Consider the following 127,852-nt stretch of genomic DNA (forward strand, 5'->3'; position numbering starts at 1 on the left):
CGGAGCGCAGAAAAAATTTGCGGCCTGGGTATTTTTAAAATTCCACTCAAAAACTGGTTATTTTTAATAAAATAATTTTTTTGGGTATTTTTAAAAAAATCGGCGATGTCAGCATATATATTGCTTATTTTGGTAATTTTTAAGAGACTCACTTATTTAAATTTATCTAATTTGTAACTTATTTACAAAAAAAATAGCAGATGATTGATTGCTTATTTACTATTGGATTCCGCCTTTATTTTTTCCGAAGAGTTTTTTCTTTTTATATTTTCTTCTTTAGCTGGGCTTTTTATAGGCCTTTAATAAAATAGATTGTCATTAAGAATAGTCTCTAGCTGTAGTGTAGTAAATAAAAACTAGTTTCATTCCAATTAAAAAGGAGTTTGTTACCCAATTATTTAAGATATTAATTTATTTATTCCGAAAAGTAATTAATTAAGTCATTCTACCTTTCCCGGTTGAGATGGATCAATAATATTTTTTTAGTTAATGGTTCCAGCTATATATATCCTATTAAAAGTTAATTATTTCTTTGACAAGGACCATATGAAGAGTGCATATATAAATTAAAGAGCACCAATTTCAAAGTTTCAATAGTCAATGCTTTTACTTAGCAGCATGCTTTCCTTCCTACCCGTTGACTTGGTCCTAATAAGATGGAGCTAGTACTTGCCTGTAATGTTTTTAGGGATGTTAATTAATGAATAATGAGTAATAAATTGATTGGGCGGAAATATATTTATATATATATCTACATGTGGCTAAAATAGAATTTATGCATATTTTACTCATCAAGCTGCCATGCAGGCGTTTACTATATCAACATCAATTAAAGCATTCATGCATGCATATATATCTTGACTTCTTCTCATAATTAAACGGATAAACCCTCAGAAAGTCAGAATATATCCATATGCGTCTCTCTTCCCAATTTAATAATTACTTGGTCGTACAAACGAGTACAGACCTCTTCCATTTTATGAGTATCGCATGCACGACCCAATCTCATCTCATGAATAGCCCTCAACGCTTATATTTATTTATATACTCAATCAGACTCCACTTCTTCCACCATCTCGCACCTGAAAAACCAACCCAGTTTCTTTCTAACCTTCTTCCTTTACATACCAATTATATCTCTCTTTCTCTCTCTACCTCTTCTCTTCTCTTGACAAATTAAAGCCACACACATGGCTTTTTCACACATCTTTCTGTTCGCATTTTTTATAGTTCTCTCTGTCTCCCTAGTATTTGCTTCTGATCCAAGTCCTCTTCAAGATTTCTGTGTAGCTGACAAAACATCACCAGGTTTGTACTTTATAACACATATATATACATTGAATTTCTTAGTTTTTTTTTTTTTTTTTTTTTATTCACTTGTAGCATGACTTATATTTGCTCTCCATATGTACTAATTCTCGTATTAACACTTCTTCCATTACAATGCAGTATTTGTAAATGGAGTTGCATGCAAGAACCCGAGCCTTGTAACTGCCGATGATTTCACCTTCTCCGGCCTCCACATACCCGGTGACACCAGAAACAAGCAGGGGCTTTCGGTAAATTTGGTAACAGTAGACAAATTCCCCGGCCTGAACACCTATGGTGTGATACCGGAGCGCCTCGACTTTGCACCGAAGGGTCTCAACTCACCGCACATCCACCCGTGTGCAACCGAAGTGCTGACTGTAATCAAGGGGTCGCTGTATGTTGGCTTCATCACCACAGACAATAAGCTGTTCTCTAAGGTGATGAACAAAGGAGATGTGTTTGTGTTTCCTATCGGGTTGCCTCATTTCCAATACAATTTCGGAGATGTCGACGTTGAAGCGTTCTCGGTTTTGAGTAGCCAGAATCCCGGTGTTGTGAGGATTTCTGATTCGCTATTCGGATCACATCCAGCAATACCAGATGATATTCTTGCCAAGGCGTTTATGCTGGATAAGAAGACTGTCGATTACATACAGTCCCAATTTTAGTAAATTATTTATTAGGTTTTGCATTGAACTTTAATTAGGATGTAAAGTACAATTTGACATTATTCTTTAATTTGTTACTTGATTCTTTGATTCTTTGGTAATAAAAGCTCTTTTACATGTACAGTATATACTTTGGAAAAGCGATTATAAATATAATTAAAGAGTTAAATTTCTTTCTTCATATTCTTATTCACTTCACAAAAGCTTCATCAGGTGAGCATCAAAGAGTACCTATCATAATTTCATTTTAAAAAACATATAAGATTTATCCAACCTCCAATTGAAAAACCCATTACCTCGATCGTATAAAAATCACAATTCATGATATCCGTTAAATTCAAGACCTTCGAATATATATCCTTACGTGAAGAAAATAAATAACAGAATAACGACTCTTTATGTTATATTCTATGAAACAATTATTGTATTGAAAAATTAGTAAATTCAAAAAATATAACATAAATTTTTCGCAAAATTCAATTCAGGAAATTAAACAAATTGTACGTCGCATATGAAAGTCACCGAATTGTATCTTTTTTAGAGTCTAAAGATCATTAAAAGTTTTATAGTTCAAATGGAAAACATATGATTTGAACAAGCAAATATTGTACAGCATGCCAAATAATTCCTTGGCTGCTAGTATTATCAGCATCTTGCTTATTTTGGTAATTTTTAAGAGAGCTATGCTCACTTATTTAAATTTATCTAGTTTGTTACTTATTTCCAAAAAAATAAGGATAATCTGTACGTAGCTGCAGGAAATACAAAGTACTTTCATTCCAAATAAAAAGGAGCTTTTGTAACCAATTATTGAGGACATTTATTTATTTATTTATTCCGAAAAGGAGGCCTTTCTACTTTTCCCGGTTCAGATGGGTTAATAATATATTTTTTTAGTTAAAACTGGGTATACAGCTATGCTAACGACATTATTATAACATAAAAAAAAAGTTAGTTTTGCCTTTGACAAGGACCATATCAAGTTGTGCACATAGACCAATTCCAATAGTAAATGATTTTACTGCTAATTAACACATGGCAGCTTCTGCCAGCTGGTTCTAAAAAAAAATAAAAAATACTTAGCTGTAGGCACTACAGCAAAATTGACTTTCTGCGACCGGTATCAGTGACCGGTGCTGACGCCGGTCGCAGATACTCAATTTCTCTTGAAAAAAATAAATTTCAATCAAAATTAGGCGACGAATTGTATCAGCGACCGGCGCCAACACCGGTCGCTGAAAAAATGAAAAAAACGCGGCTACTGAAAAAATCGAACGCGCAATCAAACCCTTCTCTGCCAAAATAAACCCTTCTCCGCCATAATAAAACCTTCTCCGCCAAATCAAAACCCTAGATTTCTCTCTCTCACTCTCTTGCCGCACCATCCTCTCTCTCTCGCACTCTCGCCTTACCATCCTCTCTCTCTCGCACTCTCGCCTTACCATCCTCTCTCTCTTGCTCTCTCGCCTAACCATCACCAAACCATCACCATCGCGCCAGCACAGACCCTCATCGCGCCAGCACAGACGCGCCAGCACAAACTCGCCAGATCGACCCATCGTGGCACAAGCAAGCTCTCTTCTTGACTTCTCTGCTCTCTAAATCTGGCATCTGAGTGTAAGTTCTAATTTTTTTTAGTTGTGATATCTTTCCCCTCAGGTATGGACAGAGTTCGGATTAAACGGTGATAAATGACTTGCTTGATCCTACTGGTCAGAACTTGCGAGTGAGAGAAGACCATCAGGTGCATAAGCTTTCATTACTCCGCTGTCTTTTTAAAGTTTGTTAGGCACACTGAATTAAGTGGAATTGAGTTGAAAAGGTGGAATAGATGGAAAATTTTGCAATTAAATCCTTATTGCTATAGAAAGAATGGGTTAGAATGAAAGATCCATTTGCTTTGGAATTAAATTCTACTTTTCCGAACACCTATGATATAATTGAACTTGTTTGGTATTAATCAGAGGCTTTTCTGAACTCACTATCAACAACTTTCTGAACTCACTATTTTTGCGGGGTGTTTGCTTAACTAAAGTTGAAAGTTTTAAATTATTAAACACAGGGGACCTATGTGGAAGGAATAAAGGAGGAGGTGGTTCTATCTTCCGGACATGCACTTTCTTTCATTGTTGCTGGTGAAGGTGTAGTTTAAATTCATTACTTATTTTCTTTTATTAAATTTTAGAGAAAGAGTTGCAAGTTATTGTGAACTTTAGTAATATTTGGAGGACCGTCGCTTGACTGGTGTAAGAACAGCAATTCTGGTGGATTATCAGAAAAATTTGTTTTGAAGAATTAATTGCAACTTGATTTAACAAATGCTAACGTTATCTAGAACTCTGTCCATACCTCTAAAGCTCAACCTAAGATGTATATTTGGCATGAGATCCAAAGCTCAACCTAAGATGTATATTTGGTTCGGTTCGGTCAACCGAATTAGATTTCTTTATCTTACGTTGAGGCAAAAATCTGATATCTCTAAAAGGTTTTGAACTCTGTCCATACCTGAGACCAGGGTAACTTGACCATAAAGGTGAGGGTCACAAACAAAGGGAACTTGAGAACTTACAGAAATGCAAGGGATGAAAGTCATGTCTTCAATGTAGAATTGACTGATGAGGATGTAAGTGCACTTTAACAACTATGCTGCTCACCGGTTTCTTAAATTTTGTACATAGAACTTAGACAAAAACTATAAGAAGCTGAACATTTGCATTACTTTTATTTTAAAATGGGTGGTAGGACACTTTTTCATATTCTTAAAATTTAATGTTTGCATGTATAGTATGTCCTTGTAAATGCTAGTAGTTGTCTATATGCACTAGGGAACTTTTATTTTAGTGATACAACCTTAGAAAATTTAATTATATTAGTGTTGTAACTCTGCTACTTGCACAAAGTATGTATTTTAGTGTTGTAATTCTGTTATTTGCATGCAAAATCATTTGTAAGATCGATCAAAAGAATACTACATTTACAATATTTCTGGTATGCATACCAAGCGATTGTAAAATCAAATGTTTGAAAGTACTTGCAATTTTTTTTTGGTTTAGCTATACTTTTTTCTAATGCGGTCTGTTATCCTCTCTTCTTTCAGATGTAATTGGCATTGTGCAAAATGTGTCATCGACCCTTAGCATAAGAAGAAAGAGTGACAATGAAACCATACCTAAGCGTGATATCACTATAGCTGATGATTCGTAAGTGACATTTACAAACTCTTTTTCTTTGTTAATTTTATGTAATTGCTCGTTTTGTTTCTAATGGCCTTTCAAAATGTTTGAAAATTTCAGGAACAAAACTGTAGTGATCTCTTTATGGAATGATCTTGCTTAATTTGGGAAAATAACAATAGGCTAGCTTAATTTGGGAAAATAACAATAGGTTAGCTTAATTTGGCAAAATAACAATAGGCTAGCTTAATTTGGGAAAATTAGAATTGAGAATTTTGAGAAATATGTGCTGTTTTTTTCATTTCATGACTTGAGCATTTTGAGAAAATTGTAATTGATATATACTATGGCAAAATTAGAATTGTTGTGTGGATATTGTTACTGTTGTATCTCAAATATAAAACCGTAATTTGTATGATATTTAATGTTACAATTGAATCGATCGAAAAATAAAATGAAAAAAACACAAAAAATTGACAGAAAAGTAAATAACAAAAAAATTGACAGAATAGTATCAGCGACCGTATTTAACATTCAGCGACCGTTAATTGTGGTCGCAGATTCCTCTTCGTGACGTCAGCAAAAAATAACAGCGACCAAACAAATTGGTCGCAAAAAAAGTATCAGCGACCGGGTGACGTCATTCAGCGACCGGTGACGTCATCGATTGAGTATCTGCGACAGCACTTTCAGCGACCGGGGTATCAGCGACCGGAATTAACTTTCTAAGACCGGGATCACTATCAGCGACCGGCGACGTAACTATCAGAGACCGGAAAACCGGTCTCTGATAGTCTTTTCTGTTGTAGTGAGGGGTGTCAATGGGTACGATACGGGGAGGGTGGAACCATTTTCATACCCATACCCACTAAGAATTGACCTTACTCATACCCTACCCATACCCATTAAGAATTTGTCTTACCCTACCCTACCCATACCCGTTATGATTAACGGGTAACGAAACGGTAGTGGGCGAATAACGAAAATACCAATATAATGGTTCGGACAGCATATGGTCAATTTTGTCATTTGTTACATTATTTCTTCTAACATTTCATTCCATCTCATTCAATTATTAAATATATATATTCATAGTATAACCTTGAGAAAGTTGACATGTAATGCAAAATTTAGACGCTAACACCTGAGCTGACATTAATGGATTACTTATTTAGACCAAACAATACATTATTGCCAGAAAATAAGGTGAGGATATATTCTTTGAAACATGAAATATTTCCATTTGTAGAATTGAGAAAAAAACAATAACGATGAATAAGGAAGAAAACAAGGAAATGAATTCGTTGATATATATGTCTTTAGCGTTGATACAGGCATACAACAATATGAAAAGAAGAAAAATAAATAAATTGGATATAATATTGATATATTTATATATAATATATTTCATATAATTACCCATTACCCAACGGGTATGAAATAACCTTTACCCGTACCCATACCCGTTTATCTAACGAAAAAAAATCTTTACCCATACTCATACCCAATAAACTAACGAAAAAAAAAAACTTACCCATACCCGTCTATGGCTGTCATTGACACCCCTACTTAGCTGCATGTTTTCTCACCCGTTGACTTGGTCCTAATTGCCTGGAGTATTTTTAGGGGACGGTAGGAATTAATGTAGGATGGTGATTGGGCGGTAGTAATGTTATATATATTTTTATGTGTTTAAAATTAATTTCATCTGTACTCTATTAAATCTTAATTGTTAAACAATAATAAGTTTTATCAATATTTTATTTTTATCTGTACTCTATTGTTTTTTGTTAAACAATAATTAGTTTTACGGATATCTTATTCTTATTCGAAAGGATAATAAACGAATAATATATCATTATTGAATAAAATTGATAACTTGCATAATCTAATAGAGGAGGGATTCACTTACATCTTTTTTTTTGTGACACCAAATTACACTCTACATTTTAAAAATTTTTAAAGTCCAAACATGCAGTCGATCCAAACCGTTTAACATGATGGATATATTAAAATATGCTTGCGGATCAAAATTTATATTTTTTTATATTTTTTTTTGCTATTTATTAAGTATTTTACAAAAATGTTGTTTTCAGACCATTGAATTTTTGTACTCATCTTAATAAATAGTAAAATAATTCAAAAAAAAATGTAAAATTTGATCTGCAAACACATTTTAATATATCCATCATGTTAAACTGTTTGGATCGAATGTTTAGACTTTGAAAATATAGAGTGTAATTCGGTGTTACCAAAAAAAGGGTGTAAGTCTCCTCAATCTAATATTTAGTCCAAAAATATACAAACAAATAAATATATTATTTTAAACATCTTATCTACATAATATTGTATCATACAAAAGAATTTATAATTGTTGGTCCAATTAATTTAATATTTTTTACTAATTTCAAAAAATTATATAAAATATTGTATAAATAAACCTCATCATAATATTGAATATTATATAATTGTATGTACAAATATAAAATTTAGTACTATATATAATTTTGTATATATCTATATATACCCGATAGGATAACAAATATCAAATGTCTCTTATTTGTACTCTTACACGGCATGTTAATTAATTTTTTTTTCTTACATGTACCTTTACGTGTTACACTAGATAAAAAATATTCTGACATATATATATTTTATCAAATACGATACGGGTAGAATAAACGGATAAACAAGTTTTGTGACCCCCTAATTTTCATGAACATATTGATTTCACTACAGTTATTATTACGCACTCTATGGCATCTAAACAATGCAAATTAATGGTTAAGGTGAGGTTCGATCTGTATATATATGCCGTTGAAAAAGCAAGCACATTTTATAACTTAAGAGATGAAGAAGAAATAAATATTTAAAATTACTTGAAAGGTGGTGGACAATATCGCTAATTCGCTATTAATTGTACGCAGAATATAAAATTGAGATTAATATCGTATGTGCAACGGAGCATGCAGGAGTTTACTACATAAACTATACAAAGCATTGCGACAATTTATCGCCAACCTTCAAAAAACTATACAAAGCATTTACAAATATGAATATGAATATGACTTCTTCTCAAAAATTCTCCGAATATAAGTCAAAATATTATTTTTTAATCAAGTATTCAATTAGTTAATGAGTTTAAATCCGATAAACTATTTAAACCCGATTCGATATTTTTTTTTGCCCCCTCCCCCCGAAAACCCTGGGTCCGCCCCTGCCGATTATATCTTTTTTAGAGTCTGAAGATCATTAAAAGTTTTATAGTAGTTCAAATGGAAAACATATGATTTGAACAAGTAAATATTGTAGAGTATGCCAAATAATTTCTTAATTGGCTGCTGGTATTATCAGCATTCATCGTGCTTATTTTGGTGATTTTTAAGAGAACTCTGCTCACTTATTCAAAATTTATCTAGCTTGTTACTTATTTACAAAAAAAAATAATAGCAGGTGCTTGATTGCTTATTTACTTCTTGATTCGGCCTTCTTTTATTTCTTAAGAGTTTTTTTGTTTTTTTTTTTGTTTTCTTTACTTCCTTAATTAGCTGGGCTTGTTTTTTTAGGCCCTTATGAAATAGCTTGTCATTAAGGATAGTCTGTTGAAAACGAATTACTTATTTATTTATTCCGAAAGGAGGCCTTTCTACTTTTCCGGTTCAGATGGGTTAATAATATATATATTTTTTTAGTTAAAACAGGGTATATATACAGGTACGCTAACGACATTATTATAACATAATAAAAGTTAGTTTTGCCTTTGACAAGGAGTCAAGGACCATCCATATCAAGAGCTAGTGCACATAACTAAGACCAATTCCAATAGTCAATGCTTTTACTGCTAATTAATTAACACATGGCAGCTTCTGCCAGGTTCTAAAAAATAAAAATACTTAGCCGCATGCTTTCTCACCCGTTGACTTGGTCCTAATTGCCTGGAGTATTTTTTAGGGGAGTTAATGGGGAATCTGTATCCTCTCCGGTATTGCAGAGGATCATTTTACAGTTTGCGATTAAATCTCAATCGGTTTGGGATTCGGGTCGCAATAGAGGGCAGTATTTTTGAGCTTTGAGATTCATGTCAAGTTAAAAAGAACAGTTCAGATCTAGTAATTATAAAAGATTTCCTTATCAGGTATTGGAGAGGATGTGAATTCGTTAATGGGTAGGATGTAGCCATGTAGGATGGTGATTGGGCGGTAGTTATCTATATTTTTATGTATTTAAAATTAATTTCATGTGTACTCTATTAAATCTTATTTGCTAAACAATAATAAGTATTACCAGTATTTTACTTACTCTATTCTTATTTGTTAAATAATAATTAGTTTTACGGATATCTTATTCTTATTCGAAAGGATAATAAACGAATAATAAATCATTATTGAATAAAATTGATAACTTGTATAATCTAATATTTAGTCCAAAAATATACAAACAAATAAATATATTATTTTAAACATATTATGTACATAATATTGTATAATACAAAAGAATTTATAATTGTTGGTCCAATTAATTTAATATTTTTTACTAATTTCATAAAATTATATAAGATGTGGTATAAATCAATCTTGTCATAAATTAATTAATAATTTAGAAATTATATAAAATATTGTGTAAATAAATCTCGTCATAATATTAAATATTATATAATTTTATGTACAAATATAAAATTTAGTAATATATATAATTTTGTATATATCTATATATATCCGATAAGATAACAAATATCAAATATCTCTTATCTGTACTCTTACACAGTATGTTAATGATTTGTTTTTTCTTACATGTACCTTTACGTGTCACACTAGTGAAAAATTATTCTGACATGTATATATTTTATCAAATACGATACGGTTAGAATAAACGAATAAACAAGTTTTGTTGACCCCCTAATTTTGATGAACAGATTGATTTCACTACAGTTATATATTATTTGACACTCTATGGCATATCTAAACAATGCAAATTAATGGTTAAGGTGAGGTTCTGTATGTATATATATGCCGCGCGTTGAAAAAGCAAGCACATTTTATAACTTAATTAAGAGATGAAGAAGAAATAAATATTTAAAATTACTTGAAAAACCAGAAGAAAAATGAGGTGGACAATGATGTACGTAATGTGGTAAAATATCGCTATTGTATGCAGAATATAAAATTAAGGGCCTGTACGGTAGCATGAGAATTTTGTAGGAATAAGAATTTTTAATATGGAATGTCAAAATCAAAGTTATTTAACCCATAGGAAATTTGTAAATGTAGGTGTTCGTCTAAAGAATGGAAAATTTGTTAGGATCGATGTTTGTTTGTTTTTCTTTTTATAGAAGATGTAATAATAATATTAAGCTATATTAAATGTATTAATACTAATCACTGATTATGATCAATGTAATTGTATAATGCTTGTTTAATTATGCTTGTAATAATTTTTGTATTATTAAATTGTACTTGTTTAATTAATTTTAGCCTTTATATTATATTTTAAAATTATGTTTTGTTTAATTATTTTTAGTTTTGTTTACTTAAATTGACTCTTAGCTCCGTATTGCCCACATGGTTTTAATTATTTAAGTATTGTTTGTCCTATATAATTGGAGCATTATTAGAAGCAAGAATTTTTGAGCTTGAACAACTTCAAATTAATTAAGATAGAGACAGCTATGCAAGTTGGGAACAAAAACGGAGCTAAGAGTCAAAAAAAATTTGCTTCATAAAAGTTGAAGACCGCTGGGAACTAAACCCTTTTCGGGAAATGAAATAGGAATTGAAAAGGTGCTGCTGAACGGAGCAGGAATTTACTACGTCAACTTGAAAGCATGAATTCACGCGAATATGAATATGACTTCTTCTCATAAATTCTCGGAATGCATCTCCCTTCCCAATTTATACTTGGTCGTACAAACCATACGTATAGACCTCTTCCATTTAATGTTTTAATTATGATGAGTGTCGCACGACCTTTCTCAACAGCCTTCGACACTATATATATATATATACTCTGTACAACTCCATTTCTAATTCCACCATCTCACAACTCAAAAACCAACCAAATTTCTCTCTAATCTTCTTCCTTTACATATCAATTACATCTCTCTCTCTCTCTTCTCTTCACTTGTGAGATTAAAGCCACACACATGGCTTTTTCACGCATCTTTCTGTTCGCATTTTTTATGGTTATCTCTGTCTCGCTAGTATTTGGTTCCGAGCCAAGCCCCCTTCAAGATTTCTGTGTAGCTGACAAAACATCACCAGGTTTATAACACATATTTATATATTGAATTTACTTAAAAAAAATTATTCACTTATAGCATGACTTAAATTTGATCTGCATATGTATTTTATATTATATGTACTAGTTCTGGTATTAACATTTCCTCTTCCATTCCAATGCAGTATTTGTAAATGGAGTTGCATGCAAGAACCCGAGCCTCGTAACTGCCGATGATTTCACCTTCTCCGGTCTCCACATAGCTGGTGACACCAGAAACAAGCAGGGGCTTTCGGTAAATTTGGTAACAGTAGACATATTCCCTGGCCTGAACACCTATGGTGTGATGCCGGAGCGCCTCGACTTTGCACCGAAGGGTCTCAACTCACCGCACATCCACCCGCGTGCAACCGAAGTGTTGACTGTAATCAAGGGGTCGCTGTACGTCGGCTTCATCACCACAGACAATAAGCTGTTCTCTAAGGTGATGAACAAAGGAGATGTGTTTGTGTTTCCTATCGGGTTGCCTCATTTCCAGTACAATTTCGGAGATGTCGACGTTGAGGCTTTCTCGGTTTTGAGTAGCCAGAATCCCGGTGTTGTGAGGATTTCTGATTCGCTGTTCGGATCACATCCAGCAATACCAGATGATATTCTTGCCAAGGCGTTTATGCTGGATAAGAAGACTGTCGATTACATACAGTCCCAGTTTTAGTAAATTATTAATTAGGTTTTGCATTAGGAACATAGGATGTAAAGTACAGTTTGACATTATTCTTTAATTTGTTACTTGATTCTTTGATTCTTTGGTAATAAAAGCTCTTTTACATGCATGGAGAGTATTAGTTTGGAAAAACGACAGTATATATATAAATATGGAGAGTATTGGTTTTCTTTCTTGATATTCTTATTAACTTCTCAAAAGCTTCATCAGGTGAACATCAAAGAGTACCTTTCATAATCTCATTTCAAAAAACATATATAAGATTTATTCAATCTCCAAATGAAAAAACCCATTACCTCGTATAAAAATTCACAATTCATGATATCCGTTAAATTTAAGACCTTCAAATCTATATCCTTACGTGAAGAAAATAAATAACAGAATAACGACTCTTTATGTTATATTCTATAAAACAATTATTGTATTGAAAAATTAGTACATTCAAAAAATATAACAGAAATTTTTCGCAAAATTCAATTCAGGAAAACAAATTGTAGCATATGAAAGTCAACGAATTATATCTTTTTTAGAGCCTAAAGATGATCATTAAAAATTTTATAGTTCAAATGGAAAACATATAATTTGAACAAGTAAATATTGTAATGCCAAATAATTTCTTGGCTGCTGGTATTATCAGCATCTTGCTTATTTTGGTAATTTTTAAGATTTAAATTTATCTAGTTTGTTACTTATTTACAAAAAAAATAGTACTTATTTACTTCTTGATTCGGCTTCTTTTATTCCTTGAGAAATTTTTTTTTATTTGCTTCCTTAGCTGGGCTTTTTTTTAGGCCCTTATCAAAATAGCTTGTCATTAAGGATAGTCTGGACGTAGCTGCAGCCGATTTTTTAAAAATATCCAAAAAAAAAAATGATTTTATTAAAAATAACCAGTTTTCAACTGAAATTTTAAAAATACTCTCCCCGCATAAAAAATCTGCGCTCCAGAATTTTTATTCCCGCCCGCATAAAAAATCTGCGCTCCGGCTTTTAAATTACAGATCCGCTGCACGGATCTTGAAGGAATTGCGCGGCCCGGAATTATTCCTTGAGGTCATGTTTGGTTGTGGAGTAAAGTTAAACCGGATTAAATTTCTTACTCCAAGCTAAACCGGAGTAAGTTAATCATGTTTGGTGGAGTAAGCTAAACCACCTCTCTAGGTGGTGTAAGTTACTCCGGTTTAACTCAAATCTTACTCCATCTTAAACCGCCTATGTTACTCCTCGTTTGGCTCCTTAAGCGTGGAGTAAGGAGTTTACTCCACCTCTTACTCCACAACCAAACATGGCCTGAAAGCGCACAAAATATTTGCGACTTGGATTAAATATTCTGGCCCGCATAAATTTTATGCGCTTTGACCTTTAAATTTTGTGCATGTCAGAGAGGTACTTGGACTAAATCAATCCAATGGATTGATCACAGTAACTTTTGAATTTTGTATTTGTTAGTGTGGTCATGATAAAATAAATTTGTAAAACTAAACTACTAATTTGGTTCCACCTCCCTAGAACATAACCAATGGTTTGGTTTCATTTTTTTTCAAGGAAAAAGACAATTAATTTCTTTTTCAATGACTTGATTATTTATTTTCTAAGAGAAAAAAAAATCTCGCAAAGTTTTGCATACAGAAATCATTCGTAATTAAAAAAAAAATGTCCATGTATTTCTCAGTTTTGCAATTAAGGCCCTCTATTGTTGAAATAAACTAAGGATGTTACTGATATAGTTGAGAATAAGAATTTTGCTTCAATAATGTATTTATTGTGAGATGATGACACAATAGAAATGCCTCAGTTTTTAAGCAGATATGATTCAGATGTAATTTATGATTAATAATTTCCTCAAGATCGTATAACACACGGCTGATAACAGGTCTTACTTTTTCTTGAACAAGACACGTTAAAAAATCTTATTAAATAGTATAAGCTTAAAAAAAGAGAATGAGAACCACATCTAATGTAGCGACTAAAATAATATATCTTGTGAGATATTGTCAGGTCTGAAACGTACTCAAGCTCAATTTAACTAATAAACGAGCAATCAAAGAAACAAAGGAACAATTTCTGTGTATTTCATGAAGATCGTAAGATACATCAGTATTGGCGGAAACGCCTCTGAACAAAAGAACAAGAGTTTATCACAAAATTGACTAAAAAACAATATGTAAAGATAAAGCCTATATATAGGCGACTCCAACTAACTAGCCTGCTGTTATTCTTATTCATCCGATCTCCCAATTGAATCTCGGTCTGACACCTCAGCAGCCATGCCAACTACAGTACTGACAACGCACAACAACTCTAACTTCTTTCTTTAATTCACCTCAATTTCCCCTTTCAACATCCCCTCCATTTCTGGCCTGTTGGGTCCCACCTGGCAGCTTCTCACATAATTTGAGTTTACTGACCGCATCGCTGCCCTGCTTGCCCCCTTCCTTCACCTCTTTTATCGCTACAGCCCTTTCTCCAATTTCATTTGCAATTTCGCCCAAATTGAGCTGCACTCGTGACAATCCCGCCCCCTTAAGAGATTCCTCGGCCTCGAGGATAAATTGAGGAAATTTCTTCGCAATTGCCTCATAGTTCTCCCATGTAGCATCTTCAATTTCTTGGGACTGCCATTGTATGAGAATTTGGGTCTCTGCCGCATTGCGACGCTTGACCATCCGCCTGGCCAAAATGGCTTTTGGAACTAACTGTACCTCTTTCTCAGGACCTATCATCGGAATGCTTGGAGACAAATCTCTTCCTTTCCCTATGTGCGCTTTAAGTTGGGACACATGGAACACCGGGTGGATGGTAGACTCAGGAGGTAGATTGAGTCTGTACGCCACAGTACCCACCCGTTGAAGCACCTCAAAAGGCCCGTAGTACTTAGGCCCGAGCTTCTGACTTCTCACGCCTCCCACTGACACTTGCCGATACGGCTGCAGTTTAAGGTAAACCCAGTCGCCTTTATCGAACGTCCTCTCACTTCTATTCAAATCAGCAAACCGCTTCATGCGATCCTGAGCTTTGACCAAGTTAGACTTCAATTGTGTCAGCATTTCTTGTCTATCTTTCAATACTTCATTCACTGCTTCCACTGAACTGCGAGGCACACTGCCCATGCCTAATTGGGGTGGTGGATATCCAAAGAGGGCTTGGAATGGAGTCATCTTAATTGCACTTTGATAATTCGTATTATACCACCATTGAGCTAATGCTAGGAATTTTACCCATTTTCTAGGATTGTTGTAAGTCATGCTCCTGAGGTATGATTCTAAGCATTGGTTCAACCTTTCGGTTTGACCGTCACTTTGAGGGTGGTATGAGGTACTCATGTTCAATTTGATGCCAAGCTTGCCCATCAACTCCTTCCAAAATGTGCTTGTGAAAACCGAGTCCCTGTCAGACACTATTGAACAAGGCAAACCATGCAATTTGTACACACTGTCAAGAAACACTTGAGCAACATCGAAGGCCCTGTAGGGATGAGAGAGAGGAATGAAATGAGCAAATTTGGTTAGTCGGTCAACTACCACCATAATGACCTCTTTGCCCTCAGATTTCGGCAGACCCGTGATAAAATCCATGCCAATGCTAGAGAAGGCCTCAGCAGGAATAGGCAGAGGTTGAAGTAAGCCTGGGTATGGTACATGCTCAGTTTTCGTAATTTGACAGGTGTGGCAATTTTGGATAAATTGGTGAACCTCCTTTTTCAATTTTGGCCAATAGAAAAACTTCTTTAAGCGATGATAAGTGGCAGTAATGCCGGAGTGGCCCCCCATGGCTGAAGCATGCATTTCTTCGAGAATTTGAGTTCTCCAATTGCCATTTCCTCCTACACAAATCCTCCCTTTATATCTCAAAATTTGCTGATGCATGGAAAGGTGATGCTGATGCTTTCCTTCACTATTTTCCTCTAGCTTCTTCTTCAAAGATTTAATCCACTCATCTCCCTGGTAACTATTGCATATTTCATGCATCCATTGAGGAACCAATTCACTCACCACAAACATGGTTGCTTCTTTCAAGCTTTCATCACCCTCGGTCCCCTCCTTTCTGGAAAGGGCATCGGCAGCTTTGTTCTCTATCCCCTTTTTGTACTCCACTGTGTAATTGAGCCCCAACAATTTACTAAGCCCTTTGTGCTGCATGGGCGTGTTCAACCTTTGCTCCAATAAAAATTTGAGGCTTGACTGATCAGTTTTGATGACAAAAGTACCCCCCAACAAGTAGTGCCTCCATTTTGTGACAGCGGTGTATAGAGCCAAAAGTTCTTTTTCGTAGGTAGATAAGGTTTGGTTTTTGGGTCCCAATTTCTTGCTAAAATAGGCGATAGGGTTCTTTCCTTGCATCAGAACAGCCCCAATACCATACTGACAAGCATCAGTTTCAATCACAAAGGGTTTGGAAAAATCAGGAAGGGCTAAAACCGGAGCAGTTGACATTGCCACTTTTAGTTCAGCAAAAGCCTGTTGTGCTTCTATAGACCACTTGAATGCATCTTTTTTCAATAACTCAGTCAAAGGTCTAGCTATAGTCCCATAATTTTTAACAAATTTTCGGTAATATCCCGTCAACCCAAGAAATCCCCTCAATTCCTTCACTGTTTTGGGTATCGGCCAATTCAGCATTGCCTCGACCTTTTTAGGATCAGTGGAAACCCCCCCATTGGAAATGAGATGCCCCAAATACTCAATCTTTTGTAAACCGAACTCACACTTTTTCAACTTCACAAACAGCCTATTGTTCTTCAAAATTTGTAATGCTTGCCTCAGGTGGTTCACATGCTCTTCAAGAGTGGTACTATACACTAGTATATCATCAAAGAACACTAGTATAAAGTCCCGCAAATAGGGCTTAAAAATCGAGTTCATGAGCGCTTGAAAGGTGGCAGGAGCATTAGTAAGCCCAAAGGGCATTACTAGAAATTCGTATAAGCCTTCATGGGTGTGAAAGGCGGTTTTATGCACATCCTCCTCATGCATTCGGATCTGATGGTACCCCGATCGTAAATCCAACTTAGAAAAGTATTTGGCTGTTTTGAGTTCGTCAAAGAGATCATCAACAATGGGAATAGGGTATTTGTTCTTTATGGTCTCATCGTTCAACTTGCGATAATCCACACACATACGCCAAGTCTCATCTTTCTTCTTTACCAAAATTATGGGAGAGGAATAAGGGCTGGTGCTGGGTTGTATAAAGGAATTCTTTAAGAGTTCAGCTATGATCTTCTCGATTTCAAGTTTCTGAAAATGAGAAAATCGATAGGGTCGGCTGCTGACTGGTTTGGAATCCGATTTGAGAACTATTTTATGGTCAATAGGTCTGGGTGGAGGTAACTCAGTTGGTTCGGCAAACAAATCTTCAAACTCTTTTAGCACTGGTTCGAAGTCAGGATGGACAATGGGCCAATGAGACATGGTTGACTGTTTTTCTATAGAGGTTGGCTCCCCTTGCTCAATCTGCCCTACATAGAAAAGATGAGCAAAAATTACCTGATTACCCCTTTTCTTCTCTTGTTTCGGGTTCACAGTACCCTCACAAATCTGAACCTGGGCCACTACTTCTTCTTGTGCTAATTCAACCCGTTTGCCTTTGTGTTGCATAGCCACCGTTCCCTTCTGCCAATCCATCTCCATTTTACCAAAGTCGGACAACCAATCAGCACCCAAAAGAATATCTTGACCTGGTATTGCCATCACCCTTAGATCAGCCTCGAAATAGTTCCCTTGCATTTGAAACTTTAAACCCTTACACAGTGTGTTAGTGACCATCTTGGTGCCATTAGCAATTCGAACAGCTAGAGGAGTTGTAAGAATTGGTTTGAGTTGCAGATTTTGTACAATTGCAGGGTGGATAAAAGAGTGGGTACTCCCACTATCAATAAAACAGCACACGGGCACTTGCTCCACTCTACCCTTGATGATTATGGTATAGTTTCGGCTATTTTTGCTGTTGGGTGTGCACATGGTAATAATGCCTTGCTCCTCCTCGTCATTACCAGCAGGGTCTTCTTCAGCCTCTTCGACTATCGGTTCAACAGGACCCTCTTCTTCGGATTCAGTGTCACTACTGTCAGCCTGAATTGCATGCAACCCTCTACCAGAACATTTGTGCCCCACATGGTACTTTTCATTACACTTGAAACACAGCCCTAAAGCTTTCTTCTGCTCTATTGTCAGCGGGTTCCCATTTTTTCTGTTTGATTGACTCTGCCCTTCTGACCATTTCGGTGCTCCCCCTTCATTGTACTTTAGTAATTTCGGCTGACTGCTGAATTGAGGTTTTGAGTGGTAGGAATTTCTTTTGGCTGCCCCTTCTAGCGTAGTTTCAATCTTTCTCGCATAGTCAAATGCTTGTTTCAATGTGCTAGGATCAAACAGATCAATCGTATTCTTTATCTCTTCCTTGAGGCCGCTAATGAAACAGCCCAAGTAAAACTCTTCATGATCAATCTGGGTTTTGCAAAACAATCTGGTTTTAGCCTTCAAAAATGCCCTGATGTACTCCTCTACCTTTCCCACCTGATGAACCCTTTTAAACTCATCGATTGGCTTCCCTCTACTGTTAGAGAAAAAAGACAGAACCTCATCAACTAGAATCGGCCATGGTGGAAATGGATTTGCAATCTTGAAACTTCGGTACCATTCTCGTGCATCCCCCAGGAAACTCATCGAGGCCATCCTCGATTTGTACATCTCAGGAGTCTGATACATTTCAAAATAGAACTCAGCTTCCTCTACCCATTCAAGAGGATCTTCACCATTAAAGGAAGGAAAATCAACCCGCGGCATATTCACACGCTGATAAGATCCCTGTTGGTCACCATGCTTGCCTTCTTTGATCACTGTTTGCTCTGGAAACACCTCCTCAACCCGGATCCGAGTTGGATCTGGATTTCGGATCCGCTCCTTACCCGGTCGCCTATTGGCCGAGCCGCTGGTATCACCGAACTCCAGCGATTGCCTATCCAACATCGCTTGCATCATTTTCATCATTTGCTCCATGTGTTGACTAGTCTCAGCCAACTTCTCTTCCATCCGTTCTACTCGAGCGCCCAGTTCGTGGTGCACTGTTTCAGATTGCAAGATCCGATCAGTGATCAACGCCAGATCAGATCGAACCTCTTCCTCCAGAGCTGCCACAGTTCTTGCCTTGGTTGTCATGCTGATAGTAGTGCAATCAATCTGTCCCAGCTGCGATTCGATGGGCTCTGATACCAATTGAAACGTACTCAAGCTCAATTTAACTAATAAACGAGCAATCAAAGAAACAAAGGAACAATTTCTGTGTATTTCATGAAGATCGTAAGATACATCAGTATTGGCGGAAACGCCTCTGAACAAAAGAACAAGAGTTTATCACAAAATTGACTAAAAAAACAATATGTAAAGATAAAGCCTATATATAGGCGACTCCAACTAACTAGCCTGCTGTTATTCTTATTCATCCGATCTCCCAATTGAATCTCGGTCTGACACCTCAGCAGCCATGCCAACTACAGTACTGACAACGCACAACAACTCTAACTTCTTTCTTTAATTCACCTCAATTTCCCCTTTCAACATCCCCTCCATTTCTGGCCTGTTGGGTCCCACCTGGCAGCTTCTCACATAATTTGAGTTTACTGACCGCATCGCTGCCCTGCTTGCCCCCTTCCTTCACCTCTTTTATCGCTACAGCCCTTTCTCCAATTTCATTTGCAATTTCGCCCAAATTGAGCTGCACTCGTGACAATGTCTCAGGTACGCACGGGTCAATTCTAACCCGGTTAGAAGTCGCGAAGGAGAAGATAAAGAAATGTCACAATCAGAAGCTGATTTGGGGATGATTCAATCCAATTTTGACTCAGTCAGACGACAAGAAAGAGAAGAAAGGAAAAGGGGCAGAACAGGCAAAGCGGAAGCAACAAAACATAGCTCAACCCAAAGCATAATAAAACATAACGAAAACGAACTACACTAAAACAAAACTGTAAAACTAAAACTATAAATAGCTAAACTGAAACTAAAACTATAAGTATGATAAAACATAACATAGCTAAAATAAACTAAAACTATAAATAAATAAACTCTATCTCAATCGAAATCCGAATGGCTAAATCGGCGAGGTGGTCGCCCCCTATTTTCTCTACTGAAATTCCTTTCACGCCAGGGAGCCCACTGTAGTTCGCCATCCTGTGCTCTGAGAGCTGGTGTAACTTGCTCCACAGGCTTAGCTCGTGCGCTCATCGTGAGTGCTACACTCCATGGATCTGTGGGCTCGGCCGCGTAGGTAGCTAGCGGTGGCAGTGGGGTATGGAATAGGGAATCCGCAAGCTGGGACGCATAGTCCGGCTGAGTCCCGCTACCAGAGGCCTCGCAATCGTGAGCCCTCGGTGGATACGGCTGACGCAGAGGCGGCTGTATCCCACTGACCAGCTGGAGCAAAATCTGCAAAGCTGAAAGTCAAGCTCTCATCCTCCTCAGACTGGATCTCTGGAGACTCATGATGCTCAGGCGGTGGCGGCATGTATGCAGGACCCTCCACGGATACCAATAATGTAATAAATTTTAACTATCTTTACCTAAAATAAAGGAATAAATAAGATAAGGAATCACATACCGGGGGAAGAAATAGACGTCCGTGAGCGTCACGGTAGGCGTGCCAACCGGCTATGGTAAGTACAAAACGATGATGGTCCCACTCTGGCCGCTCTGAGGGCTCCGGTGGCATCTCACTGTTCAGAACAGGTGGCGCGTCAGGCTCGTCCGGTTGTATTTTGCGTCAATCAATATCCTCTCCGGCGTCTCGTAACATGGTGACTAACTTTGCCTCGTGGCCGTGGTCCTTAATGTAAGGGGCAACCAAGTTCAACATCGCATGCCCGACTGCTCTGTAGCCTATTTTTCCAAGACAAATGATTGCACGCGCGGCACCTTTAAGCACTAACAGAAGCTAAAAAAAAAGGTTACATAAAAAAAAGTTATTTTAAAGGTTCATGTTGTTCAAAAATGTGTTATTTTAGATGCATTACTTATTTTTCCCACCGGTAGCCGTGACCATGCCCAGTGCTGCAGTAGAATCACCGGCCTGTACATCATCTTATTTTTCCTCTGTAATTTGAATAATATTAGCCATCAGAGACAAGTTAAAATATTTAAAATAAGATAAGAAGAACATACTGACCTGGCAACTTTGGAACAAGTTGAAGTAAATATGTGCCATGACAGCTCCACCCTAGTTGTACTTTCTTTCCGGCTCAAGGTCTTGCACCAGCTCTAGATACATCATCGGGATGGTATCACCGCCCGAATCACAGAACATAATAGAACCAAATAGGTCCATCAAGAAGCCCCGTGTGTATCTGTAATGTTGAAATTAGAAAGCAACTTATTTATGGACATGAAATATAGTACAAAAATAAATGTTTGGATGAGTACCTCTGAATCTCGAGCTCCGTGGCATGTCGATCCAGACCTTCCGCAAACAGAGCTCGCAGCTTCGTCTTCTTCATAGCGTACCTGGACTTCCCACTATTATCCCGTATATCTCCTCCCATTCCCAATAGCACTGCGAGTCTGTCATTAATCATGTCGTCACCCTCCTCGGGGGGGGGGGGGGGTCAGATATGCCACCAATGGGCTCGCCCTGGATGGGCAAACCCCATAGGACACTCACGTCCTGGAGAGTCACTGTCATCTCTCCGAACGGTAAGTGGAACTTCTGAGTCTTGGGGGCGCCATCGCTCTACTAGTCCTGCAATGAGGGACCCATTAATGGCCTTAATCTCCGTCTCCATAATATCGACCAAATTATGCAATCCCAAATTCTGCAGATACTGGTCCATCAACGGGTGGTACTGTATACCAGGATGCCGACTCCTGGCATCTACAGTGTCCTCACTCTGCGTTGAAAAAAATAAACAACATGAAAAACTGAAAATACGAGAACTTGACAAAATTTAAACTTAAAAAAGCAATCAAGTACCTCAACAGATGTCAATGAGACTCAGTGCTCTGAGTGAGTCATCCATAATAGAGGACTGAAATGTTCCGTGCTGTTATCGGGAATTGGCTCAAGATCAGGGTCCGGTGGTGGTACTTTCCTAGGCTGTCCCCGTCCCCTAGCCGCCATCCTACTTTAAAAAGAAAATTAGACATGATACTATTGGGTAAAATACGATAATTTCGGATCAAATAAACAAGTAAAATTGCTGGTTCCTAGAAGGAGAAATTGATGAGAGTTGTAATGTAATATATTCCATCAAACTTATCCAACCGATGGTGCTTTAAATTGGGTGGTTAAACTAATGCTCTCGCAACTTACAATCATTTAAAATCATATATTTACTTATGCTTGACATGAAAATTTTGGTCTGTCTGCTTGAATTTTTGTGAGCAGGATATGGGGGCACTGATAAACAAAATTAACAGATCGCTAATTGCCCTTTCCACTGGTTCCTTTAAAATTCACTGCCATATCAGTTATACTCAATTTATTTTTTTTATTAATATTTTAACTACCTATAACTTTTTTTTTGGGGAAATTTCTAGGGTGTCCATCTAAATTTTTGAAATAGTCAATATCTCCATAAAATCACCTTAATATCCAATATACCCATAAAATCACCTTAGACCAAGTACCTCGCGTGGCTCTGTCAGCCCCAGTACTGTCACGTCTCTCAGCAAATAGAAAAAACAACTATGCAATTTTTCAGAAAAAATGAAATGCACGGATTGATTCAAGATTCCTCAGGAATTTTTTTTTACTCCTAGCTGCTAAACCGATACATATAGAACTTTTTTTTTAGGGAAAGGCCAGCAGAGGCATGCTCACTAATCAATAAAAATTACATAGCATAAGCCCAAGTCCTAGAGAAATAGAAAACAATACTTCAAGCTAGCCTAATGCAATAAACCAGAAAAGTAGAAAATCTGAAATTTCACTTAATTCCTAGAAAAAAATTTCACTAACCAATTCAGATGTTGTTTTAAAATTGGCTACTGAGGACCATATAAGATTAACCATGCCATGACATCTCTGTTTCACATCTAAATCACAATTTAAACCTAGTTTTCCATCCATTTGCGTTGGTACCTTCAAGTTCATTGATTTGTACCGGTACCATCCATTTGCGTTGTTTTCTAATGACCCATTCTGGTTCAATTATTTCAAAGTTGTGCAGATCAATTAATTACGGGGACAATTGATGACTCGGTATTTACTGGTACAATCAATTAATATACCTTTGATTACATTGAAATGCCTAACCTGATTTCGGGATGGTATTTACTGGTTCACCGGCCACCACTGTCGCCTCCACAGTAGAGAGGAAGGGAAGAGAAGAATGGAGCGGGGCGGAGCAAGAACGGAGCAGGGCGGAGCGACAGCGGCAGGTACGGTTTGGCGGAGGGATTTCACGGACAGAGAGGGGGTTTGGAGAAGAAAGGGGGCTTCAAGATCTATGCAGCAGATATATAATTTAAAAGTCGGAGAGCACAAAATTTCTGCGGGCTAGAATATTTAATCCGAAGCGCATATATTTTTTGCGCTTCCAAAGAATAATTCCGGGCCGCGCAATTACTTCAAGATCTGTGCAGTGGATCTGTAATTTAAAGGCCGGAGCGCAGATTTTTTATGCGGGGGGTATTTTTTAAAATTTTAGTTGAAAACTGGTTATTTTTAATAAAATCATTTTTTTTTTGGTATTTTAAAAAAAATCCGGTAGCTGCAGGAAATAAAAACTACTTTCATTCCAAGTAAAAAGGAGCTTTTGTAACCAATTATTGAGGACATTTATTTATTTATTCTGAAAAGGAGGCCTTTCAACTTTTCCCGGTTCAGATGGGTTAATAATATTTTTTTTTAGTTAAAACCGGGTATACAGCTATGCTAACGACATTATTATAACATAAAAAAAAGTTAGTTTTGCCTTTGACAAGGACCAATCAAGTTGTGCACATAGACCAATTCCAATTAATAGTCAATGATTTTACTGCTAATTAACACATGGCAGCTTCTGCCAGGTTCTAAAAATAAAAAAAAATACTTAGCTGCATTCTTTCTCATGACCCGTTGACTTGATCCTAATAATTAATATGGAGTAATTTTAGGGGAGTTAATGGGTAGGAATGTGAGATGGTGATAGTAATATTATGTATATTATTAGAGGGTTATACCTCATCATATTTTATGTTTTATATTTTTATTTTTAAAATTCAAGTTGTTGATTCGAATGTTTGAGTATGAAATTTTATAATTTTTGAAAAAAAAATTACTATTTTTTAAGATAGGTATAAAAATAATATTTTTGGACTATTCGAAAACAGTGATTTGTTAAACAATAGTAAAGTTTTATCAATATTTTATTTTTATATGTACTCTATTCTTATTTGTTAAACAATAATTAGTTTTGCGGATATCTTATTCTTATTCAAAAGGATAATAAACGAATAATAAATAATTATTGAATAGAATTGATAACTTGTATAATATAATATTTAGTCCAAATATAGAATAGAACTAGGATGTTCCTAAATGCATCAAGCTTCTTTGTGAACTCAACTCTAAAATCCATTAAATGGGTTTCGAACGACAAATTTAAATCGTTGAAATCCTTTTACCATATGAGTGTTGGTCCCAAAGGCACCCAGAGGGGGGTGAATAGAGCATTTTTAAATTTTAATTTAAGTTATAAAGGTCGAGTGTGTCCTAAAGTTATTTTTGGCGGAAACTTAGAATAACTTTGTCCTAAACTAAAAGCATAAAATAAATAAAGTAAATAGTAGAGTTTAGAGACACTTGACACGAGAGTTGTTTACGGAGTTCGGCACTAACGCCTACGTCTCTGGGGCCCGCGACCTTCTAGATGGTGCGCCTTTCTTTACCCAATGAGAAAGGAATACAAGGTGGAACCGGTGAGCCCTTACAATCTTCTGGGAAGTCACACGGCCCGAACAAGGAGCACTAAAGGCTCAGGTTGGTCAATCTGATTCGCGAGAACTCGAGGATTACCGGGGTGAGCACTACAGCTCAAAGTAGTAAATGGGTTGATCACGCAGGATCACTCTAGGAGTTGTGTAATTAATTGAATAAGCTTGAGATTGATTGTGAGTATTGAAGTTTAAGGACACAAGCAATAATGACTTTCTCTAGATCTGAAAAAAAAAACGAAATATTAAAGTTGGGGGCAGCTAGAGTGTCTCTCCAAACCTTGGAATAGCTTCTATTTATTGAGAGCTGTCAAAAAGGAAGTAAGTGATCTCGACCGTTGCAACGGTTCATGGACCGTTACAACGGTAGGGTAGTTCGAACAGGTTTGGATATGCAACTGTAGAGGACTGTTGCAACGGTTCCCACAACGGATGTTCTCTGACTTATTTTCCGGTTGGGTCTGCGTGAATTGATTTAACGAGGTGCAGTCATTCTGCGACCTAATTTATTCCGTTGCAACGGTTCATGGACTGTTGCAATGGTAAGCCTCACTTAGTTCAGTTTCAAGCTTATTTTACCAATTTTACAGATTAATTGTCCTTAATCTTGAGTTATGCTTTTGTTATCCATACTCTTGTGCTTCATGACCACATCCTTGATGTTATATTGCAATTCATCAATTCATCCTCGATGTGTATTTATTGTATCTCTAATTGTCATGAACCTGCACATGTCTTAAGAAGAAAAACTGTAAAATACAATTATGTATGTTTTGCAAATTCAGTCAAACGAGTAAGTCGAGGGTTTCAAAAGCCAACAATGAGTGATGCATCTACATGTGAAATTTTTAAAGTTTTGGATTAATTTAGTATTTAGTCAAGTGGTCAAAATTAGAAGGTTTATAAATTAATTTTAATGTATTCATTTTTTGAACGTCTTTTGACTACTTGGCTATATAAAAAATAATTTAAATTTTTAAAAATTTCACATGTAGATGCATCACTCGTAAGGTAGAAGGATTTCAATAGTTTGAATTCGTCGTTTAAAGCCAATCTGATAGATTTTAGAATGCAGTTCACAAAGGAACTTGGTGAACTTAGGAACACCCTAGTTCTACTCCCAAACATATACAAACAAATAAATCTATTATTTTAAACATATTATCTACATAATATTGTATAATACAAAAGAATTTATAATTGTTGGTACAATTAATTTAATATTTTTACTAATTTCATAAAATTATATAAGATGTGGTATAGATCAATCTTGTCATAAATTAATAATTTACAAAATTATATAAAATATTGTAAATAAATCTCATCATAATATTAAATATTATATAATTGTATGTACAAATATAAAATTTAGTACTATATATAATTTTGTATATATCTATATATACCCGATAGGATAACAAATATATATCAAATGTCTCTTATCTGTACTCTTACACGGTATGCTAATGAATTTTTTTTCTTACATGTACACTAATTGGAAAATATTCTGACATATATATATATATATTACCAAATACGATACGGGTAGAATAAATGGATAAACAAGTTTTGTTGACCTCCTAATTTTCATGAACAGATTAATTTCACTACAGTTATTAATTATATATATTTCACACTATATGGCATCTAAACAATGCAAATTAATGGTTAAGGTGAGGTTCTGTATTTGCCATTAAAAAACCAACCTGCACATTTCATAAGTTAAGAGATGAAGAAGAAATAAATATTTAAAATTACTTGAAAAGCCCGAAAAAAAAGGAGGTGGATAATGATGGCACCATGTGGTAAAATATCGCTATTGTACACAATATAAAATTAAGATGTAGCCAATATCGTATGTGCAACGGAGCAGGAGTTTACTACATGCATTCACAAATATGAACATGACTTCTTCTCATAAATTCTCGGAATGCATCTCCCTTCCCAATTTATACTTGGTCGTACAAACCATACGTATAGACCTCTTCCATTTAATATTTTATGATGAGTTCGCACGACCTTTCTCAACAGCCTTTTCGACGCTATATATATAAACTCTGTAGAAGTCCATTTCTAATTCCAACATCTCACAACTCAAAAACCAACCAAATTTCTTTCTATATCAATTACATCTCTCTCTATCTCTTTGTCTCTTCTTTTCACTTGTGAGATTAAAGCCACACACATGGCTCTTTCCCACATCTTTCTGTTCGCATTTTTTATGGTTATCTCTGTCTCGCTAGTATTTGGTTCCGAGCCAAGCCCCCTTCAAGATTTCTGTGTAGCTGACAAAACATCACCAGGTTTATAACACATATTTATACAATATTGAATTTAGTTAATTTTTTTTTTATTCACTTATAGCATGACTTACATTTGCTTTGCTCTGCATATGTATATATATGTACTAGTTCCGATATTAACATTTCCTCTTCCATTCCAATGCAGTATTTGTAAATGGAGTTGCATGCAAGAACCCGAGCCTCGTAACTGCTGATGATTTCACCTTCTCCGGCCTTCACATAGCCGGCGACACCAGAAACAAGCAGGGGCTTTCGGTAAATTTGGTAACAGTTGACAAATTCCCTGGCCTGAACACCTATGGTGTGATGCCAGAGCGCCTCGACTTTGCACCAAAGGGTCTCAACTCACCGCACAGCCACCCGCGTGCAACTGAAGTGTTGACAGTAATCAAGGGGTCGTTGTACGTCAGCTTCATCACCACAGACAATAAGCTGTTCTCTAAGGTGTTGAACAAAGGAGATGTGTTTGTGTTCCCAATTGGGTTGGTTCATTTCCAATACAATTTCGGAGACGTTCACGTTGAGGCGTTCTCGGTTTTGAGTAGCCAGAATCCCGGTGTAGTGAGGATTTCCGATTCGTTGTTTGGATCACATCCAGCAATACCAGATGATATTCTTGCCAAGGCGTTTATGCTGGATAAGAAGACTGTCGATTACATACAGTCCCAATTTCAGTAAATTATTAAGGTTTTGCATTAATTGGACGTTAAGATGAGAAGCACAATTTGACATTTTATTTGATTTGTTTGTAATAAAACCTCTTTTACATGTACAGTATATACTTTGGAAAAGTAATTATATATAATAAGTATGGAGAGTATTAATTTTCTTTCTTGAGATTCTCAATTATTTACTTCTCCAAAGATTCAGATGAACTATATGTAGTTATATATGTACACTTCTCAAGAGATAGTAGTTAATTTTGTTTCCAATTATACACATCAAAATCAAGGTGTTAAGAACGCAAAACAAATTAAATCAAATTAATTAAGACTTAATTCGAATATAACTAAGAAAATATGATTTTTAAGAGTCGAACAAATTCTTATTGAGATTGTAATGCACAGTGAGATCTAGACATAGAATGACAATCAATCTTTATCATGCTAAAAAGGAGAAATAATAAAAAAGATATAAAAAGGAATTTTTTTACTTTTGACTATTGAGATAGTAATTTTGAATGATTATACTACGAAATAAAGGAAAAACATCCAGGGTCGTTTTGAGAAATACCAAGGTTCAACAAAGGCCTTGGTTCTATGTCACCAATCCGTTCTTTCTTGACATAGAAATAATGCTATGATGGATTTAGGCCTTTTTTTTTTATAGATCTATATGACATAGATGTTGTGCATTGCACACGGGCTGAGCCAGTAGAACTGAGCCCAATTCGGCCCAATTATATTGAGTAAACAGAAAATTTAGCCCATGGAAAACAATAATAGGCCCGTCCTAGGCCCGTCCTTGTATTGTTTATTTTTTATGGATCTCAAAATGAATTATATGATAAATAAATATGTTTGTGTTTATAAGTCAGACAACCGATCAAAACCGTCTAATATCTTTATATATAAAAATGTATTTCAAAATCAATTTTTTTTTAAGTTTCCTTTCTATCTTCTTATATAGATAGAAATTACTTTATATAAATATTTTAGACCATTCGAAAATATTAATTTTCTATCTATATAAAAAATATTAATTTTTTTAGAAAATATATAAAATTTATATCTCATTATATTTATCAAAGGTTTAAATAGCGTTTATCGCGTCATAACGGATTGGTTAAAAAAACAGCGCTATCCTCAAATAGTGCCGCTATAGCACTAATAGTACCATAACTTTTATGGTCTAAAAACGCTATAGCACGCTATTTAGAACCTTAATATTTATACATAAAAATTATATCAAACAGTTTAAATCAACTATTTAAATTTAAAAAATAAAAATATAAATCCATAACAAATAGCACAGACCAATATGTGCTTTGCAAAATACCACAATTTCACTCATATCACGTCAGAGCGTCTACATCCATGAAACTCTTAGAGTTTCTAAATAACTGTTAACTAATTTTTAGAAATTTTATCTCTGAAAGTCTCTAAACCCCCATATCCCTGAAACTAAAATTAGAGTTTCTTAATGGCCACATCAGCAAATAAATTACAAGAGAGAAGAATTTCAGCGAATTATTTGGCCACGTCAGAGTTTATAAACGGTTTCTTAGAGCATCTACATCCCTGAAACTATTAAGATTTTTAATCTGACGTGGCAGTTTCTAATCTAGTTTCAGGAATGTGGGAGAGTTTCTTATTTAGAAACTATGCATGAAAGTTTCTTATTAAGAAACTGTTTATAAACTCTATGTTGGCCAAATGATTGGCTCAAATTGTTTCTCCTTTTTTAATTTGTTGCTGACGTGGTTTAATAGAAACTCTAAAATGAGTTTCAGGGATGTGAGAGTTAGAAACTTTAAAGACCATAATTTCTAAAAAGTAGTTAACAGTTATTTAGAAATCCTTTTGAGTTTTAGGAATGTAGATGCTCTCAGTACAAAACTAACATAAACTTGGCAGGTAATTAATAGAAATATTTTAATTAATTTAGGGGTTTAGGTGAACACAAAAACCAGAAGCTCAATTAAATCAAAGATAATAGATCAAACGGTCCCATTTAGATCAAACGGCCAAGATTTATTAAAATTTTGTGAACTCGTCCCCACCACAATTGTAGATTATCGGGACCCACACTGGAATTTTTTTTGTAAACCATAAATAATTAAATGAATTTTACGGAACCAATATGTTGGCTTTTTTTTTTTGGAAAACCATAAGGACCGTGGGGTTTCCACGGTCTCACAATTGCCTTCTCCCCAGACTGTGGGAACCCCACGGTCTCAACCTTTTTTTTTTTTTCTGGTTTTCTCAATTCTTCGCAATTGCTGCACAATTTCTGTCGCATGAGATCCCTATTTTTTTTTCTTCTTTTCTCTTTTTTTTTTCTCCAGACCGAGTGGTCTGCACGGTCTACACAAAATTTACTCCAGACCATGTGGACGGTCCGGTCTTCATTTTTTTTTTGATGGTTCGATCCGGTTTTCAATAATTATTAGTTTGACTAATTTTTTTTAATATAAATATTTGCAATTATGAATAAATGATTAGAATAAATGGTTTATGTAGTATAAATAGTTTATGTAGTAATTGTAGTATAAATAAATGATTTATGTAATTTTTTTTCTTTTTGTAGTATAAATAGTTTATGTGTATTTTTTTTAGTAGTATAAATGGTTTATGTTGTAATTGTAGTATTAAAAAATAGTTTATGTAGTAATTTACTTGCATGTAGTTTTTTTTAGTATGCATGTAGTAATTGTTAAATAATTTATTTATTTGCATGTTGTATGTAGATGCATGGTTTATGTGTATGTAGTTTTTTTTAGTGTAGATGATGCATGTAGTATTTTTTGAATTATTTATTTTGTAACTATGTAGATGCATGGTTTATTTGCATGTAGTTTTTTTAGTGTAGATGCATGTAGTAATTGTTGAATGGTTTATTTATTTGTATGGTTTATGTAGATGCAAAGTTTATGTGCATAATATAGTTTTTTTTAGTGTAGATGATGCATGTAGTATTTTTTTTGAATTATTTATTTTGTAATTATTTCGATGCATGGTTTATTTGCATGTAGTTTTTTTTTAGTGTAGATGCATGTAGTAATTGTTGAATGATTTATTTATTTGCATGGTTTATGTAGATGCAAGGTTTATGTGCATGTAGTTTTTTTTAGTGTAGATGATGCATGTAGTATTTTTTGAATTATTTATTTCGTAATTATGTAGATGCATGGTTTATTTGCACGTAGTTTGTTTTAGTGTAGATGCATGTAGTAATTGTTGAATGAATTTTTTATTTGCATGGTTTATGTAGATGCATGGTTTTTGTGCATGTAGTTTTTTTAGTGTAAATGCATGTAGTATTGTTTGAATTATTTATTTTGTAATTATGAAGAACGGACCGAACACTGAAAAAAAAAATGAAGAGCGGACCGTCCGCACGGTCTGGAGTAAATTTTGTGTAGATCGTGTGGACCAGTCGGTCTGGAGAAAAAAGGAGAAAAAAAAATAGGGATCTCCTGCGGCATAAATTGTACCGCAATTGCGAAGAATTGAGAAAATCGAAAAAAAAAAATTGAGATTGTGGGGTTTTTACGGTCTGAGGAAATTGTGAGACCGTGGAAACCCCACGGTTCTTATGATTTCTCCAAAAAAAAAAAAAAAATCATTATATTAGTTCCATAAAATTTATTTAATTATTCATGGTTTAAAAAAAAAATTCCCCACACTGTGAGCCCGCGGACAAAATCGGACCAGGATTTACAGAAGAAAAAGCCAGCGTCAGCGACCGGACCAAAGAAATAGCAGCACAGACAGGACAGCGGAAGAACCTAGATTCTAGAAACCGAAGGTCGTCCGGTCATCGCTACTCCCACCCACCTCGATCTATTCCATTCCATCTATTCTCTATCCTCGCGTCGCACCGCAGAATAAGATAGCTCGCTCATGGAAGGAGCGCACGGTGGAGGCGGGGGCGGTGGAGGACCGGCGCCGTTTCTCGTCAAAACTTACGAAATGATAGACGATCCTTCGACGAACGACATCGTCGCTTGGGCCGATGAGGGTGCGAGCTTTGTGGTCTGGGATCCGCCCGAATTTGCAGCCCGCCTCCTTCCCACCTACTTCAAGCACAATAATTTCTCCAGCTTCATTCGCCAGCTCAATACATATGTGAGTGTCATAACTTCTCTTTTCTGGTATCGTTTCCGTTGTAAAAGTTAAGTTAGATTAGGTTAGGTTGTTGATTCGAAACGTTTGCTTAATTGATTCATCTTGCACTGAGTTTCATGTGAAGTTTCTCTGATTTCATATGCCAGTCCAGACCCCAGTGTTATTCACTGGGTTAATTCCTTGATTCTGGTTGATTTTATTTTTAGGATGCTTTGGATCTGGTTTTTATTTGAGTGAGGTCCCCTGCAGGTTATGCAAAATTCAGTTTTGTTCTGATTTAGGCTACTAATAATGCGCATATGTTAGCTACTTTTGTAGCTTTCATAATAGATGTGGTTCTACGTTTTTGCTTTCATCTCTTAGGATTTTATGGACTGAAATCATATTGTAGGGACCCAACTGGTACAATACTGGACCAGATAACCTCCAGTATTATGCTAAGTTGGAGATTACATCCAATCCTGCAGTAATTGCAATTTTATCTATAATTAGCTCATTGTCATCAAAGACAAGCTGCTGTAGCTTATGATCTGTTCATCAAATTCATAAAAATGGAAATTTGAAGTTACGGGTCTATTCTTTATTACGGAGTCAGACTGTGCATGAAATTTGGTGCACTTTGAGAGTTGTTCGGTCACCAATCAAAAAATGATATTCCTCTATATTTTAAATCACTCAATGGATGAGCAGTCCTTCAAAGCACACCAAATTTGATGCACTCTATGTCTAAAACATGGAGAACATTTCTAAAATTTTGCTTTTGTTGTTTTGATAAGCATTGCGTCGGTTGTTAGTGATTTCAGATAATATTGTTGCCAATGTAACCTATCCCATATAGTTTTATATTAAAATAAATACAAAATCATTAGGTGGCATGTCAAAAAAAATCAGTTGTTGCATGCCTGCACAAAAGGAACTGGAATGGTTTTAAATATGACGTTGTTAACATCATATTGTTAAAACTGTTATTCCTAATTATCTTGTATTATGACTGTTATGCAGGGTTTCCGAAAGATAGATCCAGAGAAATGGGAATTTGCAAACGACCATTTCATAAAAGGCAAGAAGCACCTTTTAAAGAGCATCTACAGACGGAAGCCAATCCACAGCCATAGCCAACCACCAGCAGGCCCACTGCCAGAAGCTGAGCGAGCTGCACTTGAGGAGGAGATTGATCGTCTAACGCGTGAGCGCACAGGCCTTCAGGTACAGTTGCAAATTCAATCTTGGTTGCGTGGTTATCTTATTCGTGTCCAACCCACTAAGATCACTGTGGACAGATACTTAAAAAAGAAAAAGACTGTAGGAGTTTAGCATCTGAGGTGCAAGCTCACTTCTTTATAATTGACAACATACCTTGCATTCTATCATCAATATTAGTTCAAATTGGTTAAGACTGACATACGTCACTATGACAATCTAGGCCAAAAACTCTGGCCTATGCCTTGAACATTTTCATCATGTCTTTTTTGTTAAGCCCCACTCATTCTGTCCCACCCTGCGATGAATTATTTACTCAATTTAACCGTTCCCAAAATAGTCAATTGTGAATTAAATCTCAATTCACTCATAATCTGTTTTAACTTTAAAGAAGGCAACAAAATCAAGAAGGCAATTAAATTGGTCAGACCAGTACAAGCATGTACCTGCAGGTACCGACCAGTAGGAGAGCTTGATGTAAAGATACACAAGTTCTTAGAGTAATGCTTTATCTAATACATGCATGGGCAACTAACAATGGTGTATTTTCAGAATGAGCTTTGGCGGTTCCAGCAACAGCAGTCAGGAACCGAAATCCAGATCGGAGACATTGAGCGCCGTATCCAATATATGGAGCAGCGCCAACAGAAGATGATCACTTTCCTGCAGAAGGCCACTGCCAATCCCCGCTTCATGGACAACCTCATCAAGATGGCAAACAGGTTACCAGGTCCAACAGCTATGTCAGTACCCAGCCCTGGGTTACAAGGGTTGCCGGATCCTTCTCCAGTCACTGATTCCCTCCACAAGAAGCGTCGGCTCCCCACTGGGGAGGATATGCAATACTCCCCTGAGCTGATGGAGAGTTGCAACAATAATAATAATTTTACGAATAACAACAGCAGCAGTTTGTATGAGGACCATTGCAGTAGCAGTAGTTCCGGGAGAACTGATTTTAGTTTAATCAATCAGAGTTTTGATAAGCTTAAATTAGGGTTGTGTCCTGCAATGGCTGCTATGAGCACACACAGCTCAAATGAAGAGGATGACAATGTGGGCCCGCATGTCAGGATTTCGGATACCTCACTTTGTCCCTTGAAGAGCACACAATTGGCTGGAGATGGGCCTTTCTCTTCCAACCTGGATCTAACCTTGGCTTCTTTCCCTTCTATGGAGATGGACATGGGTCGGGATTTAAACATTGCAAATATGAGTGCTGTAGATGAGAGAGGTGAAGACACCAATGGAACTGGTATCAGAAGTGAGAACAGGAGTGAAACTGAAAATGGATCTGGAATCATAAGTGAGAACAGGAGTGGAACTGAAAATGGAATAGGAAATGAAAAGAAGGTAGGTAGTCAAAACGGGTCAGGTGGGTCGCAAGAGGAGGCAGTAGAGAGAGGGGAACCTGTGGGCCCACCAGCCAGAATTAATGATGTGTTCTGGGAGCAGTTTCTTACTGAGAGGCCAGGGTGTGATAGCGAAGAGGCCAGCTCTGGCTTGAGGTCCAATACTAACCCTAGTCCTTCAGGGGAATTACAGGAAGGCAAAGAAATGGAGAATCTTAAACTCTGAAAACTGGTACATAATCAATACTTCCATTATGGAGGGAGGAAGCTGTGCTTGCATGCTATGTAATAATGCTTTCTTAACCTAGATTAAGTTGCTTTGTTTTTTGTACATAAGAAAGCTGTACAAGAGGTTTTTCATCTCTTGTATGAAAATAATATTCTAAGACACCGTACTAGTGTACCTGCTAATTTACATATTAGATTAGAAATAGTGCTATTCTTTTGGATGTAGAATTCATTATTGAAATAGTGTGATAGCGTTTTTCTTCAGGCCGCAAAGGATAGTTTTCGTGCTTTATTCTAAGTCGAAAATGCCCCTAAGGTTTTGCCTCCTTTCATGGCATATATCATCAATGGGTAGGGGTGGCAACGAGCTGTTAAAGAGCGAGCTAGTCCACACTCGTACTCAGCTTGTTGGTGAATCAAGCTGAGTGAGTGAGTTTGAATTTTAGATCCCGAGCTAAAACTATTGCTCAAGACCGACTCGTGACTTGTCCGAGCGAGTCGAGCTAGCTCGTTATTAGCTTGGTAAATTTATAAATTTGTATATTTTCTTTCCTACTATATCTTAAATTTTCATAACACATCTTATCAATTAATTATGGCTAAAATAAAATAATATTTATATGACTAATTACTGAAGAATACTCTTAATTCAATTGTAATTAAGCAAATCAACTACTATAAATTAAGTTTACATCTAAATTCATACATACAAATATATCAAAATCCTAAATTCATGCAAATATATTTACAGAATAAATTCATGCATACCAAATCAAACAAAATCATACAAATTAATTTAATTGCTTATAATTAATTCACACATATTTCATATAAAATTACCAATCAACTTAAACACAGTCCAAAGTGTAATTGTCATAACACTGGCTATAACATCCATAGACCATAATATCATCAATCTGAAGTAAATGGATCCGATTAAACTACTAAACTATGTATATAAAATAGCTCGTTAACGACTGAGCTGGCTCGTGCTGAGCTAGACCAAACTCAAATTCATTAATTCTAGCTCAAGTATGTAGCGAGCGAGCTAATTTTAACTCGATCCACTAACGAACGAGCTGTTACCGATCGAGTCACGGGTGAATACCAAGCGGGCCACGAGCCATGAGTTTTTTTGCCAGTCCTATCAATGGGGTGTCAAATTCTTTAATAATAGAATATCTATTTTTTTTCTTTTTTACTTTGATGTAAGAAGATGCTATGATATATTAGAGGGAAATTGATATGAGTACTCGCGCTACAGTATCCGCACCTAAACTGTCATAACTGTTTGTGGGGACCAAACTGCACTTCAGATCTGTAATTTTTTTTTAATATTAATAGTTAAATCTTGAAGTATGTAGTCCAAATAACACAAGTATTTATATCTATATAGTAAACAATGTAAATGATAAATTAATTATTTTTAAATAATCGTACTCGCACTTTTTTTTGAAATTTCTGATGTCGTACCCGTACCTAAACTGCCATAATTGCTTGTGGAGACCGCAACTTTTACAGATTTGTAACTTTATTTTTAAATATTAATTGTCAAATCTTGAAGTATATAGTTTAAAAAACACAAGTATTTATATCTATATAGTAAACAATGTAAATGATAAATTAATTATTTTTAAATAATCATACCCGCACCTTTTTTTTGAAATTTCTGACGTCGTACCCGCACCTAAACTATCATAAATGCTTGTGGGGTCCGCAACCGTTCCAGATCTATAACATTTTTTTTAATATTAATAGTCAAATCTTTTTTTTTAAATCAATTAATAGTCAAATCTTGAAGTATGTAGTTCAAAGAACACAAGTATTTATATTTATATAGTAAACAATGTTGTAATTTTTACATAACTGCTTGTGGAGACCTAAACTACCATAATGTTGTAATTGGATATCTCATCTTTTTACATGTGACACTGAAAGTATTAATATCTAAGTATTGAAAGTATTTATATCTATGCATTGAAGTATTTATTTTTATGAGGTCAACTATTTTTGTTAGAGAAATGTTGACACGGAATTAGTGCCGAGGCTTTGAAAGGGTGCTGCTGGGATTTTAGAATAATAATAAGTTGAGACTATATAATATCTTTTTAGAATAATAATTAGTGGACACAATATAATTAGTGGAGAGCATAATACATTATTCCTCTAAATGCATAAATGCAGTTACTGTAGCGCATGTACATTAATAATTATTCATATTAGAGTATCAGACGGTTGGATTTATTATCAGACGCATTTTGCGATTGGATTTTAGTTTACAAAACCTACTCAGGTTAGTGACAAAGCTGAGGGGTCGAATGGGTTCGTCTGAAGTTCATTCATTTTAGCGGGTTTTAGAGGTGCAGACTCATTAAAATCCGTAATCCAATAAATGGAAGTCCATCAGATCTTCCTCTTTCCAAATTAGTGACCAATTTAATTTGTCGAACAAAAGTGGAAAGGCCGAGGTGATAAAAAAAACCCAGGTTGCAAGCTTAAAGGTTTTCTTTGTTAGGCCTATTAAAACATGAGATAAGTAGTCCAACTAAGGCCCAAAGCCCAAAGCCCAAATCTTCGTAATAGGCCGAGAACGATCCGACCATGTTTTCTGACTCAATCGCCATCTCCATTGATTAAGCGCAGGCTGCGCAGCATACTCTCTCCGACCAAACCCAAATTCTCAATCACAGAGCTCGCAACAATGCCAGCGACGGCGACGGCGATCGGGATGCTGCTGGGATTGGGCACTCAGATGTACTCCAATGCTCTCCGCAAGCTCCCTTACATGCGCCGTACGTACTTTGCTTTGCTCTTCTTTCCCCGTTCCTTCTTTATTTCTACCTCTTTTTTATTTCGAATTGTTCTAGTCTTGATCTGATCGAAGGGATGCACGGTTTCGTTTTAGATCCTTGGGAACATGTGATCGGAATGGGGCTTGGCGCAGTGTTTGTGAACAGCCTCGTCAATTGGGATGTGCAGCTCAAACAGGATCTAGACAAGATGCTTGACAAGGCCAAGGCTGCTAACGAGCGCCGCTACTTTGGTAATTTCCCCCCTTTAAATAGATTTTTTCTCCCTTTTTTGCTATAATTTGTCTCTATTTTTTTTTTCTTCTGATTTGATGGCATATAAAAGTAAGAACTAGTTTAGTAATTAGGTTCATTTGAGGAGTGAAGAACTAGGATTTTCTGCTAGAAGCAAACAAAAAGAGGGGAAGTATTTATATTTACAACTTAATCTGGTTTACAGTCAATCATTGTGAATTATCATGTAGTCTGATGAGAAATTTCTTAATATTGTCCTGTGTGATAATATAGAGCTAGGTTTCTTAGCCGTGATACTTTCTGTTTATTTCAATTTGAGTTTTTACCATAAAGTTGCAAGTAATTTTGCTAAGCTACATTAGTTTGCAAAAACTTTGCTTGGCATGTTTACTTATACTGAGTTTCAAGGGAAAGCAAACACCTCATAAGCTTTTAAGGCATTTATATTCATGGAAACTGGAAAGCTTTATTTTTAATTAAGGGTTTGATTTGAAGAGAGATCCAATGCCAAACGTTTTGGTGCCAAGTTGGTGCAGATGAAGTTAAATCTCAAACAGGAATCTTATGAACTTTCAGATGACAAACAGCAATCTCAAACAACAATCGTGTAATATATGCAGAAAAATATTCATGACTTGAATGTGTATTAAGAACAAGAAAATCATTTAACCCAGAAATATCACAATCCGCAAACTCCGATGCCTATCAGACTGAAGTCCAAACCCCAGTTGTTTAGATGCATCTGGTGAGATGTATAGAATACATCTGACATTTTGGATTTTCTTTTTCAAGCTCAAATTAAAAAAAAAAATTGACATAATTTGGCACCAAAATCATGAACATTGGAGCCCTTCGCTGATTTTTTGTAATGAAGAACTGTATTAAGTTAGTATGAATTTGGGCAGTGAGAAGAATTATTTCTTCTGCTTTGGAATATACCTTTTTTTAAGGTTAGTTGGCTTTGCGCCACTAACAATTGTATTAAAAAAGAAGAGTTATGTACATTGTGGTAATGGGCACAAGTAAGAACGCTAATGCTGTAAAACATCTGTTATTGAGGCATAGTTTGTATACATTAACTTCTTCAAAATTAGAGATTTTTTGGTTATTGATGAGGAAAGTATGTCAAATGCCCCTATAAGCCCTGACTAAAACTATGTCCTCATTTTATGACAAGTATTGTGTTCTCTTTGGCAAGATAGTATGGATTGAAGGGTAGTTTGGCCTTGACTAAAACTTTGTCCTCCTTTTATTGTTTCCAAGACTTATGCTGTCTTCCTTTTCCCTTCATCTGCGATTACAAGACTGTGGATTGAGGGGTAGTTTGGCCATTCTTTGAGTAATGGGGGGAAATGATGGTAGAACTTCATGTTTTGTTGCGGTACATCCATATATGTTATATATTCTACGGTTCGGGGGCACGTGCATGATATTTCTCACTTTGCAGGGACCAGCGATCTCTAGAGTTTTTCAGGGACACAAATGAAAGTTCCCCGTTCATATATACTACCATTAGTATTTTGTATGTGTTAAGATTTCAAATTGTCAAACCAAAAACTTTATTTACAACTTTGATTTTTGTCCAAGTGAATGACTACCAATCTGCAATATCTGGCAATAAAATATTAGAAAAGTTTATTTGAAAGCTCCAGTTTTGGATGTTTCAGAAGCCTGGGTGAACTTTTGATAAAGAGAATTTGTCTAGTACAGTCAATCAAGTATTGTTAATGTAAATTGCATAACTATGCTATACGGATATGGATACAGATACAAGTATTGTATCGTATCTGATACGGTACAGCATTTTTAAAATTCAAAGACACGGTATATGTTTAAACGACAATAAAAAAATATATTGAAAAGCATTTTAAGGCAAGATAGTATTTTGAAAGGCAATACAAAAGAGTTCGAAAGTTCAGGGGATAAACAAGAAGGTTTGCACACTACAATTATAAGAAGCATTTTGAAGGGGCTCGCATGGAAAGTTTACCAAGAACTTAGTTTGGCCTCATTCTATTGTTTATAAATTGAATTTCATGTAACTTCAAACCCCAAAATTTTAATTCTAATATTTTTGGCTGTCTTTGTTTTTTGTTTTTTCCAGATGATGATGATGAATAGTGTGCAGTGAATTCCTAAAATTCTGCTGGATTGTCTTTTGAAATTTAGCGCAGTTTTCAACCAAAAAGGATAAAAAGTAAAGATTGTTTCAGGCCAGCATATTCAAGAGGGATATATATATTTTTTTATTTAGAAATAAAATAATATTTTATGTTGAAAAGGGAAGGCTTGGGGTGAATTTTACGAAAAGAGAGAGAACCGGAGCAATTAAACCGGCCCGATGAACACCTGATGTTTTTTTTATTTTTTTATTGTTTTTCTCTTTCAAAATATTGATCTATTTTTGGATCTGTTTGTATCAAAGTTGGTGGATCGTCAGAGAGAGTTGGCGACACTAAAGCTTCGGCAGAAAACAGGTTGCACCGTATCAAAATTTCGGTGTAACAATTTTTCTCTATAACAGAGCTACACTGAATTTTTTTTCTTGAGATGCAAGCTCCTTGCATCGGATTTTTGCTCCGATTCTCCTTTTCTTTTCGAAAATCCATTCCAACTCCTCTTTTCAGCATAAAATATTATTTTATTTCTAAATAATGAAAAATCTCTCAAGAATAAGGATGTAAAAAAGTCATGCTTCTATCACGGCATGGCACGGGTAATATCACAGCAGCACGGGTAATAAATCACATAAGATCTCTGTTGAAAGGATGAGTGCTGTGTTTAGGCTGAATTCGCATCCTCTGAGATATCTCATTTTTTACGTGACTTTTTGGAAAATCTCAACTGTTCAAAGACGTTCTGTCCTCTGAGATATCTCATATTTTGCGTGACTTTTTGGAAAATCTCAACTGTTCAAAGACGTTTTGCTTGAATCTCAAAGCTTAAACAATACTGGGCCCCTGTGTTATCCCCGAATAGGCACCGGACACGTAGGTCACTCAAAATATGAGATATCCCAGGGGATGGGGACTCATTTAAGCTTTGATAAAAATCACAGAAGATATCTGTTGAAAGGATGATCCGCTACTCATGAATTTGAATTGTTATGTTTTTTTATTTCATGAATTTTATATGTGATTGTTATATATCGTTGTCTTTTTTTTTAGGATGTTACATTCTGGATATGTTTTTTTTTGTTATAATGTTATATGCTAAATTATTTCTATTTTATTTATGTTTGTCAATTTTATTTGTACCTAGTTTTAATAAAAATAGTAAAAAGATATATAATAGATTTTCGATCAAAATTATAACCCGTTTAACCCGTCTAACCCGCATAACCCGTAATAACCCGTATATAAAAAAAAGATGGGTTGGGTTAGGTTATGGGTGGGTCAAGTAAATAATTTTTTTAACCCGGTGTAATCGGGTTGGATTCAAATTTTAATAAAATATCTTCGACTCGCCCGTTGTACACCCCTAACTGCAACTGCTAATACTTCTGATGTAAGTTGTAATAATGAAATAGTGGGTCATGTGGAAAACAACAAGAGAGGATATAAAGAGCATAGTATTGTATAATACATACTATGTACATAATATTGTATAATAAAAAAGAATTTATAATTATTGGTCCAATTAATTTTTTTTTGGCTAATTTCATAAAATTATATAAGATGTGGTATAAATCAATCTTTTCATAAATTAATAATTTTTTTTTTTATAGAATATTGTATAAATAAATCTCATCATAATTTTAAATATTATATAATTGTATGTTCAAATATCAAGTTTAATACTATATATAATTTTGTATATATCTATGCCGTTTGGATATTATCCACCTAAATTAGGTATATCAAGGATGCTGACTTGCAATCTTCAAATACAAAATATTCTATTTTTGGACAGTTGAAAATTTAGCAAGTACCCTGGAAATCGTACTCAATTGTAAAATAAAAAAACTGTCAAAGAAAAACCTTTTCCATTTTTACATGAACTCTCTATATTTATAACATTATCGAAATCCTAAATGTAGTTTTCCAGTTTCCAAAATAAAATGTTCCCAATAAAAAACCCAAATTATATTAGAGGGGGAACACAGTGGGAACTAGGAAAGAGATGATTCTCAAGCTTATAATGTGGTTTTTGAGATCATTAACACAAGTAGCCACACTTCTTGTTCTGCTCATAACACCTACTTTGCAATTGGTATTCACGCCTGGAATTGTAATTGGTGGTTTACTAGATTTCATTGCGAGCACCTTCAGCACAATTGGTGAATATGTAATTAGGATAATATTTTATATTGTAGCTTCTGTTATCTCTGGATTTTTCAAGTTTCTTAGCACCATTGTTAGAGGATTTTTTGGACTTATATTTAGTGCAATTATGGGGATGATGCATCTACCTAAGGGCAGGTTTGTGGATTTGTCCAGTTTGAATTTGATACCGGGAAGTTTCGGAGGATTATCAGAAAATGACAATAAATTGGTGCTGCTTGGGATAATCATAATAATATTATGGGTATTATCATGAAGAGACTTGAGCTTTTGTTTCTATTGTTGTATATATAAAAATTAGGATGAGCACATACAATGATTATGAACAGATGCAGATGGAATTTTTTCGCTTTTGAATTTTGAGATGTAAATTGATCTTGCAAGAATTATCCATGTTTTATGTATATTTGTTGATTATTTTCATTTTCTTATATACTATATTTGTTTTGGATCTACACTTTTTTCTCACTTTAGCACAATTTTTTGCTTTGCATTTTGTTCTATGGACTCCTTCTAAGTCATATATTCTGACTTAGAGCATGTTCGGCAGCAAGGAAATTTTGTGGGAATGAAATTTTTTTAATATGAGAATATTGCCAATTTATCAAAACTAAAGTAATTTAACTCATGGAAATTTTACAATATAGGTATTTGGCAAATGCATGAGAAATTTGTTAGGATGTTGTTTTTTTCTTTGTTTTTTTTATAGAAAATGCAATACTAAAATTAAATTATATTAAATGTAGTGATACTAATAAGTAATAACTGATTATGATAAATATGATTGTATATATCAAATTCTCAAAAATAAATAAATGAGGGAATATAAATAAACACCACGAAATTACAAAGAACTCTTTAATCTCTGTCATACACAACTCACAAATTGTATTGAAAATCTCGTTTAGTTGTATTTGTTCTATTATATTGTTAAATTGTGTTTGTTTAACTATGGTTGTTTATGAAAAAACAAAATAGCTTCAAAGTAAATTTGGTCTTGAAAATTATAGTTAATACATAAAATAAATAAATTCGATAATTAAATACGGTTTCAACCATTGCAATAAATAATTGGAGCATTATTAGAAGCAGGAATTTTTGGGCTTGAACAACTTCAAATTAATTAAGTTGGAGAAAACTACAAATTAATTAAGTTGAAAAGAGCTACGCAAGTTGGGGGAAAAAATACAGAGCTAAGACTAAATTTTGTTTTCCTCCGTAAAAGTTGAAGGCTGCAGGGAACTAAACCCTTACAGAGAAATGAAATAGGAAATAAAAAGATGCTGCCGAACAGTTGAAGGGAAAAAAAAACACTAATATAGTCATTTTTTTCTAAAAAATCGCATGAGATGAGGAGCTACTGAACAGGTCCTTACCGAAGTTGGAATATTTTATTTTTTTTTCTCTTGTTTAAAACTTAAAAGTATGGTTGTATATATAGATGTTTCAGATCTCAAATCCTTCTCTCCTTTTATTAGGAGTACAAAGAGAATTGTTAAAGAGTTAAACGTGTTGTAATGAATATGGTTACGAGAAAGAGTTGTTAATTTATTAAAAAAATTGATATATCAAGAAAAATTATTAATTATATATACAATAACATGATATATGAAAAGGGCATTATAAAAAAGGGATCGACTAACAGTCCCCCTACTTCAGTCCCCTATCTGTCCCCCGCACTAAAAGACAAAAAAATTAGTTAAAACGTGTTAACTACCACTAAAGAGCAAGATTAATGCTATCTTATTAATAGTCAAAACGTATAGTATTCATACCTACGAATTTATAGTATTCATACTTATTATCATAACTATTTGTCATATGTAAACACAAGCTGGAGGGGACCAGTAACAACCAGGGGGACCGCTGACGTCTTGTGACAGCCTGGATTGGGGACCGCAATCGTCTGAAAGCGACATTTACCAAGATTGGGGACCACTACAGCGAAACTATATATCATTCATATCTAAATATAGAAGTATTCATATCTAAACAAATGAAGTATTCATACTGACGATTATGAAGTATTCATATATGTTTGAAACAATTTATACAATTCAAAATTCAAAGTCAGATTCATCTCTCACCCCACCTCTTCCAAGAAGTATTCATACTGACGATTACGAAGTATTCATACATGTTCAAAATAATTTATACAATTCAAAATTCATTGTCAAATTCATCCCTCACCCACATCTTCCAAGAAGTATTTATATCTAACATGAAGTATGCATATATAACAAATGAAGTATTCATATCTAACTAATGAAGTACTCAATATATAACAAATGAAATATTCATATATATAACTATTCATATCTAACTAATAAAGTATTCACACATGACACTAACAATATTCACATCTGACACTAATAATATTCACACTTGCCCAGATTGGGACCAAGAAATATTCTCAACAGACTAGTGTGCATATCTAAAACAATGAAGTATTCATATCTAACTAAAGAATTATTCATACTGACGATTATGAAGTATTCATACATGTTCGAAATAATTTATACAATTCAAAATTCAAAGTCAGATTCATCTCTCTCATCCCACCTCTTCCAAGAAGTATTCATATGTAACATGAAGTACGCATATCTAACAACTGAAGTATTCATATCTAACTAATGAAGTATTCATATGTTGCATTGTGACAACCTTCGCTGGGCTAGCATGGACCCTCTCCAATGGCGCACCACGCTCTCCCCGCCGAATCTTGACGGTGCACCATGCTCTCCTCGTCAGATCTCGAAGGTGCACCACGCTCTCCTCGCCGGATCTCGACGGTTCACCACGCTCTCCTCACCAGATCTCGACGGTGCACCACGCTCTCCTCGCCACGTGAGAAGATTGAAGATTGAAGAGGGTAGATTTTGACCACGTGAGGGAACAAAAAAGGAAAGTTGTTAGGGGGACAGATAGGGGACAGATTCAAGGGGGACAACATCTTTACTCTATAAAAAATATTTAATTTAAATAAATATTTGTTCACACAATTTAAATATAGTATATTTTTATAGGTATTTATTATCAAAAAGTGCCACATTATATTATTTTTGCATTTTATGTTTGATGTCCTTCTCTCCACTTATTTAAATTTTCTAGTTCCCGTCCGTCATGTGATAGGTGAGTTCTTTTAAATCTTGGTAAAAGCTACCACGGAATGTGATAGGTAACTTATGAACTATTATATGCTTCAATAACAATACGTAGGGGTGGACTCACATGGTTCCAGGAGGGCAGCTGCCCTCCTGAATGTTGAGTTTTAGTGGTGATTTATCAATCCTGATCGACTTTTCTCTTTCTCTGAAAATTTTTTTTGTCCTCTCTGAATGTTTGATTTGTAATTCGGGTTAAATTTAGTGTTAAAATCAAAATTAATTTCTTGAATTATAATTGTGATTAGAATTATAAGTTGAGTATCAAAAATTACAACTTAGAACATTGAAAAATATAAGTCAAAACATTGCTTTTTTTTTTTTTTTTTTATCGAGTATCCAATTAGTTAATGAATTTAAATTCGATTAGTTATTTAAACCCGATTTTTTTTTTTGCTTCTCAATGGTAAAAATACTAGATCTGCTCCTAATAATACGATCTTAATTTTGTTGAGCATTAATTGGTAAAATATATTGCAATCCGTACTAATCCGCGTGATGAGCAAAATGAAAAAGCCATCACAGATCTTGCTTGATTAAAAAGTAAGTAGGTCAAAAGTTGTTCAAATCCAGAGAAAATTCAAAAGAGACACGTCTGGATACGCAAACAAGTATTCTTGGAGAGCAAGAGAGGATTATTAATTTAATTCTGTTATTTAATTATATTTAATAATCCAAACATATGAAAATGATAAATAAAAGAACAAATTAAGTCAATTCAACTGATAATTTATTTATTTACCTTTTAATATGCTTGCCTTGCTGTGACATAATCAAATTCAGTCAAACACTTAATCTTGGACAATAAACAAATAATTAAATTGCTTGGTGTCGAAGATTACATCTCTGATAAATTAATATGCACATAACGAAATATTATAAATAGTACGTCTGATAGCCTCTGATTCTCTCAATTATCCACTTCGAACGTTGTTAAGTTTGAAATTACTTGAGAGCCTTAGAATTTTCAAATTAACCCTCCTATCTCTCTATATTATTACTCTGCTTTTCTCTTGATACATCATACATGGCTGGTGTCGCTGGGAAGAACATGAACATGAACATGAACATGCATGCCATACAGTACAAGCGTTATGGTGGTGGTATTGCCTCCCTTCAGGCACATCATCTCCATCTTTCTCAATCTCCTTCATATATACAATTCTTTTATATATATATATATATATATTTACAATGCATGTGTATTTGAATTTGAATGTAGAATGTTGAAATTCCTATTCCACAACCAAAGAAAGATGAGGTGTTGGTTAAAGTAGGAGCGTCAAGCATCAACCTGTCCGATTGCAAAATTCAAAAGGGGAAGCTTCGGCCATTTTTGCCATTTAAATTCCCCTTCACCCCCGGTAAGCACAGGTGGTACAGTATTAATTTTCAAGTGGTGTTCTTACAGAATTCACCATCTTTTTAACTAACATTGACATTAATTCTATATATTTATGCAACAGTTACTGACATCTCTGGTGAAGTGATTCAAATCGGATCTGAAGTAACTACTGCATTTAAAGTTGGTGACAAGGTTGTATGCAGGCTAGGTTTTGCGGTATGTAATTAATACTTCTTAGCTAAAAGTTAAGTCTTTTATCACTCCAACTGCCACATAACAAAATTAATTTAATTGGTTTTCTTTGTGTTGAATTGCTGATGAACAGAAATCAGGTGGACTTGCCGAGTACGCTGTTGCTTCAGAAAAAGAGACTGCTCTCCGGCCCGAGGAAGTGTCTTCTGTTAATGCTGCTGGGCTGCCAGTAGCTGGCCTGACAGCACTGGAGTGTCTCCAAATGATCGGGACCAAGTTTGACGGCACTGGAAAAGGGGCAAACATACTCATCACAGCCGCCTCGGGTGGTGTCGGGTCTTATGCGGTCCAGCTGGCGAAGCTGGGGGGCCACCATGTTACAGCAACTTGTGGTGCCAGAAATGTTGAGCTGGTCAGAAGCTTGGGAGCTGATGAGGTTCTTGACTACAAAACCCCTGAAGGTAATTTAGTTAGTTTACACCATGGTGTTCAATTTTTACAATTATGCCCCTAACATTACTTATATTATATGACCATTTATTCAAATTTAGGTCAAATATAGCAAATAGATTGTGTACAGAACACAGTGTTTAACTTGACAATTTCATCATATTAATTCAAAATCTTAATTTTAGGCTACAATATTTACCAGTAATTATATATACCGTTTGATATATAAATGAATTAAATGTTCCAAGAAAAATAAACCTAGTAATTATATATATATATTAGGTAAAAGCCTGAAGAACTCATCTGGCAAGAAATACGACTACATCATAAATTGCGCCCCAGCAGTTCCATGGAAAACACTTAAATCTAGCCTAAGCAAGGAAGGTATGGTGATGGCGGTAGCGCAGCCTAATTTTTCAATCCTAGTGGCGTTTATTTGGGGGATGTTGAGCTTCTCAAAAAAGAAAATTAAGATGATACTTGTGTCTCTGGGAAAAAATGATTTGCAATTTCTAGGTGAGTTGATGCGAGAAGGGAGGCTCAAAACTGTTATTGATTCCAAGTATCCGTTTGACCGAGCACAGGAGGCATGGGCTAAGTGTGTTGAAGGCCATGCAACCGGAAAGATTATAGTAGAGATGTAATATTATATTATTAATTATTAATGTCATTGTCATACCATATCCATATATATGCTATCCTGTACATAATCTTAATTTACACTTCTCAATAAAATTTTCATGTTAAATCTCTCAAGTGTACACGTTTCATCACAATCCCTCAAACCATAACGACTTAAACATAATTCATTTTTAATAAATATAAAAACCTGTAAAGTCATCAATTTCTAAAATAGAAATAATCATACAGACGGGGTGAAAGTAACAACCTGTCCTACGTGCATACTTTATATATATATAAAAAAAATCGGCAAAATACGGCGTATTGTGTTTACATGCCATATTGTTGTCGAGAACGTTTTTAAATACCGTTGTACAAATTTAATATCCACAACATGAGAAAATGTCAAGCTAAATATTAATTAGTGGAAACACAATATTATAACCTTTTTTTAGAGGTGTTACTTTTATTCGATTATCCGGATCTTATTCGGAATTGATTCGGATCTGATTAATTTAGATAGGATATAGTTTAAAAAATATTGGTTAAATTATGAGTACAGTTATATCATTAATAATTTAATATCTGAACCAAATTCGAACCAAAACCGATACTGTAATGAATAGAATACGGGTTTGATTTAATTATCCGACTCATAACCAAACCCGACCCCATATCCGTATAAATTTCCAATAAAATGATAATATCATATCTTTATAATTATTTAATATAAAAATATATATTAATAACTATGAAAAGACAATCATGTGTACTGTTTTTTAATTTCTTGAATGAAATTTATTGTTCTTTTTGTACATATCATTGAAATCAAATGTCACGTTCACCTTTTGCTTATAAATTTTCGAAGCTAGTTAATTCTTTGGGGAAATTGGTTCCATACCACCTCAAAATGGTGAATTTAGAAAAATGACACCTCAAAGTTTTCATTTTGCTAAATACCACTCCAAATCTCATTTATTAAGAAAAATGCCACAACTACCATACTAATTTATAATCTTAAATAAACAATTTATAGTATAATTGAAAAGACCGAAATAGCCTTGATCTTCTTCTCTTCTAACGCGAGTCTCTCCGTGGCACTGTCCCTCTTTTCTCTTCTAACGCAATTCCCCCATTTCTCAATCCGTGGCACTGATTTCTTTTTCTCCAACCCTAAACCTTGCCTCCTCTCCGCTCGCCTCCTCTCCATTCGCCTCCACCTTCGGCCCTCCTCTCCACCGTCCTCTCCACTCCGCCTTCCTCTCCTCTCATGTAGTTGAAGATAGAATCCGGTAGTTTTTCACAGTAAATTAGATGTCGAAGAATGCAATATGTGAAGAATACTTGTTTTTATTGAAGAGTTTCAAAATTTGAAGACACATTGATTTTGAACATGCATGAATCAGTTTTTATTCCATACGGTCTTGATTTTTTATGTTGATATGATAATTATGTTTCTTTCGATGAGTTAATTTAACTGAATCAGTTTTTGTGTGAAATATCGTCTTTTATGAAGCATTTTTTTTGTATCGGATTTCTAGCCTTATAATTAACTGTTATGAAATGGTTTATGGGAGGTAACATTGTAGAGGTGCTTGATAGTAGGAGATGAATTATGAGGAAAGAATTGTGGTTCATTACATGATGCAACAGAGTTGAAATACTGGTAATTTCGGAGGAAGATATGAACAATATTGTTAACTCAGTGATGTTGCAAAGATCTGGGCTTAGACCCTTCTTTTAGCAATATTGTTAATTCAAATACAATAGAAGATATTACATGCAGATAGTGACAAAGTTTTGAGACAGTGCATAGAAAAACTGACAGTGACAAAGTTTTCAATTGGAAAAAATTGATAGTGACATAGTTTTGAGACAATGCATAGAGTGTTAGTTTGTAATAATCTAGAAGTCAATAATACGATAAATTAATTATAAAGCTTTGTTCATGAATTGAATGTTTATTTATATATCATTTTGTTGCCTTGAGTATTATTGAAATTATGGATCATTTCGAGTTCATGACTGAAATTGTGAAACTCCATAATATAGATAATATATACTCTTAAAAGTCACTGACCAAGGTAATTAGCAGGAACACTAATTACCGCGATAAGGTTAGCATGTGGATTAAAAGATGGTTAAGTTTTACAAACCACCTGACATGAGATGTCATTTTAATCACATGGATACATGTTCTAGGAACATGGTATTTGACAGACCCCGAATGAAACATTAAATAGAATTGTGTTCGTGTCATTTATGTTTTTATTCAGTGTCAAAGTTCTATAGTATGAGGTATTTATCATTCCCACTAAGAAATATATATGAGTAAGTGTTATCTAACGCTGTCCGTAAAAAGCAGCCATAACGGTAGCATTTCCATATATATAACTTAGCTGAGGAAGTGATAGTCTGCCAAGAATACTACTTGTCCCTCGTATCTCTATACGAGCTATAGCATCACTGGGCCCCTTGATAGAGTTAGATTATCTGCATGCGGTATAATTACAAGAGTAATTATATTTGATAATCTACTCAAGATCAAGAAAAGATACAGTTACCAAGGATGACACACATCTACCTTGAAACTGATCTGATAGCTATGAGACAGAAGAACTGACACAAGTAAATTGTTTACTGGATCGTGATATTGTATAGTACAGCATCATCTGTGTAATTGGATGGTCATGATGTGTTGCCAGACGCCACCCATGATTATAGAAGTTAAAAGAGTTTTAACTCTGTTTACCAACATAACACAGATCCTATTGGGTCACACCATATAGGAGCTACTTGGAGAATCTTACTGATTAATTATAAATTGATTATAATTAATATTAAGATGGTTATAATTAATTATACATGATATAATTAAATTATAAATGTCATTTAGAATGACAAGCAGAAACAACGGTTAATTTATAAACGTACACGTTACGTTGTATAAAAGTTACCGAACAACAACCGAAAAGAAATATAATTGTATATGACAATTATATATATTTGATTTGGATTTTAATTTGTTAATTATGGGTTTGAATTATGGATTTAAAAGCCCAAAATAATCAAAGCCTTAATTAAAATTAAAAGCCCAAAAGTCAAAGCCCAAAATCAAAGCCCAACACTATTCATGCCTTAATGGACCAAGGGTAAAATGGTATTTTTACCTTGGTGCCGACTTCCCATGTGTTGACATGTGTCATGTGAGGTGGCAAGGGTATTTTGGTCATTTCACATGATAAAAGGATGAGGTGTCAAAGGCTTTTGGTAAATAGATTTGTTTTGAGGGGTATTTTGCTCTTTTGCGAACCTCCTCAAAACTCTATAAATAGAGGGGTAGGGGTAGAGAGAAAGACTTACTAATTCACGTGTTAATCTGATTACTTCGTTAATCGGTTTTTCTCTCTTCCTTGATTTGGATTATTTCGAGATTAGGAAATAATATATTTTGTGTAATCCTGCGGTTTAGCTTTTAAGCAAAACCGAGTTACTTCGGGACACAAATATATTTATTTCATCATTTTCTCGGTGAATAGTGTTTCTGCAGAATTCCGTGGTTTACGGTATTTCTGGCAGAAGAAGTAAATCGCTCTCCGGTTAGTCCTGGTGGATAACCAATAGAGGTATCACACGTGTGATACTGCGAGTCGATTCCATCCCTGGTGAGGCTCTACTCGCTCGGTCTGCATTCCAACTGAGATTTGGAATCAAGGTATAAATTGTTATATTAATCTATTTAATTTGTAAATAGATTTAATGCTTTAGGAAATCAATTATGGAGTAGATCTGTAAATAGGATTAAACGAATCTTCTTGATTCATTTAATCCGTAGCTTAAGTTAGATGTAAAAATTTTTGTTTTACTCTTTCCGCAGCTTAAGCTAATTAAATGGGTTTGAACCGTTCCACAAAACCCAACATAGAGGAGAGGCTCGACTGGGGTGGTTGCGACTGGGAGGAGAGGCTCGACGGAAGAGAAGAGACGGAAGAGAGGAGACAGGTGAGGGTTTATTATACTGTTTAGACCATTTCTTTTGATCGGACCGGACCCATTACGGGTGTAGAGATGAAAGGGTAAGAATATTTTTGGAATATACAAAAAATACTACTCAAAATACCATATATTATGTTTATTTTTTATTACAAATGTATAATAATTTGTTAAGAGTGTCATTTTTCTTAATAAATGAGATTTGGAGTGGTATTTAGCAAAATGAAAACTTTGGGATGACATTTTTCTAAATTCACCATTTTGGGGTGGCATGGAACCAATTTCCCCTAATTCTTTTATTGATCTCTTTGTCTACTATAATCTGCCTTTCTACAATGATTATTGAAATTTATTACTCATTTTGCTCATTGAAACAAATTGGTATTAATATTCTATCATGGTCTTTTGGAACTATAGAATGAAATCACCATCTCCAATATTTTAGTTTCTAAAATTATATTCACTTCAATATTTTTGAGCAGATTTTAAATATTATAATGATATATTACGTGAGATTTTTAGAAATTATAATTATACTTAACCGTAAAAAGTTTTTCAGATGCTTGTGGGTTGTGACATGTATCCGTTTTGATCTGGACCTGCCTCATATACGAACTTGACCTAATAATCCACAAACAAGTTATGGGTATCTACCCGGAACTGAAAGACTAGATCCGAAATATCTACTAATAGATAAGTATCCAAATCCGAACCCAACCCGATTTGAAACTAATAAGTATATGGATCAAAATTCAAACTCAAACACTTTTAGAATATGAGTTCAAATATAATAGTATTCAGACTATACCCGATCCGACAGCACATTCTATTATCCGAATTTTTTATTAATATCCAAATTTAATATTAAATTTAAAAAAATACCCAACTCAGCAGTGTTTTTCGAAAAATACCCTTTCCGAATTTTTTTTTCCGGAAATGGCTTCTAAAACCGGAAAAAAAAATTTCGGACTCAGCCTTCTATTTCCGGAAAAAAAATTTCCGGTTTCAGAAACCGGAAATTTTTTTTTCAGAAACAGAGGGAATTTCCGGAAATTTTTTTCCCAAAATTGCATTGATTTCGTTTATAAAATCTGCGGAGTGTTGTTGCTTTCACAGAGCGCGTCTTCTCTCTCATAGTAAGTTATTTAAATTATATCATTATTTTATTTTTATTTATTTAAATTATGTTAAATTTAATTATTTTAAATTTATTTAAAGTTAATTATTTAATTTGAATGATTTAAATGATTTCAAATTATTTAAATTTAATTTATTTATAATTTAATTAATTTATAATTTAAATTTAATTTACTTATAATTTATAATTTATAATTTACAATTTAAATTTAATTTACTTATAATTTATAATTTATAATTTAAATTTAATTTGTTTATAATTTAAATTTAGAAGTATTTAATTTGTAATTATGTAAATATGTAACTATTTAATTTTAAATTATTTAAATTCTGAATATTGTCATATTAATTGAAAAAAATAAAAAATGGTGCAGAATAATTTTAAAAGTTTTATTAATTCTAAAATAATTTTATTAATTCTGAAATAATTTTGATTAATTCTGAAATGATTTAGAATTGTTTGAGGAACTTTTTGCTTTTCGGATTCCTTACGGAGCTCTGACTGTCAGATCGATCAGTTTTCGATTGAGGTAATTTTATTTTCTTTATGTTATTTTTAATTTAATTTAATTTATAATTAATTACTTCATTCCAAAATATTTTTTTATTTTTTATAATATTGTCCAAAAAATTTAGAATTATTTACAACCTTCCAAAATGGTTTATAATAATTTAAAAAATTTCAATATAGTTTAGAATGTTGCCCTATTAATTTATGAAATTCCAAAATAGTGTAGAATAATTATTGAAAATTGTCTAGAATATTTTTATTAATGGCAACACAATTTGTAATTACTTATATGCTATTATTTTTGAAATTGCCAGACCAATCAAAATTAAAAATGACAACTATTTGTGTGAAAATTTATATTGGAGGGGAAATCCAATACAATGATGATGGGGTCTATTACAGTACCCGAGCTAAATACTCATTACCACTAACTGTGAACCACTGTTTTGATTATCTTGTGAATGAGATTTATAAATTAATTGGGTACAATTCTAGCCATGCAAATTTAGAAATCCAGGCCAGGTTTTAACATGTCCACCGATGGCCAACATGACTACCAATTAGAACCGGTAATGAACCAACAATCATTCGAAATGATTTTAGGAATTGTGTCGTCTTTTCCACAAAGGTTACCGGTTTTGGAGTTATATGTAGAATTGGAACCGAACTATACCAGTCATATACCTGAACCTCGATCCCGACCCAGTACCAGTCGGAATGCTGTGGATCCCGACCCAATACCAGTTAGATCCCGACCTAGCACTGGTCGGTACTCTATGGATGGAACAATGAGACCCCGGCCCAGTATCGGTAGCAACTCTATGGATCAACCAGTTATAACCCGACCCAGTACCAGTCAGAATCCTGTGGATCAAGACCCAATACCAGTTAGATCCCGACCTAGTACCGGTCGGCACTCTGTGGATATACCAACGAGTTTGTAATTCCCGTTACCGGCTCCCCCATAATAGGCAAACCCCAGAGACAACTCACATCCTCCAGAGTAACTGTAATATATTTGACTTGTCAGTAAGGAATAAAAAAAAATATTTAAATTAGTTAATACCTGTCATCTCTCCGAATGGAAGATGAAAAGTGTGCGTCTCCGGACGCCACCGCTCGACAAGTCCATGAATGAGGGACGTATCGAGGGCGATATCGGGCAATGTCGCGAGCTGATTTAAGCCCATTCGAATTAAAAATGGTGCGTACCTCTCATTATACTCGCATTTGTGCCGATAATGTCTCACGGTTAAAATCTCTTTACTCTAAAATAAGAAAAAAATTAATTACAATATTATTTGATTACTTACAGAGTTATGAAAAATGAAATAAGTAAATATTTACCTCCTTAGACGCCTCAGATATCCTGTGATTACCGTGAACTATCCACAACAAGGGGCTAAATCTATGCTTAAGTACTTGGTCTGCCATACTACAAAATTCGAACAATATTGTAAATCACCTTAAATTTTTCCAAATTATTCTAGACCATTTCGGTATTTTTTAAATTATTCTACACCATTTAGGAATTTTCTAAATTATTCTACACCATTTTGGTATTTTCTAAATTATTGTACATCATTTTGGTATTTTCTAAATTAATCAGACAATATTCTAAACCATTAAAATGAACTAATTAATTATATTTTAAATTAAAATTAAAAAATACAAATATAAAAACCTGAATCGCAGATCCGATCGATCAGACAATCAGAGCTCCGAAAGGAACCCGAAAAGAAAAGAGATTCCTAAAAAGATTCTAAATTAATCGAACAATTTTCTATATTACTAAGGTAATTTTCTACACCATTTGGTATTTTCTAAATTATTCTACACCATTTCGGTAATTTCTAAACAATTCTAGACCATTTCGGTATTTTCTAAATTATTCTACACCATTTGGTAATTTCTAAACAATTCTAGACCATTTCGGTATTTTCTAAATTATTCTACACTATTTCGGTATTTTCTAAATTATTCTACACTATTTTGGTATTTTCTAAATTATTCTACACTATTTTGATATTTTCTAAATTATTCGGGACTATTTTTAGTATTTTTCTAAATTATTCGGGACTATTTTTGGTATTTTTCTAAATTATTCGGGACCATTACGATATTTTCTAAATTATTCTACACTTTAAATAAAATAAATGAATAAATAAATTAAAAATTACCTTAAATTTGAAGAGGGGATGGGGGACGGGGGGGGGGGGGGGGGGGGCTTATGTAGGGTATGGTATTTCCGGAAAAAAAATTTCCGGAATGAGCCTCTATTTCCGGAAAAAAAATTTCTGGACTCTGAAACTGGAAAAAAAATTCCGGAAATAGAGGCTAATTCCGGAAAAAAAAATTCCGGAATGGGTATTTTTCGAAAAACAGTGACCATTCGGATATTTTTTAAAATTTAATATAATTTTTGGATATTTATAAAAAATTCGGTTCTATCATTAATTGCTTATGTTGCATAGATACAAATACAAGTATCATAACGGACACAATATTGATACGGGAATATTGATACAAATACAAGTATCATTAAATCGACTATTTGAACTTTGAGAACAAATATCTTAATCTAAAATCTTTATACAATAATTGTACAATATATGCTTCTCTTGTACATTAATTGACAATTTGAAAATAAAAATTCTAAAGAGTAAGAAATAAAGGATTTTCAGATTACAGATTTCTGTAAATGATGGAAGAAGAAAAAAAAAAAGTTCAACCAAAAGGTAAAAAAAAAAAAAATGGGTCATGTTAAAACCAGGGGCAGATCTATTGTAACACAGAGGAGGGTAGCCGCCCCTCCCTGAATTTCAAGTTTTAGTGGTGATCTATTGGTACCTATCGACTTTGCCCCTCTCTAGAAATATTTTTGCCCCCCTCTAGATGTTTGAATTGTAATTCGGCTTAAATTTAGTGTTAAAATCAAAATAAATTTCTCGAATTATGATTGGGTAATATTAATTATAAGTTATAGAATCAGAAATTATAAGTTAGGGTATTAAAAAATATAAGTCAAAACATTATTTTTTTATCGAGTACTCAATTAGTTAATGGATTTAAATCCGATTCGATATTTTTTTGCTCCTTTCTGACGAAAATCCTGAGTCCGCCCCGATTAAAACGCGTGGGAGATAATTCTTAAAATGAAAGTAAGGGGGGGACCGGGGAAATATGATCTCATTTTAAAAATATTTGGTTTGTAGTATTTGCATCATTATTTTTAGTTCACACATGATGTCACCACATTTTAGGTTAGAGGCTTATTTATTTGCCGCCAGTTTTAAACAACACTTATACGATGACATCTAGTCAATCATTTCATCATTTTTAAAAAAAATAATTAGTCAATTCTCTCCAAACTTTTATTTAAAAACTTGACCGAACTTTTACTAATTAATTAATTAATTAATTAAACATACTAACAAAGAAAAGTTGATCGTATTAATTTGTCGTTTGTAGTGGACTCCCCCTTCCAAGTTTCTTTGTTTTTTCCCGTGAATTTAATTTTCATTTGGGAAATTTTCATCCAAATAAATTCCAAAACAATCGAATTCGGTCTAATTAGTCTGTGAGGAGACTTGGTAAGTAAAACATTATGAAAGGAAAATTCAAGCATGCTTACACGCTATGACTTAATTGCCATCTTTGAAAAATACATGGTAAAGATAACATCAGTCATCTGATATCCAACCTTACACTCCAAGCAATTATATATCTACCTCCAATAAAACCCAGTCCAAATCTCTCTTGCTTAGAGAGAAAGAGAGAAAGAGAGACGAAGAGATGATTGTCAAGCTTATAGTATGGTGTTTGACAACAGTAATAGATGTAGCAACTTTTGTTGTCTTTAGAGGTGCACCAAGTCTAATTATTTGTGCGCTCAAATTGCTATCTGCACCCGGGATTGCACTCGGCGGGTTACTTGACAACTTAAGAAGCATCTTCAGCACAATAGGTGAATATGTATTTGCTCTGCTTTGGGATTTTATATCGTCCGTTATATCTGGATTTTTTGAATTTGTCAGTGGTGCTGTTACTGGATCTGTTGATCTTATGTTAGATGCAATTACGGAGCTGATGCAGTTATCTAAAGAGGGGCTTGAGGAGTTGTTCAGCTTGATTCCACAAATTTTTGAGGGCTTATCAGAAATTATCGGTAAATTGGTGGTTTCTGTTTTGGATAATTGTCAGGATGCTTTAGGTTCTATCTTTGAGAAGAGTTGAGATTCTGTAGAATTATTTTAGCCTTAGATTTGCAATGCAAATATATCATAAGATTAGGAATTTGGATAAGAATTGATGCAAATGTAAATAATATTTAAATTGACGATTAGAGAAGATAAATGAGATATGAATTTTATAATGTTGTTATATATATAATCATCATTACAACAACATGAATTTTATCCCCTTTTTATTAATTACACATTTGTCCAACGAAATAAGAATAATTTATAGTGAAATAACTTTGTATAAAATTATGCATGCAAAAACTTTATGCTTCAAACAAATTAGTATGACACAAAAATATTAACCTTATCGCAAAATTATTTGTTCAAATTATCTCTGTAATCTTAATCATATATAATCTTCAGAAACATGCATATATATTGAATCAAATTCTATCTATTGATGCAAGAAACATGTTGGCTGTTTAATCGATCGATCAACCACGAACTCTTTAATCACCTTTATTAAATTCCCACTATTTAATGATAATAAAGGATTTGTTTAGATCTTATATATATATAATTATGGTCTGGTTTCAACTATACAATAATATATACGTGAATTAATACATAAAATAGATAGAGGCAGAGAGGCAACTTGAATTCATGTTAATCAGTGAGTGAGACAATTAGATTCACCCTGTTCCTGTGTCATTCTTCCATCCATCCATCCTTCCTTCTAGATTGCTTGGACTCTTCCTAATTCTTGAAAAGCTAATGCGCGGTGGTTTATATTGGAAGAGAGAGAGATTAATTTGGGATAGTGTGAACTAGCAAGGTTTCCTAAACCAACGAGAAGGAAAAAGATTACAAGAAACTCCATTGTAAGTGGTGATGAAGAAGAGGGTTTCGACCTAGCTAGATAATCCTAGGGCTGAGAAGAGATGCAAGTATTGGTAAAAGGCTGCGATTTAAGAATTGTCGGACAGGCTACAAATCTGAACTAATCTGAACCAATCTGTACCAGAGAGACAACCAAATTTACAAGCAAGCCCTGTTACGGTACCAACAACAGAAAACAAACAGTACCAGCAGGCCTGGTATGATACCAGGAGGCTGATCCAATACCAGCAAGACAATTTCCATACCATTACATCTTTGTTCCTAACTAGCTAAAAAACATAACCGAATAAAACTGTTTAGTTTACTCTCAAGAAAAATAACATAATAAAATTAGAAGAATATAACAACTATCAAAGATGACAAAAGGAAGCTAATCTCTTTCATAACAGCTTGAGCTATCTCTATTTTAAGGGTACAGATTGACCACTGATCATATATATGGCTACAATAATAATTCAACTAAAATAGCTGAAAGTTCTTCAAAAATTGTACCAAATCAGTACAAGAACTATTGAAATTATTGTAGACCTTTATTGAATTTCTGAAAAACAAATGAACAGAAATTATTGTATATCTTTCTTCAATTTCACTAAATTTCTTGAAAACAAAAACAAATTATTGTATACCTTTATTAAATTTAAGCTGCAATGATATAGGCGTAAACATCGTTTTTAAAAAAATATTTTAATAAAAATAGATTCTATATTACACAGGACAATAAGATCCTTCACTATTTGATTTCATAAAGAGAAATTATTTTAAAATTTATTTTTATTGTACTGTGTAGAAAAGGAAAAATCAACCACATTAAAGACATCAAAGATAAAAAATAAAATAATTCGGCTAATACATACTAAAATAAAGTTCAATTAAATTTCAACATGATAAAAATTTAAAAATCCCAACGGAGCACTCCTAGGGTTACTGTAGATAGAGAAAAGTTTCAATGAAATTCAATAAATTTCAAAAATGAAATACTTGACCTTTCTCTTACAAATTATAATTTCACAATATTGTGAAGAAAACAATATCATTCTTCCTCAAAATTTTCATCATACCAGAAGATATAACTAAGAAAATCCCAGCACAGCAATTTAACAATCGCTGCTTGCTCTCTTTTTATCACGTTCACCTCTTTCTTGTCCCCAAAACAGTAATCAAATCACCCTTGGTAGCCCCAGCCAAGATTAAAAAAAGACAATAATAAAATCAATTCAATCACTGTCCCAACTCTCATCACTATTTTTCTTACTAAATTCATTGTCAGAATCAAACTCAGCACTTCCCCTCATCTTTCTCGACTCTGGGGGGCTAAGCTCTACATTATCAGACACCCAGGACTCGTTGTCTGACCCTGAACTGAATTGTTTACCACTTCCTTTTGATCCTCTATGGCCAATATCTCTGTAGCCCTCAGCACAGTTCAATTCTTTACCAAAATTCTCACCAAAGCTAGAATCGAACTCGACTCTTCGACTCCTACCACTTGATTTGTTAAAACTGTCCTCTCTATAGTCATCTCTGTAAGACCCATTTCTTGATCTATCCTGTAGTCCTCTCCTTGATACATTGAGTTCCCTACTTCTGTAGCCCTTGGTGTGGCCGAACTTCCCGCTCTCATCTCTTCCGACTTTAACCTCTTGGTTACTAAAATCATCTCCACTATCTTCCTCCTTGTTCCACACCTCCCCGTCTGAGGACCCCGAGTTGTCACTACCCTCCTCAAATCTACCCCTCGGTCTATTCCTATAATCCTCCGTATTCCAGTACCTTATTCTATTTTCTTCTTCTCTATCTGCCGCCTCTTCTTCCTCCCACTCCTGACCCGCTGCATCCTCTATTTCCTTAATATATCTATCAAGCTCCTCTTGATCACTATCCTCTTCTAGATTATCAGGTTTCAGGTCAACCACGAGGTCATTTTGACCTGTTAGACCTGCTTCAGGAACAGCTTGAGGTTGCCTGAACACATATGGAGTGCCTTGCTGTTCGTCAATAGCACGGAAGAAAGTGGAGGCCACCCGTTGGATGCTTGACATGTGTACAGGATCTTCTGGGTTTACACCCTTGTGCCTTAGCTGTTGCTCAATTTTCTTAATGTTTAGTTGTTGCGACTCTAGGGCTTGCTCAAATCTTGCCTTGAACAGAGCCTGTGGTATCATGATCAAATCAAGAGAATTAGTTATTGGAGGTTGCAGCCAGGGCTTTAGCTTCTCAATACATAGGATTGCAGATAACACAAGCACTTGATTTGTTATAAATGAGATGATTAACTTTTCGAGTTGAGGCCGATTACAACTTAGTGTAGCCTAAACTAAGCACAATCCATGATAGAAGGGTAAGATTTCTCCATTTCCAATTGAAAGTTAAGGCAAAACAGATTATAGTGAAGCATCCCAGAAAGGGTTAATAAACCAAAAATTTTGAATGATGATACACAATAGAAGGCTAATTATACACAATAGAAAATTATATTTTTACCAGTATTGGTAAAGTTAGTGTATTTCAGGGAATCATACCTTTCTTTTGGTAAGAGTGTTAAGAGGTATTAAATTCTTTGGCTGCCTATAATTCCTCCCTCTAAACATAATAATAGTATTGACAGCATGGACATTTACGACAATGCCCCCACTCAGTCTAGCAAGCATGGTAGCCATCTCTTTTATCTTCTCCTTTGGGTAATTATCACAACAGACTTGCACTGTCTCATGAAATTTCCAATGTAGGTGCATATTTTGTACCACTCCTCCAAATACACCACGTATCCCAACTGGTGCATAATTTCGGTTTCTAAAACCAATTTTTTTGTATGCCTGAAGCTGCTCTTCGGTTAATAACTCAGGGTCATGACGAGGTGGGGGTAAATCAGGTAACTCGTACTTTTTGAGTTTTTGGAGAAGCAAAGCCACCTTTTTCTTGGCCTAGACAAGAATGTATAAGAAACATTTGTGAGTAGACAAGCCTGCATGGCACAGCTATATTGCTTTTGGGTCATATCCCAGTGTTTACTGTCAAATGAGTTCTCAGATGTCATAAATAAAGAAATCAAAAGAACAAATAAGTGGTTTAAAGACAAGGTAAATCAAAGTAAATTGTAGTATACAAACAATGTGTTGCTGAAACTTCAGTTAATTCATACGAGTACCAGAAAAAAAAGAAACTTCCAGTACTGTAGTCCATCAACCACAAAAACAGGGCTTAACACCCAGTACTCTATAATATTTGCTAGTACACTAAACATTTTCCATACCTGAAATTAAGACCGACAGTTTTGTGTTATTTGCAGATAGGAATAAATAGTTAGAATGTATATGCCATCAGACATTACTAATATTGCCTCTCCACTTAATAAGTGGTTCCCTTTTCAATTGGGGCAAACCCAAAGTAAACTAATCTAAGGCCTCAAAACAATAGAAGATATAATATAAGCATTAGTTAACATGTTACAAATAAATTACTCTTTCTCCATGGGTACTTTGGCCATTTTATTGGCATCATTTTTTGGATGCAAGGTTTTTCATTGCAAATCACCAAAAAAATAATTCATGAGCTAGTTACAAACACAAACTTTTTCAGTAATTACTTAACAAATAAGTTAGAATATTGGGTACAAAACAAAAACCAAAAGAAAAGGGAAATAATAAAATAAATAATATATTGTCATCTTTTTTCTTCTTTTTTTTGAAAATAAGATAGGGGTCAAGCCCCTAATCTTATATATTGTCATCTTACCCTCCTTAAGTTGTAAATAAGCCTTTCATCCTCTGTCATAAGTTTTTTTCTAAGTTTCTTTGCACGCCTCATCTCCCTTAACGTTTTTCCTGTTTCTCTTTGCATTCTCTTCTCAACCTTACTCATCGTGCTCCTTCCCTTGCTTGTTGACATGAATCTGCATTGGTTAACCCATTATGCTAAGATAATGTCACAATATGAAACATGGTTTCTCTCTTAATCATATCATCAAACATGTAATATGCATAATTACAAACGAGAATACATGATTGGCAGCAAGCAAACATTCAACAGCTCTACAATGACTCATAATTGGCAGTCCACAAAATTTTGGTCTTAAGCAAGAATGTTTAGTTCTGACCAAAAACCAAAACCAAAACATTTAACAAATTGCTCACATGATTTTTAAAATAAATTAAAAGCATTTTTCTTCCATAAATAATATCAGAAGCTTTACAAAAACTATGACTAAAGTGGATACACAGTTCAGGAAGTAGCTTTGACCAAAATTGAAAAACAAAGAACTCTGTTCACATGATCAAATAGCCTGAGTGGCTTGAAGTGACATTGCATAATCATACACTCAAACTGGTAATATGCAAAACTGCAAACCAAGAGAAAGGTGAATAAAATAACACGTAGATAAATATTCAAGATTTGTTATAGTAACATTTGAAGTTGTAACTTCCAATAGTAACTTGGGATGAGCATGTAACGAAAACTGATAATTCTAAAGCACAATCCAAAAGTGGTTTGAAAACAATACTCCTTTCTATCAGGTATGACATCAAATAGGTAATAAGCAAGGCAAAATCAATCCTGAGGACTCAACCGAGAAGTACTAGAATTAGAAGTTAGAACACAAGTATTTAGCTTATTTTTATACAAAGTAAAGTTATATAATGTACCTTCTCTGAACAAGAGATCCATTAACTGTATTGAAGTCGGTTACATTGGTAATGGCAAAGTTTCTCTTATCGAATTCAACTGCCTGAACAGAGTAAGGCCTGGATTGGTACAGAAGGGAAGAGAGATAGAGAGAAAGAAGAGAAGGTTTAAGAGTAATTAAGGAAGCAAGGGTTTTTGTATGGAGGTTCATGGCTGATTCGACGTGAGTTGAGTGAGAAGAGAGGACAAACCAATCAAGGATTCAGGTGAAGTGCAGCGTGCCACGAGGTTATAATATCGGAAGAGAGCGAGAAGAAGGAGAAGAAGGAGAAGAAAGAAAGGATTTGGAGGCGTCGAAATCACGAAGAACCCTGCACGGCAGCACCGGGGGTGGGGGCTTTAGAAAACATAGGACAGAAGAAGAGGGAATCCAGCTCCGCAGGTACCGTAGACGGAACGATTCTCACTCTCCTCAACTCATTTTCATTAATAGAATATCTAAATCACGAAAAGGGGATGTAGCTCAAATGGTAGAGAGCGAGAAGATGGACAAGAAAGAGAGGATTTGGAGGCGTCAAAATCACATCATTTCCATTAATAGAATATCTGAATCAGAAAAGGGGATGTAGCTCAAATGGTAGAGCGCTCGCTTTGCATGCGAGAGGCACGGGGTTCGATCCCCCGCATCTCCATTTTGTTAACTTACACAATGCTGTTAGGTTATTTTATTTTGGCTTCCTTATTTTTCAGTACAGTGAGACACTGAATGCTGTTAGGTTATTTTATTTTGGCTTCCTTATTTTTCAGTACAGTGAGACACTGAGATGTTAAGAGCATTGCTTTTTATTTATATTTTAAATTTCGAAATTCAAATATCTTCTCTAAACTGTGATATTGATTTCCAAATGATATGAATGAAGAGTTCATGATAACAGAGGATGAATAAATCTAAAATTTAATTAACAATGATAGATTAATTTTAATGCATTAATATTTTGTCATCTTAAATGTAGTATAAAATATACAAAAAAATTTGGTAAAATTTACTTGAATGTATCTCTCATTAAAATGAATAAGATCAACGGTTCTGAGGAATTTTTTTGTATATTCTTCAAATATTTTAATATTATATATTTTTCCTTCCAAAATTAAAAATATTATATTTTGTCAATTTTGTAACGCCACGTAAATGGAGTGAACTGATGTGAAAAACGATTTAATTTAAAATGATTTTTAAGGAGGGGATGATATAACACCACGATAATTTAATCATAGTAGCGCAACGAAAGCGTATAGTCAAAGTATTTATTATTTTATGTTTAAATTTTAAGGACAAAATTCCTATTTTGAAGGGGGGAGAATGTAATATTTAGACATTTAGTAAAAATAATTATAATTTCATGTTTGAATTTTGAGGACAAATTTTTTTTTAAGGGGGGAGGATGTAACGCCACGTAAATAGAGTGAAAAACGATTTAATTTAAAGTTTAGTTTTATTATTTTAATTAGTAGATTATAACATATTTAAATAAATCACAACATCAAAAGAGTCCGATTGAGCCCAATTAATTTATCAGGCCACATTTCACTTTTTACCAAAATAATAAACTCATAACCTCCCTTCACTGCCGCCCCTTCAAATTTTCAAACTCCAATCCCTGTTGAGTTACGTATCCCTCTGATCCCCTATTTAAACCCCTCTACTCTCCCGATTATTCAAACCGCTCCTCACTGTACCATATATATCTCTCTCAAGAACTGCTGCCACACATCTCTATTTAATAGGTTGGAAAATATCTGCACAAAAGGTATGAAACAACTTATATTATTAGATGAGATTGATTGATTAGAATACATTATTTTGATGTATTTAATTAGAGTGAATTTTCTGATCTAAAAGTATGAATTTTTTTATCATTCGTGCATAAAATAATTGATTAGAATATGTTAAATTATTATATTTTGCTAGAATAGATTTTACTATTTTTTTGTATGAATTCAGGAATGATTAGACTTTTAATTAAAATCTGAAAGTTTTATTTTAATTCATCGAGTTTGATATCTATTGAAGAACATAAAGTTAGTGGATATTAATTATAAGCAAGAAGATTAATTTTGGAATTTTAGAATACCATGTGATTATTAGTATTTATTTTAGTAACATCTGAAAATTTCATATTAGAAATGAGTATTTTCTTTAATATATTATAATCTGAAATTTTAGGTTTATTAATATTATCCTCTTTAGTTATTTTAAAACCGAAATTATCTTTTTTTTTATATAACCAGATATTCAATTATGATTATATAATTGTATATATAATCTATTACATCTAATTTATTTTCGGTTATGATAAGAATCAAATAACACAAGCAAATTATTCTTTTTATTATTATGTTTCTTTCTTGGAATACTAAGCAGAGAGGATATCCAAAATGAGATTTTAAGCCGAATCAATTCTCAGACTTTTTAACCAACAAAACAACATCTAACAATAGATTTAATCCAAACAGTCAAACTATTATCCTCGCTAATTAGCCTAGATAGTATACTAATTAAAAATTCAAAAGTTAGGATTAATATTAAAGGTTTTAGGGAATGAGAATCAATGAAGTCAAATATTATTAATTAAAGGTATGCTTATGTTTTAGGTTCGACTTTTAAGGATAATAAAGACGTAAGAGACAATCAAGGAATTACTCATATAACAGGTACGGGTTTCCTGGACTTTGTGAAATTATTACTTACCGTTTTGTGTGCATTTATTTTTCATATAGTTGAATTATGCATGTTGGATTCGAACAACCATTTGGCTTTGTTAAGAGATATTGAGATAGGATTATTCGTTTGATCAAAGGACTTATGTGAATAGGATGTGTTGACTATGACATGAGTGATGTGTTAAATGAATGAATGTGAAATGAACAGATAATTAAAGTGAACAAGGGCCGATATACTTGTGTATCGGGATGTATACATTGGGTCCGGTGTTCGACTAGACCCCTCGTTAACGTGATTGTAGGCGAAAGCGGTCATATCATGGATGTGATTGTAGGCTGATGCGGTCCTGTCAGGGACGTGATTGTAGGCTGATGCGGTCCTGTCATGGACGTGACTGTAGGCGGAAGCGGTCCTGTCACGGACGTGACTGTAGGTAGAAGCGGTCCTATCACAGTCAAGATCTAGCGGAATATGAATTTGCCGTCTAGTGAGACAAATAAAAAATGAATTAACAGAAACTTGAAAGTGAATAATGGTTTAAATATGTAGGATTGCATTGCATCAGAGGTATTTATGCATTTATTTTATCATATTTTATCCATATCATATTTGTGAGAACTAAGTAGATTTTACAAACTCCGGGCTGGAACTGAATCCCGCACTAAGAGAATGTTCGAATCTCTCACCCGTTCCATATTTATATGGGTTCCAGGTAATGAAGAAGAGGCGCTAGAGCAAAGGTCGTGAGTAATAGCAAGCAGAAAGATCCAAGTTTAGATGAAATGCCACTTATGTTAAGCTTTTGTATCGTGTGTTTATTTTCCATAAAAATTGGTACATTTGAACATGCATGGTTGTTATCGTATTCTAACCATGTCTGTCGTGACCACTGCTAGAGTACTTTTATTATTATTGTAAGACTTGATTTGTGAAATTAAATGTGGCATTTGTGGATGTTATTAATAATGTATGTGATGTGTGTACGCCTTACGTGTAAATACGTGGCGGGTTGTCTCGGGGTGTGACAAATTTATTACCTTTTCTTTTAAAAATGACTTTTAAATTTATAAATTTTTCATTTTAATAATTTAAATTTAATGACTTATGCACATAGTCTTTATGTGAGAAGTCATGTGTTCGAAATTCAGATAGAGAAATCATTTGTTGTAATAACTTACAAGAGTATTAAATAGTTTGGTGACTTGACATCTAACATTTACTAAAAAAAAAAAATATTAATTTGAATGCACACAACAATTCAATTGTTCTATAAAATGAGGAGATTTAATTTAATTGAGAAAAATGAAAAGAAAACATAAATACATAGATTGAAATATATTATGTAAATAATTGTGCCTTGTTGCAAACGTGAAATTAAGGTTAGGACAAATTAATTTGCTCTTTAATTACAGTATCACAATTCACAAGGCGTCGTGATTGTGGAATTTTGTGATGGATGTTGTTAGAAAAAAAGAAGTTAGAAAGTGAAGACCGAGTCAGACGAGCGAGGAGAGGCGGATTATTAAAATAATTAAGAGACAAGTCAAACAAAGTATATATATATATATATATATATGGACAGCATGACGCCACAAAACCAGTTATGCGTGCGTGAAGCTGTCTAGAACCATATAACTTGCAAGTTGCAATTAATGTTACAACGGTACGACCCGCCACTTTATTTTCAACTACAAGTGCGCTTCATCAGTTGACAGTTCTACGGAGAGTTGGACAGCTGGTTAATTCCTTTTTATCTCCTCTCTCAAGTCTCAACCGATCGAGACGCATTTCTGCTGCTTCAAGTTCAAGCTCCGCTTTTAATATATATATATAGAGAGAGAGATACTTCGAGAGAAACACGTACTACGGTGTCCAGTCCAATGTATTTTATTGGCACCTCTTCATTTATTTATATTTTTTTCAATGATAATGATAGATGTAGAAAAAATAGGAACTTCAAACGTACGTATATGTATATGTCATAAAATTAATTAGAATTCACAAATAGGTCGATACGTGTATTTGAAATAATCAAAACAAATGGGAGACGTACGCATTTCCGCCTCGACATGCATCTAGTAGCGTCTGAAGAAGATTGAAGACTTCGTATGCTTGTTTGCTTCTATCTATATATGATTCTAACTCCTCACTCATTAATTAATTAATTAATTTCCGCCGCGCGCTCTTCAATCTACGCTAGCTTTTCCAAAACCACCCTTACTTCCTAATTAATCACGCTAGCTAGCTAGCTCTTGCCAGTTGCCATGGCCGGGAATTCGAATTCGAAATCTATGCAGTACGCCTTCTGCTATGAAGGTTACGGAGGTGGCGCCGCTGCACTCAAGGTAGATAGCTATTCTTCTTAAGTTTATGCTACATGCACTGATCGATGCACTCAAGCTAGATATATAGCTATTCATTCCAACTCAAATTAATTAAAGTGCTTTGTTTTATTGATTTCATTCTCTGTTTGATTGTAGAAAGTGGAGATACCAGTACCTACACCGAAGAAAGGGGAGATTTTAGTTAAAGTGGAAGCCGTAAGTATAAATCATGTGGATTGGAAAATTCAAAAGGGCGTAATGCGGCCTTTATACCCAAAATTTCCCTGTGTGCCATGTAAGTCTTAATTATTTCTTCTTTCAAACCACAACTGCTCAAATCGATCTAAAATGCTACTGGGCTTAATTTGCCTTTCGGTCATAAGATCTAGTCCTTCAGGGTTAGTTTAATTCAACATAATTTAGGTCCTTAATTTTGTTAGTTTAATAATTTATATTTCTATCTACTAAACAATAATGTAAGTTAATTTTCAAGTGCGCTAGTGTATATGCTTGAGCTAATTCTGGTTCATTATTAATATATTATTGGAACAGTGTCTGATGTCGCTGGAGAAGTCGTCAATATTGGTGCTGGAGTGAATGATTTTCAGCCAGGAGATAAAATCCTCACTCCTCTTGATTTTAAGGTAATGTTTACACAAATAAAACAGAGAGATGTTTACTTCCTTTAAGAGTTGGGTTCAGTTTACAGCGGTTAGTGTTGATAACTTTTTATATTGGCCTTAAACGGACACAAATGAGACTAATGATTTGGAAATGATAGTATAATACTTTATCAAGACTCTATGCCATCACTATCTTCTCCATATTTACTTTATTTTACTTTACTTGCTCAGACACCCATCAAAATGGTTTAGAAAAGTAGTATATAAATAAGCAAAAATAAAAAGACAGAAAAGCAGCAGGAAATAGCAAACAAATTCAGAAACAAGAACAGCTTTATTAAGAACTCTGGAGAGAGAAACAGTACTATTAGTCACTCTCAAATTTATCAAGTGTTTGTGGGTGCTGTTTCGTGAAGTGCTGTTGTAGCTATTCTTCTTTTTTTTTTGAGTGAGGCTATGATACTATGTATATCGCACTTTATTCCGTACTACGGATTCATATCTTCATTTTCAAAGTCAAAATAGTAGATCCAAACTGTTCATCATGATCTCCATGTGAAAATGTATTTGGAGGCCAAAAATTTATATTTTTTAGAATTTTTTATTATTTTTTTATAGGTAAAAAATCACTGCTTTTGGATGGTCCAAAATCTTTAGATCAAGTGATTTTGTACCTATTTAAAAAATAGTAAAAAATTATAAAAAATGTGAAATTTGGCATCGAAGCACATTTTCATGTGGAGATTATGTTGAACGGTGCAGATCAACTCTCTGGACTTTGAAAATAGAGATATGCATCCATTGTACGGACCATAGTGCGCTATGCATAGTCCCATAGAGTCACTTTTTTTTTTCTTTTTTTTCCTTTGGACACTCTTATGGCTGAATCAGGGTTTAGTGGCTTCTAACAGTACTCTTTCTACAAGGTACTGTTAAGTTCCAGAAATCTATTACTATATACTTAAATCTTTGATGGCGTGCTACTGTAAAATGAATAGTAAGACTTCCAGTCGGGTCCCATTGTCAGATCAGATTTATTTTCTCTCTTCCTTGCTGGCGTTGCTAGTATACTATAATTATGAACATAGCACACAAATCACAATAACAAGCAAACTATTGTGCGAACAGGTTGGAGGAGGTCTAGCAGAGTACACAGTGGCCCCGACAAACCGAATGGCTAAGCGACCCCATGAGGTGTCCGCAATTGAGGCTGCCAGTCTACCAATGGCGGCTGGAACTGCGTTTAAAGCACTTGAATCGGTCGGCGCCAAATTTGACGGAACTGGGAAACCATTTAATGTGCTTATAACCGCTGCCTCTGGTGGGGTTGGCCACTTTGCAGTCCAGCTTGCAAAGCTGGCCGGCCTTCATGTGACTGCCACATGTGGGGCCCGCAACATTGATTTTGTTAAGAGCTTGGGTGCTGATGAAGTACTGGATTACAAAACACCCGAGGGAGAAAGCTTGAAAAGCCCAAGTGGTAAGAAGTACGATGCAGTTGTACATTGCACTGTGGGGATCTCATGGTCGGTTTTCGAGAAGAACTTGAGCGAAAAAGGAAAAGTCATTGATCTGACACCTGGTTTCTCGAGCTTTGTCACCCTAGCTTTGAAAAAAATAACCTTTTCAAAGAAGCAACTGGTGCCCTTTTTTTCAAATATTGGCTCGAAAGATTTGGAATTTTTGGTTGGTTTGGTTAAAGATGGGAAACTGAAGCCAGTAATTGATTCAAAACACCCATTTGACAAGGCACCAGAGGCGTGGGCTAAGAGTATGGAGGGACACGCAACTGGCAAGATTGTTATTGAGATCTGAGAAAAAAAAACACTAGTCTAGTTTCTTACGAAGAATCTGTTCTCAACTTATCATTGTGTACTGAAATAGTTTTTTTAATGAGGGTTTTTCACCTTGTTTGGATTTAAGATTATGTATGTATTGTATGTATTGTATGTATTGTATGTATGTATGTATGTATGTATGTATGTATGTATGTATGTATGTATGTCTTAGCAGTTGATTAGTTGTATCGTGTGATGGTAGAATTAAATACTTAGCTAGCTAGGTAGATGTGTTTGTTATATATGATATGTTTGCTTAAATATTTTTAAATGGTATGTATTGGAGTATTTTTAAGCTCGTCCGTTGAGCACCTAGTAATGTATTTTATAGTACTGGCGAGATGAATTTGCATTGTGGCAACCTCTTTGCAGTCTCCAATCAGCAATAACTGGTAGACCTGCAGCTAGCGAGTTAACTGTCCCCTACACGCTAATGTGGCAGTCACAATAACTAGGTACCTGAGATTGTAACAAGATGTGCTAATGAGGATTGTCGTATTTTTAATCATATTACAAGCAATTTTATGAACGTTGGCATGAATTACAAATTCAATTAATTATAACAAATTGATACAATACATAAAGTTGTAAAGTTAAAATTAACAGTTTAATTATTTGCTCTGAATATTATGTTATGAATAAGATATCATGAGATTGTTGATGATTCTTACAGTCAGAGGCAGAACATAGTGGTGGGAAAATGGTACTAAGCATTCCCTATAGTTTAAAAATTTGTAGTTTAATCCATTAAATTTGTAATTTTTGTATCTAATAATCATCATGAAAAATTAAACCAAGTAAACGGTCAAAACATTATCCTAAATCCTAAATTATAGAAAAAGGATGTTCAGCACAAAGGTCATTATCATAATTAATTAAGATCTCCGAGGCAAAAAGTAAAAAAAAGAAAAGCAGCTAAAATCAAAAGTAACATGGGATAAGAAACAATCAAATTGAACATGACCAACAAGCAATTAATAAGAGATCGAAGAAATGGTACAACCCTCATACGGTTATCTTTTGCCAAATAAAATAAAGAAGCAAGATGTCCTTTTAAGCTTAATAAACAGTAAATTGTGGTCAGACGCGAATCTTAACGTAAGTCAAGGGGTGCTTAATCATCTCTACTTTTAAAAAAAAATTCATTATGTGTTGAAATTTAATTTAATTTTATTAACTTTAAAGTTTTTGTATAGTTCAACTCTCCTCGTATAATGTTAAATGATCACAGTCACAGTGCTAGCACAATTTATCTTCAGCAACTTGTTATTGAAAAATTATGTTATTCATCAGTATATTTTGGTATATTATATGATTATCAGAGGAGGGATCTAATCACACTATTTTATTGTGATACATCTTGACACCATATGCTTATAAGTTATTTTTCAAAGTCCAAACAATCGATCCGAACCATGTAGTAAGATCTCCATACTAAAATGTGCTAAGAGACCAAATTTTATATTTTTTGATTTTTTTTTTAAAGTATTTATTAAGATGTGTAGAAAATTGTTGTTTTCAGACAATTTTGAACTATTGAAAATTAGAGATTTTCAAAAATTCTAAAATAATAGTAAAAATAAATTTCACCAAAAATAAATTTGAAAATTTAATTCTAAATCTGTATTATGTATATTTTGTTTTAGAAAATTTATCAAAAATAAATTTCACCAAAAACCAAAAGAAAATCCATAACTGTCTATTAAAATTTGCCAATAAAGGTTATGCGGAATTTTGCGTAGCCTCTGTGAGTCCACATGGAGGGTTGTACAAAATCTACCAGGACCGAAATTTTGATTAAAAATTTGCGATTTCAATTAGAAATCTTCTAGCAAATTTTAACCAACTTAATAACTTAAAAATAGGCAATTATGGCTGCAAACTTTTACAAGTTTTGTGCTCTCCAAACAAAATTTTTTAGATTTAAAACAATCAAGAAAAATCAAACAAAAAATCGACGAAAAAATCATCAATAATTTCTTATTCTCTCTAGATCCTAAAATACTTAATCCTTCGGTATAGAAAGGCTCTGATACCACTTGTTGGGGAATCATAAAGTTCAAACAATTACGCCTTATCTAGAGATCAAACAATTATATCTCATCTAGGGGTCAAACACTTACACCCCGGGGAAGAATAAACAGTTCCCCACCTTAACCTAAGGACTGTCCTATGCCAAAGAGACCCAAAACATAAATCTTAAGTGCGGAACATAATACCTGATTCCATGTCGTTTGTCATGAAATAACCAAAACCACAGCAGAGCAAGCCATCTCCGTGAGCACGAGACAAGTCTTCAATGGCAAGAAGTCATTCTCGCCTTTTGTCGTTGGGTCGAGTAATAAGTCTTCTAAGACAACAAGGTGTGGCCCTTGAGAAATCATCTCCAAATTTTTCTAATGAATTTGTCTTCTCTATTCTTTGATGGTGGAAGAAGAAGAGAAGGCACACAGAACTTTATTTTTCTTTCGAGAAAAACATATGTTCAGTTTCTGTGCTTTTCTTGGTTACCATGTGTCTTAGGGACCAATACTTATATATACAGATGTAGAGTCGACATATTGCCAAACTCTAACCCTAAACCGATTTTCTGGCCACATACCAACTTTAAAAAAAGTGCATCAAAAAGCGTGCAACTGCATCAAAATCCGTGCAGCAGCTGGAGAATCGGTTTCCTTGATTGCAAATTTCAGAATCAATCCATCAATGATTTGATCTTTGCCTAAATTGTTCTACACATTTATGGATCACATCATAATAAATATATTAATTGTCTATTACCTTATTTTATCACTTTGATTGGCAATCATATATGATAGTAAACAATTCATAATTATATTACATATATGCTCAATGTTGACATTAAATCCAACATAAGCTACCATATAATTTTAAAATTAGTAATTATGTATATTAAAATTTAGTTGAATTTGAAATTTTTGAACTTTTATATAATCTAGCCTCCCTCGTAAAATAACAAAAGTGTATTGATAGTCTAGTGGTTTGTGCTCTAATTGGTATATGCAATGTCATGGGTTCAATTCCCACTAATCACTTCTCTCTCTTTTTTGTCTTTTTCACATATTACATTTTATAAATTAGTCCTATCTATTATAATTTTTTTTAGTTCCGCCCCTGTTAATTTGGATGTGTTTGGTTTATTTGGTATGGTTTTGCGTTTATGTGGATTTTTGGGTATGGTTTGAGCCTTGTATTTTATATGAATTTGGTTTGAGTTGGAGTAGTCTTTGCGCTTACATCTTCGATATGAATTTTCTTCGGTTTATTTTGAGTTTGGGTGCGGGTGTAGGTGAGCACAATAGATCCGGATCTCATACGTGTGGGTAGGGGTGAGTAAATCGCTCATAACTCGTGAGCCGCTCATAACTCGCTCATTAAAAGTTCGCCTAAACTCGCTCATTTATCCGCTCATTTAAACTCGCTCATTAACAACTCGCTCATTTACTTAATGAGCGAGCATGAGCATGACCCAACTCGCTCATAACTCGCTCATTAAGCATTTGCCACATCTAATCCTTGCCACATTTAATCCTATGTAATTCTGTGTAACATCAACCTTGCCTCATTAAGATTGATAAATAGTAAGCATAGTTTCATATTTGATCCTGTGTAATATAGTGAGCATAATGTAACATTTAATCGTGTGTAATATACTAATATTCATAGTTTCATATTTTTTTTTTTTTTGTAAATCGGTAGAACCAAAACCTCCGCCTAAATCCCAAAACAAGTAATAGTCATAACAACTCGCTCATTTAAATAAATTATGACAATTTGTTGGATTTTGTTATGATGACTTTTAACAAATTTTGTTATGCATGGGCACACTATATAATTTTGTTATGAGTCATAAGTCATAACTCGTGAGCCGCTCATAACTCGCTCATTAAAAGCTCGCTCATTTACAACTCGCTCATTTATCCGCTCATTTAAACTCGCTCATTAACAACTCGCTCATTTACTTAATGAGCGAGCATGAGCATACCCTAACTCGCTCATGCTCGCTCATTAATCACCCCTACGTGTGGGTAGTTGTATCCTCGGTAGGAATGTTCATGAGAGCGCGAGTGAACAGTTAGTTTGATACATCGTGTCACTGCTTACTCAAATTTAATGAAATTAACTTCTTTATTTTGTATTAAAAATAAGGGTTTTGACTTCTATGATGCTTCATCTCTGAATCCGCATGTAATTTACGTGAATCATTGGTCGGCATAGATAATATAATCACATTATTTCTTTGAAGTGATCCAACGATGAATTTATAACTCTCCAATTTCATCTTTAAATTGATTGATGCACTATCAATTGCAACGGTGAAATAAATTTGACCAGTATGTGAATTCGTATGTCCAAAATAAATCACGTTCACCTCATCTTTTTTTTTTCTCTTTTTTATTTTATTTTCATGTATACTACTGTTATACAATTGCACAGACTTCTTCAGTAATATTTTTTTTGTTACCTCAAACAATCCTTTTTATATTTATTCTTCTTTTTTTTTTCTTCATCCACTTTGTCATATTTTTTTTTTAAGCTGCGCATTCTCTTTTTTTTTTAATGAAATTTCAATAGCATTTCTATTTCAATTTGATTTAATTGAATACAATTTTTCGTATCTAATTAAGAGGAAATTTCGACAGCATTTTTTTTCTCATTCACACTCGTCATTAGTATGATTGTGGCATCCTATATGCACCGAGTGCTTCGGATCCTTTTTTGTTGGCGCCCTACACGCATTGAGTGCTTCGAGCCCATTGAATCACCCTACCGGCACCTTACGCGCACCAAGTGCTTCGAGTCCGGAAGTAGCGATTGTTTGTGTAATTTTGCTCAACCGGCACCCTACACGCACCGAGTGCTTCGAGTCCAAAAGTAGCAAGTGTTTGTGTAATTTTGCCCAACCGGCACTCTACACGCACCGAGTGCTTCGAGTCCAAAAGTAGCAAGTGTTTGTGTGGTTTTGCCCAACCGGCACTCTACACGCACCGAGTGCTTCGAGTCCGGAAGTAGCGATTGTTTGTGTAATTTTGCTCAACCGGCATCCTACACGCACCAAGTGCTTTGAGTCCAGAAGTAGCGATGAGTTATTTCGAATATGCCGTCACTTTCGATTCAAATCGACCTTTTTGTTTATTTGTTTATAAGATATTAGAAAAGAAGAGGGATGAGAAAATCAAAGGTCTAAATATTCTAACTCATGAATAATGCAAAATCTCCTTTTTACCTTTTCTTTCTTATTCAACGAAGGAAGCTGTATCTGTCCCCCATTTTAATTTATTTGTATTATTTTCACTCAAACTCTGTCAAAATTTTAGTATATATAGTTTTTGGCTATATCTCTCGATTTCTGTCTGTCTCGTTTGTATATCTGGTCGTTCTTTAGCATAAGAGGAAGGCGCTTTTGCTGCCAACAATCTTGCTACGTTACTTTTCAAATTAACTCAGCCGAGCGTGCCTCTTTTAAGTCCCAGACCAGATATCTTGTAATTACTATATCATTATGTAGAATCTATATATTGCACTGTACGTCACAACTAGCAATTAAAATCCGTCAGTTATATTTTTCATTTGTTAATTGCGTTGAATATTTTATTGATCCAGGAGCATCACCATTTTAATTTAGATTTATATTTTTATTTATGCTCTTTATCTTTCTATTATATTTTTATTTTCCAGGAGCATCATCATTTTCTTTATATTTTTATTTTCCAGGAACAGGCTCAGGCGGATCCGTATCAACCCAGGTACCTGAAGCCTGACTCAAAAAAATTGAAACGGACGACCCAGATTTAATATCAGCCGGTGCCTGTTCGGGGTGATGAGGGCAGTATTATTTGTGCTTTGAGATTCGTGTCAAGTTAAAAATTCCAATCTTGCATGGATCGTCCGATTTAATTGTAACCTCAGGCTCAGAGGATTCGGCTCCCACCAAGGCACCTGTCGGAAGGGTCCCGATCTGTTCAACTCGGCATCTAGCGTCTCAAGATTAAAAACGATAGAAAGCGGGCACGCTTCATCGATCCGTTTCCTTCTACAAATATCTCCTCCGTTTGATCGTTTTCTACTTTTCTATCGCCTCGCTGACGCGTTTCCGCCGCTCTTCAACCTACGCCTACGCTTTTCCAAAACAACCCTTTCCGTTCCGCTGCTTCTTAATCACGGTCTACACGTACGCTTTTCAATTTATTACAATACTTAAAGGTTTAGTTATAAAAAGTGTTCAATAAGTATTTTTGAAATAATAATGAACTTATTTATAAATCTCATAAACTTAAGGTTTTATTTACAAAATGTGAAAAAAAAACCTACGTGGCACTCTATGAAATTAAAAAAATCGTGGGGCCCAGCTAATTACAATTACAAGTATCTTTCCGTCAATTTTTTTTAGGGAAAATTTATGTGTACCCATTAAAACTTTCAAAATAGCTAATTTTTTCATCAAAACATTGAAATATCTTATTTTCCCATTCTAAGTTCAAATTGTTTCTTATTTCCCCATATCTTGACTTAAATTGGTAAAATTAAGCTGAATTCATATTATAATATTATTTAAAAGTTAAAATGTCTATTTTGCCCTTCTCTTTGCTTCTTCTTCACTCTATCATTGACAAGCTCCTCTTAGTTATAAATGGTGGTTTGAAAGAAAAACAAAAGAGAACTTTGAATTCATAACTAAATAAACTAAAACATAATTTTTCTAAACAAACTAAGTGTCAGAGCCTCAATAACGACCGTCTAACAAAGCCTCGAACCTGGTTCCATTTTTTTGCAAATCAATCTCGTTTTCTCTTTATTTCTCTCCCACTTTGAATTATTTTTTGAAACGATTGACAAAGGCTGTCAATTACTGCTACCTAAGTAGCTTACAACTCTCAATGAGAGCACATCGTACTTCCCTATACAATCAAACTAAAATATAGAATAAAAAAGCATCACATGTACCACTGCAGTACCCGATACCACCTCCATTACCTCTGGTAATGTTGAATCCATAGTAAACCTTCCAGCACTGTCTCTCCCACTTTGAATTCAATGCCCCAAATTGAACCAATTCTCATATCAGGTATGCTTTACTGACCTCTCAAGGATATTTCGTGTCCGGTCAGATCTCTCCACTCCAATTTTAGGCAATTTGCTAAATGTGGAATTTCTATTTCTAATCAGAATTTGGCAAGCACGGTTGGCTGCCGCTTCGTCTTGGCAGTAGAGTGATTATTGAGGCATAAAATCCACACAGATATGCGCATCAGTTTGGATTACGATCAAGTATCTCCAGCATGATTTTGTATTTATTTTCCAAAATACTAATCTTATATTTGACAGGTCATTGTATGGTTGGATCAAATCACGGAGTAGTCAGAAGTTAATTTGTTTAGAAAACGCATGTTTTAGATTATTTAGTTATAAATTCGAAGTTCTATTTCTTTTTCTCTTTCAAACCATCATTTTTAGCTAAGAGGGCATTGTAAAAGATGGGATGGAGAAGAAGAAAGGAGAGGGGCGAAATAGACATTTAAATTTTAAAATAAAATTATAATATGAATTCAGCTTAAGTTTTTAATTTTAATTAAGATATGGGGAAATAGGAAATAGGAAATGATTTCAAATTAGAATGGGAAATTGACTATTTCAATGTTTTGATGGAAAAATTGGTTATTTTAAAAGTTTTGATGGGTACACTATAAATTTTTCCTTTTTTTTACTATAGTGCACCGCTAATTACAGCCATACCGTGGGACCCAGCCAGAGACTTTTAAAAGTCATGATCTGAAAAGAAAAAAAAAAAAGTTTAATTATTTTTATTAAAATATATTAGAAAATGAATAAAAATAAAAATGTGGGCTACATCAGATCAGCATAAGATGAAAATAATTTATTCAAACTTGGACTCTGGAGGCTTGGAGCGAAAGAACATGACAATTCTGATCGGATTGGCCCGGATTCTGATCGGACGGTCCGGAGCTAAATACTTCAATAGAGAGAGAGAGAGAGAGAGAGAGAGAGAGAGGATGAGGATTTTCCCTGTCAAAGGGTCCCAATCTGTTCTGACGTCTGAAGATTGAAAACGATAGAAAGCGGACCACAATTTATCCGTTTCCTTCTACAAATATCTTGTTTGCTTCTATGATTCTATCGCCTCACTGAACCTAGACGCATTTCTGCCGCTCTTCAAAACCACCCTTACATCCTAATTAATCACGCTAGCTAGCTCTTGCCAGTTGCCATGGCCGGGAATTCGAATTCGAAATCTATGCACGCCTTCTGCTATGAAGGTTACGGAGGTGGCGCCGCTGCACTCAAGGTAGATAGCTATTCTTCTTAAGTTTATGCCACATGCACTGATCGATGCACTCAAGCTAGATATATAGCTATTCTTCATTAAGTTTATGCCACATCCGAAGAAACAATCACAGTTTTCCCTTTTTATTATTAGTTTTCACTTCTTCTGTTGAGAGATCAGTAGAAAGTTAACAACAGGGAGCGGAGCCTAATTTCATTCTAATCATTAAAAAGATTAATTGTTCAAATTTAAAATTAGCTATTAATTCCAACTCTGAACAGGTCGGTCTCCGTGATGAAATCACTATTATTTGAATATTCTTAACACAAAAGTGCTTTGTTTTATTGATTTCATTCTTGTTTGATTGTAGAAAGTGGAGATACCAGTACCTACACCGAAGAAAGGGGAGATTTTAGTTAAAGTGGAAGCCGTAAGTATAAATCCTGTGGATTGGAAAATTCAAAAGGGCGTAATGCGGCCTTTATACCCAAAATTTCCCTGTGTGCCATGTAAGTCTTATTTCTTCTTTCAAACCACAACTGCTAAAATCGATCTAAAATGTTACTGGGCTTTGCCTTTGGGTCATAAGAGTCCTTCAGGGTTAGTTTAATTCAACATAATTTAGGTGCTTTTGTTGATTCAAAATTCAGTCCTCGTCTCAAAGTTAGTTTAATCATGTTTCTTGATGGGAACTCCTTGCTAGAACTTCAACGGAAATTTAAGAGAATATTTCTAGAAGCATTTGCGTGATATGCACACGCCAAACAGTTCTAGCTTTCGGATTTCCTAAAAGATATGAAGGACTCAACAAGTGCATAAATATGTGTTAATTACATAAAGGATTGAAATTATGTTCTTTAAAAAACACTCACAAAATTATTTACTTTTTTTTTCCTTTCTTTGGTGAAGTAAATAGCTTATCTGGAACCAGTTATGTTAAATTGTTCCTCATTTATATAATTTATAGGAAATTAAAAAAAAAATGTAGTGAAAAATAATATATATTTCTATCTACTATACAATATTGCAAGTTTTCAAGTGCGCTAATATATGCTTGAGCTAATTCTTGTTCATTATTAATATATTTATTGGAACAGTGTCTGATGTCGCGGGAGAAGTCGTCAATATTGGTGCTGGAGTGAATGATTTTCAGCCAGGAGATAAAATCGTCACTCTTCTTGATTTTAAGGTAAGTGTTTACACAAAAAAAAGAGAGATATCTACTTCCTTTAAGAGTTGGGTTCAGTTTACAGTGGTTGTGTTGATAACTTTTTATATTGGCCTTAAACAGACACAAATGAGACTAATGGTTTGGAAATGATAGTATAATACTTTATCAAGACTCTATGCCATCTATCTTCTCCATATTTGCTTTATTTTATTTGCTCAGACACCCATCAAAATGGTTTAGAAAAAGTATATAAATGAGCAAAAATAAAAAGAGAGAAAAACAGCAGGAAATAGCAAACAAATTCAGAAACAAAAACTGCTTTATTAAGAACTCTGGAGAGAGAAACAGTCGATGCCCTATTAGTCACTCTCAAATTTATCAAGTGTTTGTGGGTGGTGTTTTGTACTGTCTGTATTGAAGTGCTGTTGTAGCTATTCTTTTTTTTTTTTGAGTGAGGCTATGATACTATGTATATCGCACTTTATTCCGTACTACGGATTCATATCTTCATTTTCAAAGTCAAAATAGTCTATCCAAACTGTTCATCATGATCTCCATGTGAAAATGTACTTGGAGGCCAAAAATTTATATTTTTTTAGATAAGTAAAAAATCACTAATTTTGGATGGTCCAGAATCTTTAGATCAAGTGATTTTGTACCTATTTAACAAAATAGCAAAAAATTTATAAAAAAATTAATATTTGGCATCCAAGCACATTTTCATATGGAGATTATATTGAATGGTACAAATCGACTCTTTGGACTTTGAAAACGAAGATATGCATCCATAGTACGGACCATAGTGCGCTATGCATAGTCCCATAGCATCACTCTTTTTTTCTTTTCTTTTTTTTTCTTTTTTTTTTCCCTTTGGACACTCTTATGGCTGAATCAGGGTTTAGTGGCTTCTAACAGTACCCTTTCTACAAGGTACTGTTAGGTTCCAGATATATATTATAATTATGAACATAGCACACAAATCACAATAACAAGCAAACTGTTGTGCAAACAGGTTGCAGGAGGTCTAGCAGAGTACACAGTGACCCCGACAAACCGAATGGCTAAGCGACCCCATGAGGTGTCCGCAATTGAGGCTGCCAGTCTACCAATCGCGGCTGGAACTGCATTTAAAGCACTTGAATCGGTCGGTGCCAAATTTGACGGAACTGGGAAACCATTTAATGTGCTTATAACCGCCGCCTCTGGTGGGGTTGGCCACTTTGCAGTCCAGCTTGCAAAGCTGGCCGGCCTTCATGTGACTGCCACATGTGGGGCCCGCAACATTGATTTTGTTAAGAGCTTGGGTGCTGATGAGGTACTGGATTACAAAACACCCGAGGGAGAAAGCTTGAAAAGCCCAAGTGGTAAGAAGTACGATGCAGTTGTACATTGCACTGTGGGGATCGCATGGTCGGTTTTCGAGAAGAACTTGAGCGAAAAAGGAAAAGTCATTGATCTCACACCTGGTTTCTCGAGCTTTGTCACCCTAGCTCTGAAAAAAATAACCTTTTCAAAGAAGCAACTGGTGCCCTTTTTGCCAAATATTGGCTCGAAAGATTTGGAATTTTTGGTTGGTTTGGTTAAAGATGAGAAACTGAAGCCAGTAATTGATTCAAAACACCCGTTTGACAAGGCACCGGAGGCATGGGCTAAGAGTATGGAGGGACATGCAACTGGCAAGATTGTTATTGAGATCTGAGAAAAAGGAAAAAAAAAAAACTATCATTGTGTACTGAAATAGTTTCTTGATTGAGGGTTTTTCACCTTGTTTGGACTTAGGATTATGTATGTATGTATGTATGTATGTATGTATGTATAGCTTAGCAGTTGATTAGCTGTATCGTGTGATGGTAGAATTGAATACTTGGGTAGATGTGTTTGTTTACTGATATGTTTGCTTAAATATTTTTAAATGATATGTAATGGAGTATTTTTAAATGATATGTAATTAAGCTCGTCGGTTGAGCACCTAGTAATGTATTTTATACTGGCGAGATGAATTTGCATTGTGGCAACAGTCTCCAATCAGCAATAACTGGTAGACCTGCAGCTAGCGAGTTAACTGTCTCCATGAATTTCAAAATAGGCTCCGGAAGCAAGCTTATAATGTCAAATTCAATGAATATATATATTTTGCCATTTCTATTCTAATTTATGAGAGAGAGGTGTCATTTCTATTGTAATTTCTGAGATGTAATGTAATTTTTAATTTAGAATTTTTTTAAAATAAATTATTTTATATTTGTTTTTATTATCTTCTGTTACGTGGCAATTAAAAAAATTAAAAATTAACTGTACGAATGTAGAAGCTTAGAAATTATAATTAACTAAAGTTTACATATAGTGCTTGACAATTATTTTTAATTTATGCTTAATTTTACTTATGTAACCTTAAAAATACAGGCACTCGGAAAAAAAAAAGGATAACCTTTTCGGATTTCTGTCTGGATTTAATTTGTTTACTTTGTCTTTCGACTTGGCTCTAAAAAAATAATGTGTATGTCAAAATAAATTAAGTTTTTCTATAATAATTTTAATAAAAAAATAATGGTCAAATAATTTTTTTGCAAAACTCTAAAAAAATATATAATAATGAGTACGGTTAAAATGCCCCATTGTTTTTTGTCCCAACCATGCTCCATCTCTATATTTTCGTTTACAAAGTTCAAATAGTCGATCCGAACCGTTCATCTTGTTCTACATATTAAAATGTGCTTAGAGACCAAATTTTATATTTTTTGGAATTTTTTTACTATTTTTTTAGATAGGTACAAAATCACTACATCTGGACCGTCCAACAATGGTGATTTTGCACCTATCTAAAAAAATAGTAAACAAATTCCAAAAAATATAAAATTTGGTCTCTAAGCACATTTTAATATGTAGAATAAGATGAACGGTTCGGATCGACTATTTGAACTTTGTAAACGAAGATATAGAGACGGGACATGGTTGGGGCAAAAAACAATGGGGCATTTTAACCCTACTCTATAATAATTAACCTAATAAAATTCATATAGAAAAAATGAGGAAAGAGAAGATAAAGATAATACGAGTTCTCCGATCATAATAAATAAGATGAGAAAATAAAATCAAATAGATGAGAATATTAATGTTGTGACATAGGTAAAAAAAAATTATAATTAAATCTTTTTTTATGAAATATAGATTTTAGCTCGTTTTAATTGCAGTTTATAGATTTAGTTGCATCTAATTTGATTTGTTTTTAACAAGATGTGCTAATGACGATGGTCGTATTTTTAATCATATTACAAGCAATTTTATGAACGTTGATGATTCGTTGGCATGAATTACAAATTCAATTAATTATAACAAATTGATACAATACATAAAGTTGTAAAATAAAAATTAACAGTTTATTTGCTTTGAATATTATGTTATGAATAAGATATCATGAGATTGTTGATGATTCTTACAGCTAGGGACGGAACATAGTGGTGGGGAAAGGGTGCTAAGCATTCCCCATAGTTTAAAAATTTGTAGTTTGATCCATTAAATTTTGTAATTTTTTTATGTAATAATGCACATGAAAAATTAAACCAAGTAAACGGTCAAAACATTATCCTAAATCCTAAATTATAGAAAAAGGATGTTCAGCACAGAGGTCATTATCATAATTAAGATCTCCGAGGCAAAAAGTAAAAGTAAAAGCAGCTAAAATCAAAAGTAACATGGGATAAGAAATTAATAATCAAATTGAACATGACCAACAAGCAATTAATAAGAGAAGAAATGGTACAACCCTCATACGGTTATCTTTTGCCAAATAAAATAAAGAAGCAAGATGTATCTTTTGTCAATTAATAAACAGTCAATTGTGGTCAGACGCGAATCTTAACGTAAGTCAAGGGGTGCTTAATCATCTCTACGGGTTTAAAATTTTTGATTATGTGCATTGAAATTTAATTTAATTTTATTAACTTTAAAGTTTTTGTATAGTTCAACTCTCCTCGTATAATGTTAGATGATCACAGTCACAGTGCTAGCACAATTTATCCTAAGCAACTTGTTATCAAAAAATTATGTTATTCACCAGTATATTTTGGTATATTATATGATTATCAGAGGAGGGATCTAAATACACTATTTTATTGTGATACATCTTGATACCATATGCTTATAAGTCATTTTTACGATTTCAAAGTCCAAACAATCGATCCGAACCGTGTAACAAGGTCTCCCTATTAAAATGTGCTTGGAGACCAAATTTTATATTTTTTTGGATTTTTTTTTAAAGTATTTATTAAGATGTGTACATAATTATTGTTTTTAGACAATTCTGAACTATTGAAAATTAGAGATTTTCAAAAATTCTAAAATAATAGTAAAAAAAAATTTCAAAAAATATAAAATTTGGTCCCAGTCACATTTTAATATGGAGAACATGTTGAACGGTCTGATCGACTGTTTGAATTTTAAAATCGCAAAAATAACTTATAAACATATGGTGTCAAGATGTGTCACCATAAAATTATGTAATTAGATCCCTTCTCTTGTATTTATTATAAAAATTATATTTATTTATAAATGTTAGTATTGAAAAAAAATACTTATTATTTTTATAATAAGTTTGAATGTTTGACGCATTATATGAAATTGGAGCAAAAATTGCTTTTATGTCCGAATGATATTTAAATTCTGTATTTGTATTTGTATTTGAATCAATTCAAATCCGTATATATATAAAAAATAAAAAATGAATACGATCTGTTGACTATCCGCTCCGTATCGGAGTCGTTTTGATTCCTACCCTCTGTATTAAACCCTACTGTACCATCGTTACTTACCACTGACAAAAGAAAAGGAGCTGATAAGATGAAAATCAATGTGGCAGCATAAACAATCAATAAGCAAAACTAGTTCATATTATCAGAGACAGACCCAGCTTAGTTCAGGGGGGTCAACTGTTTTTCTCAGAATTTTGAAATGGAGAGATCTGGTACCAAACGGAAAGGATGGTGCTGACTGCGAATGCGTATCCTCTGCATTAACTCAAAAGGAATCAATTTCCTCTGCATTAACTCAAAAGAATCAATTTCTTTTGAGTTAATGAATCTCAACCGTCTGATTTTAATCGGAGCCAATCTGACCCTTAATTATGATATAGAGACCCTTTAATATTAGTGCGGATCTAGTGTGTACGAATCTTAAAATATATTGGATGGCCAAAATTCATTAACTCAAAAGATTCCCTTTTGAGTTAATGCAGAGGATACGAATTCGCTGACTGCTGAGCCCAACATGTTGTTGTCTGGGAAATGACGAGTACCTTGTTTGCCTACAATAATTGCTTTTCTTCGGAATGACAGTCACCCAACATGTTGTTGTCTGGGAAATGGATTTTTACTCTTACGTTTTTAGTGCGTTGGATCCGCTTTAAAAAGCGTGCGAAACATGAAATAGTTGTCTACTGATTTTATTGTTTAATTTGTTTACTTTTACTATATATAAGACTAATATATCTATGATTTTGATTTTTATAAAAATAAAATAAACAGAGAAGAAAATCATGGTGGATATTAATATAAGAGAGATTTAGTTCTAGAAGAAAATAATTAATAAAAAAAGAAAATTTATCTAAATAATTGAAATATTTGAAAGTGGTGGATATTAATATAAGAGAACTTTAGTTCTAGAAGAAAATAATTAATAAAAAAAAAACAAATTTATCTAAATAATTAAAATATTTGAAAGTGTGTGTCAATAAAAAAAAATAAAAGAGTTAATATATATTATTAATATCACTAACCTCCGATCGGATTGGGCGGATTCTGAATGGGCATCGGTGATCAAAACAGAATGTTTGCTGTTACCTCAGACTCAGGCGGATCCGTATCAACCCAGGTACCTGAGCCTGACTCAAAAAAATTGAAACGGACGACCCAGATTTAATATCAGCCGGTGCCTGTTCGGGATGATGAGGGCAGTATTATTTTTGCTTTGAGATTCGTGCCAAGTTAAAAATTCCAATCTTGCATGGATCGTCCGATTTAATTGTAACCTCAGGCTCAAGAGGATATGTCATATGGATTCGGTTCCCACCAAGGCACCTGTCGGAAGGGTCCCGATCTGTTCAACTCGGCATCTAGCGTCTCAAGATCAAGGTTCTAAATAGCGATTATAGCGGCATAGCGGGGAGACCAAAAAAAAAAGCTATTGCGAATAGCGTAGCTATAGCGGAAGCTATCACACATAGCGATTTTCCCTTTTCAAACTTTATATTTTATATTTCTACTAATTATCAACATAATCAATATTAGAGAATTGATGTAACAACTAAATGACAACTAATCTAAGTCTATACTTTTTATCAATTACGCAAATAAGAATGAAAAAAATCTAAAAAGTAACATTATTTAATAGTTTATACTTCATGGTATTACATATTATAATAGACAAAGAGCAATTAATTTTATAAGGTAAATGAAGTCAATATACATATTTAAACATTTTATAATTATAATAATAATCAAAATCAGCTTTCAATTGAAACGAACGATAATAATTTTACAAACGAATACTATAAAAAGAGTAATCAAAATGAATAATTAGTATTTGAATATTTCTCGATATAGAATGATATAATAAATCACAAATAAAAATAGAAGTATATAGTTTGATTTAATATACTTATTGTAGAATACCATGTAGCATTAGAAATAAGAATAGAAGTACAAAAGTCCATATAAATTGCAAAAAAAAAAACATGTAGCATAGCGGTAGCTATAGCGGGTCTCATATAGCGGTAATAGCGATCAGCTATTATAGCTATAGCGGTCGTAGCTGAATTAGCGCAATTTTATCTTATAGCTTAGCGTTTATGGTCCGGAAAAGCTATAGCGTAGCTATAGCGCCGCTATAGCTAGCTATTTAGAAGCCTGCTCAAGATTAAAAACGATAGAAAGCGGGCACGCTTCATCGATCCGTTTCCTTGTACAAATATCTCCTCCGTTTGATCGTTTTCTATCGCCTCGCTGACGCGTTTCCGCCGCTCTTCAACCTCCGCCTACGCTTTTCCAAAACAACCCTTTCCGTTCCGCTGCTTCTTAATCACGGTCTTGCCATGGCCGTCAAATCTATGCACGCCTTCTGCTACGAAGGTTACGGAGGTGGCGCCACTGCACTCAAGGTAGTGTGCTAACCTTTACCTTTTTTCTTCTTAATTTTATTTTATGCTACATGCACTGATGCACACAACTTACATTTTATTCTTACTGCAGGAATTTATATTTTTAAACTTTTAATTAAACGAGTAAAAGATAGCTGTAGAAACAATCATATTTTTTTTATTCCTTTTTCTGTTAAGAGATAGGAAACTTATCAACAGTGAGCTCAATTTCATTCTAATCATCAAAACGATTGCTCAAATTTAAACTTAGTTATTCCAACTCTGAATAGGTTTCCGTGATGAAATCATTAATCTTCCATTTTATTTTAATATTCTTAACACAAAAATTGCTGTGTTTTTATTTATTTCATGATTGAGTGTTGAGATGACAATTCTCTGTTTGATTGCAGAAAGTTGAGATACCAGTACCTACACCGAATAAAGGGGAACTTTTAGTTAAAGTGGAAGCCATAAGTATAAATCCTGTGGATTGGAAAACCCAAAATGGCATCATGCGGCCTTTATACCCCAAATTTCCTTGTGTGCCATGTAAGTCTGATTTCTTCTTTCAAACAACACCTGGTGAAATGATATGTTTAAAATGTTACTGGCCTTTGGGTCATAAGAGTCCTTCAGGGTTTGTTTAATTCAGTATAATTTAGCTGTTTTTTTTTTGTTGATTTGAAATTCAGTGCTCATCTCAAAGTCAGTTTAATCATGTTTCTTGATGAAAACTTCTCGCTAGAACTTCCAACGGAAATTTAAGAGAATACCTTTAGAAGCATTTGCGTGATATGCACATGCCAAACAGTTCTAGCTTTCAGATTTCCTAGAAGATATGAAGGACTCATCAAGTGCATAAAACTATGTATTAATTACATGGAGGGTTGAAATTATGTTCTTTAATAAACACTTACAAAATTATTTTACTTTTTTTTCCCTTCTTTGGTGAAGCAAATTGCTTCAAGTATCTGAACTAGTTATGTGAAATTGTTCCTCATTTATATAATTTGGTGGAAAATAAAAAAATAATGTAGTGAAAAATAATTTATATTTCTATCTACTAAACAATAATACAAGTTTTCAAGTGCACAAGTATATGCTGAGCTCATTCTGGTTCATTATTAATATATTATTGGAACAGTGTCTGATGTCGCAGGAGAAGTAGTCAATATTGGTGCTGGAGTGAATGATTTTCAGCCAGGAGATAAAATTGTCACTCTTCTTAGTGTTACAGTAAGTGTTTACAAGATATCAAATAAAGCATAGAGATATTTCTACTTCCTTTATGAGTTGGGTTCATTTTATAGTGGTTGTGTCGATAACTTTTTATATTGGACTTAAACGGACACAAATGAGATTAATGATTTGGAAATGATGCTATAATATACTGTATCAAGATTCTATGCCATCACTATCTTTTCCATATTTTCTTTATTTTTTTCTTGCTCAGACACCCATCAAAACGGTTTAGAAACTTAGTTGTTTTATATCTAACAATCAATGGACTGCTGCACTGAATTGAGATTGTTGAAAGTATATAGATAAGCAAAAATAAAAGAGAGAAAAACAGCAGGAAATAAACAAATTCAGAAACAAAAACAGCTTTATTAAGAACTCTGGAGAGAGAAACAGTCGTCAATAGTGTTTCGTACTGTCCGTATCGAAGTGCTGTTGTTTTGATTTTTTTTTTTTGAGTGAGGCTACGGCCTACGGTACTATGCATAGCCACTTTGGTCCGTACTATGGATTCATATCTTCATTTTCAAAGTCAATATAGTCGATCCATCTCCATGTGAAAATGTACTTGGAGGCCAAACTTTGCATCTTTTAGAATTTTTTTAATATTATTTTAGATAGGTAAAAAATCACTACTTTCAGGTGGTCCAAAATCTTTAGATCAAGTGATTTTGTACCTATTTAAAAAAAATAGTAAACAATTATAAAAAAATGTAAAGTTAGGCATCCAAGCACATTTTCATATGGAGATCATGTTGAATCGTTATGGGTCGACTGTTTGGGCTTTGAAAATGGAGATATACATCCATAGTACGCACCAAATTGCGCTATGCATAGTCCCATATCCTCACTCTTTCTTTCTTTCTTTTTTCCTTTGGACACTCTAACAGTACCTTTGTAGAAAGGTGTACTGTTAAGTTCCAGAAATGTATTATAATTATGAACATAGCACACAAATCACAATAACAAGCAAACTATTGTGCAAACAGGTTGGAGGAGGTCTAGCAGAGTACACAGTGACCCCGACGAACCGAATGGCTAAGCGACCCCATGAGGTGTCCGCAATTGAGGCTGCCAGTCTACCAATCGCGGCTGGAACTGCATTTAAAGCACTTGAATCGGTTGGTGCCAAATTTGACGGAACTGGGGAACCATTTAATGTGCTTATAACCGCCGCCTCTGGTGGGGTTGGCCACTTTGCAGTCCAGCTTGCTAAGCTGGCCGGTCTTCATGTGACTGCCACATGTGGGGCCCGCAATATTGATTTCGTTAAGAGCTTGGGTGCTGATGAAGTACTGGATTACAAAACACCCGAGGGAGAAAGCTTGAAAAGCCCAAGTGATAAGAAGTACAATGCAGTTATACATTGCACTGTGGGGATCACATGGTCGGTTTTTGAGAAGAACTTGAGCGAAAATGGAAAAGTCATTGATCTTTCACCTGGTTTTTCAAGCTTTGTCACCTTCGCTTTGAAAAAAATAACCTTTTCAAAGAAGCAACTGGTGCCATTTTTGCCAAATATTTGCTCGAAAGATTTAGAATTTTTGGTTGGTTTGGTTAAAGATGGGAAACTGAAGCCAGTAATTGATTCAAAACACCCATTTGACAAGGCACCAGAGGCGTGGGCTAAGAGTATGGAGGGACACGCAACTGGGAAGATTGTTATTGAGATGTAAGAAATAGGAGGGTTTTTCACCTTGTTTGGATTTGAGATTATGTATGTTATGTATGTAAGTATTAACAATTGATTAGTTGAATTGTGTGATGGTAGAATTAAATACTTGGGCAGATGTGTTTGTTTTATCTTTTATACCTGAGATGAATTTCAAAATAGCCTCCGGAAACATGCTTATAATGTCAAATTCAACAAATAACTTTATATGTATTGGGATTTCTTTTTTATCTCTAAAATCACGTGTGGCATTTTTCTTTTTATTTCTGATATGTAACGTAATTCCTAATTTAAAAAGTTTTACTTTAAGATATACCACTTTCTAATTGTTTCTATTAATTCTTGTTCTCTCTTCTAAAGTATTAATTACTAAAATGGTAACTAAAAAAAAAAAAGTTTATTGCATGACTGTAGTGTAATGTAGAGGTTTAAAATTATTTACATTACACTACATTAGTAAAAGAGACCCTCTACATTAATGGTTACATTAGTAAGGGAGGAGTGGGGAGTAGCTTAATTATATATAGTGCGACCCTTTTCTGTCTAGATTTTAACTTCGTCTTTCGACTTGGCTTTAAGAAATATATTTATATTCAGAACAAATTAAAGTTTTTCAATAATAATTATAATAAAAGATTAATAGTCAAATTTTTCTTTTTTCTTTTTTGTGCAAACAAATTATTATTATTATTTTCAAGACTCTAAAAAAGTATATAATAATTAACCGTATAAATTACTTATATGGGTGTGTTTGGATGAATCAAGGAATAGCTCAGAATAGCAGCTATTCCTGGGTTCGGAAGAGCCGCTAACCCAACATTTCATGGGAATAGCAGCTAACCCGAGCTATTTCTTTGTTAAGACTTGAGAATAGTATTTTTTTTCACCCAAACGTGTTGTGTTGAGAATAGCTCGCCAGGAATAACAGTTATTCCTCAATTAGTGCAAAAAATATCCTATTTTTTCCTACTTTTAAGTAGAATATGAAATAATGGTATACTTAAATTCAGAATCATTTTCTTCCATTCCTTCATTATTGTATTGACAAAACAACAAACTATTCTTGTGTCACCCAAACGTACCCTATAGGAAAAAAAAAAAAAAAAAAGCATAAAGACAATACGAGTTCTCTGATCATAATAAATAAGATGAGAAAATAAAATCAAATAGATGAGAATATTGATGATATGGCATAGGTAAAAGGAATTAGAAATTAAATATTTTTAATGAAATATAGATTTAATTGCAGTTTACAGATTTAGTTGCATCTAATATGATATGTCTGTAACAAGATATGCTAATGACGTTTGTTGTAATCATATTACAAACTTAATCATTTTTATAAATTTATAATTTTATGTAAATATTTTTCTTATCAATAAAAATCTGTAAGATGGCAAATTGCCACTTTACCCTAAAAAAATATAAATTTATAATTTTTTTCGGGGTACAAATTGGTGCTGAACAAGAATACAGATGATACTCCTACTGGTGGTAAACACGCCGTGAACATTCCGCCCTTTCCAAGCGACCAACTCAAATACATGAACAGGGTAAATATATTAAGCCGATTTTTTTTATTACTCCAGCATTCTTTCTATTTCAGAATCGATGGTTATTTGGTTTTTTTTTATTATGGTATTTTTAAAAATTTCGGTGATAAAAAGCTATTAATATTTGAAATGACCGACCAAACTTTGATTGTGATTTCTTATACCATGACCTTTGAATGTCCAATTTCAATATGTCGCTCTTGTATCATAAATGTATAAAACTGTTGTTGACAAATGACAACACCTGTATTATAATTTTCAACTTTTATTTTTGATGGAGAAGCATGAAGTCAACATTTCGAAATTAAATGGAATTGATTTCTAAAAAACAGTAAAAATAGTAAATTTTGACTAGTCAAATTCAGACCATTGAATTTTGTACCCATCTTAATAAATAGTAAAAAAATTCCAAAAAAAATATAAAATTTGATCTCCAAGCACATTTTATTGTAGAGATCGCATCTAACGGTTTGGATCGACGATTTGGACTTTGAAAATATAAAAAATGGTTGTTGTAACTTGATCCCTCCTCATATATATATATATATATAGAGAGAGAGAGAGAGAGAGATGGGCTATGGTGCATTGCAATGCATGACCCTCCTTATGCATTGCACTATAAATCATGGATTTAAAGTCTAAACGACATATCCGAACCGTTCATCTTGTTCTTCATACTAATATGTGCTTGGGGACCAAATTTTACATTTTTTTGGAATTTTTTTACTATTTATTAAGCAATTTTGAAAGTCGCTGATCTGATGGTCCAGAAAATTTTACTGTTTTTTACTGTTCACAGCAAAACAGCAATTTTCAAAAATGCTTAATAAATAGTAAAAAAAATTCCAAAACATGTAAAATTTGGTTTCCAAGCACATTTCAATATGGATTAAACATCTAACGGTTCGGATCGGTCGTTTGGACTTTAAATATGTGATTTATAGTGCAATGCATAAGGGGGTCCATGCATTGCAATGCACCATAGCCCATCTCTCTCTCTCTCTATATATATATATAGGGCACGGCTAAATTGCTGCCGGCAGCATTTCAGCGGAGTTGCTGCCGGGGCAATATCGTAATTTGTGATGTTCAAACAACAAATCTAAATCGTTAGATGTTTAATCTATATTATAATCTACTTGGAGACCAAATTTTATATTTTTTGGAATTTTTTTACTATTTATTAAGCTGGTTTGAAAACCGTTGATTTCAATGCTGCAGAAATTTACTGAAATCAGCGGTTTTCAAACCAGCTTAATAAATAGTAAAAAAATTCCAAAAAATGTAAAATTTGGTCTCCAAGTAGATTATAATATAGATTAAACATCTAACGGTTTGGATTTGTTGTTTGGACATCAGAAAATAAAAAAAAGGGCAGCAACACCTCCGGCTAAAATGCTGCCGGCAGCAAATTAGCCGGACCCTATATATATATATAGAGAGAGAGTAAGGCTTGGGTGCTATGGATAGCATAGAGGCCTACGGTGCTACGGCTCAATATTCGAGTTTTCAAAATCCTAACGGTCAATCCGAACCGTTCATCTTGTTCTCCATGTTAATAAGTGTTTGGAGACCAAATTTTACATTTTTTGAAAATTTTTTACTATTTTTTAGATAGGTAGAAAATCAAATATCTGAATGGTGCAGAATTTTTTAGATCAAGTGATTTTCTACCTAGCTAAAAAAATAGTAAAAAATTTTCAAAAAATGTAAAATTCTGTCTCCAAACACATATTATTATGGAGAACAAGATGAACGGTTCGGATCGACCATTAGGATTTTGAAAACTCGAATATTAAGCCGTAGCACCGTAAGCCTCTATGCTATCCATAGCACCCAAGCCTTACTCTATATATATATATATATATATATATAGAGAGAGAGAGAGAGAGAGAGTGACTAATGTGCATTCGAATGTATATGGGTCGAAATACATACGGTCCAAATTCGACTTTTCAAAATCTAAACGGTCGATCCGAACCGTTCATCTTGTTCTCCATATTAATATGTGCTTGGAGACCAAATTTTACATTTTTCTGAATTTTTTTACTATTTATTAAGTATTTTACAAAATTATTGATCCAACGGTGGCTGCTGATTTTACTGTTTTGTTAAGCCACCGTTGGATCAATAATTTTGTAAAATACTTAATAAATAGTAAAAAAATTCAGCAAAATGTAAAATTTGGTCTCCAAGAACATATTAACATGGAGAACAAGATGTACGGTTCGGATCGACCGTTTGGATTTGGAAAAATCGAATTTGGACCGTATGTATTTCGGCCCATATACATTCGAATGCACATTAATCACTCTCTCTCTCTCTCTCTATATATATATATATATACTGACTAATGTGCATTCGAATGTATATGGACCGAAATACATATGGTCCAAATTTGACTTTTCAAAATCCAAACGGTCGATCCGAACTGTTCATCTTGTTCTCCATATTAATATGTGCTTGGAGACCAAATTTTACATTTTTCTGATTTTTTTTACCATTTATTAAGTATTTTACAAAATTGTTGTTCGAACGGTGGTTGCTGATTTTACTGTTTTGTTAAGCCACCGTTGAATCAACAATTTTGTAAAATACTTAATAAATAGTAAAAAAATTTAGAAAAATATAAAATTTGGTTCCAAGCACATATTAATATGGGGAACAAGATGAACGGTTCGGATCGACCGTTTGGATTTTGAAAAGTCGAATTTAGATCGTATGTATTTCGGTCCATATACATTCAAATGCACATTAGTCACTCTCTCTCTCTCTCTCTATATATATATCAAATCAAATATCTATAATTCATAAATGAACGTAATTTAAAATTTTTTATATAATTTTATTCGTACGAAAATTTTGTATATTCATTCTCCTAATTATAATTTAATATATTTACTTCTTTACATGAATCATTTTATTTCCTTTTCTAAATTTTACCAACTTGTAACGAATTTTTGATTTATGAAATCTTGAGAATAATTATAAATTATTATAGGTTCTATACTTTATTTTATTTTTAAATCTCTAATTTTTAATGTACATAATTTTGTAATTCGTTTATATTTTAAAATTTTAGATTCGTTTTAAGTCAGCCAGGTAAAATATGAACGATCGTTAATTTAATTTAAAAAAAATATTTAAGCATAATGATCAATTTAACAATTCAATCATGTTTTAAAATTTCAGAATATAACATATATTAAACCTTGAATATTCTGTTAAGAAAAGAAATTAAGGTGGTTAATTAGTTGCACACGTTAGTTAGATCGCCATATCCTTTTCGAAGTCACACCACAAGTCACACGTACTAGTAGCGATTATTTTGACAAATCTTAATACCAATAATTCAAACGTATATATATGAAAATAGAAAGTAAATTTAAGTGCGTTATTCAACATATAAATAGTGAGTCTGGCTAGTATAACATTAATGTTATTTCAACCTATATAACACCAACTCTAAAATCTATCGAATCAACTTCAAACAGTGAATCCAAACCATTTAAACCAATCTATTTTATTAGTTGTGCATTTACATGCAAAATTTATAATTTTTTGAATTTATTTAGTATCAAGTCAAGCGGTTCAAATGTGTGAGTTTTTATGTTAATTTTAATACATTCATTTTTTAACATTTTTACTAAGTATTGTCTGATGATGCTGTTAGTTTGTAATAATCTAGAAGTCAATAATACGATAAATTATCATAAAACTTTGTTCATGAATTGAATGTTTATTTATATATCATTTTGTTGCCTTGAGTATTATTGAATTTATGGATCATTTCGAGTTCATGACTGAAATTGTGAAACTCCATAATATAGATAATATATACTCTTAAAAGGTCACTGACCAAGGTAATTAGCAGGAACACTAATTACCGCAATAAGGTTAGTATGTGGATTAAAAGATGGTTAAGTTTTACAAACCACCTGACACGAGATGTCATTTTAATCACATAGATACATGTTCTAGGAACATGGTATTTGACAGACCCCGAATGAAACATTAAATAGAATTGTGTTCGTGTCATTTATATTTTCATTCAGTGTCAGGTTCTACAGTATGAGGTATTTATCGTTCCCACTGAGAAATATGTATGTGTGATTGTTATCTACCGCTGTCCGTAAAAAGCAGTCATAACGGTAGGTTTTTCATATGTATAGCTTAGCTGAGGAAGTGATAGTTTACCAAGAATACTATTTGTCCCTCGTATCTCTATACGAGCTATAGCATCACTGGGCCCCTTGGTAGAGTTAGATTATCTGCTAGCGGTATAATTACAAGAGTAATTATATTTGATAATCTGCTCAAGATCAAGAAAAGATTCAATTAGCAAGGATGACACACATCTACCTTGAAACTGATCTGATAGCTATGAGACAGAAGAACAGACACAAGTAAATTGTTTACTGGATCGTGATATTGTACAGTACAGCATCATCTGTGTAATTGGATGGTCATGATGTGTTGCCAGATGCCGCTCATGATTATAGAAGTTAAAACAGTTTTAACTCTATTTACCAACATAACACAGATCCTATTGGGTCACACCATATAGGAGCTACTCGGAGAATCTTACTGATTAATTATAAATTGATTATAATTAATATTAAGATGGTTATAATTAATTATACGTGTTATAATTAAATTATAAATGTTATGTAAAAATAACAAGCAAAAATATTGGTTAATTTATAAACGTGTGTGACATGTTGTATAAAAGTTAACCGGTTAATTTATAAATGTGCAGGACACGTTGTATAAATTACCGAAACAACAAACCGCAAGAAAAATATATATATAATTGTTCAGAATAATTATACGAATATTATTTGTGTTCGGGCCGAGGGCATTCGGGTCTTTTCAGATTCGTCCTTATCCGCATGACATGTCATTGATCCTATCCAGATGACATGTCATCAATCCTATCCACAAGGGCAAAATGGTCATTTCACACCTATGCCACCTTGCATGTGTAGAAACATGGAGAAGAGTGTGGAAGGGTGTGGAAGGGGTATTTTGGTCATTTCACATATAAAAGGATGAGGTGTCAATGGCATACCTTGTAAATAGGCCGAACTTGGAGGGCATTTTGGTCTTTTGCAACCGACCCTAAACACTATAAATAGGGGTGGAGGGGTAGAGAGAAAATAGCTAATTTCATTCGTACCGTTTCGTGTCGAAACGGATCGGTATTTTCTCTCTTTCTCGGTTTCTCTCCCAAATAGTGTTTCGGTTGAGAAAAGAAAGTTATACGTAGTTGACGTATAATCTTGCGGGTTGTTGTGGAGTATATTTACGGGATCGATGAATAGTGTTTTACCGAATTTAGCGGTATGTCAGTTTTGCATATTGATGAAACTGAGCAACCGAAAATTCGTGTTTACGGGTTTTCGTCTTTTCCCCGTGAATAGTGTTTTTGCAGAATTCCGCGGTTTACGGTATTTCTGGCAGAAGAAATAAACTGCTCTCCGGTTAGTCCTGGTGGATAACCGATAGAGGTATCACACGTGTGATACTCCGAGTCGATTCCTTCCCTGGTGAGGCTCTACTCGCTCGATCTGCATTCCAACTGTGATTTGGAAACAAGGTATAAATATGCTATATTAATCTATTTAATTGGTAAGTAGATTAAAGTTTTAAAAATCAATCATGGAGTAGATCTGTAAAAGGATTAAATTGGGTTTTGATGCCAAAGGAATACTGAAGATGGACCGCCTTGGAAAGTTTCCTGACATACCCCATTTAATCCTGAGCTTAAGTTGGCCGTAGAAATTTTTGTTCTACGGTCATTCCGCAACTTAAGCCTAAACGGGTTTTTGGTTACAGCACCGTGAAAACCCAACAGATGCTTCAAAGATCGTCGAAATTTCTAGCGCAAGCCTAATTGTCAACCATTTTCAATCGTTAGATCAAATATTAATTATTCTCAAATTTAATCATATATGGCTTGAAATTATCTAACATTGTACTAATAAATATTTGTCAATATGTGAGTTATACATAGTTCAAAATATAAAATCAATTATTTTATTTTGTGATCATCTACTCAATTGTTATATATTAATTATAGACATTATATTATTGATAGTATTCTCTCAATTTAAAATTTAAAATTTTAGTTAATGCATATTTTTATTCCGGGGCAAAATTCTAAAAACAATCCTAGCTATATCAATGACTAATAAAAAAATGATTTGAAAACAATACATAGATAACCATAAAAAAAATAAAAAAAAAACAACACAGAGATTGTCAAAATAAAATATTTTAGGATATTGATATGTTACTCGGACAGGACATGAATCATGATTTAGTTTGAACGATTTGAAAATTTTATATCAAAATAAATATAGTGTTATCGACATTTGACAATAAACAATTTTTAAATTACATTGAATCAAATTTGATAAAAAGAAAAGTTTAATTATATAATGAACACATCTATAATAAACGAACTAGACTTCTACCTCTGCTGTTAAATAAAGCATGAGATCGGTCTAACAATTTTTTTTATAAACCATAATTAGAAAAAATATTTTAATGAAACCAACATTATTTTTTTTTCTTACAAAAACTATAAGAACCAAAATGCCATTTCGGTTCCCTTTTTTTGGGTCTGAAATGGCATTTCGGTCCTAGCCATTTTCAAATATTTCGAGAAAAAAAATACGCTGAAAAATTATAAAAATACCTGGGACCGAATTGTCATTTTTGTCCCTTAAAAATATATATATATTTCGGGACCGAAATGGCATTTCGGTTCTTATGATTTTTTTTTAAAAAGTAATCATGTTGGTTTCATAAAAAGCTTTTTTCTAATTATGGTTTATAAAAAAAATTCTCGGTCTAATGGCATCTCATTATTTATATTGTCGAAATCAAATCCGTCTGGTTAGGTTAATTAGTTAACTTTAAAATAAACGTAAAAAAAAAAAAATCTCATGGAAAGCGGGTTTCACTCAACAATATGAAAATGAGAGCTTCACTGTTGTTTAGAAATCAATTCCATTTAATTTCGACATGTTAACTTCATGCTTCTCCATCAAAAATAAAAGTTGAAAATTATAATACAGGTGTTGTCATTTGTCAACAACAGTTTTATACATTTATGATACAAGAGCGACATATTGAAATTGGACATTCAAAGGTCATGGTATAAGAAATCACAATCAAGGTTAGGTCGGTCATTTCAAATATTAATGGCCTTTTATCACCGAAATTATTAAAAATACCATAATAAAATAAAACAAATTCTAAAAAATTCTATATCAAAGTTTGGAGCGAGAGTTTTTGTTGGGATCCATCGATCACATCGAGAAACAAATGTACTCATTCTATTTTCATTTATTACTTAATAATAATTTCTATAAACAAAACATTCCCAGAAACAAGAGAGCAGTTATTGCTGGCATGATTCCTTCGTGTACGGTCTACGGTGTACCAATAAATATCCCGAAATTTTTATTAATAGGAAATATATTAAATAAATATCGAGATTAGAGAACGCTTTTGCGTTTTATTGAAATATAGGGAAATTGTTATGGCTTATCACGGCCAGCATTAACACTTAATTAATCATTACTCATTCTAACTGAACCGCGCAAGAAAAAAACCGGAAAAAAAACCATGGTCGTTACTATCTATCACGGCCAAAGGCAGAAAGAAAGAAAAAAAAAAAAAAAAAAAAGGCTAGCCGTGATAACCCATCACGGCCATAGGTTAAACAATTTTTTTTTTTTCGGACTTGGCTGTTACTGTTCATCACGGACAGAGATTTTTTTTTTTTTATTTTTCTATGGCCGTTCTAATCTATCACGGACAGGGTTTTTTTTTCCGTTTTTTTTATGGTTCAATTAGAATGGTTAAGCTTGTTAATTAGGTGCTAACTCTGGCCGTGATAAACCATAACGGTTTTCCTATATCTGAATAAAACGCAAAAGCGTTCTCTAATGTCGATATTTATTTAATATATTTCCTATTAATAAAAATTTCGGAATAAATATCGCCAGCCACATTTCACCTCTCAATTTCCATTTTCGTAAACCAAACACACCAATTCATATCACCCAAAGGTAACTCAAATTTTGTGTTTATATCCGAACCGTTCAATCTGCATCCTATTTAGAGAATCCGGACTCTCCTTCTCCTTCTCTCTCTCACACACACACACACACAACACATTCCTTGGCGTTCTATTCATTACCACAATGGCTGGGAAAACAATGAATGCCTTCTGCTATGAAGGATACGACGGTGGCGCCGCAGCACTCAAGGTTTCCCTTATGTTTTAAACTTCATATTTTATGTTATAGTCAGTAAACTTTTCTTCTCGATATCCCTCAAGTTAAAAAGAAAAGGATTGAATTTCGCTCGGGAGCCGGTTTCGGTGTACCTGTCCGAGGCACAAAAGCAAATAATATGAATATTTATTCACTAATCTTGTTACTTCAATGCAGAGTCACATTAGGTACATCGAGATCAATTTCAGTCTATTGAATCTTGCAAAAAGATCCTTTCAATTATAATTAAGTATTTGGAATTTGCACAGCCAAATTGTCATAAAGAATTACTCTTTTGATTAAGTATGAAAATAACATACATATACATGCAGAAAGTTGAGATTCCAGTACCTGTGCCAAAGGAAGGTGAGATCCTAGTAAAAGTGGAAGCGGTGAGTTTGAATCCATGTGATTGGAAAATCCAGTGTGGCTTGATGAAACCTTCTCTTCCGAAATTTCCCTTCGTGCCATGTAAGAGATGTATACTTCTCAGAAACCATAATTAGTTGGCTTTTACAATATATAATTAATTACATATTGGATTTGAAACAGTGACTGACATTGCGGGAGAAATAGTAAGTGTTGGTGCAGGAGTGGATGATTTCAAGCCAGGCGATAAAATTGTTTCTCTTCTTAATTATTGGGTAAGCTTGTCTTAACAAATTTATAATTAATTAATTACATGTACCATGTCTATGTACAATTGTGTTTTGTCAATCATTTTAACTAGTCCTCTATGGAGAACAAGACCAAAATTTAATTATGTCAATCTAATATTTCATATTTTTATCTATGGTCTGGTCTGTGATGTTTACAAATCATGAGTTATAATAACTTGCATCAAATAGAATGCAGGTGGTCTAGCAGAGTACGCAGTGGCCCCCGCAAACCAAGCAGCTAAACTCCCTCAAGAGGTGTCCCCAGTCGAGGCTTCAGGTCTACCTGTTGCCGCAACGACTGCACTAAAAGCACTCCAATTGGTAGGTACCAAATTTGATGGTACCGGGAAACCCTTATATGTCCTTATAACTGCAGCCTCTGGAGGGGTTGGCCTTTATGCTGTCCAGCTGGCAAAGCTCGCGAACCTACATGTAACCGCCACCTGTGGGCCCCGCAACATTGACTTGGTCAAAAGTTTAGGTGCTGATGAGGTACTTGATTACCAAACACCCGAAGGAGAAAGCCTGAAAAGTCCAGGCGGTAACAAGTATGATGTGGTGATACATGGCTCGGGAGGGATTGCGTGGTCTGTTTTCGAGCCAAATTTGAGTGAAAATGGAAAAGTTATTGATCTTAACCCAGATTTTGCAAATGTTCTCTTCTTTGGAAGAAAAAACTTCTCCTAAGAAGCAACTGGTGCCGTTTATGATGCAACTGAGCAAAGAGGATTTGGAGTTTCTAGTTGGATTTGTTAAAGAAGGGAAACTGAAGACAGTTATTGATTCAAAGCACCCATTTGAAAATGCACCCAAGGCATGGGCCAGAAGTATGGAGGGGCACGCAACCGGTAAGATAATTATTGAGATGTGACTGTGCGAGAAGTTGAGAGAGTTTGTTATTCTAATGTCTTGGCATAAGTGAATAACTAGGTAGAGATTAGGGTTTCTATTGGCATGCTTATGCTTATGCTTGTGCTTGTGCGCAATATTAGTTTGCGTCTATAGAGGTTTTTGAAATGAGTGTTGCATGTGTTATGAATCAAAGAAACTAACTAATTGGCTATTCCATGCAGAATTTTACAAAAAATTACTATATGTAGCAGTATTTTTTTTCATATACATATAAGATGACTTCTGCTTGCAACAACATAGGTAAAAAGCTTGCTCTTAAATGTGAGAACTTACAATACTCGTATACAAAATTAGCTGTTTTATGCAAATGATAAAAACATCAAAAACCTCCTAACTTTTTTCAGCACCATAGAAAAACAGTTAATTTCATCAGCCCAATTCAATCAAAAATCTCTTGTGCTTCAATGATGCTGTGCTGACTGCAAACAAAGAAACCACAAGATTAGCAAGAATGGAATTCAAATTAGAGTAGGCATTCCCTCAAATCCAAACCCCCTGATCTCTGAATATCTTTTTTTTTTATTCCTCCACAACTTTTACAAGAAATGCAGGAACATGCTCAAAGTTAAAAAAAAAAAAATATTAAGTCTCCTTGGTGACTTACTGTTCATCCTTGGTGACTCGGTAATATTTTTCAGCATGCTGGCGTTGGCCAATCAGCTGTGCAAATCTCTCGTCATGGGTTATAACTATTAACTGAAAATTCTCCTGACCCTTCCTGTCCTCCATAATTCTATTAATACAAGAAAGAATAAAATTAGGTATTGATAAAAACAAGGATCAGAACACCAATTCCAAAATAACAAAAAGATACATTCCAAGGATTTTGATAGCATTTTGTTTGTACCACACCCAGTATATGCTTTCATGTACTAATAATAAACTGAGATTATTTTGAAATTTAATTCGCACATAATACCACAAGTGAGGGTTAATTGGGTCACTTGTGCCACTTAAAGGGTTGAAGTTAAAATTGATCAAATTGGATCTTTTTCTTTTTTGTTACTCTCTTATAACTAGAAACTCTAGATTATGCATACCCCATTTTCCAAAATCATAATTTTGTTCAACTTAATGTCTTATTCTTACCGTAAGAGAGCACCAGCAAGGCTCTCAGCATTTGGCCCATCTAGATTGGTAGTTGGTTCATCAAGTGCAAGTATACCGCAGTTTAGGCAAAACGTCTCAGCTAGAGCTAATCTTATTATAAGCGACGCAAGAACCTGAACATGATATACGAAACAAACAAGTGTTATACAATGTTCAAGGCCACAATAATCCTAACTAAACCAGCTTAGTAATCAATACCAACTTAAATGTTAACATGTTGGTTTTGGCTGGAACTACAGGTTAACCTCAAATCGGACCAATGATTAATGCACAGCATCTGAACGAAGTACTCAAATAAGACAATGACGTGCAGTTCCAAATAGATTTTCTTTCTTACCAAACAACAAAAGCATAAAAAGGGTTATAAAAGGATCACCTTCTGACCAGCACTGCATCTACCTCGCATTTCTAGTTCCGCATCACCAGTTTGCATGAGAACCTTTAAATTTTAATACACAAGTATGCAAAAGAAGCAAATAAATATTTTTTAAGACAATTTCTTTACAAGAACCCTAAAACATCAGAAACTTCATATTGCCAACGGAAGAGGGAAATTGAATGTGTATTTCCCCACAAAAATAAATCAAACCGGAATAGTTAAGGGAGATCTTCGTCACTTCCATGAGGACTTACTCAGTATAACTTAAAAAGGATGGAATAGTGGGAAATGGCACTGTTCACAATAGGCATATTGAATAATGGAAGCGTGGGATCAGACTAAAGTGCAAAAAAGAAGGGGTGTGACAGAAAATTTTCATCAGCATTACACTGTTCCACAATTCTCATCCAATTCCAATCTCATTCAGCATATATTCCACAATTATTTCACACTTTCACTAATCTACACTTGTTGAACAAGTACTAAGGGTATTACTAGATATTGTATAATTTTGGAAGGTTTATGGGTAAGTTCTCCAAAACAACCCAACTAACCTAAGAAAGGATCATGTTGAAAAACTTACACGATAGCTATAAGATCTTGTGCCTTTTCCCTCTGAATCAGAACAGATACTTATATAGTCAATATCTTGCCCCCTGTAAGTCTGCTGCCACAGTTCTTTTATTATTTTGTTAATCTCCTCCATTTTCATTGAATGAAACCGCATTAGTGCCCTTTAGTACCAAAATATTATAAGAAATCATCAATCAAACAATTGCAACATTAATAAAAAAATTAATGAGTAGGCTTAGGATCATACCTTACACGACCCAACCTTTAATTAGGGAGGACTCCCAATTAAGTACCATGGACCACCAGATCATGAAAACCCTAGCGATCTTTAGACTTATTAATATACATTTCTTATTTCCAAATTGACCAGCACATAGTTATAACATACTACCAGTACCAGATATATGGTATTTCTCTCCTATATACACATCACTCTCTTGGCAAGCTGGATAGGTCAGAAGCTGCCAATTCATGTCACAGACACTCAATTAACTGCATCTTTCATTTAAACAGCACATTTCATGATGAGTCAAACCATTGTGTGCAAGGAGGCAAATTTTAAAAGAAAAAGGATTAGAAAACTAAAACATGAAATTACTCACTTATCAAGAGCATTGTAGTAACGGTCCAAGTCCTTGTTTGCCATCTCAGTTGTCTGAAAGAAATGAACATCAGTAGGGAGCTGAAGGCTAAAACACCTTGTTTGTGAACAAAAAAAAAAAATTGTAAAAGAGCCCCTAATTACTATTCACAAGTTGCAGTGAAACTATATTATCCAGAAAAAAGAAAAAGAAAAGCTAAACCTCAGCAAGTGTGACCATTTCGTGATATTTGAAGTTGCAATGTTGTATAGATTTGTGAGGGGTTTGTTATATAAGTCATAGTTGAACAAATTTTGGAGACAGTACATTAGGGCTGCCTTTCAAATTTCCCCAATTATGAAATTTTATTTTTTGTTTTTTGGAAATACTAAAATGTTTACTTTGTCAAAACCTTTACAAAAAGAAGGGCTCTTTTGCAAATGTTTCAAGAGAAGTTGAAACAGTTCAAAAGGAACAAATGTACCTTAAGTTGAATAAGCTGGTTGAAGTAGCGCTTTTCTATATCTTTATATTGTGGTTGCTTAAGCTCAATCTTGTGCCTTGATGTGTTGCTCTGGTAAACAGAGAGAGTGCCCTGACACCTATTTAACTACAAAAAAAAAATCCATAGTTTAAATAAAATATTCAGGCAGAACTGTCTACACTGAACCTATCTTTTCCCTAACTGAGAGAGATGAGAGAGAGAGCAGGCGATTGGTTGTTTATAAGAATACTTCCCAGTCTGCAAAGGTTATACTAGGAGTTTATGGTGTTTTGTATTGTTCCAAAGCAAAGTTCTCTCTTCCAATTAAAGAGAAAATTGAGTTTAACGCCATACTAAGTACAGCATCAATTCCCCATTGGTGTAAAATAAAGGTAATACACATTGTATCTCACAAACCCAGAAAATATAGAACTGTCATACAACTACTGTTTCGTGAGTTCTCGCCCATCAAAGATATTTATCACTTAAGCGTCATTATCTTGCAGATATGCATATACAACCATGTCAAACAACTTACTAAAAATAACAAAAGAGAAATAGCAAAGACCTCATCACCATATTGAAAGATTTAGAAAAAGAAAATTAAATAAAAAAAACTACCTCAGAAAGAAGCCTATCCTTTTCCTGAAACAGTCTCTTAAGATCAGCTTCTATGCCTGACATGGTACCAAATGAGATAGCCTTTTCCTCCAGCAACTCGATTTCATGGGTAAGGTGATCTACCTCAGATTTTGTTTTTCGGTAATTCAAATTGTCATCAATATTTCTCTTCAGCTGGTCTTGGTTTCTCATAAGCTCCTTGCTCTTGCTTAGCTCAGCATTGAGTTCCTGTTTCCGTAACTCATTTTTCTGCAACTGGGATATCGACAGCGAGTGTTTTTCCTGCGAATCCTTTAGCCTCTCCAATTTCTTAGACTCAATAAACCTGACTACGTAAAATTTGTGAAATGAATTAATGATAAAGAGTTGCTACATATATATAACTGATATTGACTTGACTGGTCTTGTACCAGACCGGCATGACAATGGTCTGAAAATTAAGCACAATTTAAACCCATATCAATCGATAATCTATTAAAAAAACAAAAAGAGGTGCCCAAAAAGATGCCAAAAATTATCAAACCATACATAATGACCCGATCCAGTAGAAGAACTTCAGTGTTGCTCTAGCCTCAAAAAAAAAAATCTGGAAGTCAGATTAATAAAACTGTTTTTTCTGGAGTTTCTTGATATTGTTGTGCGTGCGTACCTTTTTCTGTTATTGAAAAAAAAAAGACTTTTGGGAAGGAATAACTGACTCTTTAATGCGATTATTAAGAGCCAAGAGTGTTTCAGTTTCTTGTTGGAAGCTCCTCTTCCTCTCTGCCAGCTCATCATACTCCCTCTCAAAACGTGTTTTCAAATCAGTATGCTCCTGATTCAGCTTATCTTTATCCTTTGTTAAGGGCACCAGAGCTTCCTCTAAATGCTACATTGTACATTAAACCAAATAAGTTGGGTGTCTAATACTTGCCTTGAATTTTTCCTTGCTGACTAATACTTACCAAGGTTTAGCTGTCTCTACAATTAAGTTGTGACGCAAACAATCTGACATCAACAGCATGTACCTTTGCTAGTGTGCTTAGCAGGTAATATAGAAGTATAGCACATGCACTAATAGTTCCAATACAGACTTTCATGGTAAAACTTGCAGCCAAATGACAAGTCAAAAAAGAAAGAAACTAAAAAATTGAAGGAAATTTTGGAAATTAGCAGCTTTACCTTTAAATATTATGAAGACAGTTTGCATGCAAATGTTTCCTAAGGTAAATTCAACTCTTTTTTGTAAATTTCTACTTTTGAGTTTGCACTTATGTATCATACATGCAAACTGCACCAGTGTAAACCAGAGGCAACATACCCCAAATGCATCTGAAGAATACATGGAAATACTGACCTGCATGAGAGTATATGTGTAAGCTTACAAATAACTCAAATTAAGTACTAACTGCACCTTTTGATCAAGTTCAACTTGAACTCTATCTTCACATAATTGATTGATATCCTCGTCAGATTTTCTCAGATTGTGCAAGATGCTAGATGCCTTCAGCTTTTCTTCTCTGAGAGCATGCCACCTCATCTGAATGTTAGCCACATCATCATTTCGGGACCGCTGGTCTTCCCTAAGCATCTCGACTTCATTACTTAGTGAATCCCTGCTCCAGGGAACATGTATCAGATTTCTGTCTCAAGGCAGGAAAACAGTATGTACGACAAAAGTGGTACTTCTACCGATCCAAATATCCTAGTTGTCCACATTACTGCTCAATATTTGTTTCCTTTTCATTCATTATCGTTTAATATTGGAAGCTGTCCGGCTGATTGAGTCATAATTCAAGAACTCATTTTTAACCATATTAAAAAAGGCTAACATAAAGCGAAATTGCAATTAGTTCCATCAAACAACATGTCCAACAAAAAATTTCAAAATTTCAGTCTGAGGACTGAAGTTACAATGCTGGGTATTATGTAAAGCTTCCTCGTCATTTAGAGCAAACAGAGCAACTCGAGTCGAGCTTTAATTTTGGTCGAGCATGCAGCTATAGATTTCTCCCTTACAGAAATCCTTTTCCCTATTATAAAATATTTTCAACCTCATTTTCAAATTCTCTTTCTTCTTATTAGAGTAAACTAGGGCTACATTGTGTCGACTTCAAATCCCTTTAGGCACCTGACTCAAGTGGGCAGTATCTGAACTGTCCATCTAAATCTGAAAGTTAACCAGACCACTATAAAGCTGCCTTTGTATCGATGCAACAGTCAGGATACAGGCGTGTAGTTGAGGGTTTATAAGAATTGACCAACTTTGCCTTCATGAAACCAACAAAAGTGAATCCTAGAAAGGTGGAGCTGTTAAAGGCCCCTAAAAATTTAGCCAAAACGGGTACCTTTTGCTCTGTAAAGTATTAATCTCTAGCTTGATTTCCTCTACTGATCTGACCCCTTGACCCCTTGAATCGAGTGTGCGCTCCAACTCTTCCACTTGAGGCCTTAAACTTTGCATGTTTTGAAGAAGCCTCTCAACCATTTCTGCCGGCTCAAGTAGAGCTTCGACTGCATCTTTGTCTGACTTCACATGTGCAAGAACTACCACAAGCTACAACACATATCACAATTGATAATGCAGTCAGTCCACAAAAACTTGAAAACTTGCAGATGCAAACAGTTCATCCTAATTTATTTATTTAGTTGTCTTCCTACTTCAACCTCTTGTTTTCCAAAAGGACTCGAAGGATTATACACCAGAATATTACCAAATAACAAAAAGAGCCCAAATGTGGTGTTATATCGTAATAGTTCTATGGATCATTACCTACCTAAAGCAAAGAAGTATTAATAAAGCATCTAAAAAGAAAAGAAATACACAGGGGATGGTCAAAAGAGGAACTTTTTCTTTCTTTTTTAACTGTCTTTGGTTCCCTGGATAGATTGAAGTAGCTTATGGAGGACCTGATAGTAGCTGGCATTTGTCCATCCATTTTTTTATACTCAAACACAGGTTTCATCTTCAAATCCTCAGTCCCAAATAAATCACATGCACATTCATGAGGAAAGCATGCACTAAAATTGGAGGGAACCATTCTTTGTCCTATACATGGATAATTGAGACCTTCAACCTGGATAAATAAGAACAAAATAAGAAAAAAAAAAAATACATCATCAAATTCTTGGCTTTTCTGGTTAAGATCCTCAGTAAGCTCGTCTATGTTCCTCTTAGCAAGAGGTATGCTCTCCTTGCCAAGTTTGACATATTCTTCATATATCATACGTAGCTTGTCAAGTTGTTGGAATTGCGTATCGGCATTTGAGCACTCCACTGCCAGCACTTTCATGTGCTCTGCTGAGCTTGCACTCTTTACCCTTTGCTGGAGATTGAGAGAGAAATAGTTAATATAACCCAGGCAGCCACTGCCAAGTTTTTGCAGCAAAAAAAAATACAGAGAGAGAGATAGAAAGAGAATCTCTATTAACAAAAATATAAACCAGGTTTGGGCATTCCCTTCTTGTATATCTGTGCTGTCCTGATATTGTGATGCATGTACCTTTTAGCACAGCCCATAACATTGGAATACTAGTGCCACTTGACTTCTTTGAGCATTACTTAAGCCAGATCCAAGACAAGTATATCAATATTCAATACCAAGTGGTATATAAATCCATGGTTTTACCTACAAGATAACAACTTTGGAGAACTCCAATAGTATATAAAATGGTACCTTTCCTACGAATTGATCCTCCTCATCAGGGGAGAAAGGACGCTCACAGCACGGGCAGATATGGTGTGCACGTGCAACTCTTTCAAAAGGATCGAACATCTTTCTCATCCCATCAGCTATGTTGTATTTGCTTTTCTGCACATCTCGCTTCTCCATGGCCTCCCCCAAAACTTTTGGGAAGATGTCTAAGTCAGTTGCCATTTGGATGAGAGATCTAAGTTTCGAGTCAAGAAATCTTCTCTTGGCTGCCACAAATTAAAGGTAATATTAAATCCAGTATCATATGCAACTAAACCCAGAAAAAGCTAATAGCCACCAAACAGTATCCAAACCACACAAAGAACTTCATGTCACCCTGCAGAAACTCACAATATGTTTCATAAAGAGTATGTCTGTACATGAATTGTTTCTCGTTATGTAGTGGCACACATGGTGGGTTGAAGCTCTGACTGATCATAGATCAATTCATTCTTAAATAAATCAGTAGATCAAAGGCCCGAGCAACTTAAGGACAATTACCAATGTGCCACAAAACAACAACTGGTCACAACTTGAATTCAGACCTGGCATGGTGAAAGATAAAATAAGAATAGGCTACCATCTAAGTCTTTTTGTAGCTTGGACATGTGATTTGTAGCATCCTGTATTTTCATCTGCACTAATTTCACTTCCTTCTCCGCTTCCAAGCTTTTTGAGCTCAAGTCATCATATTCCCTCTTCGCAGAACTGAAAATCAGAAAATTATGTGAGCAGCAAATTTTAGTCAAGCACCCATCAAAATAAAGCAGTGCGGAAATAAAAGAATAACAGTACCCAAAAGCTTGAGAGATCTCCCTCTTCAAATCTTTGTCAGAAGGAAGGCGCCCTTTAAGCACTCCTCTTATTTTGTCTTTATGTTCATCAACACTGCAATTTTTTTTTTTTTTTAAGATTAATAAAAAGAAAACTGGTTAGAACAAAGTTTGTCTATGTACTTCAATATTTATGTAACTGTAAAACTGATCCTAGTCTATATGTATAACCCTTCATATGTGACTACATGTTTGTCTGCTGCCCACCTAGGGTGTGAATACATGCCTATGATTCCCTCTGCAGCTTATGACCATCTTTCTGCTCACTCTTAACCTTTAAAAATAATGACATATCGGGCATGCATGCAAAAATCCAATATAAACATACATTTTTTTTAGCTTCTTCTTGTGTGTATCCAGCTCATCTTTCTTCATCCCAAGTTTGACCCTGTCAGCTGAATCAGTTGCTAAGTTGTCCTTCTCCCGATGCAATGCTTTTATCTTCTGCTCCAAACTGAATATCTCTGTTCTCTTATGGTTTATGTTTGAATCATAGTCTTTCTCTGTGAGAATTAATGTCTTCTTCTCCAATTCATTTTGCTATAAAATTAAACCGAAACTTCTAAATAAAAATGAAAAAACAACTGATAAGCACTAATTTATAAATACAACATCACTTTGACCACAACACTCCCCAAAACAAGGTTGCCCACACGTGTTTTAAACTGAGGGTAATTTCGATTAAATTGAACACAACTAAAACTAAGTTGGGACTTTAGTGTGGCACTGATATTAATTTAAGCTAATAAGGGAATTTCAAAGTTTTACATCAGAGATTTCTGTGTATGAATCAGACATAAATCCTTAATAGTACAGGTAATTTTTGTCATCATGCTGACTTAAGGCAAAAACCCAATAAAACAAATAGATCATAACACAAGTCCCAAATAAAATTGTATGGAAGAGAAGAACTAACAATTAGAAAAGAACTGCGACACTAATACCAACCGAAATAACTCATAGTGCACCGCAAAACAGTACTTTAATCCTTGAATTAAGCCCAAAATATAAGTGAAAGACAAAGAAAGTACAAGCTCTTTCTCTCTCTCATCAATATGAGAGAGGTTAAGGTTCGAAAGCTCATTCTCTGCAACATCACGCTCATTCTCCTTTTCTCTTATGCGCCTCGTTATGCTTGACTGCAAGCTCAAATATTAATTGAAGGGAAAAGAAAAAGAGAAACATCATATTCTGCCCCTGAAAAACAATCTTATTATTGAATGCACATGCAGAAAACTATCACAATAGTGACATGCACAACTTCTCTTACATTATTCAAAAACTATTCCCTAGTTATTCATGTCGAGAGCAACTACGAGGATGGAGGGAGGGTAAGTTTGGACATCAGTCAAGTGTAATAAGAACACAAGTTATACATCTTTTATTATGAAGAGTACAGACAGTATCTCTTACAAGGGTATTTCAAGGTTTTGTAAAAGAATGGATATGACATCACACCAAAATTAAGAAAAGATACTATGCATGTTGAAAAAGAAGCTAAAATCAATGTTAAAAATTATTCCAGAGACCTCAGATTTCATATTTGCTTGTTTCTGGCCTTCTATGTCAGTGCAACGAGCATCAACTGACTTATATCGATCCCATGCAAACTTCAGTTCCTTCTCATTTGACCTCTGTGTTAACAGTATAAAACAACCCACGAAAGCAATGAATCCATCAATTGAGCCTCAATTACACAACAGTTAGGGGAGAAAACAAAAATTTACAAACAAAAGATATTTAGATTGAATGGATACCCCATAAGGCATAAGTCCAACAACAACGAACAGAAATCATAGTAGCTCATTCAACTTCACCAAATTGAATAAACAGCATAAACCCAAAAATAATAAAAAAAACAAGCTGAAATTTTTCAAGAAAGTAAGCAACATGAACACCAACAAACTCAAACAGCCCAGAGCCTTTAATACCCCTCCTCAGTTAGACTTCTGGTGCATACCACTACTGTACATGTACGAACTGGTAAAAAACTAAATGGTACAGGCATGTAAACCAAAACCGACTTGCTATCTTGTTTTAAACGAACCAGTATGACCTGCAAAGCACAATTACTTTTTTTATACAAGTTATAGTTGCAACACACCTGACCGTACTTTGAACCTGAATTAACCTGATATGACACATGCTATAATCTTGAACCCGGTCAACAGTATACCCAAAATCAAAGATGATTTGAGCATCCCTTGAAAGGCTTAAATGGAACCTTCAGATAACTTATCAAGGAACTAACTGAAACCGAGACCCAACAACCCCAAGACCCAAGCCAGCCAGAACAAGGAGCAAAGTCAAACCTTACATGACTCAAAACAAACAAGCTGAGAGATGGACCCAAAATCCATTTTTCTAACAAGCTGAGAAGTGGATCACTTCTACAAAAATGATTAGCAGTAACTAATCACATTTTTAAGCATTCTGAATGATACACGCAAAGTTCTTACCTTCTTGTCAGCTAAATCCTTCTCAAAATCCATCAGCTTCGCTTTAATTCGATTAGTGAGGTTGGAGGCCACGTCATTAGTGAATGGAAGTTCAGGAAGCGAGCCAAGATTATACCTTCTAAATATACTCCCTATGGCGGAATCCCTTTCATGCCTGGACATCATGTGAGCCTGGAAATTATTTCAAAGTGATATTGTCAAAAAATCCAACAATGAAATTTTTTAATAAAAGCACCACTAGAGAACTACACTATTAATCAATTCTGTGATATTAGATTGACACAAAAGGTGTCATATATGAACAAGGGACTGCAATTCAAGCAGCCAATTGGTTTCCTTGTGATTCAACTAGTGGTTACTACCACAGGTTTGACTTATGCTCTGGTACAGTACAAACAGATCAAAATGTAGCATTAACCTGACAAGCAAGGTTGTAGCTGGCAGCTTGTACAATCAAAAAGTGAAAGTTCTAATTTACTTATCAATCGAATATGGTGTCATGAACTCAAAATTCGAACGAAAACATCAGTCCAGAAAAAGCTTCAAAAAGTAAATTACATCAGCCTCAGCCTGGAGCTTCCCAATTTCACGTGTATAATCATTAATGGATTGAGACAAAGATAAGCTTTTTGTCTCTTCATCTCTCATCTCTCTCTCCAACTTGTTGACCTTCATCTCCAATAAAGCAATTCGTTCGTCAAATTTTGTTTGCCAATCTTTCAGTTCCTCATCCGTATCTACAGAAAATGTAAAATAAATTATATACTGAGGAATTTACACAGATATAGAAGGTACTTGTCTAATCTTGGTCCGTAAAAATTTTGAAGGCCCGTTATGGCCCACGCTTTCGATTTAAAACAAATATAATATTGACATTCGTCTAAAAGATGGATAAGAATCCATGTCGCCGTAGCATTAGCATACAGATTTGATAACATGGCCACTAAGGTAGATAAAAATATTTTTTTTAGTGGATATGAAGTAGCATTACTGCCAAAGTCAGTCTCCTCCATTATGAAAAGGATAATGTGAACGCCAATGCCAACATCCATGTCACCACGTATCAATGACATGTTCACTGACATATTTATATTAAATATCTCAAAATAGATTTATCCTAGCAAATTTGCAAAACTCTCAAGTTAAATTTATCTAAATTGGAGCATGTAGAATCAAAAAGTTCCCATCAGGAACACTATGACAGCATGGATTCCAATTTGGTTCTTCGAAAATGTCTGAATTTTGCAATTTGTTCCCTGCGAAATCTAAACTAGTTGATAAGGTCTAAGGAGCATTCAAACTATAGTACCTATAAACAATACAATAAAGAATTTGACTGGAAAAACATCTCTTGTATATTGTATACCTTCATTTTCTTCGGCAAGTGCAGCATATTGAGTCTGCTGGAGCTTAAATAATGTGCTTCTGGCAGTAGAATGCGTTGAGATCTGATCCTGGAGCTTCCTCAGCTCCTTGAGAGTTGTTTCCATTTGCATAATTTTCATCTCAGTGGCCTCTATGCTGCCTTCCAAATCCTTCATCTGAGCTTTCAATGCCTCCGATTTCTCCTGGTCTTGGCTTATGTTGTCTTGTAGCTGCATAAACTCAATATAAAACATAATTATATGATGTTGGGAAAAAAAAAAAAAAAAAAGAATAACCACTATGTGTTATATAATTTATAAAATTAGAGGTCTTCAACGGTCTCCGATCAGAGGATGGAGATGACATCTTTCGATATTTGGAGTCGATGCTACAGAGTGATGGCGAGATTGATGACAAATGCTAGCCATAGGATACGATCCGAGTGGATGAAATGGCAACAAGCATTTAGCATCCCAGGAAAGTCACACAAAAGCTCAAAGGCCTGTAGAAAGTTGAGCTACTAAAAGACAACACGTCCAAAAGATAAGTGTTAAGTGTAGCAGAGATACGTATGTTGTGGTGGATTTGCGGCCATACAAGACGGGACCGAATTAGAAATGATGATATACGGGACAAACTTAGGGTAGCACCGATTGAAGAGAAGCTCATCCAACACCGCTTGAGATGGTTTGGGCATCTCCAATGGAGGCCTCTCGAGGCACCAGTGCGTACTGGAATTATAAGTTGTATTGAAAACACAAGGCAAGATAGAGGTCGGCCAAGATTGACAATGGAAGGAAGCAGTAAAAAGGGACTTGAAGGAATGGAATGTATTCAAAGAGTTGGCTTCGAACAAGAGCACGTGGAAGTTAGTGATCTATGCACCAGAATCATGACCTAAGAAATATTGTTTAGGGGTTGTTTACGTGTAGTATTATAGGCTTTAGGTCATAGGGCTAGGGGTTTGGGGTCAAGCACGTAGAGCTTAGGACGCCCCTACGATCTCTAGTGTAGGCATAATATAGTTAGTATTATTACTATTATTATTCGTACCATTATTACTAATGCTGCTGCTTCTACTACTACTGCTATTATTATTATTACTACTACTACTATTTTTATTATTATTTTATTCCTACCCACCTTGACTTTGTGACTACAATTGGGTTTCATTTCTAGCCTACCCCAACTTGTTTGGGACTAAAAGCTTAGTTGTTGTTGTTGTTGGAGAGGCCTTCAGCCTAAAACGCCAAAGAAACAGGGAAGATCATAATAAAAGGCTAAATTATAAGTGCCTATCGCTAATAAATATCAGTATGAAACTAAAAAGAGAATTCGCAATCTGGATATAGTGAACTTTACGCTTATTAGTTTACAGGCATAGTGGTGTAATACTGGTATCATTATTATATGAATCAAATTCCAAGAGGACTAATCATCAATAATAATACCTTGAAGGCTGCATCTTTTAAAGTTTGAAGGTTTTCTAGCTTTAGCTTGTAAGTCTTTATCTCCTGAGCTTGATCCTTGTGAAGCTTCTTTATTACTTCCAGAGCTTTTGTGTACCTTTTTCAATTAAAAAAAAGTCAGATAATAGAAAATTCTTAGGTGCATTTACCGGCCAGTACAGATTGATCGAATATCAGTTTTCAGTTTTCTGAGTGCATTCCTTGGTTGGCTCATATGGTGCTTAGAATGAGATGCAAATATATAAGGGGTGATACCGTCATACTTGAGGCGTAAAAAAACCAAGGCTAAAAGAGACCCAGTTGCAACATACAGTAGCAGCTTAAGAAAAATCAGGATTAACTAAAAGCCTGTTTGGGCTTAATTCAGATAACAATGCAACATTTTCAGCACTTACACCTAAAGAGACAGATAACACCCTAATCATGGTCACACAAGCTGAAACTTGAGTCTACAGATTCAAATTTTAACATTTTGGCACCTAGACTGCAAAATTAAATTAGTATACACAGGACCTAACTATATATTGAGCATATTCAAAAAACAAAATTTAAGTAGTTTCCTGATTAAACTCACCAATCCCATAACCAGAAAAAAGAATTAATTACCTAGTGGCAGAAAAGATGTCGTCAAACTTTTTCTTAAGAGTAGAGGGATCTTGCAAAGGCCAATTGGATTCATCCTGGTGCACAAAAATCACATTCTCTAAAATAGCCTTTGACACACCCATCAAAGCAGGTATCTCTCTGTCCATGTCAGCACACCTATAGCTAAGGCACACCTTCTGAAATCCAAAAAAAAAAAAGATAAAGATGTCAAAGAAAGGAGAAGAACAATCTCATGCGCACATAGGTAGGTTGGGAGGAAGGGACCATTTGTCTATTCCTAATTCAAAATGATCGATGAACAGCAGGTATGTTTTGGGACTGCTAATGTATCTAAGAAATGCACTGTCTGGCACAAATGATAAACATTTTTACAGAGACCTAATATATGCAAGATACAACTTGAAATCATAACGGCCAAAAATATAAATTCACTTCCCCTAAAAAAGGAATACAGGACAAAAACACCATAGAAAAAATGAAAAAGCACATCCCCTTGGAACTCGCAACATCCAGACCATTCATCTAAAACCTGAAACCCCCACACCTGGAAAAAAAAAAAATCTTCATGTGGATCAATCACATGGTCCAGATACTGCCAATTGTAATCAGGCACCTGAGACCTTGTGGACTCCAAAAATGTTCCCTAGAAATAGCAGCTTGTACAAACTATGCAACTGACCCTTTATGGCATCACGGGAAGAAACATAGCAACCCTTTTGTAGCATGAGCTCACACACAAGTACAAAAAAAGAGAGGAGGGAGAGAAAGAAAGACCTCTCCAGTATGAGGATTAATGGTCTGAAGAACACTTTCAATGGCCTTAAACTCCATTTTTGAGGCCTTTTGAGTGAGCTGAAATGACCTAATACACACCACATCCTTCCCGGCTGCTGTCTTGAACCTCAGCTTTATCTGTCCCTTTGTCTCTGTCTCTCCCGCCACCTACAAAAAACCAGCATAAAAGAATACTATTTTGACATTTTCTTTCTTTTTCATAGGAGTGGATCCTGCATCTTACACCAATGATGCCTCACTCCAGACACCTGAGCTGCCAATGGTTTGTCGTTGTTTTAACTTTTATGTTGATTTGGAAAACTTCAATGTGTTAAAGTCACAACGGAGTAGCATTTTCAGTAGAAATTTCCTACCTGGTGCAAGAACTTAATTCTTTTTTGCCTCGACAAAATCAGTAAAAATGCAAACATAGGAAAAGAAAAGGGAAGTGCACTAAGTTCTTTTCAAAATTGACTATGTAGCAAACTGTTCAATAACATTTAAAAGGAGAGAAAAAAATAGAGTTAGTGGCATTTAAAAAGACACATTTGGGTCCTAAGAGGGGAGTGCACTAACTTCTATGTAACAGTCTGTTACCAATTTGGGTGAGACAGAATAGTGCTAACCCGGTTTAGCAACTATTCCGAACTACTATTCTATTTGTGGGTGTGTTTGGGTTAGCAACTAGGGACTATTCTTTGTTTGTTTTTTGTGGGTTAACATGCTATTCTACTAACCTAACCAAAAGTAACCCGGGCTTTCATCCAAACGCACCCTTTATAAACAACCCAATATTTATTTCCCAAATTGGTGACAAATATCATTTAAAAGGGGAGGAAAAAAAACAGAGAGAAGTTAGTTAACACACCTTTGGGTCATGGACGAAGCTTTGACCTGATCGTGAATTTGGAGGGAGTTCTCCGGTACAAGATAGCTTCAAGCATTCGATTATGGTCTTCAAAGAAATTAGACAAGTGAGTTAAAAATGGACCTTTTCTGGTATTTGATGATTGCTCAGAAAGTTTGTTAAAGAGAAGGAGAGTTAATACATACAGTTTTTCCAGCACCATTGGAACCGACGATGAGTGTAAGAGGTTTGAAGAAGGCGATGACGTTCTTGTTCTCTGGATCGAAGCTCCGTATGCCTTTAATCAGCATCTTATCTACTGTACTCATCGTTGAGTTGAGTGCTGTTCCTCTTCTCCCCCCAAACCTTATTTTTCTTCTAGGAGAGGAGAGGATGATTTGATGGGGTTTTCTTCTGGGAGAAGACTCGTCGGAAGGAAGGAAGGGTTTAGTCAGTTTATTGCGAAGAAGCAGTGCGACAGGGTTTTACAAGTCAAGTCTCAACCGATTTATTGAAATGAACCAGGGTGTTCATCGGTTCGGTTCGGTTTGATTGAAAGTTGAAACCGAACCGAAATAGACAAATCAAAGTTATAATTCGGTTTCAAAAATAGAACCGAACTAAAGTTTTATTTGATTTGTTGACTTATTCGGTTCAAATCGAAATATATTAATTTTTATATTTTTATTTTTTTGAATGCCTAGCAGAGACTACCAGTTTTGATTTTCATTAAAATAAATGGTGTTATTTTAATATTTACGGGGATTAAGTGTGTACGAATTGGAAAACGAATCGGATGGTACTGAGCTGATAAATTTCTACGATGTTCATTAAACGTGTTTCGCTTTCTTAAAAGAATACGGAGGTGGGACTCAGAATTATAATTTTACTGGTTTATTTCAGTTGCGAGTGACACTGTCTCTAAAGTCCATTAAAAATAGAAAATTCAAGCCGATCTATGTTAGGAGTGATGCATATATAAAATTTATAAAATTTTGAACGGTTTAAATTCATTATTGAAGTCAGTTTGATGGATTTTAGAATCAATGTCATTACGACTGAAATAATATTGATGTTGTGGCGAGCCCAAATAATACGCTTATATAAGAACTTCAATACTACATGCTTATAAGTCATTTTGTGTTTTCAAAGTCCAAACAATCAATCTGAACCATTCAACATGATGTGTTTGAATACCATATTTTACGTTCTTTCTTTCTTTTTTTGCTTTTTCCCTTTTTAGACAAGTAGAAAATTACTTTTTTTACAACTTTGCTTTGTAATTGTAAAAATTTTAAGTTTAAATTATAGTTGCCAAGCTATATATACATTTTACATTTTAGCCTTTATTTATTTATTTATTTATTTTACTGATTCTGTTGAAAATAAATAGAATAAGTGTTGAAAATAATAAATAGGATTAGATAGGATTAGGGACTCGATTAGCCTCAGCGGACCCTTTTTTAGGGTATAATCATCATAGGCTAAATTAAGGCAATAAAGAGAGCAACTAATTATAAAGTTACTCAACCTTTTTTCCTTTACAAAAAAGTTACCGTTACTTTTCTTTCCAACAGTCCTTTTTCACTTTTGACCATATAAATACCCATTGTAACAACTCAGCCAATATTAATAATATATAGAATTTTTCTCTCAATTCTATTATCTCAGAATTACTGAAAAACATCATGGTATCAGAGCAGGATTAAAATCCCGACTCAAGAGAGAAAAATCAGCAACAGCACAAGCAGCTGTAAATCAGAATTTCCGAAATCAAAATTCTCGCAACAGCACAAGCAGCTGTAAATCAATATCAGTAACAGCACCAGTGGCTGTAAACCAAAAATCACAATGTCACAAAGTCATGAGAAACTCACAGGGGTAATGCTAGATGGCAGAAATTACCATGTGTGGGCAAGGCAAGTAATTTTCTCCTTAAGTGGCCGAGAAAAGAGTGAGCATATAGATCATGAGGGCAAGGCTCCTAAACAATCAAATCCCCCAACTGAACCCGAAAAGAGAGCACTTGCAAGATGGAAAGTGAGCGATCATACCGTCATCACTTGGTTACTTGCAACAATGGAACCAAAGGTATCTGAGTTGCTCTCTTTTAAAGATACGGCATTAGAGATATGGCAAAGAGCCGAACAACTATATGGCCATAGAAAAAATTACTCACATATCTACCAAATTCAACGTGATTACCAACAAGCAAAACAGCAACAAGGGCAACCAACAATGGAATTATACGGTTACCTTCAAAAGAAGAAAGATGAACTTAGGGTATACTGATGTGAATTATTACAACACAAGTAATAAATCCTTGGTGATACTCAATTCGGTTGCAAGTGTACAACCTTGTCAAGTAGTACTTAGGGATCGTCTCCACAGGGACAAGTCGGAATATTAACTCTAACCTAACAATTTAATGTAGTAAAAGAAAGTAAAAGAAAGTAAAGAGGTTTTGTGTTTGTTCCGTTGGTTGGTTTGATTGCGATTAAATTAAACTAAAGTCTTAAGGCTAAATTCTAAGTTTGTAACAAGTATGAGAAATTAGGGTTTCTTAGGGTTCCTATCCACTAGTGTTACGACTAATTGGTTTATTAAATTTGTTCTTTTATTTATGAAGGCACAGTTGGGTGTTGTAGGTACAAAGGGATATCTCTATATTAATACCATCTTTCGATTAGAATAAACGTCACCTCTCGGTACTTGGCTACTCTAATCTAAAGTCATTAAGTTCTTACTGTCCCAATAAATCTAGAAAACTATCTTTCACCTCTCGGTACTTGGCACAATTCTCTAAACTATTAGGTAAAGCCCGTACAAGACACGCGTCACCTCTCGGTACTTAGCCTATCAAATACACTATTCCTTATGGTCTGGACCTAATATTCAATTTCTCAATTGCAAATATCAAATCCTAGGGTTTCATGTGATTTCGATTAAGTCCTCACAATCAATTAAAATAAAGAATAAATCATAACAAAGAACAAGAATATATAAAATAAAACCAACTAAATCATAACAAAAGTTTCAAGTACAACCCTAATCAACCTTAGAAAAGCCTTTAGCCAGTCATGGCTAAGGCACAAATGAAATCAAAAGAATAAAAGAGTTCCAAAAGAAAGAAACCAATAAAACCGGTTGATCGATTTTGCTCTATCCTTCCTTCTTCTCTCTTCTAGCTTTTCCTTGCTCTTCCTTGTTGAAACCCTAGAAATTCTGCCTAAAAAACGTCCTCCATCTGTTCTACAACATTCCTTTTATAACCCCCTCTAAAATCCCAAAATAACTAACTAAAAATATCAAAAACGGGGTCTGAACCGACTTTATTGCGGGCCGCAGTAACTTTACTGCGGGCCGCAATAACTGTGCTGGAATGAAAGAGGAGGTCATTGCGGGCCGCAATAACTTTATTGCGGGCCGCAATAAAAGTCCTTTTATATTCTTAGGTTGTAGATCTTCTCGTTAGCTTTCCAAAAAGTAGTCACAAGCCTAAATCGGAGTTACGAGTCAAAAGTTATGGCCGTTTTAAGTTCAGACTCTATTTTTGGCTGACAGCTACAGTGCGTTGCGGTCCGCAATGGGTTCGGATTTTTTTTCTGACCAGCGTGCGGCTGCATCGAGATCCGTGTTTCGCACGAATTTTGATGGATAGCTTATTATATCTTTCTAAAATTGGCGCGCGTCCAGAAATCTATCTAAGTACTTAGTTCGGCCGTATCGCAATCTGTGCGTCCGCACTAATCATTTTTCTTCGTTTTTCTTCATTTTTCTTCATTTCCTACAAATTAAAACCGAGGAAACGCAGTAACTTGATTCTTTTGGACATTTCTAACCTAATTAAACCTAATTTAAACTAATTTAATCAAAACTTGGCTTAATTTACATACCTAACCCTAGGTTTAAATAGATACAATTTTAGCTTATCATATACCGGCCTCCCACAACCGATCTCGCTGAAATTCAAAAGCGAGAAGAGCAAGATGATATTTTTCAGTTCCTAGCAAGCCTCGATTCCACATATGAGGCAGTGAGGTCTCAAATTCTGTTACTAGCCGAATTACCAACCCCATATGAGGTGGCAGCCATGGTAGATAGGGAAGAAACGAGAAGGGCTATCATGGTGGTTCAATCCCCCGAAAAAATTGAAACCAAGGCATTCTCAGTAATGGCGAGACCAAACCCTAGCCACAGGTCGGAGGTAAGAGGAGACCAAGCACCGGTGAGGTGCGATCATTGCCGAAGAGAGGGACATAGCAGGGACCGATGCTGGTATCTCTACCCTCACCTCCGACCCAAGTGGCACAAGAAAGGGGGAGCCGGAGATCGAAAAGGGGAAAGAGGCGGCTGGGAACGGGGCATAGGCGAAAGAGAGAAGAGAGGGTTTTTAGCGGATGGAGAAGGGAGCGACTGTGTCGCTGGGAGATCTGGACCGTCCGTTGAAATCACCACAGCTTCAGACCCACGGGATCCCATGAGGCATTTGATCCAGCAGCTCTCCATGTTGCTAGATCAAAAACAGGAAAAACAAAAGACCTCTGGTATGGTTTGTGTTACAAATCTAACTTATTTTTCAAATAATTCTAAATGGATATTGGATTCGGGTGCCACAGATCACATGACCGGAAATAAGAAATTATTATTCTCTTTTAGGAAATACGAAACCAAAAAATTTGCAACTGTGGCAAATGGTGATGAAATGGAAATTATTGGAGAATGCTCAATAATTATTTTCTCAAAAATAATACCAAATGTCTTGTATTTAAAAAATTGCTCATCCAATTTATTATCCATTAGTAAAATCACAAATGAGTTAAATTGTGAACTCATTTTTTTGACAAAAAAATGTGATTTTTCAGGATCGGATAACCAAGATTATGATTGGTGAAGGATTTCTAGAAAATGGGCTTTATTATTTGAATGAAGAAAAATTCAATCTCAATACTACCAAAAATGAAGAATTAGGCGTACTTTGGCATAGAAGAATTGGGCATCCTTCCGACAAGATTTTAAAGAATGTTTTTAATTTTTCAAAAATAGATAATAGTAATTGTGAGACTTGTAAGCTAGGAAAGCATACTAGATTGCCCTTTAAATTATCAAGTTGTAAAAGCGGGAAACCATTTGAGTTAGTCCACTCGGATGTATGGGGACCCGCCCCAATTAACTCTTATAATGGATACAAATATTTTGTCATATTTATTGATGATTTCTCTAAAATAACTTGGTTATATTTATTGAAAGATAAAAGTGAAGTATTCTCACAATTCTTAGATTTTTATAAATTCATAGAAAATCAATATGAAGCTAAACTTAAGATTTTTAGATCCGATAATGGAACGGAATTTGTAAATCAAAATTTTTCAAAATTCTTTAAAGAAAAAGGAATTGCACATCAAACAACATGCGTTTACACACCTCAACAAAATGGTGTTTCCGAAAGAAAAAATAGACATTTACTTGAAATGACTAGAGTACTCTTATTTCAAAATAATGTTCCAAAAACTTATTGGTCGGATGCCGTTCTTACCGCTACATATTTAATAAATAGATTGCCAAGTGTTAACTTAGAATACAAAAGCCCATTAGAAATCCTTTACCAAAGAAAACTTAATATAGAGCATTTGAAAATTTTTGGTTGTACATGCTATGTACACAAAAATAATAAACAAGACAAGTTGGATCACACCTCAATTAAGACCATTTTTTTGGGTTATTCATCACAAAAAAAATGATACAAATGCTATGACCCTAAGAACAAAAAATTATACATTTCAAGAGATGTAACTTTTGTAGAAAATGAGCCATATTACAAAGAAAAAAATACATGAGGAGCCTATTAGAGAATCTTTCGAAGAGAATATTTTACCCCAATCCAATCCTTTGATAGAAGAGGTAAGACCAATTGAAATTGGAACCACAACCGAAAATGAAAATGAAAATGAAAATGAAAATGAAAATGACAATGAAAGTGAAAATGAGGAGGAATTAGAAGAAATTTCATCAAGTGAAGAAGGTCAAAATATAGAAGGAACACCTTTGAGAAGGTCCGTCCGAACAAAGAATCCTCCAACAAGGCTAAGAGATTTTATAACGTACAAGGTACAATACCCTATACAAAATTTTATTTCGTATGGTAATGTCTCCTCCAACCATAAAGCCTTCTTGACCTCAATTGAAAAAGAACAAGAACCAAATGATTATCTTGAAGCCGTTAATAACCTGGTTTGGATCAAAGCTATGAAAGAAGAGCTAAAAGCTCTTGAAAAAAATGAAACATGGGTAATCGTACAATTACCACAAAATAGAAAACCCGTAGGGTGTAAATGAGTATATAAGATTAAATATAATAGTAATGGAATCATAGAACGGTACAAGGCTCACTTGGTGGCCAAAGGATACACACAAACCTACGGTATAGACTACTATGAGACGTTTGCACCCGTTGCCAAAATGAATACCGTACGAATTTTATTTTCAATTGCGGTAAATCAAAATTGGAAACTATACCAAATGGATGTCAAGAATGCCTTTCTACAAGGAACTCTTGAAGAAGAGGTATACATGAACTTACCACCCGGCCATGAAAAATGAGATGATAAGAGCTTAGTTTGCAAGTTAAACAAGTCAATTTATGGATTAAAACAATCTCCAAGGGCATGGTATGGAAAACTAAGCTCCTATTTAATTTCTTGTAATTTTAAGATGAGTAATGCCGATCATTCCTTATTTGTTAAAATTATAGGTACTAACACTACTATTGTACTAGTATATGTTGACGACCTTATAATCACCGGAAATAATCAAGAAGAAATTAAAAGAATAAAATTGCAATTAAAAGAAAAATTTGACATCAAGGATTTAGGTTATTTAAAATATTTTTTGGGAATAGAAATAGCATATTCAATTCAAGGGCTATTTATCTCGCAAAGGAAATACACCTTAGATTTGTTAGAAGAAACCGGTAAATTGGGTAGTAAACCGGCCTCCATACCAATAGATGGCAAATACAAACTAAATACCGAGGATGGTGAACCATTAGAAGACATAAACCAATTCCAACGACTTGTAGGAAAATTAATTTATCTTACGGTAACTCGTCCGGATATTTCATATTCCGTAAGTCAAATTAGCAAATTCATGCATAATCCAAGAACACCACACTTAGAGGCCATTGATAGAATATTAAAATATTTAAAAGGAACCCCCGGCAAGGGAATTTTTATGAAATGCAATAATTCTAATGAAGTGTGTGGCTATTCCGATGCAGATTGGGCCGGAAGCTTCGATAGAAAATTGACAACCGATTTTTGCACCTTTGTATTCGGAAATTTAGTCACATGGAAAAGCAAGAAGCAAAATGTGGTGGCAAGATCAAGTGCCGAAGCGGAATATCGTGCCATGGCATCTACCGCAAGTGAATTAACATGGATCAAACAATTACTTTCGGATGTTGGGATTCAAGCTCAATTGCCAATGCAAATGTTTTGTGACAATCAATCGGCTCGGCATATTGCATCCAACCCGGTGTTTCATGAGAGAACTAAACACATTGAAGTTGATTGCCATTTTATTAGAGAGAAGATTCAATCAAAAGAAATTGAGACTCCATTTGTAAGAAGTGGAGACCAATTAGCGGATGTCTTTACGAAGGGTTTAGATCCTAAACCATTTCAACAAAATATAGACAAGTTAGGGTTAATTGATATTTATACGCCTAACTTGAGGGGGGGTGTTGAAAATAAATAGAATAAGTGTTGAAAATAATAAATAGGATTAGATAGGATTAGGGACTCGATTAGCCTCAGCGGACCCTTTTTTAGGGTATAATCATCATAGGCTAAATTAAGGCAATAAAGGGAGCAACTAATTATAAAGTTACTCAACTTTTTTTCCTTTACAAAAAAGTTACCGTTACTTTTCTTTCCAACAACCCTTTTTCACTTTTGACCATATAAATACCCATTGTAACAACTCAGCCAATATTAATAATATACAGAATTTTTCTCTCAATTCTATTATCTCAGAATTACTGAAAAACATCAGATTCCACTCTTGTCGATGCATTTATGTTTAACGGTATGGGATCACAAATAATATCCTGATATATGAGTTCATGTAATTTTGGTAATTAAATATCTTAATAGTCGCTTGTTTTGAAATGCAATTGCTGTCACCGCTGCTTATAGCAGCGTGGTAAGACACCCCACTTCTCATGTGAGAGAGTGGGTTTGATTTCGGTTAAAGGCAGAAAATAGTGTGTGTGTGAAGCTTACGGGCAATTCTCAAAAAAAAAAAAAATGCAACTGCTTAAACACATGTGTATAAAAAGATCGATGCTTCTGAGTAAAAGCCGAAAAAATAGTCTATGCATTTAAAAACAGTCCGTAAAAGCATGTATTTAAAAAGTTGCAATTCAAAACTAAAGTAAAATTTGAGGATAATTGAGGGATAAAAAGACATAAATACGTCATACGTCCAAAATTTATTTGTGAGTACATATATTCAAAGTATTTGTCTGTAAATAAGCATTACAAATAAATGTATTATTGTCATTTATTTAAAAATCAGTATAGAGTATAGACAAAAAAAAAAATCAGGATATATGGTATAATTAATATAAGTGATTTTCGACTTGTAGGTTTCTGTGATTTGTTTAAAGAAAAATGTGTCTTTTAAGTTGTTTAACGAACGCTTAAACTTTTAATTCGTTCAAAGAAAAAAGGGCTCTGTTTCGAATGAAACACATAAACTTTTCTTGAACATGTTACATGTCGTGCATATCATCTTATATACGATAGATATTTAACACATGCTTTTAGACGGTGCTAACTGGAAAGAGCAACTTTTTTTTTCTTGCTCCTTTTATGAACTTTTGGGTGAGGGTTTTGTTCAAATGACTTTGGATAAAGCAGAACTAGATGATCTGATTTGCATCAAAATTCGTACAAATATTTAGATTTAAGGATCCATTTAAATTTATTAATTTTTTAATATATTTGCACGAATTTCAATGCAAATTGGACTTTTAATTTTAGTTTTGAATGAGACTTTGTTCAAAGTCCTTTGGACAAAATTCAATTCCTAAATTTTTTTTCTTGTAATTAACGGACAGTTTTAGAAAATGAGGAGGTACAGAAAAGGTTTTCAGACGGGATAAAAAAATAGCAAATTTTATTTAAATAATTAATTGAGTTCAAAATCATTAACAAATTAATTTTATTTAATTTATTATTTTTAACGCTCTGATTTTTAATTTTCAATGCTCTAACTTCTAATGCTAATTGTCAATTAGAATTAAGAATTTTAATTTTAACTTTAAATTTAAATTTAACTCAAATTATAAATCTGAAATGTAGAGGGGTAAATAGAATTTCAAAAGAGAACAAAATTATGTGGGCCTGTTTGGCAGTCAAATTTTGCTGAGATTTTTCATGGGTTTGGATCAGATCAAATTATAATTCCATGTGAGCGGCAGCCCTTTTTTTTTCCATTTCAGTGCAATTCCCTTTTCAGTGCAATTTGGTGGGCTCAAAAAACAGAGCTCAAATATCAATTTTTTTTCATCCAACCTTCTCTCTCCTCTCTGTTGCCGGGACCCACGCTCTTTTCCATTCCCTTTTTGCCTCCCAGTCCCAGCCACGTGGTCTCTTCAAATTTTCTTTCAACTGTCTCTCTTCCTCTTGTATAAAAGGAACCTGGATATGTTTGATTGCTAATTGGGGGGCTAACTATTGATGTGATCCGGATTCTTTTTTAATTTTTTAAATTTCATATTTTTAAATATATATTTTTTAAATGTTTTTAACCGTTGTTTTCTTATTTTTCAAATTACATATTTTATATATTTGTTTGTTTTCTTACTTTTTTAATTACATATTTTAAATATTTTTTATTTATAAATGTTTATTTGTTTGTAAATGTTTGTTTGTTTTCTTATTTTTGTAATTACATATCTTATATGTTTGTTTGTTTATAAATGTTTACTTATTTGTAAATGTTTTTAAATGCTTATTTTTTTAAATGTATAAAAATTATTGTTTTCTCATTTTATTGATTTATTTATTTATAAAAAATTTCTTATTTTACTTGTAGTAATATCAAATATTTAAATAATTTTATTTAATTACATTATTGTAATTTTTAATAAAAATAATTGTATAATTTTGAAAATTAAGCAAAATGGAAATCTTGTATTAATCACCACAATGATTATTAATTTAATTTAATTTAATTAATAATTATTTATTGATAACAAGTAATTTAGAAAGAAAATAGGATTTTTCACGATTATTCCCACGATACAACTGACCAGTCATCTAGTACAT

The 127,852-nt window shown here is 34.3% G+C and overlaps 11 protein-coding genes, 3 long non-coding RNA genes, 1 other non-coding gene and 1 pseudogene across 22 annotated transcripts; 13 read left to right on the top strand and 3 right to left on the bottom strand.

Annotated features, from left to right (window-relative positions):
* Positions 1-1,037: 1,037 nt before the first annotated feature.
* LOC144552030 (putative germin-like protein 2-1) lies at positions 1,038-2,117 on the top strand. The gene is made up of 2 exons (XM_078300136.1): positions 1,038-1,308; positions 1,450-2,117. The coding sequence occupies exons 1-2, from the start codon at positions 1,191-1,193 to the stop codon at positions 1,977-1,979; spliced, it is 648 nt and encodes a 215-aa protein (XP_078156262.1). The 5' UTR covers positions 1,038-1,190; the 3' UTR covers positions 1,980-2,117.
* A 1,153-nt stretch (positions 2,118-3,270) lies between these two features.
* Positions 3,271-5,525, top strand: LOC144552040 (uncharacterized). 2 transcript variants are annotated; one of them, XR_013510932.1, is made up of 4 exons: positions 3,271-3,723; positions 4,042-4,602; positions 5,077-5,179; positions 5,273-5,525. It is a non-coding gene; the product is annotated as an uncharacterized LOC144552040 (long non-coding RNA). The 2 variants fall into 2 exon arrangements; XR_013510931.1 differs by having other exon boundaries at positions 4,042-5,179.
* Positions 5,526-11,282: 5,757 nt separating this feature from the next.
* Positions 11,283-12,098, top strand: LOC144551997 (putative germin-like protein 2-1). Its single transcript, XM_078300107.1, has 2 exons — positions 11,283-11,409; positions 11,551-12,098. The coding sequence occupies exons 1-2, from the start codon at positions 11,292-11,294 to the stop codon at positions 12,078-12,080; spliced, it is 648 nt and encodes a 215-aa protein (XP_078156233.1). The 5' UTR covers positions 11,283-11,291; the 3' UTR covers positions 12,081-12,098.
* Positions 12,099-27,161: 15,063 nt separating this feature from the next.
* Positions 27,162-28,054, top strand: LOC144552010 (putative germin-like protein 2-1). Its single transcript, XM_078300123.1, has 2 exons — positions 27,162-27,294; positions 27,440-28,054. The coding sequence occupies exons 1-2, from the start codon at positions 27,177-27,179 to the stop codon at positions 27,970-27,972; spliced, it is 651 nt and encodes a 216-aa protein (XP_078156249.1). The 5' UTR covers positions 27,162-27,176; the 3' UTR covers positions 27,973-28,054.
* A 3,659-nt stretch (positions 28,055-31,713) lies between these two features.
* LOC144552102 (heat stress transcription factor A-5-like) lies at positions 31,714-35,096 on the top strand. The gene is made up of 3 exons (XM_078300205.1): positions 31,714-32,084; positions 33,087-33,290; positions 33,837-35,096. Exons 1-3 carry the CDS (start codon positions 31,860-31,862, stop codon positions 34,857-34,859), a joined length of 1,452 nt encoding a protein of 483 aa, XP_078156331.1. The 5' UTR covers positions 31,714-31,859; the 3' UTR covers positions 34,860-35,096.
* Positions 35,097-37,488: 2,392 nt separating this feature from the next.
* On the top strand, positions 37,489-40,251 carry LOC144551929 (uncharacterized). Its single transcript, XM_078300036.1, has 3 exons — positions 37,489-37,653; positions 37,767-37,904; positions 40,010-40,251. Exons 1-3 carry the CDS (start codon positions 37,563-37,565, stop codon positions 40,024-40,026), a joined length of 246 nt encoding a protein of 81 aa, XP_078156162.1. The 5' UTR covers positions 37,489-37,562; the 3' UTR covers positions 40,027-40,251.
* A 6,034-nt stretch (positions 40,252-46,285) lies between these two features.
* On the top strand, positions 46,286-48,084 carry LOC144552117 (quinone-oxidoreductase QR1, chloroplastic-like). Its single transcript, XM_078300227.1, has 5 exons — positions 46,286-46,472; positions 46,575-46,716; positions 46,819-46,913; positions 47,023-47,350; positions 47,622-48,084. Exons 1-5 carry the CDS (start codon positions 46,380-46,382, stop codon positions 47,981-47,983), a joined length of 1,020 nt encoding a protein of 339 aa, XP_078156353.1. The 5' UTR covers positions 46,286-46,379; the 3' UTR covers positions 47,984-48,084.
* An 11,571-nt stretch (positions 48,085-59,655) lies between these two features.
* LOC144552103 (CRM-domain containing factor CFM9, mitochondrial-like) lies at positions 59,656-63,668 on the bottom strand. Its single transcript, XM_078300206.1, has 4 exons — positions 63,326-63,668; positions 62,418-62,574; positions 61,205-61,606; positions 59,656-60,835 (listed from the first exon to the last, which is right to left on the bottom strand). Exons 1-4 carry the CDS (start codon positions 63,514-63,516, stop codon positions 59,900-59,902), a joined length of 1,686 nt encoding a protein of 561 aa, XP_078156332.1. The 5' UTR covers positions 63,517-63,668; the 3' UTR covers positions 59,656-59,899.
* A 256-nt stretch (positions 63,669-63,924) lies between these two features.
* Positions 63,925-63,997, top strand: TRNAA-UGC (transfer RNA alanine (anticodon UGC)). The gene has a single exon. It is a non-coding gene; the product is annotated as a tRNA-Ala (tRNA).
* Positions 63,998-68,276: 4,279 nt separating this feature from the next.
* LOC144552104 (chloroplast envelope quinone oxidoreductase homolog) lies at positions 68,277-70,789 on the top strand. The gene is made up of 4 exons (XM_078300207.1): positions 68,277-68,372; positions 68,508-68,646; positions 68,904-68,995; positions 70,103-70,789. Exons 1-4 carry the CDS (start codon positions 68,292-68,294, stop codon positions 70,787-70,789), a joined length of 999 nt encoding a protein of 332 aa, XP_078156333.1. The 5' UTR covers positions 68,277-68,291.
* LOC144552108 (uncharacterized) lies at positions 70,610-82,294 on the bottom strand. Of its 2 annotated transcripts, none has more exons than XR_013510948.1 (2): positions 82,053-82,294; positions 70,610-70,835 (listed from the first exon to the last, which is right to left on the bottom strand). It is a non-coding gene; the product is annotated as an uncharacterized LOC144552108 (long non-coding RNA). The 2 variants fall into 2 exon arrangements; XR_013510949.1 differs by lacking the exon at positions 82,053-82,294 and adding an exon at positions 70,882-70,905.
* On the top strand, positions 70,947-82,284 carry LOC144552109 (uncharacterized). The gene is made up of 2 exons (XR_013510950.1): positions 70,947-71,048; positions 82,161-82,284. It is a non-coding gene; the product is annotated as an uncharacterized LOC144552109 (long non-coding RNA).
* On the top strand, positions 76,955-82,284 carry LOC144552105 (chloroplast envelope quinone oxidoreductase homolog). 3 transcript variants are annotated; one of them, XM_078300209.1, is made up of 5 exons: positions 76,955-77,000; positions 79,056-79,138; positions 79,488-79,626; positions 80,215-80,310; positions 81,308-82,284. In XM_078300209.1, the coding sequence occupies exons 2-5, from the start codon at positions 79,061-79,063 to the stop codon at positions 81,985-81,987; spliced, it is 993 nt and encodes a 330-aa protein (XP_078156335.1). In that variant the 5' UTR covers positions 76,955-77,000; positions 79,056-79,060; the 3' UTR covers positions 81,988-82,284. The 3 variants fall into 3 exon arrangements, with proteins under 3 accessions (XP_078156335.1, XP_078156336.1, XP_078156334.1); XM_078300210.1 differs by having other exon boundaries at positions 76,959-77,000; positions 80,215-80,306; positions 81,301-82,284; XM_078300208.1 differs by lacking the exon at positions 76,955-77,000 and having other exon boundaries at positions 79,037-79,138; positions 80,215-80,306; positions 81,301-82,284.
* Positions 82,295-87,266: 4,972 nt separating the features above from the next.
* Positions 87,267-90,336, top strand: LOC144552106 (chloroplast envelope quinone oxidoreductase homolog). The gene is made up of 4 exons (XM_078300211.1): positions 87,267-87,438; positions 87,828-87,966; positions 88,562-88,653; positions 89,646-90,336. The coding sequence occupies exons 1-4, from the start codon at positions 87,373-87,375 to the stop codon at positions 90,330-90,332; spliced, it is 984 nt and encodes a 327-aa protein (XP_078156337.1). The 5' UTR covers positions 87,267-87,372; the 3' UTR covers positions 90,333-90,336.
* A 9,715-nt stretch (positions 90,337-100,051) lies between these two features.
* LOC144552119 (chloroplast envelope quinone oxidoreductase homolog) lies at positions 100,052-101,875 on the top strand (annotated as a pseudogene). Its single transcript, XR_013510954.1, has 4 exons — positions 100,052-100,166; positions 100,505-100,643; positions 100,725-100,816; positions 101,021-101,875. The product of XR_013510954.1 is annotated as a chloroplast envelope quinone oxidoreductase homolog (transcript).
* An 87-nt stretch (positions 101,876-101,962) lies between these two features.
* RAD50 (DNA repair-recombination protein (RAD50)) lies at positions 101,963-117,905 on the bottom strand. 3 transcript variants are annotated; one of them, XM_078300228.1, is made up of 26 exons: positions 117,725-117,903; positions 117,540-117,626; positions 116,672-116,839; positions 115,898-116,073; positions 115,274-115,388; positions 113,824-114,052; positions 113,016-113,194; positions 112,458-112,628; positions 111,528-111,632; positions 111,030-111,137; positions 110,327-110,538; positions 109,961-110,053; positions 109,746-109,873; positions 109,148-109,392; positions 108,587-108,796; positions 107,819-108,027; positions 106,885-107,086; positions 106,190-106,359; positions 105,492-105,816; positions 104,871-104,996; positions 104,408-104,460; positions 103,816-103,966; positions 103,230-103,292; positions 102,833-102,966; positions 102,348-102,476; positions 101,963-102,162 (listed from the first exon to the last, which is right to left on the bottom strand). In XM_078300228.1, the coding sequence occupies exons 1-26, from the start codon at positions 117,845-117,847 to the stop codon at positions 102,123-102,125; spliced, it is 3,951 nt and encodes a 1,316-aa protein (XP_078156354.1). In that variant the 5' UTR covers positions 117,848-117,903; the 3' UTR covers positions 101,963-102,122. The 3 variants fall into 3 exon arrangements, 2 of the variants coding, with proteins under 2 accessions (XP_078156354.1, XP_078156355.1); XR_013510952.1 differs by lacking the exon at positions 103,816-103,966 and having other exon boundaries at positions 117,725-117,905; XM_078300229.1 differs by lacking the exons at positions 101,963-102,162; positions 102,348-102,476; positions 102,833-102,966 and having other exon boundaries at positions 103,787-103,966; positions 117,725-117,905.
* Positions 117,906-127,852: the final 9,947 nt, after the last annotated feature.

This window comes from Carex rostrata, chromosome 3 (genome assembly GCF_964058835.1).
Source record: "Carex rostrata chromosome 3, lpCarRost1.2, whole genome shotgun sequence".
Lineage (NCBI taxonomy): Eukaryota > Viridiplantae > Streptophyta > Magnoliopsida > Poales > Cyperaceae > Carex > Carex rostrata.

Bases quoted from the DNA above. Each gene is read 5' to 3' on its own strand.
- LOC144552030 (XM_078300136.1), top strand. From the start codon at position 1,191: ATGGCTTTTTCACACATCTTTCTGTTCGCATTTTTTATAGTTCTCTCT. The intron at 1,309-1,449 runs GTTTGTACTTTA...ATTACAATGCAG, and splicing joins AGCTGACAAAACATCACCAG to TATTTGTAAATGGAGTTGCA.
- LOC144551997 (XM_078300107.1), top strand. From the start codon at position 11,292: ATGGCTTTTTCACGCATCTTTCTGTTCGCATTTTTTATGGTTATCTCT. The intron at 11,410-11,550 runs GTTTATAACACA...ATTCCAATGCAG, and splicing joins AGCTGACAAAACATCACCAG to TATTTGTAAATGGAGTTGCA.
- LOC144552010 (XM_078300123.1), top strand. From the start codon at position 27,177: ATGGCTCTTTCCCACATCTTTCTGTTCGCATTTTTTATGGTTATCTCT. The intron at 27,295-27,439 runs GTTTATAACACA...ATTCCAATGCAG, and splicing joins AGCTGACAAAACATCACCAG to TATTTGTAAATGGAGTTGCA.
- LOC144552102 (XM_078300205.1), top strand. From the start codon at position 31,860: ATGGAAGGAGCGCACGGTGGAGGCGGGGGCGGTGGAGGACCGGCGCCG. The intron at 32,085-33,086 runs GTGAGTGTCATA...ACTGTTATGCAG, and splicing joins TTCGCCAGCTCAATACATAT to GGTTTCCGAAAGATAGATCC. The intron at 33,291-33,836 runs GTACAGTTGCAA...GTGTATTTTCAG, and splicing joins GTGAGCGCACAGGCCTTCAG to AATGAGCTTTGGCGGTTCCA.
- LOC144551929 (XM_078300036.1), top strand. From the start codon at position 37,563: ATGCCAGCGACGGCGACGGCGATCGGGATGCTGCTGGGATTGGGCACT. The intron at 37,654-37,766 runs GTACGTACTTTG...GTTTCGTTTTAG, and splicing joins CAAGCTCCCTTACATGCGCC to ATCCTTGGGAACATGTGATC.
- LOC144552117 (XM_078300227.1), top strand. From the start codon at position 46,380: ATGGCTGGTGTCGCTGGGAAGAACATGAACATGAACATGAACATGCAT. The intron at 46,473-46,574 runs GCACATCATCTC...ATTTGAATGTAG, and splicing joins GTGGTATTGCCTCCCTTCAG to AATGTTGAAATTCCTATTCC. The intron at 46,717-46,818 runs GTAAGCACAGGT...TTTATGCAACAG, and splicing joins TAAATTCCCCTTCACCCCCG to TTACTGACATCTCTGGTGAA.
- LOC144552103 (XM_078300206.1), bottom strand. From the start codon at position 63,516: ATGAACCTCCATACAAAAACCCTTGCTTCCTTAATTACTCTTAAACCT. The intron at 62,575-63,325 runs GTACATTATATA...TAACCAATGCAG, and splicing joins GGATCTCTTGTTCAGAGAAG to ATTCATGTCAACAAGCAAGG. The intron at 60,836-61,204 runs GTATGATTCCCT...ATGATACCACAG, and splicing joins ACACTCTTACCAAAAGAAAG to GCTCTGTTCAAGGCAAGATT.
- LOC144552104 (XM_078300207.1), top strand. From the start codon at position 68,292: ATGGCCGGGAATTCGAATTCGAAATCTATGCAGTACGCCTTCTGCTAT. The intron at 68,647-68,903 runs GTAAGTCTTAAT...TTATTGGAACAG, and splicing joins AAAATTTCCCTGTGTGCCAT to TGTCTGATGTCGCTGGAGAA. The intron at 68,996-70,102 runs GTAATGTTTACA...TTGTGCGAACAG, and splicing joins TCACTCCTCTTGATTTTAAG to GTTGGAGGAGGTCTAGCAGA.
- LOC144552105 (XM_078300210.1), top strand. From the start codon at position 79,061: ATGGCCGGGAATTCGAATTCGAAATCTATGCACGCCTTCTGCTATGAA. The intron at 79,627-80,214 runs GTAAGTCTTATT...TTATTGGAACAG, and splicing joins AAAATTTCCCTGTGTGCCAT to TGTCTGATGTCGCGGGAGAA. The intron at 80,307-81,300 runs GTAAGTGTTTAC...TTGTGCAAACAG, and splicing joins TCACTCTTCTTGATTTTAAG to GTTGCAGGAGGTCTAGCAGA.
- LOC144552106 (XM_078300211.1), top strand. From the start codon at position 87,373: ATGGCCGTCAAATCTATGCACGCCTTCTGCTACGAAGGTTACGGAGGT. The intron at 87,967-88,561 runs GTAAGTCTGATT...TTATTGGAACAG, and splicing joins CAAATTTCCTTGTGTGCCAT to TGTCTGATGTCGCAGGAGAA. The intron at 88,654-89,645 runs GTAAGTGTTTAC...TTGTGCAAACAG, and splicing joins TCACTCTTCTTAGTGTTACA to GTTGGAGGAGGTCTAGCAGA.
- RAD50 (XM_078300228.1), bottom strand. From the start codon at position 117,847: ATGAGTACAGTAGATAAGATGCTGATTAAAGGCATACGGAGCTTCGAT. The intron at 117,627-117,724 runs GTATGTATTAAC...ATTTCTTTGAAG, and splicing joins CCAATGGTGCTGGAAAAACT to ACCATAATCGAATGCTTGAA. The intron at 102,163-102,347 runs GTAAGTCACCAA...CTTTGTTTGCAG, and splicing joins CGAGTCACCAAGGATGAACA to TCAGCACAGCATCATTGAAG.